General features: G+C 32.1%; 4 protein-coding genes and 1 long non-coding RNA gene across 14 annotated transcripts; 4 read left to right on the forward strand and 1 right to left on the reverse strand.

The window, feature by feature from the left end:
* Positions 1 to 21,461: 21,461 nt before the first annotated feature.
* LOC127719446 (phosphatidylinositol N-acetylglucosaminyltransferase subunit P-like) lies at positions 21,462 to 45,895 on the reverse strand. 4 transcript variants are annotated; one of them, XM_052225551.1, is made up of 5 exons: positions 45,851 to 45,895; positions 28,791 to 28,920; positions 26,114 to 26,186; positions 25,079 to 25,197; positions 21,462 to 22,014 (listed from the first exon to the last, which is right to left on the reverse strand). In XM_052225551.1, the coding sequence occupies exons 2-5, from the start codon at positions 28,870 to 28,872 to the stop codon at positions 21,890 to 21,892; spliced, it is 399 nt and encodes a 132-aa protein (XP_052081511.1). In that variant the 5' UTR covers positions 28,873 to 28,920; positions 45,851 to 45,895; the 3' UTR covers positions 21,462 to 21,889. The 4 variants fall into 4 exon arrangements, with proteins under 4 accessions (XP_052081511.1, XP_052081510.1, XP_052081509.1 ...); XM_052225550.1 differs by lacking the exon at positions 45,851 to 45,895 and adding an exon at positions 45,622 to 45,705; XM_052225549.1 differs by lacking the exon at positions 45,851 to 45,895 and adding an exon at positions 34,344 to 34,425.
* Positions 26,719 to 27,995, forward strand: LOC127719447 (uncharacterized). Its single transcript, XR_007990311.1, has 5 exons — positions 26,719 to 26,744; positions 26,796 to 26,946; positions 27,403 to 27,553; positions 27,605 to 27,705; positions 27,909 to 27,995. It is a non-coding gene; the product is annotated as an uncharacterized LOC127719447 (long non-coding RNA).
* On the forward strand, positions 34,648 to 87,269 carry LOC127719445 (nephrocystin-4-like). Of its 7 annotated transcripts, none has more exons than XM_052225542.1 (29): positions 34,648 to 34,829; positions 52,016 to 52,162; positions 52,478 to 52,662; positions 54,494 to 54,552; positions 55,708 to 55,860; positions 56,614 to 56,804; positions 57,613 to 57,776; positions 59,405 to 59,540; positions 60,008 to 60,238; positions 62,702 to 62,838; positions 64,814 to 64,834; positions 65,853 to 65,909; positions 69,611 to 69,782; positions 70,268 to 70,359; positions 71,026 to 71,214; positions 71,949 to 72,041; positions 72,410 to 72,524; positions 74,093 to 74,236; positions 75,991 to 76,195; positions 76,518 to 76,544; positions 77,578 to 77,661; positions 78,169 to 78,377; positions 78,919 to 79,145; positions 79,735 to 79,924; positions 82,200 to 82,277; positions 83,297 to 83,450; positions 83,843 to 83,958; positions 84,331 to 84,497; positions 85,206 to 87,269. In XM_052225542.1, the coding sequence occupies exons 1-29, from the start codon at positions 34,680 to 34,682 to the stop codon at positions 85,726 to 85,728; spliced, it is 4,416 nt and encodes a 1,471-aa protein (XP_052081502.1). In that variant the 5' UTR covers positions 34,648 to 34,679; the 3' UTR covers positions 85,729 to 87,269. The 7 variants fall into 7 exon arrangements, with proteins under 7 accessions (XP_052081502.1, XP_052081508.1, XP_052081501.1 ...); XM_052225541.1 differs by lacking the exon at positions 34,648 to 34,829 and adding an exon at positions 47,157 to 47,858; XM_052225548.1 differs by lacking the exon at positions 76,518 to 76,544 and having other exon boundaries at positions 34,649 to 34,829.
* A 4,916-nt stretch (positions 87,270 to 92,185) lies between these two features.
* LOC127720941 (complement C1q-like protein 4) lies at positions 92,186 to 93,384 on the forward strand. The gene is made up of 3 exons (XM_052227673.1): positions 92,186 to 92,324; positions 92,522 to 92,575; positions 92,938 to 93,384. Exons 1-3 carry the CDS (start codon positions 92,243 to 92,245, stop codon positions 93,360 to 93,362), a joined length of 561 nt encoding a protein of 186 aa, XP_052083633.1. The 5' UTR covers positions 92,186 to 92,242; the 3' UTR covers positions 93,363 to 93,384.
* Positions 93,385 to 125,582: 32,198 nt separating this feature from the next.
* LOC127719448 (solute carrier family 35 member E2A-like) lies at positions 125,583 to 133,266 on the forward strand. The gene is made up of 6 exons (XM_052225553.1): positions 125,583 to 125,916; positions 127,269 to 127,404; positions 128,742 to 128,990; positions 130,611 to 130,664; positions 131,771 to 131,974; positions 132,687 to 133,266. Exons 1-6 carry the CDS (start codon positions 125,661 to 125,663, stop codon positions 132,886 to 132,888), a joined length of 1,101 nt encoding a protein of 366 aa, XP_052081513.1. The 5' UTR covers positions 125,583 to 125,660; the 3' UTR covers positions 132,889 to 133,266.
* Positions 133,267 to 144,179: the final 10,913 nt, after the last annotated feature.

Below are 144,179 nucleotides of genomic sequence, written 5' to 3' on the forward strand. Positions count from 1 at the left end.
AACCATTCCACGTCTCCTTTTTCAATTAATGTTATTGTCTTATTTGTAAAAGGCAGATACAGCCAATATATTAGAATAAAGAACATTAATTTTCTAAAAAAAAAACTTCATCTCTATATAGTAAGAAATGGACAAGCTCGGTGGCTAACACTGTTTAAATTAAAAAAAATATTAACCTTAGATTAATCAATTTTGGAAAGAATGAAAGAAGAATCCGATACAAGGGATACAAATCCGGCTGTGGCTACGGCATAAACTATTTATATAAACTTTCTACTTGAGAATATAGATGACCTTGTATGAAGTTTTTTTTGGTTGTCATCCTAATATTATATACTTATTAATACAATTCACAAATGCTAGCATCTTCGACTTGTAAGTTTAAAGAATTATAATGAAATAACATCTAATAAGGACAGGTTGAAATATTTTGAATCCTGATGGTGCATACTCATAAATTCTTTTGGAAAAATCCACGTAAATTCAAATGTTGATTTGATAGCGTTCATTTATTTTCCCTCGTAAACAGTTTTGTTTAAATACCGAAATCGGTAAATTCTTATCGTGAACGAATAAGTGGGGTACACCTTTTTACATTCAGGCGTGCTTAAGTTGCACTTTTTTCTTCTTATTAAGAAAAATGATTTTAATTTTAGCATCTATCTAAAGATTAGATTATTTACACACACACACACACACAAATAGGGCTTACTGTTGATTTTGAAACTCTATGAATTCACATTTATATTCAACCAAACAGATAGGCTGAGATCCATTCCTTTATAAGTTTCAAAACAGAGAAAGTGTGTTTGAAAACAAATAATCACGTACTGCTATGTCTTTTAAGGCAAATGCAAGTCTTACTTGTATTAATTATATAATTTTAATTGGCACAATATCACATTAAAATTTACTGAGAAATATTATACGTAGTAATCATGAAAATGTACTACTGTAACAATGAAAATTCGGACGAATACACTCCTTTTCACTACCCCTCCATCTACTCATTTAAGTTAAAAGGCCAAACAGCCTTAGCAACAGTCTTTTATTATTTTCTCCCTGTAAATAAAAAGATTGATTGAATTTACTTAAACTAAAAAAAAAAAATACAATCTTATTTTCAATAAGAAACAAGAAAATTAATTCGAAACACAATTCATGATTTATTTCTACTAATTTTCAATGAAAACAAAGTATTTCTTCACTTTTCTTTTAACAAATTATTCATTTCAGAAATTTAAAAAAATAAACAATAAACAATGTTGAAGACCGTACCTTGACCTATAATGGTTTACTTTCATAAATTGTGACTTGGATGGAGAGTTGTCTCATTGGCACTCATACCACATCTTCCTATATCTATTTAACTCAGCATTCTTTATGTGTCTGTCCGAAGCCACGAGCCTGTAGTTTGGTGGTTGTCGTTGGTTCATCTCTATCATATTTGTTATTTTTCGTAAATTGTTTTGTTATGAGTTAGGCCGTTAGTTTTCTTGTTGAATCCTTCCACAATTTTCATGTCGGGGCTTTTTATAGCCGACTGTAAGGTAAGATTTTTCGATAGCATATAATTGCTTACATACACTTTATTTGACCCTGGTCGATAGTTATCTTATTTGCAATCATACAACATCTCCACTGTTTATATTTAAAAAAAAAACAAAAACAGCACCAACAAAAGATGAATGGTCGGTTTTTTTATTGAACTTACAAAATTTCACCCTGACAACAAATAAGACAACAGTCGTTAGTATTATAACGATATATGAATGTATTTAGGATAATATGGTTGAAAAAAACCTTTTTGTCTTTAAAAACACAAAGTCAAATAGAGGTACGCAACGACGACTTCTGAACGAAATTAACGGCATATATTTTATAATATTTGATAAGTAGTTTATTTTGTATATTTGTAAGCCGGTAAAGCTTTGATACAGCCAAAATTTCGTCACTTGATATTATCTAAACAGTGATTAATTTCATCTTTAAATTACAATATATTGCAAGACGCCGTACAGCCAAAAGTTGTTATTTTGCAATTCGCCGTATAACGTCCTGCAATTCGCCGTACAATAAACAAACAATGTTTTGGTCCATATTCTTTAAAAACATCTTTATGACAACAGATTTCAGGCATTATGATGTCACATTATCATAATCTAAAAACGTGTCTGGAAAAATAATGAAAAACAGTTGAATATCTTGCCAATGGGGCGACAGAAGACAATCGACCTCGAAATTTTCAGGTACTAAGTGGCAAGCTTTGGAGTATAACACAAAATCTTGTCTTAATTTTGTACTTATCGGCCTAATAATTTAAAGAATTATATATCAGAAAATCATTTCTTAAGCGGTACCCTCGTCAAATCAGTAGAAATGCTTTAAATTGAATGAATTCTTACCTTGTTTAATTCTTTTTCCCATTTCTCTCCGCTTCGTTAGTACCCAATTTCCGATGGCGATGATACACAGTGATGTAGCTTACCGATGTTAAAATGTCATTAATCCATTTTGAATATATACAAATATAATTGATTGTTTGACGATTGCTTTTGAGCGTCCAATAGCGGACTAATATATCCGAGAGTTTCTAGTCCACAATCCCATCAAAGGATGATAGCCATGAGATGAGATGAAACAAAGAAACTTCCATCGAGTTGAAATACCAAATTGTCAAGCACCCAAAGTCTAGACCTCCTTAACGATTATCGTAGTTTCTTAATACTTTTAAGTCTATTTAGAATTATGTGATATCAGATATTATGTATACACTTCTGACTTCATTTACAACTTACCTACGCTCTGGATGATTTAAAAAGAGCTTGACATATGGCATGATGCTGGTCTAGACTTCGGATGCTTTAGAGCTTGACATATGACATGATGCTTGTCTAGACTTTGGCTGATTCATAGCTTGGAATATATGATACTTATCTAGACTTCGGGCGATTAAAGCTGGACACATGATATGATACTTATCTAGACTTTTGATGACTAAAGCTGGACACATGATATGATACTTATCTAGACTTCGAGTGATTAAAGCTGGACACATGATATGATACTTGTCTAGACTTCGGGTGATTAAAGCTGGACACATGATATGATACCTGTCTAGACTTTGGATGATTAAAGCTGGACACATGATATGATACCTATCTAGACTTTGGGTGATTAAAGCTGGACACATGATATGATACTTGTCTAGACTTCGGGTGATTAAAGCTGGACACATGATATGATACTTGTCTAGACTTTGGATGATTAAAGCTGGAGACATATTTCTTTTTTGCATATATTAGCAACAAAGTATCATCAAACACAGACTATAATATATATTTAGTCATAAAATATCACATATCAAGCACTTCTCAATTCTACATTGATATATAATAAAAAGAGTTTCACTTTAAAAGCACACATAATAAACAGCTAAATACAATAAAGTACACACAATAAACAAATTAATTCATTAAAGCACACACATGACACATGACACGAAGAGCAGATACTATTAAGCACCGCACAATGCATAAGGTACAACAATAAAGCACACATGATTCATAACTTAAACATCACAACACATCATATAATTGCAACAACTTAGTCAAAATGTAACAAATAAGTCAGAAGCAATGTCAGCATACTGAAACACAATAACTTTGCTATTCTGAAGATGGTCTGAGTTCCTGTAGGCATTGGTTGACATGTTTGTTCTATATGTTGGTCCTACTCCCCAATCTTGGTACTTAATGATAGTCATTTCGTTTGCTGCCTGCTCTTCTTAAAGATAGTTCAGTAGCTTTTATACTATGTTTGGGTGTGGTACTTAGATCATCTTCTTCAAGCTACTGTGACATCCATCGAGGTGGTTTGTCGTCCTTGGTCCTTCGGTTTGGTAATGGTTCCATAGCTGCTTGTTGCTTTCAACCCAGTATGTTGTGACGTTATCCGTAAACGAAGTGATATTTGCTGTTGAGTCCGATTTTTCCAGGTCTTCGAGTGTATGGAACCAGACGTCGTCTATTTCTGTAGGCGGTTCCAGAGGAAGAACTGCTGCCGACCGTATAAGTTGATGAATGTCTGGTTCTCCTTTATAGTTAAGAGACGAGTCTTGTTTACTGCACTTTTCGCCAAATACACTGAGTATAGTGAAACAAAATGTCCTTCAATAGTTTTTCCTGGAAAGGATGCTTTGGCAGAATTATGAACAGCAACTTCGTAATCAATGAAGAAAGTTGTTGGGTTCAGGTTAATCTGACGTTTTAATCTAATTTTAATTTAATAATATTTTATTGTATTAATCAAGCAATAGGATTGGACACAAGTTATTACCTTGTTACAAGATATTTTTTGAGACCAGAATAGTTGAAATTCTATGTATTATTAGTATTGTAAATGTGGGTGGGTTTATAAAGCAAAAGACTCCTTTTATTTCTGAGAAAAGCTGTTTCAGTTGTCGCAAACTATTTTCAATTTATATGCTTTATCAGTTGTTTTTCTTGGTATTCCATTGTAAATAAATCTTCATTGAAATGTAAACAGAATGTTATGTAAATGCACAATTGAATACATTTTGCTTCATCACATTGAATTGAATTAAATATATATGTCTATGTTTGTTTAACACTATCCGATCTGCTGCCTGCATGTCCACTGTTTAACGTTGCGCACGATGTTCCTACAACACGACTTTACACAAAAAATGCGACGTCAAAGAGGGTTTTCTGAAATTTTGACGTCGATTAATTAAAGTAAGTTTCATTCGGTTTTTTTTATATGTTGTTGGTTGATTCTGTCTCTGTTATTTTTGTGATGTCTTTTTACTATGAATTACCTCAAGTTGTGGAAATCGATTTAACAATGTTAACCCTTTGTTCACCTTAAAATGCTGTATTGTCGTAAGTAATGTCGGAAGGAAAAATGGGACGGAAGTATACGGTTTTCCATAAATAAATTAAAACAAAAAATCAGATGTACAAAACTAATCACAGCCCGGGCTGCTAAAATTTCATGGTTCATATCATCTGTCGTTGTAAATTTTCCATATCTTGATTCAACCCCAATACAAATATATCGGACACTCTGCAAGTAAATCAAAATATTTTTACCCTTGATTGATTTGATTTGAATTGTAGTTTCCTTCACACAGAATTTGTCGAAATACAACCCGTCAATTACTTGAACCCCAGCTTGAAAATTATCTCCCCAGTCATCTAAAGTTGCTTGCTTAAGTTTTCTAACGTCTGATTTACATTTTAAAATGTGGTAATCTTCTCCTGGATCGTTCGTAAAAACGGCTAATATAATCCCGGGTTGTATTAATTCAATGAAACTGTTTCCGTCGCGGTTTGTGATTTGTCTTTCAGTTACCTCCGTTTCATGCACAAGTTTATATTGACGAAAAGGTCCGGCTTTGCTAGTACAGGAATTAGTTTCATCACGACAGTTATAACATGAGTAGCAGGACAAGTCGCGAACCAAAACATTTCGAGGACTTGTACTTTTAATTTGGTGAATGCACCTTACTGAAGGGACGACTTTTGGGTACTTCCGCAACATAACGAAAAATTCGCCTTTTACATATAGAGGACTGCCTTGGTATCTCCAAATTGTCTTTGCAAAAGTTGTACTTATCATTGGCATTCTGAATCAAACATTTGCCTCTAGCAACAGCAAAATCAGCTTGATTTTTTATCAAACCTCCTGCGGTATCTGGTACTCCTTTAACATGGGATGTTTCGAAATAGTTTCTGACTGTTGAACCTAAAATCTTGTTTTGAATAGCTCAAATCCCCGAAACAGTGCCTTGATTTATACTGCGTTGGCCAACCGTCAATAAACTCGTGCATGAAACGATTCTAGGTAATCCGCTATTTGCCGTTGTGCCTCATGTGAAAAATGATGATCATTAACTTGATCAGGACTTATAACAAAGAACTGTTCCTCAATTAATCCATCATTAACTTCAGGATCGGACGGACCGTCTACATTTTCAATTGGATGCCTATAAATTACGGATACATGTACTAGTATCGAAACTTCAGTTTTCTGAAAATTGCTGGATTGGATGTCAATTTTATCTTTACACGAATAGTTTTCAGAAAAATTATGAATGCAAATAGCTTGATTTTCTTTTAAGTTGCTCTTAATGGATTTCAGTTGTTTTGTTTGCCATTTTGCACAAAAAACGTGTGCTGAAAACTTTGATATTAATTCAAGAAAGTACATATACATTTCTCCCAGTTTTGTATTAACCTTAACAAGGCACAGCTTTTTCTTTTCTCCGCTTTTTGTTGGAACGGAAACATACTCATTGCGCATCCATTCAACATTTGGTGCTTCAGTAGTCAGGGAGAGTTCTTCCTCCAATAAATGTCACCTGTTCACGCCACAGTCCTCGCACTTCCGCTCCTTACACTTTAACTGGTGGTAGTCTTGGCCATCAGTTTTGGACACAAAGTATGATTTGTCAGGTCAGTGAGATGAGTGAAAATTGGTAAATGTTCAGATGTTTTTGTGTGTTTTTTCGAAAATCCATACAACTTTTAAATAAATATCTAGTCTCTACATGATACCTGCAGCAACATGTTTCTCGGTCACATGGACGTACAGGTACAACAAAATATGGCTTTAACCGTTCAAATAATCTCTGTGAAATATTTAAATCCGGGTATTTTTCTTTGAAACTAATATAGACTTCTGTCTGAGTTTTTTCAAGAATGTGCGTCATGTGACTGGTGTATAATTTAGGACCTAATCTTCCGCGTTTGATATCACTCTTATTTGCAGTAGGTCGCAAATTGTCAGGAGATATCCAGTATTCGTAGATTTTCCGTTTAACGTCTTCAGATAAAGCGTCACTTCTTTTTTTTTCTTGGTGTGTATGTCCACGCTGAGACTTCTGTTATCAAAACCTTTGTCCTAATTCTTTTCCCCACAAACTGACTTGCATTTAAAACCAACTAATAAATAAGACAGACATATTCGTCTATACAATACCACACCCTATTACCGGCTATCACCACGACATAAACAAGATCTGTGTTACCGATCGCCATTTAAAACTATTGTTATTACAATCGTAAACGACAGATTTTGTATCTGCTTTTCTGATTGCCATTGCAATACAATAAATTTGACCATCGTATACAAAAGATTCTGATCCATGTAACGTGCTGCGTACCGATAGCCAGTAATAGAGTGTGAATCAAAACTATGCCCGAAACACATAAACGGATATAACGGCGCACACAAATGTAGGTAATTAAGTCTATATACAGGTATTAATCATTTCAAAATCAATAGGCATTAATACAAGGCTCCGTGTTGAAGGCCGTACTTTGACCTACAATTGTTAACTTCAAATACATTGTGACTTGGATGGAGAGTTGTCTCATTGGCACTCATACCACATCTTCTTATTTATATATGTATCATACAATTATCAAAATGATAGTTGTTGAAAAGTATTGTATTTGGTTGATATTCGTTTATAAATGAAGAAAATGATATTGATAGCATACCTTCTGACATTCTTCTGACGTTAAATCCGAGTTTTTTTAGACAACTGCATTCTGCATTTAGATTTTTGAACATTTTCACCACTCACTGCAGCACTCATTACATTTATGGTTGCTCTTGCATCATTTGTTCTTTTGTGTTTGGTGTTATGCACAATGTCCTTCATGTCAGACAAGACAGCTTATTGAAGAAAATAAGAAAACCTATTGAAATATCAGGCCGCTTGAAAAACGACTGTGTAGAGAAGATTTTATAGAATCTACAATTTTTGAACTCACGAACAATGATGCAATTATTTGTACTTTTGGTAGATGTTATTATTATCTTACCCTTTTAAGACATTTTCTGCTATATCTACTGATAAAATTCACTTTCAGTCGTTGTGTCAACGAAAAAAGTCGTTGGACATTTTTCTTATTCAAGCTTAATATGCAGCCACCGAGTCAAATAAAATTTGACAAAATAATGGCTTTAACGTCACCACAAAGAACCGACACACGTCGTTGTTCCCGCCAAGTTTCAGGAAGATCAGAGAATAAGAAATAGTATCACTATACATAAGAGTTAAAAAAGTTGTTCAAAAATGGACATCCGTTTTTTTTTTCACAGCGTGCGTAACGTTACTATCCACCACTATTCCAAAATCTTGGTTATTTCGTTGCTTAAATTATGACTTTATTCTAATTAATACTGAAGGTCCTCAATAGAAAAAAAATGGATTGAAATGTCATTCATCATTCAAAACAATTCATATAGTTCATTCATACAAATTCTGTCTCAGTTCGTCCCAACATAAAAACAACAGTCTGTCTCTGTTAGGCCCAACACTAAAATGTGCCAGAAATCAATAACGGATCTAAATTTAAAATTAATGGAATATTGAGAATGGTGAATGACATTTCAATCCTTTTTTTTTAATTGAGAGTGAGCATCAGAAGCGATTTACATTGGGGAAAACACATCGAGGATATATGATCGTAAGTTACACTGAAATGTTCATGGCTTGCGAGTGTTTTTACTCGTAAGATTTGTTGTGAAAAGAGTCACAGGTAGTATGACTTTAATCCTGTATAATACCAACCAAACTAGGACCCCCGAATGATAGGAGAAAACAAAACAGAAAATTTTATTTTGCAAAAGCAAACATCATCTAGCCGAACTACCAACAGAAAATCTTCAATGACCACAAAGAACATTTATAGCTGACTATGCGGTATTGGGCTTTGCTCATTGTTGAAGGCAGTACGGTGACCTATAGTTGTTAATTTCTGTGTCATTTGGTCTCTTGTGGAGAGTTGTATCATTGGCAATCATACCACATCTTATTTTTATATAGTCAACACTTTCTCAGAATTCCAGCTTAGACGGACACTTTCAGCTTCCTACATGTATTTCTTGTTAGACAATTGGCAGTGTGCATGTCCATATAACGGTTATTATTAGATGTAAGTATGAAACGCATGGTTATATTTGGTTAGTATTAAGGATATATCTTATTCTATAATAGTAAAATATAAACTAAGTTATAGCAATAATACGAACAGTTATGCTGGCACATAATATATTGGTTAAAGTACCACGGATTATAAGGGAAATGCATATATTTCAAGCAAAAGATTATGACGATTTTGACAAGTTAGACTAAGAAAATGATGAAATATTGAAATTGTCGTACTCTGTAACGATTCTTTATCTATAGTTGAACTCTTGTTGTTTTCAATATTGTCCACGCTGCTGTTGTAAAACCAACAGGTTTTACGGGAGGAACCACATATGCAATTAATGTTGAATGTTTCATGAATGTAATAGTCTAGTACTGTGGATAAATGGATAACTGAACCATTCATAAACGACAAACGTAAATTTAAGAAATAATTCTTTCATGCCATGCTCTATGCTCATTTTAACATGGGTAGACATTTTATTTGTAAATATCTTTATACGGAGCGTTAGCGAGGTGTAAAATGTAGACAAATATAATGCCTACCCATGTTTAAATGAGCATAGAGCATGGCATGAAAGAATTATTTCGATTCTAATAGGAAAATTCTGAACTTTTGTACTTCGAAGCGGACCTATAATGCGTTTTCAAAAGGCATCCATTTTGATTTGATGATGCCAAAACGTTATAGAAAATTAACCGTTTCACGATAAACAAATGAACCGATACACGTTAACTTACTTTTAGAATGATTTTATTTAATTTCCTAGCGAGCAACAACAAAACAAATGTCCATTTTGATTTCCGGCGTTGTTCAAAACACAGCTGACGTTGCAATTTCAATTGTGGCGTCAATCACGTGCAGCCTATGTTTTATTGGAATCAGAACAGAGGGTGGTAAAGGGTTTTTTTCGTGCAATGTGTTTTGCCATTTTTATTTCACGTGCAGCCGTGAAAAAAGGTTCGTTATTCACCGTGTTTCGTGAAATCGGTAAAAAGATCAACGTGCAAGAAATTTTTTAATTGTTCGTTCATCGTGAAATGGCAATTTTATTTCGCGTTCTTCCGTGTAGATACCCCCACCCCCCCTTTACACCCCTTAGAACATGGCTTTGTTTCCAAAGCGAAAGAAGAACGTCATATTAAAATGTACATTTTGTCGTTTAGTACCTCCTTTCCTGGTCCTAGCATCCAGTAAGCCTATAAACATTAAGAGATGGTTTTAGTTCAATTAAATGTACTGTTAAAGAAGAATAGAGAAATGAGACAGAAGTCCCTTTAAAGACCAAACAGCCTATTCAGTTCAACCAGTGATTTTTCCTTAAAATTTTGTGTGAAGGTATTTCATGATTTGAGGAACAAAATATGATAAAAAAAATTGGGGGTCACTGACTTAGTTTTGTCACTATAGCAACCTCAGTTTCATGTTTCCCCGAATATTAACATGATATTTGCTTGTTATTTAAACTCTCAAAAATCCCATTATATCAAACCTACATGCATAATTCTTGTTTCATGTTAAACAGTAGATTTGTGTCTATCAAATACAGGTTCAAGAGTTTAAGACTCTTATTGTTTTGATCTTAATAAATATGATTTATTTCATTCCCGCCAAAAATAAAACGCAAAAATGAAAAACGTTTCAAGTATTAAAAAATATCTACCAGTGATTTTTTCATAAAAATTTCAAGAAGGAAAGTGCCATGTGTACTCTTCAAAATAAAGCAAAATAATATATATGTCACCGACCTTTCAAAAAAGTTATGATTAATTTTCATGTTTTTTTCTCGTTCGTTTTGAAGAAAAGAGTTGTCTTTCTTCAGAACATTGAATCTGACGTCATAGTACAAGTTTTCCTTGCTGGCGATGCATTTGCTGGCGCACTATTTGAAAAAAATTGCAAATTGGACGTTTGAAACCCGCATTTAAATTTTCAAGAATCAAAAATAACAACTATATTCACCTACTTTATTATCCGGTAATACAAGAGATCACATGTATGTATCAGTATCAGATCTCATGATGTTGTTGCCGCACAAAATTAACCTTTAGAAACACCATACGTCGGAATGAAAAATTGTTCGAAATAACCTTTTACGTCGCTTTAGGAAGGAAAGTCTGTTTTTGTCCTCTCCCTCTCATTAGCAAAATCATTGAAAATAAAAAGAGAAATGAAAGATGACACTGGCTAACTTACAGACTTTGACTATATTAGACTAGATGTGTGGGGTTTTTTGTCGCGTCAATTTCAGAACTTTGCCCTAGCGCACTCTTTCGCTACTGTTGACAGACGGACACACATTAGCACGGACGGACTTCTTTATACCATTATGTGTTCCGACTAAGACGAGCGTATGCAAATTATTCCATCTAGTTTGTGGATTCATTATTTCTGAATATTTAAAATATAAGAAAATTAAAATTATAGGTATAATATATGAATTAAAGTTTTTGATTCTAAAACGTTTAACATCCATTTAACCTATCATAAAATACAATCCCCGTTGTTACTACCTCACGTGTTTTTAATTCAAAAATTGATTTAGAATCTAAGAAATAATTTTCCGTTGAAAACTATAAAGTATTTCTCAAAACAGGATGAAATATTATGAATCTAAATAGCTCATTTTGGAAATTAAAACAAAGACAAGGTATGTATAGATTGCCGGCATTGAAAATCGAAATTTGTTTTCAATCTTTCTGGTCATTGTAGCTTTTTGAAAGTGAGAAATGTTATGTTGGATCTTTTTCCTGAAGCAATTGTTTTTGTCATAAGTTAAATTTACAATAAGTTTAGTTTTAAAAACCGTAAATTTTGATTTTAATTCACATTCACTGAGTATATTAATTTCTTATATTTTTTGCCTTAAGCTTCTGTGAGATCAGGCGAAATCTTTCATTTCTCCTTGAGACAATTTGAAATGAAACAAATGACAAAAGACAATGAACCTTTATCATTTTTATTTTTACTATAAGATTTTGTCAATTAAGCAGTATAGATAAAACTTAACTTCATTGCAAGATCACCATTATTTTACGAGAATCTTAAAGAAATAAGTTAATCTCAACATGCATACGTTGCCAGTATATCGAAACTTCTAGAAAATATTGTTTATCGGCCTAACCTTCTGAAAACTCAATTTTGAAAATCACATATTAAGTTAAAGTTCTAAGCGTAAGTCATATAAATTTACCAGTGTAAAGTTACACGGGCGTACGAGATTTGCGCCGATTTAACTGAAGAAATTTCGATCTTTAATTTGCGCCGATATGATTCTTTCATTAGCGCCTTTTTTTTATCACTAGCCCCGATACTATATTGCTATACGAGTAAATACATGTACATGTAGTAAACCTAGAATGTATATTGCATGGTAATATATGGATATAAACAGTGTTCCCTTATGTTTAAGATAATTTTGGTCATATTGTTCGAGAACTTCGTTTTGACACGAGAAAGAAAAGATGGACTTCGTTGTTGGCAAGTACAACAAGTATAGAAAAGTTGAAATGACAAGAAAGGAATATATCAGATGTATGGCATATAAATTCTCGACAAGGTAATAATTCATTGTACTAGTATTACATTTTTATGGATTTTATTGTGGTGCTTTGAAATGCTGTAAATAGAATTTTACTCCGTGATTTAAGTGGATGTAAACAGAGTGCACAAATATCTTTTGAATTGACTTATCCTGCTCGAAATTCTACTCCCACCGCCCATTTTTGAGCAGGGGACAACAGTTATATACATTATATAGTTGACAATTCATAACATATGTATAGCTGGATAACGGAAGAGGTTTATATTATAAATCAAAAAAATAACTTTCACCTATAATTTACCTGTACACAATCGGCGCAAATGAAAGACAAAATAGGCGCAAGTGAAAGAAAAAAAGTTAAATGCAGATCGGCGCAAATGCAAAAAGCCGAGTTCAAAATTTATATTTCATTATTTTATTAGTACGGAAGTCATAGATAGTGTAGTATCTTTTGTGTCCATTCGTGTTTAATTTCCACTAAATAACAGCGCGACGCTTAATTCCACTTTTCTTGGAAGACGTAATTTTAAGCGTACACCATGTTTGAATCCGTGAAAAACGCGAAATAGGACGTTATAATTTGACGTTTTTTCATGGCTAGAAACAACGTCATAGAGCTTTTATGTCACTACCAAGTTGCGTTAGTTGATGCGCATAAACAATAGGCTGTTTGGTCTTTAAAATGGATGGCGTCGTATTTGCCTCAATGGAATAACTCGACTGCATCTGAATATTTTGCCAAACGTTTATCAACTAATGTTTTTAATGACTGTTGAAAAGACTTTTGTTTACATCATGTCTTTTTGAACTACCTTCATTTGCAGCTTTTTTAATATATCGTTATCATACAAACAGATTGTTGCTGTTCCTTGTTTAGTTGCAACACCAAACTAATCACTAAACAGAAGAAGCAAGCACCACCTGCCTTGTTAATGGCCTGCGATTTTCTATACTTTCGTCCCAAATCTTTTGATGTTTGATAAATGTGGCACTTGGTTTTATACATGTTATAGTGCTCTTAGTTTAACAGAAGGTACTTCAAAACAAAACACTTTGTAACCCTTTATAAGGGAATTTTGATGATTTTAATATCTTAATGGCGGCCATCTTGGAAAAAGCCACCATATCGAATTTTCAAGTTGGGTCAATAGCTTATATTGTTCGAAGCACCTAGCACTACTTACATGAAAAATTTTAACTAATATAAGGGATGTTGGTTGATTTTTTTAAATCTTGGAAAAAGCCGCCATCTTGAATTTTCAAGGTGGATTTATAGCTAATATTTATTCGAAACACCAAGCACTACTACCATGCCAAAACCTTAAATTTGACCTTTTATAAGTGATATATGTTGATTTTGATATTTTATGGCGGCCATCTTGAAAAAAGCCGCCATTTTAAAATTATAAGGTGGGTCCATAGCTAAGGGAGCTGCCATTTGATTTTTATGGGGGGGGGGGGGGGGGGGGGTGTTAGGATGAAAAATGTTGTCCTGCATTTTTTTTTTATAGTTGTAATCTCTGTCCTGCATTTTTATTTTTACTCTATTCGGTCCTGCCTTTTTTTTTTTTTAGTTTATCCTGACTTTTGTTTACATAAATTGTCATCCTGCCTTTTTTTTGCAAAGTGTCTTATCCTGCCCTTTTTTTTTTACTCAAAACTCCTGTCCTGCTTTTTTTTCAAATTTCATCCGCTTAGCTTGACTTGATATCTTCAGCGCTCGATTTTATATCTGGACTTTACGTCATCAGCTCTTGACTTTGGATCTACTGCGCTTGATTTTACGGCGCATGCCTTAAATCAAAGTGCTGGATAGCACCTCTGGGAAGTTTGCAACTGTAGATGTGTATTATTTTAAATAGGTTATAGATGTGTATTATTTCAAATATGTATTTAATCACAGCTTTGATGTTTTTAACTAAACCATTTTCTTTTCAGCAATTAACAAATATCACTTATTTTCATGTGTTTGTCATATAAAATTTTGATATTTTCTATTGCAACCTTAAACTGTAGATCTAAAATAATCAAATATACAGTAAGCTCTGTTAATTTCTTTATGTGCCCATGCCATATCTAGGGCCTGTGATTTTATAGTATTTTTTTCCATTTGTAACTGGGCATAACCCTAACCATAACAGTAAAATGACGGCACCAAAATTCAAACTTGGTTTTGTGGTTAAAAGTATTGTGTATAAGTTTCGTAACATTTGGTTGAGGCACACTAAAGTTAGAGCACGGAATTGAAAAAAATTTGTAAGTGTTCCGCAGAACCTGGTGTCTCGCCTACTTTTGCTGATAATCGCAGGCTCGACAAAAATGAAGAAAAACAATAATAATAAAAAATTTCCTCTCTATACTATCTTTTGATTGTAAGAAGCTTCTGTCCAAGTTTGGTAAAAATCCAGGATAGTTTATGAAACTAATAAATGTTTTTAAAAATTTAACTGCAGACTGTATGTAATGTTTACTGGAAGAAAAGTCCATTAATAAGTAAAATACGGAAAAAACAAGAACAAAATTTTAACTAAATTTCCTTCTAGATACTAGCTTTTGATCATAAACAAGCTTCTGTCCAAGTTTGGTACAAATCCAGGCTAGTTTAAGAAAGTTTTTAAAATTTTAAAATTTTTAGCCACAGAGTGAACGTAATGTTTCCTGGCAGAAAAACTAAGTCCATTTATAAGTAAAATACTGAAAAAATGGATTTTTTTTTACAAAATTTACTTCTGGATACTATCGTATGATCATAAAAAAGCTTCTGTCCAAGTTTGGTAGAAATCCAGGATAGTTTAAGAAAGTTATTAAAATTTCAAAAACTTCAACCACAGAGTGAATATTTGTGGACGCCGCCGCCACCGACGACGAAATGTAGGATCGCTATGTCTCGCTTTTTCGACAAAAATCAGCAATTTTTAAATTTGTAAAGGAGCATAACTCTAGAACAGTAAAACTGACGCCACCAAAACTCTAACTTAATCAGTGTTTTGTGATAATGAGCATTGTGTACAAGATTCATAACATTTGGTTGAGACAAACTAAAGTTAGAGATCGTAAACAAAAAATTCAAGCAACTTTTCCATTTGTTAAGGAGCATAACTCTAGAATTGTAAAATCGACGCCACCAAAATTCAACCTGACCTGTGTTTGATGGAAATAAGCATTGCGTATAAGTTTCATACAATTTGGTTTAGGAAAACTAAAGTTAGAGAACAGAAACCAATTTTGGTATGTACAGACGTATGTACAAGTAAGGGACGTACATACTTACAGACGAAAAAGGGTAAAACTTAATACGGTGGGGACATAACAATAGCAGTATGACGACAGGAATAAAAAGTTTATATACACTAGATTCATAGAGGTGCTTATAACCCTGTAACACATTTTATAGTTGATGCTGTGAAATTTAGCATTGAGGAAATAACATTTGAGATTTTTGGTTCGTCATAATTATTTGGACTAGCACTGGGAGTAAGAAAGTCATTTTGCTATTACATGGACAGATTTTATTTAATCATGTAAATAATTGCTACAGCACTTGTCTTGATACACTGAGTTATTCTAAGTAGAAGCTGACTTGTCTGCCTTATCCTTGTAACGATTTGTGTACAAATGTAATTGTTAATCGTAATACTGAGGAGGCTGTGATATGTACGAACTGTCGTTGAGTCAATGTTTTTCAGCTGTCAGTTTGATCCACGTGACTCAGAGCATGCTGGACGAGTGAAGGTCCTTAAATCCACATTGGAATGTGAAACAGCTAGTATTTGAATAGCGGAATTTAAAAGTTTTCAAATGTTTTTGGCATCAAAACCTTCCGATCGATGTTTTGACAAAAACATGCACTTTTCTATCATAGCCGGTATTTACCTTTACTCATCCTTGGCGTGTGACATAAGCCATGATTATCGAGTATTTCTGTCACCTGTCTATAATTGTTTAATCAAACTTTTTCACTTGTCAATTATCCCACGGCTTGGTCAAAATATAAATCATGTTGCATTTAGTAACTGTAATGTCAGTCCTACTGGATTCTTTCGATACACTCGGGCTTTTACTTTATATTTAATAATAAACATTTGTAAATATCGTACGTAGTAAAAATTGCGCGGGAAAATGTTCATTCGTGAAATATTCATGGATTAAACGATGTCTCGCGTAGATTTCTTTTGATTTTCTCTTCAGCGCATGGAAAATCCGCGAATTAGTGTTTGTGATACTCATTTTCAAAATGAAGTTAAATTCACCTGAATTGTCGGTGAACATTTATTCCTTTTTTATTCAAGCTGTAATCTTTTCAAAAGGACTCAAAATTTCAAAAGCATCTTCCTAGAATCAGTTATCAAACACTAGTACCACATCATCTTGAAGCAGAACGTTTGCGATAGTCTGTCACCGGAAGTTTGAGGCCGACGCCTTAGGAAAGTATTGCTATAGCAAACTTCCAAAAAAACCATATCTCTTTATCTGTATGAGACCAAAAGGGCTCCGTACAATCAAGATCAACTTATTACATACAACTGTATATTTCTATGTACGCATTTAAATTATGTCCTTTAATCTGTCAAACTGTTCGTCCCAACACAAACAGATTTGCTATCTGTTAAATATTTGTCCAGTATTTGTCGCATCCTTGGCTTTCAAATGTTTAGGTTTGAGAGTTCATGTTGAAGGTAAATCGGAAAAGTACGGAAGCCGATAAGGGCCATTAAAAAAAAAAAAATTATGTCGTAATTACATAACATGTCGTAATAACGACATCACTATGTTGTAATTTCGACATAACATGTCGTTATTACGACATCGCTATGTCGTAATTTCGACATAACATGTCGTTATAACGACATCTCTAATTCGTAATTTCGACATAACATGTCGTTATAACGACATCGCTATGTCGTAATTTCGACATAACAAGTCGTAATTACGACAACACTATGTCGTAATTACGACATAGCTATGTCGTAATAACGACATCGCTATATATATAAAAGAATATGTATTATGATTGCCAAGAGACTAAATGACACAGAAATTAACAACTATAGGTCATCATAATGCCCTCAATAATGAGAAAAGCCCCCGCATAGTCAGCTATAAAAGAGGGACGAAAGATACCAGAGGGAGAGTCCCCGAAATTACAGCTGTTTAACAATTTAATTCAAACGAGTGAAAATAACGGTTTTAATAATGTACAAATAAAGACCGAAACACGAATATGTAACACAGCAACAAATGACAACCACTAAATTACAGACTCCTGACCGCTATGTGATAATAACGACAACCTTATAGTTTAACTTTTAACTTATTGAAGCGATAGGAATTTCAAAATGGTCGCCAGTAAAGGCAAAGTTTGTATCGTAAACAAATTCATCTTTTTTTTTGAGAATATTGAACACTTTATGCAATCAAGCTTAATTAAAGTTATTCACTAGCACCTCAGACTTGCACATACTAGAACTTTATTTATAATCAAGTCAAATGAGACCCAGTTGAATAGGGGAGCAATTCAAGCTCCCTGGAGCCTCTAATTATGTTTGGCATTGCAGGTTCTGAATAAGATGAATTTTAAGCTTTTCCCAATAAAGACTATGTTAAACTTTGGACTCATAGTGCTCAGACCCACGGCTCCTGTACCTTCATTTGTACACACTTGAATCTTAATGTACTACTGAGGCTTGATGCAAATTATAACTGCATTGCTATTGTTGGTTCTTAATGAGATTCTTCAAGCGTCCTCCCCATTGAAGCCCTATTAAAACTTTGTACCCCAAGTTCTTTTAACCACTGTTCCCCAGGACAACTATTCCTACAAACTTAGAGGGAGGGTTGGGATCCCGCTAACATGTTTAACCCCGCCACATACTTTATGTATGTGTCTGTCCCAAGTCTTTAATTTACATATTTGTTTTTCGTTTATTTTTGTACATAAAATAGGCCGCTAGTTTTTCTCGTTTGAATTGTATTACATTTGTCATTTCGGGGCCTTTTATAGCTGACTATGCGGTATGGGCTGTGATCATTGTTGAAGGCCGTACGGTTACCTATAATTGTTAATTTCTGTGTCATTTTGTTTCTTGTGGAGAGTTGCGTTTTTGAACAAACCAGCGTATCCCAAAGCCTTGATAACCTCTGTAGGCCCCAAACAAGACGAAAAAACATCAAAATTGGAGAGAAAACTGAAAATAAATGGTTTCTAACCTCAGGGATATCAACCCTTGGCATGCTGAATTGTTATCAGAAATTGTCTAAATTTCGTGTATTTGTAAAAATATGCAAATGATATGCAAATGCTGATGCTGATGCATACTGATTGCATTAAATCTAAGATAGCCAAGGGTTAATATCCCTGAGGTTAGAAACCATTTTTTCAGTTTTCTCTCCAATTTTGATGTTTTTTTCGTCTTATTTGGGGCCTACAGAGGTTATCAAGGCCTTGGGATACGCTGGTTTGTTCAAAAACGCAACTCTCAACAAGAAACCAAGCGACACAGAAATTTACAATTAAAGTCACCGTACGGCCCTATTAATGCCATGTTATGTCGAAATTACGACATGTTATGTCGAAATTACGACATAGTGATGTCGTTATTACGACATGTTATGTCGTAATTACGACATAAATTTTTTTTTTTGAATGGCCCTTATCGGCTTCCGTAGAAAAGCGCGTCGTTCGCATTAAAATTATAAAGCGTTTATTGTTTATTTCCGATTTTTCCAACCTATCTGTCCAGTGGTGTAAGTCCAACATTAGTTTGAGGATTTTATCTTTTTCAGTCAGCTTAAATAACTTTCAAATTAGTATTGCAATGCGAACTGAATGTTTAGAAATCAATAGGGTTGCATTTTTACGTTCAAAGATATTATGAGGTTCTCATCTGAATTGTATATTTATGTCTCAGTTTGTATAAATGTTTGAAAAAAAAATTTGGTATTGAAATAAGGAGATGTACGTACTGTTGCCAACGAGACAACTATCCAACACTGTTTGCACTGATTTCTACACATGGTAAGGTTTTTGAGATCAGCTTGGTCGTGCCCAGGTGATCTCAAATGACGGCTTACGGGGAGGTCGGGCTTGCAGGTGTAGTCACTTCGATGACCATTCATGTGTTTGTTGAATGGCCGTTCTGTCTCGCCAACATACTGCATGCCACATCGACACTGACGAAGGTATACAACATTCTGGGTTTTGAAAGTTACATTGCAAAATGTAGTGTACACAGACCCAGTGGAGTGGCAAGTAAATGTTTGAGTATTCAGTATTTGTTGGCAAGTCAGACATCGTCTGTTACCACACGACTTGATCCATCCTGCAGTTGAACAGCTTTTATTAAAGGAGACATCAGCTCTCACAAACAAGTCTGTCAGACTTGCTGGTCTCCGAAAAGCTAAGACAAGAGGTTTGGGAAAGATCTTGGATAATTTAGGGTTCTTGGCAATAGTTTGCCAATTGGCATGGATCCAACGTGAAAGGTTAGTAAAGGCGGGATTGTATGTTAAAACAAATGGAACTATTTTGCTGTGCCTCTTCTGTTTGTATTGTAATAGGTCATTGCGGCTGTTATTGTTAGCACGTGCAAATCCCTTATCTATGTCCCATTTCTTATAACCTCGTTTGGTCAAAAATCCGCGAAGTTCCTGTAACCGTTTAGTTACAGCCTCCTCAGAGGAGCAAATCCGCTTTACTCTGAGAGCTTGACTATAGGGGATACTTTTTGTACAGTGTTTGGGGCGACAGCTTTGGGAGAAAGGTACTGATGTATATATATATATATATGTATTTAAAATTTAAATGCTTCTTTTATAGTGGGATGTAAAACTGTTGATGGAAGCAGATTATGTATGAAGTGTCAAAGCAATTCAGAGTTCAATCAAGCTTTTGTTTGTTTATTTGTTTTACAAATCCTTTGCATTGTTGTAGTGATGTCATGGATTGCACATGCAGTCATGCATTGCACATGCAGTCATGGATTGCACATGCAGTCTTGGATTGCACATGCAGTCATGTATTGCACATGCAGTCTTGGATTGCACATGCAGTCATGGATTGCACATGCAGTCTTGGATTGCACATGCAGTCTTGGATTGCACATGCAGTCAGGGATTGCACATGCAGTCAGGGATTGCACATGCAGTCAGGGATTGTACATGCAGTCATGGATTGCACATGAAGCCATGAATGGTATGAAATATTAGGACATACTGTGGATTCATGATTATTCATTGGATACCAATTTTTAAGGATTTTGTTGGTAAAGGTTAACCACTATTTCAAATGTTCAACAAAAATACACATTTTCTATTGGCATATACACAGACTTTGGCAAAATTAGGAAATCAATTATCCAGGAAAATACAATTTTCTATTGGCATATACACAGACTTTGGCAAAACTAGGAAATCAATTATCCATGAAAATACAATTTTCTATTGGCATATACACAGACTTTGGCAAAACTAGGAAATCAATTATCCATGAAAATACAATTTTCCAAAAATCCACAAAAAATTAGTATCGACGAAAAATAAAAGAATCCACAGTAACACATGACTTTACATCACCATGTGATAGTAGTTTGCCAACCATAGATGTTTGAATCCTTAGGAAATGTATATGTGATGTAAATATTACAAGGAGGCCTCTGTGATCATCTGTGGACAAGTGGTCTATATACCAGTAAGCAGTTCATCTAAAGTGATTACTAGCCAGTCAACTCTGAGTTTGTGATTTTGAACCCGGCTTGTGGCGATGTCTGTTAACTCTGATCTTAATTGACAAGGATTTTCCCTGTTGAAGGTTGGTGGTTCAGTCTGGGTACTCTGGCTTCTTCCTCCACTTTCTTCCTTCTTTTCTCTATATAATATGATACTGGTTGCAATGATATAGCCACAATGTAGTTAAGTGGCCTTACACAACAATAAACAAACAAACAAAGATAAATATTACAAGATATCGACCCTTTATTTAATCTATACATCGTAACATATTCATGATATAACTTATTCATGTATTTATTTATTAATAAATTCTTTCAATTTAAACCCTGACGGTTTAATGCAATAACAGAATAACTAGTATAAATCCATAAAATCATGGAATTAACATGAACAGTCAAATGATTGCAACATTTTACAAAATAAATTCTTATGACTCAAGTTTTATTTACTTATTGCGATTTTGAAATAATTATCACAAATGCGAGATTATTTATTGCGATTTCAGGAAAAACTAAATACATTATATGTCTCAGATATCAGAATGTGAGTTCTTATTATTGCGATACTCGCACAGTCGCATTATTCGCATTAATAAAAACCTCGCAATAATTTCTGAATTTACAGTAATCTATTAACTATTGATCATTTGTTAATGATATTTTTTATCGTTAGTGACTCGTAACATTTGATTTATTTCAGCAGTGGTCAAATCATACAGTGGTGGTATAGCGTCATCAGGAATATATTCTGAAGGTCTTCGTCTGGAGTAGGAATCTATAAATAGATCAAATATTTCATCATTACTGTAGCAAAATTATGTTTCACTTATTAAGGATGTATTCTTCTGATGTTTCAGTCTCGTTGACTGAAGGTCTTAGTCTCGAGTAGGAATCTATAAATAGATAAAATATTTCATCATTACTGTAGCAAAATTATGTTTAACTTATTAAGGATGTATTCTTCTGATGTTTCAGTCTCTTTGAAATCTTTTTCTGGCATAATTTCCAAAACATGTGATACAAGTGGATAATATTAATGAATTTAAAAAATATTATTATCAAACTAAATTCTGTGAAAAAATTGTGTACTTACATTAAGTAGTTTTTGAGTAATACAATTTTCAAATTTTATAACCAATCTGGTCAGTGTCATCAGCCAAAATATTGAGAAAATGGGTAAGGGCACACAAAATGATTTTACCAAAAATATTTACATCCCATATCAATTTTGTCTTTTTAAAATTCTTTGATATGTATTTTTCCAATCATTTATAACAAAGAAGTTGAAATAATATGCTTTTTGTTCTTAAAAAAAAGAGAAAAATCCCAAGTTTACAAAACTGACATCATGGTCAATTTGACATGAAAAAGCAACAAAATTTTATAAAACTTTCTAATATTAAAACCAAACTATAATTTTTTGAAGTTAAATTTATTCAGATCGGTCCACTCCATCTTTAGTGAAAGTATGAAAAAAAGTTTAATTGTGAAACTGTGATTTTTTTCATAATATTAGCCAAAAATTGGGTAAAAATTGATGAAAATAGGAAAATCTTTAAAATTTGGGTACTTTTAAATGGCTGTAGCAAACAAAGAAGTGCACCACCATATGATTTTTTCTTCATCAATTACTTATAGTCATATAAACCCAAAGATCAGGTTAAGAAAAAAAGTTTAATTTTAGAAATTTTTAGCTCCTAAGAGGTGTACATCCTTAAGTTACAATATTTATTCAAAGAAAACTGGAATTAGGTCAAATCTATGTTGTTTAGAATAGAGAATGGAAACAGGGAATGTGTCAAAGAGACAACAACCCGACCAAAGTGCAGAAAACAGTTTACTTGTTTTTTTGCAACAAGAGCTAATTGTGTGCATCCATACACACAATGGCCATAACATATAGTGTTACTCATGTCCATCCTTTCCTAGTTCAGAAATCCAATCATTGTTCTGACATTTTTTATGCCTTCAGATTTTACGCTGATATTTGGTCTATCGATGTATGCTGATAAGTTACAAATCTTACTGGAGTGTCAATCAAGATTGCCTTCAATTTTTAGAATTGTGAATACCGTCTGTCATTTAGTAGGGGTCTAGGGTAGGTTTAAAAGAGGAGTTGTCCCAACAAATCTAGTTCTTTAACTCAATATGATCATTAAACATATACTTATCAGTAAATATGAACCAGCAACTTGTTTTTCTCTATAAAGAGGTATCATGTAGTTTATTAACTATAACTTAATGGAATTTGTTGATGAAAAAATTGTGAAATTAGCTTTTCGCTTTAACTACACTATCTTTTAAAAATTTTATGATGGACACTTAGCAACTAAATAAATCCACAATCTATTTTCTCAAGTTTAACACCAATTTTCATGGTATATTATTTTATAACATTTATTCAGATTTCACATTTTTTTTTTTAAATAACCTACCCAAAATATATCTCTAAATGCAATTTTAAAAGTTCACCTATGCATCTCCCTTAAATGCAAAACAACTATCTTCTTTGGTTATTTACAACCATTCATTAAAAGAATATTTTCTGTTCATAATAATGGCTTTTGATCTACCTAATATCTACCTAATATGCAGTATAAGTATAAACTTATACACCTTACAATCATTCCATACAAAAAATATAGTTGACTTATTGCTTATTATACATGTAGTATTGGATAAACTAAAAAAAATAATAAAAACTTATCCTTGACCAATGAACCATGAAAATGAGGTCAAGATCAGATTAAACCTGCCAGACAGACATGTACACCTTACAAACATTCCATATACTAAATATAGTGGCCCTATTGCTTATAGTATCTGAGAGTTAGACCAAACTACAAAAACGAAACATTGCCCAATGAACCATGAAATTGAGGTCAAGGTCAGATGAAACATGCCAGTCAGACATGTACACCTTACAATCATTCCATACACCAAATAAAGTTGACCTTATGCTGATAGTATCTGAGATATGGACTTGACCACGTAACTTTAACCTAGATCACCGATCCATGAAATGAATTCGAGATCAGGTGAACCCTACCGTATGGTCATGTAGACGTTGGAAGGAACCTATATACCAAATATAGCTATCCTATTACTCATAATAAGTGAGTTTTTCACTTCACAAAAAAACTGACAATGGACACATGACAGATGTAAACTTCGTAACATAAGGTATCTGTATACAAGGTATGAAGCATCAAGGTCTTCTACCTGCTAAAATATAAAACTTTATACAAATAGTTTACACTGTCGCCACAGCAGGATTGTAATCCCTATGTCTCGCATTAGGTAGCAATACACAATTTTAGTTTCGAATTTTGGCCATGGTGATTTTTTTTAAATATGAGTTTTTGTGCAATAAAATTGATTTCCAGATAGCTGAAGAATAATATAGCCTTCAAAGTGGGTTTATATGAACATCAAGATTGTTTTTTGCATGTTTTATAGGCCATTTTTCTGTTTATCATCGATACCATCCAGAAATTATTGTAGTGTTTTTCAACAAATATTTGACCCTCAACCTTTTCAATTCAATTTTATGGAAAAATGAGGTGAAAGGCTTTTTTTTTTTCCTCTTGATAGATAAATATCAATGGTTTCAGAAAAGGTATCACTCTAATGGATTGAAATTCTTCTTTTGACCAAATTTTGGGGAATTTTGTGACATTTTCGCCCCCCCCCCCCCCCCCCCCGCCCACTCCTTGCAATATTTTGTATCAAATAAATGCAGATTGTTGCACTCAGGTGCTCTGGGAGGCTAAACAAGTGTCAGCAACTGTTGGACGTATTAATGATGTTGATGAAAAACAAACCTATTACCTACATACCTGTATTTACACTCTGTGATGATAATGCTGGTGTCTGTATTAAAATTAGTCCCATGTAAAATGGGTAGGCTAATAAAAATGTAACACAGGCAAAGGTTGGCAGTGCTATAGCCCAATATCTGAAAAACAAATTTAAGATAGATAATAAAAATGCAGAACAGACAAATGACATAATATGCATTGTCTAATAAATATAGTCAAGGAGCTTGTGTTGCTCACTTGACTTCTGTTCCATGTATGAATAACCTTGACTCAATACCATGGGTGAAAGTACAGAAGGTGACAAAATATGGAAATGAGGAATAATTCAATACTTCTTAAAGAAAAGAAGGGGGAAAAAGTGTCAAAATCCAGAAATCCTTCAAATTTCAGAAAAAAATGCATACATGCAATAAGAAGAACCTTTCAAAAGAATATTGCCAAACGATTTGAGCAGAATGGTTCAAAAGTATCAAGGTAGTGTTCAGATTCAATTTGTTTTGACGTTGTGAAAGGTGACCAAAAACTAAAAGGATTGAAAAGAAATGGATACAACTTTTCCTTCAATCTATCTTTTTGGTTTGATAGACTTACTAATAAAGGTTATGAGTAAAAATGATTGCAATTGTCTTCAGTTTTTTTTTACACTAATATCAACTGCTCATTAATACTTACAGGTTTGATGTTTTTTTTCTCTTTGTAATAAAATTTGTACAAATTTACTTTGGATGCTACATTTCAGCTCCATTTACCACTTCGCTGTTTGAAATCTACATAGTTTATGTTACATTCTATTACTACTTTTCTAGATTTGTAACCATTTCTCACTTGGCATATGGAAGACATTTACCCTACACATTGTTAAAGAATGTATTATGTGTATGTTGACCTCTACAATAATCTACAATAAAAAGTAACATGACATTTTTTGTTGTTTCCTTTGGGTTGCTGTTGCATTGACATATATAATGATCCCTCTAGTCTTTTTATCTCCTTTCAATATATTTATTCACAGAAAAATTCCATCCTGTAAATATTAGGTATGAATATTCTTACTTTTGAGGTAGATAAGTTAATCCTATTGCATACAACCATTCATCTGGAACATAGGCCCATATAACATAGGTGACTACAAAATAAAAACAATCAATTAATTCTGTCCTTGTGATAACATAGGTAACTACAAAATAAAAACAATCAATTAATTCTGTCCTTGTGATAACATACTCACAGTAACTACAAAATAAAAACAATCAATTAATTCTGTCCTTGTGATAACAGAGGTAACTACAAAATACAAACAATCAATTAATTCTGTCCTTGTGATAACATGGTAACTACAAAATAAAAACAATCAATTAATTCTGTCCTTGTGGTAACATGGTAACTACAAAATAAAAACAATCAATTAATTCTGTCCTTGTGGTAACATAGGTAACTACAAAATAAAAACAATCAATTAATTCTGTCCTCGTGGTAACATGGTGACTACAAAGTAAAAACAATCAATTAATTCTGTCCTTGTGATAACATAGGTGACTACAAAATAAAAACAATCAGTTAATTATGTCCTAGTGGTAACATAGGTAACTACAAAATAAAAACAATCAATTAATTCTGTCCTTGTGGTAACATGGTGACTACAAAATAAAAACAATCAATTAATTCTGTCCTTGTGGTAACATAGGTAACTACAAAGTGAAAACAATTAATTAATTCTGTCCTTGTGATAACATAGGTAACTACAAAATAAAAACAATCAATTAATTCTGTCCTTGTGATAACATGGTAACTACAAAATAAAAACAATCAATTAATTCTGTCCTTGTGGTAACATGGTAACTACAAAATAAAAACAATCAATTAATTCTGTCCTTGTGGTAACATAGGTAACTACAAAGTAAAAACAATTAATTAATTCTGTCCTTGTGATAACATAGGTAACTACAAAATAAAAACAATCAATTAATTCTGTCCTTGTGGTAACATGGTAACTACAAAATAAAAACAATCAATTAATTCTGTCCTTGTGGTAACATAGGTAACTACAAAATAAAAACAATCAATTAATTCTGTCCTCGTGGTAACATGGTGACTACAAAATAAAAACAATCAATTAATTCTGTCCTTGTGATAACATAGGTGACTACATAATAAAAACAATCAGTTAATTATGTCCTAGTGGTAACATAGGTAACTACAAAATAAAAACAATCAATTAATTCTGTCCTTGTGGTAACATGGTGACTACAAAATAAAAACAATCAATTAATTCTGTCCTTGTGGTAACATAGGTAACTACAAAGTAAAAACAATTAATTAATTCTGTCCTTGTGATAACATAGGTAACTACAAAATAAAAACAATCAATTAATTCTGTCCTTGTGATAACATGGTAACTACAAAATAAAAACAATCAATTAATTCTGTCCTTGTGGTAACATGGTAACTACAAAATAAAAACAATCAATTAATTCTGTCCTTGTGGTAACATAGGTAACTACAAATTAAAAACAATTAACTAATTCTGTCCTTGTGATAACATAGGTAACTACAAAATAAAAACAATCAATTAATTCTGTCCTTGTGGTAACATGGTAACTACAAAATAAAAACAATCAATTAATTCTGTCCTTGTGGTAACATAGGTAACTACAAAGTAAAAACAATTAATTAATTCTGTCCTTGTGATAACATAGGTAACTACAAAATAAAAACAATCAATTAATTCTGTCCTTGTGATAACATGGTAACTACAAAATAAAAACAATCAATTAATTCTGTCCTTGTGATAACATAGGTAACTACAAAATAAAAACAATCAATTAAGTCTGTCCTTGTGGTAACATAGGTAACTACAAAATAAAAACAATCAATTAATTCTGTCCTTGTGGTAACAGAGGTAACTACAAAATAAAAACAATTAATTAATTCTGTCCTTGTGGTAACATGGTAACTCTACATGCTTAGCATGCTATAGCAGGGATTACATCAACTACTCTATATATTTGTACATGTAAACATCATCTAACAGATGAAAAACCAATTTGATTGATCGAGGTGCTATAGCATTACAATGTTGGAGATGATTTCATGTCTTACTGCCTTGTGCTATGACTTGGTTTAAAATGATACTATCCATCTATTACAGACAACCTTACAAATGATTAGAAATACTGAAAACTTAAGGTTTTTTTTTCTCTGATCATCTGTCTGAGTGCAACTCTTGTTTTCATTTTGCTGCTCAACCTTTAGCTTTTATTACAATGTCTTGTGGTGATTGTCAATAAATTATTGTTAATTGGCTTTCTATGTTTTCTTAAAGCCTTGGTACTGTTTTTACATTTTGAATCACTCCATTAATATCATACTTCCCTGTGTCTATATCCCCAGCTTAGCTTCTCCTTTATTATCAGAGCATGGTTTGTGATTACATGTAATTAAGGGGAGCACTTTGACATATTTGAAGTGCTCTCAAAATGTGAGAGCATAACTTTCAAATCCATCACAATTTGAAAACAGAATATATCACTGTATGCTTGATTTGTTAGACAATGCTGTGTACTATTGAAGACAGTTTTTTAACCTCTGAATGTCATCTGTTATTTTGTGTGGTTGGGTTGCTGTATCAAAGACGTCTTCATCTATACATATGATAAGATGGTACTTACAAAAGACGACATATGATAAGAGGGTACTTACAAAAGACGACATATGATAAGATGGTACTTACAAAAGATGACATATGACAGGAGGTAAAGAACAAAACCATAAATAGCTCTCTCTGGTGTTGGTGATGGTGAATGTTCTGGCATTGTCAAATCGGTTTAACAATTGTCTTCATATCATATCTAAAAGTCTTTCTGAAAGTAAAGAAAAAATGCAAGATCTTTTCAATTATTTTATTATCATTGAATCTGGAATATACCAATTAACCTTTCCTAAGAAAGTCATTTCAGATAACCTGAATTTGACTTTTAAATTAAAATTTGTCGCAAAGAAAGTAAAAGATACAAAGTGAGTAATCAGGTCTGTCCTTCACAAAAAGATTTTACTTCTACAAATTGATCATAGATAGTATACTAAATTATTCATATATATAACTTACTACAATCAATTTTTGTAGTAAGTTTATTTTTGTTAAATGCAGACCTGGATTTTCAAGGTTCATCACCATGCAGAATTCAAAGCAATTAGCATTAGTTTGCAAGCCCCACGCTGACAGCACAAATAACTATAAAATTTCTCCTTTTTTTTTTTAATAATTTGTATCACAGAGCTCATTTCAAGCAAATAATCATGAAAAAGGAGAAAAGATTCTCACATATTCACATATCTTTTAAACAATGTGGGATTTGTTTATTGTAGAAGCTGATGCTACTAACGTACATCAGGTTTTTTTTTTGTAGACTTTTTTCACGATTTGATGACAAAGTAGGCAGGTTAAATTTTCACTGTGTATAATTTTCGCTGATTTGTAAAATACATTTGCGAAAAAATCACTGTAGTATATTATAAATAGATGAAAATACCATGAACAAGAACTTGAATGACTGTCAGAGAATTGGTAGCAACTAAATACGAGTCCATTTTGTACTACAAATTAAAATTACATATTTCAGAGAACATTCAAGGAAAAATTAAGTAAATTATGCACATTGCTAAAAGCTAAAAAGGAATGGTTTTGATAATTTTTTATGATGGTACAGCAGTTATTTATGAAACATATTTTATGCATATATCCCTATAAATGTGATTTATTTTTCTTTCCTTTTACATAAATGTATGTGTAAAATGTTCCGGTTTTTGACAACAATCAATAGACCGTCGTTAATTTAAAACATTTATGAACATGTAGCTGATTGCTGTGTTGTCAAATATGATTAGCCAATTCAAATTACAGTAATGAAAACAGAGATTTTCATAATGATTAGCCGTAAGTTTCAAAGTTAATCAAGAATTTGAATTTGAATGATATTGTTTTACCTTTAGGATGCAATGAGTTTACATTTAAATTTGGTGTTTAATTGACAATTGACACTATATTGTAAGACACGTTTAAACAGCGATAAATCTTCAATTATGCAGGGAAATTAACGCACTGTCAAATTTTTGTGTTTATAAGATACCACGAACAAGGCGAAAATTAAACACACGCGAAAAAAACCTGATATACGGTATTTCTAGTCCTATGATAAAGGCTTTATAATGACAAGTAATTGGTTGTATTGGTTTCAGGTGGTTAGACCAGTTATTATCAATTAGAACTGTCCTAAAATGCCTCTTATTGTCAGAGCTGCTTAGTTGTGTTAATTTATTTCACCAATGACCCAACATGCCCAAGGAATACTTCAACATGTTAAAGAATATAATTAACAGCAGGTAAGTAGTTTGCCTCTTTTCTGAGGAAAATTCAGAGAAAGCAACATATTTTTTTTTCTTTTGAAGGAATTTGGTTCGCTGTTTTTTCATGATTCATATATTCTTTTTTATATACATTCAGACATTGTTTTTGGCATAGACTGTTTTTCTGTATTTTACTTTGTCAGACCAACACAAAGCAGAAAAACATTCAACAAAAGTACAGACCAGACGTGGCAGGGTATTTAAACATCCCAACAAGTACAAAAAAAAACAAAAGTAAAGATCTGGGAGTACTAACAGTTACTAACAGCTAGTTCAAAGCCAATAACAACTAATAAAAAAAATCATGCATCTAAGACTAAAATATCAATCAGTACACATCCAATGGATTCATTGAATCATTAAAAGTCAGAGAAGACACAACCTTGTGCATAAATGCCAAGATACAGGTATCGACAGATTGTAGAGCCATGAATGTGCATATGCATATAACAATAATATTTAGAATGATTTTAATTTGCTATAAATAACAAAATCAATATTATACCATCCGCCAACAATCAAATTACAGTGTTGAAATGGTAACCTTTTAGAATAACAGAATTTTTAATGGAAGCAGCAAATGTGTCAAACAGACAAAAACCTGGCCAAAGAGAAGAAAACAGCACAAGGCCAACAATGGGTCTTCAACGCAGTGAGAAAATCCTGCAATCAGAGGCAGGCTTCAGCTGGCCCCTAAACAGTAATGTATATTAGTTCAGCGAAATGAACGCAATTGATACTAAACTCCGAAACATAAAAATGAACTAAAATTAAAAAACACACAAGACTTACAAAGGCTAGAGGTTCCTGACTTGGGACAGGTGCATAAATGTGGCAGGGTTAAAAGATATAAGAAGATGTGGTATGAGTGCCAATGAGACAACTCTCCATCCAAGTCACAATTTATAAAAGTAAAGCATTATAGGTCAAAGTACGGTCTTCAACATGGAGCCTTGGCTCACACCGCACAGCAAGCTATAAAGGGCCCCAAAAATTACTATTATAAAACCATTCAAACTGGAAAACCAACTGTCTAATCTATATAAAAAACATGTTTTGTTAGATCTCAACCCTCCCCCTATACCTCTAGCCAATGAGGAATAAACAAAGTCAGAGTCCAATGTTTGAATAGGAAGAAACTAAGCAAAATGACATACATGTACAATGATCAACATAAATTATCAAAGGAGTACTAGAAGTAACTGACATGCCAGCTCCAGACCTCAATTAAACAGATCGAAAGATTATGTTTTCATCATATGAAAATCAAGCACAATCCCTCCCATTAGGGGTTTAGTATCATGCCTAGTTTATTTAAAAGAGCAATAAGTATACCTGGATCGTGTCTAAATTTCTGGGCTTGGTAAAAAGCATCTCAGTAAAAATTAGGATGCCCTAGCTATTCCGTTTGAAATAAGTTTTCTACAGGTACAGCCAAACTTCCAAACCAAATCTTTGCATCTATGGAAGAACTTAGTAGAGGTCTTAAGTAATTTGTGGTAACGAAATCCCTGACTTAATAATTTACCAGTAATACATAGATTACCTTCATTGAAATCCAAAATGTCACTACAGACACAGGCATAGCAAACAAGTTGTGATATATAAACTAGGTAAGATGGTGCTAAAGGAACAACACCGTCCAAAAAAGGAAAATTAACAATAGGGAACAAAAAATGGTCCTGTTTGTTGTAAAATTTAGTGTAGGTTTTAACATGTCTAATTGATTTGTATAAATCAACAATTATCTGTGGACCATGCACTACTTTTTGGTCACTTAACTTAATCAATATGATTAATGAAATCAAATAAATCAACAGCAAGTTACCAACAGGAGCCTTATCAACTTTAAATATGACATATAAAATTACAAACATTAGCTCGTTAGAGTTTTATAACCGACATAGATACTACACATAAATACACACAATACATGCACAATGATTATTATACCATAGATTGATTTTTTGTTTGCATTTTGACCTGTATATGGAGCTACATTAGTCCAAATAACTATGACGTCTTGAAAGGGGTGCCTATAAAGTTTGAAACGAAATGAAACAAAACATTATAATAACGACATGAAATATATATGTTCTCTCCTTTTGCATTTAAAGCCTTAAAATAGATTGTTAATATAAGATTGAAAGCATTTGGATAATAGTGACCAATTGGTGTTTAATGTCCAGTGACAAATATTAAATGTATATATTGGAACGAGAACACGTTATGGTGTTTTTAATATGCAACTTGATTTGTACAAGACAGACATGATGAGTCGGATGACAAACTGACAACGCCATGGCAAAAAATGAAAGAAGATGGAAAGACAAACAGCAGTCTATAAAACAAACAAATTCTAAGCTCTAGACTGAGCAACACGAACTTGATGTGAACCAATACACAAACACAGGGGAAATCTCAAGGCCTTCCCGAAGGGTAAACAGATCTGGCTAAACATGTGGCACCATTCATATTGCTTATGCAAGTACAAATTATGTGAGTGATAAGTCTCATTCAGTGATGTAACGTTTTAAGACAATTGTAACATATCTGTCGTCATCTGTTATTGTAAAAAAGATATCCAATAACGATTAACTTCAGTTAAATGTATATTTCCTTCTTGCTCTCTTAATACGATAAAGAAGTATGCTGTGTAATAAAAGTGCTTTATTAATTTCAACAAAATTGGGTTCACATCCGATGTAGATTCAGAGGGGGGTTTGTCAATTAGAATCAAAGAACAATGCATCTGTCTAAGTACCAAGCCATATTTTTAAATTGATCTTAAATAAATGAAAATAGCTTGTTAAGGGTCTTCCATGAACGAGCAGGAATTCTTGCAATTTGACTATATTTTGGTCCACGTTTCCAGATAAAAAAATGTGTCAAATTTACCTGAAGGTATAGACTGATGGAAAGTGATGGTGACCTTTTTGGCCAGATATGCAAATAGAATTTGAAAGCCTGCCATTGAACCCATATGAGTGAAATATAAATCAAAAGAATTTTACATCATGAACACCATAAAATGTACTCTTTCCGATATGCATGTAGTGTTTGTCACTGGACGTTAAACATTAATTCATCAGTCATCCAATGCGTCTTACATCATTTACATGTCTTATTAACAATCCATTCTAAGGCCAATTATAAATAATTTAATTTTGGATGTAACACGTCTTCTGATTGGCTGAAAGGTTTATGTCTATCAACTCATAGACATAATTTTGTCATGTACGTGACCATGATGTCATCAACGTTTTTTAGTGATTTACTCCTTAAAAATGGAATTCAGAATTAAATTATAAGGAATGACTATAGTATTTTTTTTGTCTATTCGAAATAACCTGAAAAATGTGGTGCACACTTTTAAATAATTTAAAGTCATTCCTTAATTGGATAAATTTATAGTTTGTTTCGTTTCGTTATTTTTTTGTTGTTTCTTTTCTTTTTGTTTCTTTTCATTTTGTTTTGTTTCTTTGCCGTTTCATTTTGTTTCTTTTCTTTTCGTTTCTACTTCCTTAGACATGTTAGAACTTTATAGGCACCCCTTGAAAGGCTATTTTAATTTTTTGCTGTGACGCCTTACAAAAAACATGCCTTAAGTAACGCCGAAACCACTTTTTTCCCTCTGGACTTTGAGGAAGAATTTTCAGCAGACCTTTGAGACCCAATTCAAAATAACCTTTCAAGAGGTTTGATTAGTCATAATTATTTGGACAAGAGCATCATGTATTACGTTTGTCTTCATAATTTGGCAATTATTACAGTACATGTATTTTAGATTATTTTTTTTTATGTAGAAGGTATTCTGCAACACCAACAGAAAAAGTCCACTACAAACTACACAAAAATCTTAGGATCGATCTATACAAACCACATAAATCCAACGAGGAGCTTTTCAGAACAGCTCAAAAAATATTTCTTAGCATACAAAATAGTGATTCTACAAAAATCAGGTAAACACAAATTCGGAAAAGACAAAAAAACGGAAAGGGTAGATTCTTTATTTCAGGAAGTTTACAATTTGAAGTTTTGTATTTTGTTACTTTTATAGATTAATAATAAATCATTTTAGTATAACATACATATAAATGATATCGAAAATAGAAAATTATGTTCATTATATGCTGTGTATCGTTTTTCGGAACTCAATAGGAGTTGTATCCGGAAACAGTTTTGTACTTTAGTGAGCGACATTTTTGTTTACATCATGGCGGTAGTTTCTGCAGCAAGGCAGTGGAAAGACTTGTTTGAGAAAAATGTTCACCTTCCACCTGCTTTCGATCGTGTTCACACAGCGCACGATATATCTTCACCATTTTGCATAGGATTGAAATCTATAGAAGGGCTTTCTCATCGAGTAAGTATACCGAAACGCACTGTCGTTATTCAGTTATTTCACGTCCTAGCTTGTTTTGAGTCTGAGAAAAAAACTATTGTAATAATTCGGGAAACCTTCACATTAATATTTCGAATTAGATGAATAATCTTCTTAAACAATTTTTTGAAGTAGATATTATACCAGATCACAATGTAAATTATATGCAGGTTTGTAAAACTTGTAGAGCTGTATTATTTTGAAGCCGTTATTTTGAACCAAGACCAAAGGGAGACAACTCCAGCATGCTTACAAAGAATTCCTGATAACACTACTGTAGTCTTCATTGGTGGCAATGTTGTTTTATCTTTGAGTCAGATCTAGACCTACAGTTGTGACAAGGACTATACATGTAATTATCAAATGGAAAAATGAATGTTAAACATGTTAAAATTGTTTAAAGTCAATGAAAATGTATTGACACATATGACTGAGTTAAGCTTTGCCACTAAAATTCATCTTTCAAGTTGGCATGCATTGTAAAACAACATTATTTATTCTGTTTAAAATATATTTATAAGACATCAATAAATTGGCACTGTACAACTAATTTAATTCATTTGTTCTAAACCCAATACATATGATCACACTGTGACACATGTACACTGCTGTAACTTGAAGAGCGTGTCTGCTCAGCAGGGATGGGCACGATTACTCACAAATGTAATCGATTAATAATCGATTGCATGAAGGTATTTTGTGCAATCGATTAATAATCGATTACTCAGATTTTTGTATGTAATCAATTGCAATCGATTACTTTATCAAAAGTAATTACATTACTTTTCGATTACTGTCAATTACATGCTTCATAATTTAAAAAAAAATAAAGTAAGTTAAACACTATCATGTTGATCAACGTTTGTATAGTAGATGTTTAGAACTTTACCAAAAAAACAGCATTTAAATCGTTGTTTCCAAATCATAAGTTGACAGTTGTTATCTAGATGGAATCTCTTACTGAGGATCAGAATTATTACAAAAATCTTGAAATTTGACTTTCAACATGAATTAGAGATGACATTGCATTCCATCAATCACTTATATATATGTTTAAAGTTTTTTTTCAATAATTTTGCTTTCGTACTGACTTAACTTAGCTTTTTTGTTTTTATTCATTAAAAGCAGGTATATTTTAGCATAGTTATTTACAATGTTTGAAGTTTTCTCAGAAGAAAATATAAAAAAGTAGAATTATTAATTAGTTCAGCTAATTTTAAGGATCAAAATTTATAATCATAATGACAAACATGATTTAATCCTTTTGTTGGAAAACCACCTTAATTATAGGTTATAAAACTGCCAATGGAGTACAATTTATAACCTGGGGCAAAATAATGTAAATCTCCATCTTAATTAGACAAACAGTAATTGAAATAAAAACAAAGTATGTGTCTTATATAGTGATTAGAAGACTTTGATCATCTGATTAGTAAAGACAAGTTTGTTAAGATTTTTTTATTCTATAATAAAATTATAAGCAGTATATATTTATAGTGTCAACGAGGGATACATGTATCTTTTTCTGAAAAGAATTTCAATGCATAGGCATTGGTTCATTGTTAAAAGGATTTTGTGTACTTATTTTTTATATACATGTATATCTTAACATTATAAGAAATCAACTGTTTTATCTATTCTAAGCTTAAATCTTATTGAAAATTATGCTTTTAGGAAATTTAATACAAATAAGCTTACTACTTTAAGGAAGTACAGAACTTAACTTAAGACACATTTCTTATTTTTAATCTATTTTCTTATTTCAAATCTATTTTCTTATTTTAATATAAAAGGTGTTGACTTATTGACAAGCACATAAATCCATTTGTTTCAAAAGCTAGATATAAAGTAAATTATGGTAGGGGATCTGGTTGATCATAATGCAGCTTGAGACAATAGATAGAAATATAAAGGCAGTTGATAAACTCTTAAGTCATATCAGTACTTCAAAGTGATGAATACATACATGTTTTCATTTAAAATACTAGGTTATATTACATCAAACTATTTTACTAAAGTAATTGAAATGTAATCGAAAGTAATCGATGATTACATCATGATTTTTGCTGTAATCGATTAAATTACGATTACATGTAATCGAAAATGTTTTCGATTACAGATTACTGTCGATTACTGGAAAAAATGTAATCAATTACAATCGATTACGATTACCCCATCCTAAGTCTGTAAGTCTGTACATGTTTCATTCTATTTTTTTTCTAGTTAACATGATTAAAATTTCTTGATTTGACCACAAAGTTTTGTTGTATATATTTATTAATGGACGTGTGTTGCAATTCAATGACAATATAATATTTTCTTGTTTTTGATTTTGAAAGAAGGGATTCATTTAAAGAAATATGCATATGTACAGCAAAAATCATATTTTCAGAAAACCTGATAAGGCCAAAAAAAAATAATACATGTGTTTCCGCCAACATGCTGGGAAAAAATAGGGTAGATAGGTAGGTAATATCATTTTATTTTACAAACATGTTACTTGTTACTACTAGGGAATCTAACTTTAACAGTGCTTGTTCAAAAATGGCATATAAAGTGTTAGGGTAGGCACTAAAAATTAGGGTAGATATATACGTCATGTACGTAGGGTTAGCGGAAACATATGTAATATTTTTTTTTTTAACTTACATTGTACCTAAAGTTATCACAACCCCCTTTAAAAAAAGAATAGAGAGGCAATTAAGGTAGATGTTTTTGTCTTAGGAGGTTAAAGCTGTTCACTGACTCTAAGCTTGTGGAGGCAATAAAATGGATTCACATGACAGTTTGTGTGTCCAACACAGTGTCAAGTATAATGTTTACACTCATATTGATTACTGGTACATTCTTAATAAATTCATAGATAATTGCAATATATAGTATTGTCAATAGCCCATCAAGCAAAGTGGGCATTAGAATTTATTACAGTACACACAGAGAGGACTGATTCTGGTGTAACACAGTGTCACACTGTGAAACACAGATTTCTCTCCCAAAATACTCCCAGTACTTACTCCCTTCTGGGAGGATTTTACAGCTTGTTGATTGCAGGTAAAAAAGTAATAAAAATCCAGACTTTATTATCCTCAATTGAAAGCATAACTGTGTGGTCTGACAGTGACATATAATTATACGTCAACTATTTTAATTACTTCACCCCATTTCAATTATTTCCTATTATTAGTTTTATTTCTGAAATATCTAAAAAGGTAATGAAATGATTTAAAAAAAAATTTAATACAAATATGTATTGATCTTGTTTTTGTTTATCTTGTTTGATTGGAAAATTAAGTTCTTTGTAAATGAAGAATGGCAAGTTGATATTTATAATATTTGTATTTGTATATACATATTCATATTTAAAAATAGTGATAAAAACAAGTAATTAAATGAATAAAGCAAAAACAATGATTTATATTATATCAATATCTCTTCCTTTAATTTTTATTCAAATTAAGAAAAAGATTAAATAAATTCAAATTTAAACATGTCTTAATTTCCATTAATAATACCCCTCTTATACATGTGATATTTTTATTGTTTCTATTTAAATTTGAAGTTTAAAAAAAAAATATTCAGATTAAATGATGTTTGTTAGGTATGAAAACCAACATGTCCCAAGTCAGGAACCTGTAGTTCAGTGGTTGTCGTTATTATAAATTAGGCCGTTAGTTTTCTCAATTGAATTGTTTAATATTTTTCATGTGGGGGCCTTTAATAGCCGACTATATGGTAGGGGTTTTTCTTATTGTTGAAGGCCATACAGTTGCCTATAATTGCTTACATCCACTTCATTTGAAATTTGATGGACAGCTGTCTCATTGGCAATCATAACACATCTCCTTTTTTTTGTATTATATATAATTTTAATATATGAAGTTGTTCATGATAAAATACAGTACTTTTACTGAACCAACTAAGGGTGCATTTAATTAGGGAATGATTACAAACATGACTAGACAAGATGGAGAGAGAGAAAACACACTGAATATAATTTCAACAACAAAAGTTACATTTGAAATCTAAGCAACACTGAGGTTATCTCCCTTTGCACACTTATATAATATTTAGCATTATGTATATAATGATACCAGTACATACATTGTATATATATTTGATACATACAAACTTGTTAGATGATATTAGAATTTTCTTGCCACATAAAGCCAGAAGAAAAAATAACCTAAAGAAAAAAACTTTATATGCCCCTCAATCTCCTCTTGCACTATTTGAGATATCATGCAAACTTGTGTGTTTATGGGGTTATTTAACATCCTATTCAGGAGCTTAATCATCTAATTTGATGGTGATGTCAAAGTTATATTATAGAAGACCTGGATGCTTCATACCTTTTATGCAGATGTCTTATGTCCATTGTATGTCCTTGACCTTATTTTATGGTTCATAGTGTTTGTTTTTTTTGTCATGTGAATTTCTCACTTTTTAAGGGTAATAGGATAACTATATTTGGTATATGGGCATGGGTTCCTTGCAAGTTCTACATGTCCGTCAGACAGGGTTCACATGGCACCTACCTCTTTTTTGGTTCATTGGTAAATGCTAATTTTTTTCTGATTTGGTTTGTTTGTCAGATACTTAATAAGCAAAAGGTCAACTATATGTGGTGTATAGAATGATTGTAAGGTGTATATATCTGTCTGACAAGATTCATTTGACCTGATTTCATGGTTTATTGGTCAATGTTAAGTTTTCATTGCTTTGTCTGTTTGTCAAATACTTTAATCATTAGGTCAACTTTTTTTTGTGAGTGGAATGATTGTCAGGTGTACATGTCTGTCTGGCAGGCTTCATCTGACCATGACCTCATTTTCATGGTTAATAAGTCAATGAAAAGTTTTCTTGGCTATGCTTGTTTTTCATATACTGAAGCAAAAAGTAAAATAACAAAAATACCGAACTTCAAGGAAAATTCAAAACGGAAAGTCCTTTATCAATTTACTTACACAATAGGTCAACTATTTTTGGTTATGGAATGATTGCATGTGTACATGATGATGCTGTTATGTGGCATGATTCATCTGAATTGTGACCTAATTTTCATGGTTCATTGGTCAATATATAATTTTCATAATTCGCTCTGTTTCTGGGATAGCATATGCAATATAGGTTTACTACATTGGTGTTTTTGCTTTGTTCGTGGCAGCTTAGATAACGCGAAAATTTCCCTGCATATTCCAAAATTTATCGCTCTTAAAATATTTATACATTTTATTATATTGTTAATTATCGAGTAAACACAAAATTTTAGGGGGATAACATTACATAAAAAATAGTGTTTTGTCTTGATCAATAGATCTATGTTTTTATGTAATTTACCTTTCAACAAAACAGCAATCATTATGACATGTCCATAATGTAAATTAATGACAATCTATTGATTTGTTTTTGTCAAAACCCAAGCATTTTGCACATAATGTGAAATAAATTAATAGAAATAAATAACTTTAACACTGATATTCTGCATTTTGCATAAATTTGCTTAAAAATGGTGTTATACCATCACTAAAATGATGAAAACCTTAGATTTTAAACATATAATATACATGTACCTTCCTTCAATGTTTCTTCAGTTATGTGTATTTTATATTGTAGTACTCATATTTATTTGTTATCGATTCTCAGTCTGTCAATCAAGTTTTTGTTGTTTACATCTAAGTACAGTGTGGTGATTTTTGTGTGTGTATTTTCCAAATCAGCCAACAAAATACACAGTGAAAATTGATCTTGCCCATTTTGTCATCAAATCGCTAATAAAAAATAACTTATGGTATGAGAGAAAGGGATAATTCATCATTCTTATTGTCAGCAAATTAAAGAAAAATTTCTCAGTGGAAAATTTATGAATTCTGTATTTCAAGATCAAAGAAAACATTAAAATCGCTTAATTATTAGGCGATTAAAAACCTTTACTAAATTCTTCCATAGATATAAAGATTTGGTTTTGAAGTTTGGTTTTACCTGTAGAAAACTTATTTCAAACGGGATAGAATATCCTCATATTTACGGAGATGTTGTTTACCGAGCCCGGGAATTTAGAAATGATCTGGGTAAACTTGTCAATCCTTTAATTCTAAAAGGTTACCAATTGAACACTGTAATAAGATCTTTGAATATTGATTTTGTTATCAGTAAATTAAAATCAAACTAATATTATTTTTATATACATACAATGTATGCACTTTCATGGCTATACAATCTATCGAAACCTGTATCTTGGCATTGCACAAGGTCATGTTTTTCTCTGGCTGTTTATGACGTCTTTACACTAAATCCATTGGATTTTGGATGTGTTCTGATTGATATTTTATACTTAGGTGCATTTTTATTATTTGTTATTGGCTTTGAACTAGCTGTCAGTAACTGCGAGTACTCTCAGATCTGTACTTAGTTTCTTTTTGTTGTGGGGATGTATAAGTACCCATCCACGTCCACTCTGTTTTGTTAGATGTATTTCTATTTGTATCCATCTGATGAGTTAAGCCTTTTTCAACTGATTTTTATATGACCGCAAAAAATTTTGCGGGCAGTTGTATATTGGTATCACGTCGTCGTCCGAAGACATTTGGTTTCCTGACAATAACTTTCGTATAAGTAAATTGAAATTTAAACACAAGGTTTGAAACCACAAAAGGAAGGTTGGGGTTGATTTTGGGGTTATGGTCCCAACAGTTTAGGAATAAGGGGCCAAAAAGGGGCCCAAATAAGCATTTTTCTAGTTTCCAGACAATAACTTGTGGAACAGTGTATGGATCTCTCTGAAATTATACCACAAGTTTCCATACCACAAAGGGATGGTTAGGATTGGCTTTGGGGGGGGGGGGGGTTATGGCTCAAATGGTTTAGGAATTAGAGGGAAAAAACAAGGGTTTCCTGCAGGTTAATGGACAATTACCTAAGTATTGGTCTTTGGATCTCTATGATATAGATATTGGACCATTAAGCATTATATAAGGGATAGCATTCGATTGATTCATGATATTTTACAGTTTATAGTAGAGAACAATATATTTGGATTTTGATTTTGAGAAAACTTTGATTCTTTATGTTGGGACTTCTTGCTATAAATATTACAATTTTTCATGCTATTAGTATTACAATTTTTTTCATATGATGAATCTAACTGTGTGTTTGGTTGTTGGGCCCATTTTCTAATTGGTCCAAATTTTGGTTCTAAGGCTATAAAATTTGTTTTGTTTGATTTAATAAACATCAAATAAAATTTAAAAGATAATAATTACAATGTTATATTTGAATTACCTCCCTTACATTGCTTTTGAATTATGTAAAGTTGTCAGCTAGTTCGAGTATGAATTATTTTTTAGCTGTTTCTAGAAACATCAAATATTGTGATGGAAGTATATATGATATAATAATAGTGTATATCAAAGGGTTCAGTGGTAATAAATTTTCATATTCAGAATTCAATATGACATTTGTTTGGGTTTTTTTTAGCATTAAGAGTTACCTCCCTTACAATGGTTTTGTTATAAAGAAATGTTGTATTGTCTTGAGGTGATTAGCTGTCAATTTATTTTTAGAAGTTACTATTAAATGGTCCGAGTACACAGTTATTTCGTAGTGCATTTCTTTTAGACAATAAATGAAAATTAAAAAAATCCCACCTGCGCTTTCTCAATAATATTTTTACAGTGTGTTGTACTACTTTTGGGACAAATTATATCAAAATTATGGAAAACTTCATCGGCTCTAACTCAAAATATGGACAATTTTATGTTAAGGGGGTCTTGAAATCTTTTGACAGCTTCCGAAGTGCTTATTTTTAACCTTTTTCAGCTGGACCAAATCACTACTTAACTTTAAAATTCATGACCCAAATTTTTTTACAGTGTAATTTCATCCCCCTGCTTGCTATTTGAGGCATAAAACATGGAGAAATAAATTTGGAAGGGGTATAAAAAAAATGGCAAGTAACACACTGTCCACACTAGGGACTATATTTGTGGACAACGAAAATCAAAGGACGATAACTGTGTACTCGGACCTAATAGGATAGAAAAAGTTGACCAATCTTAATAAAACTTGGTATGACCAAAGCTTAATAAATTATGAGACTGCTTACAAAGTTTCATGGCAATAAGATATATATTATAGACAATATGATAAATTCTATATTCAACTTTACGTGTTAAATTTTGATGTTAAAATTGAAAAATTTCAACTATCAACATTTGGGGCTTTTAAAATTAAAATATTGCAAAAAAATACTTTTAAAATGCCTTAATATATAATATATCATGTATTAAAAGCAATAGAGTACTCATTTGATATATCAGACTTAGCATAATTATTCAAAAGTCAAATTTATATGAGCCTGTGCCTAAAAATGGAGGTTTTCCAATGAAGGGGAGCCTTACATGAAGATGTAATATTTTCCAGCAATTTTAAATTTGTGAAGCTTTTTGGTTATAAATAATCCTTACATATGTATTTAATGTACTTTAAATGGAAAGAAAACTTACAAATAACATATCATATTAGTTTAAAAGGGTCTTAGGCTAAGTAAGACTGAAAATTATTTAGGGTCAATTTAAGCCGTAGCAGTAGCACATATTTACATTTAAAAATGCATATTGAAGCTATAGGAAATAAAAATGTGTGTCTTTTCTATCATTTCTATACTCAGGTGACATGATGCAATAAATCTGAGCACAAAAAGACTCTTGCATTCAACTTTTTTTGCAGACAGTATGGTCTGATACAAAGATTTTTCACTTTTTAGTGAAAAACTCGCAGGCAATTTTAGTCTTGATAGGCTTATATATATATTTGAACCACTTGCTATCCTACAGAAGAAAAGAAAGATATTATGTTAAATGAAACAGGTACAAAAGACATTGTTAAGTGCTTTTTATACAAATTTAGTGAGGTCTTTATTATGGACTTCAACTTTTATGTACCAAGCTCCTCACATTTAACTTGATCCAAACAGGGCGTTAGACGAGGGTCATTTATACAACACATTTTACACATATTGTCTAAGATAATCTTCTTTTCTGTAGATTCAGAGTTCACAAATGAGTAATACAACTGGATTAAAGCATAGAAACACAAATATTGACACATGAAAACCTGTCAGATAGAAAGTCAGAATGCCACTTATGCATCAAAATTGAAAAAGCTATGAAATGCTTATTTTGACCATATAATGCCAAAATTGGTAATTTTTGCAGAAATTTTATCAAATAAAAGTTTAAATCCTTTAGTTTCATGTTATTTGACAAATTGACACCATCAAATCATTCAGGGAAGTTGCCAAAGTACAGATTCTATATTTCCTGATTTCACCTCTTAGGTCCGAGTACACAGTTATTTCGTAGTGCATTTCTTTTAGACAATAAATGAAAATTAAAAAAATCCCACCTGCGCTTTCTCAATAATATTTTTACAGTGTGTTGTACTACTTTTGGGACAAATTATATCAAAATTATGGAAAACTTCATCGGCTCTAACTCAAAATATGGACAATTTTATGTTAAGGGGGTCTTGAAATCTTTTGACAGCTTCCGAAGTGCTTATTTTTAACCTTTTTCAGCTGGACCAAATCACTACTTAACTTTAAAATTCATGACCCAAATTTTTTTACAGTGTAATTTCATCCCCCTGCTTGCTATTTGAGGCATAAAACATGGAGAAATAAATTTGGAAGGGGTATAAAAAAAATGGCAAGTAACACACTGTCCACACTAGGGACTATATTTGTGGACAACGAAAATCAAAGGACGATAACTGTGTACTCGGACCAAATGACCAAAAAAGATGTTAAAAAAATAAATATGGGGGGGGGGGGGGGGTGTAAAAAATAACAAAATAATTTTTTGGGGGTCAATTTTTCTTCAAGATTTAAGAAATTGTCAATTTTCCAAAGAAAAATTGTGTGTCACAATTGCTAATTCTTTGTATATACATGTATTCTGAAAACAGATTTACTAAGTATTGCGCAACAGCACAGTGTATTGCACAAAAGCAAGAAATTGAATATAAATTCAAATCATATAACAAATTCTAAGTTCTTTGACTACAGTTATTCCGTGTCAGAAACCTATTATGTGTCAAACATTTAATTACAATCCAAATTCAGACCTGTATCAAGTGCAAATATTGTGTCCAATTTTGCCCCAACTGTTCAGGGTTGGAACTCTGCGATGGTATCCAGCTGCGCTTGGCGAATCAATTTATTATAGTTTGTTCTTATGTTGTACTGTTACACCACTGTCCAAGGTAAGGGGGAGGGTAGGCGCCTCCAAACTAGTTTTACCCCGCCATATTCTGTATGTGCCTGTCCCAAGTCGGGAGCCTGTAATTCAGTGGTTGTTGTATGTTGCTGTGTAACATATTTGTTTTTTGTTCATTATTTTGTACATAAATCAGGCCGTTAGTTTTCTCGTTTGAATTGTTTTACATTTGTAATTTCAGGGCCTTTTATAGCTGACTATGTGGTATGGGCTTTGCTCATTGTTGAAGGCAGTACAGTGACCTATAGTTGTTAATTTCTGTGTCATTTGGTCTCTTGTGGAGAGTTGTCTCATTGGCAATCATACCACATCTTCTTTTTATAATTACCGAAATTTTCAAATTGCTAAAATAAGTGATAATCTAATAATTGTTTAAGTCATACCCCTGACTATTAAATGCAAGAAGTTTGAGGTTATAACACAAATAGATTTAAGTCACACCCCTGACTATTAAATGCAAGAAGATGGAGGTTTTAACATAAATAGATAAATGTACTTACAAAATTCAAAGTATAAATACTGATAACCATCAGAGTAAAACCTTGTATAAACATTGGAAGTATGTTATTTGATAGATGAATAATACTTTATGGTTTATGAATTCAAGGGACCAAAGAAGTAGCCTTATCATACCTTATTGTGATTAATAAATATTTGTTTGTGGTTAGTTAAACGCCTCTTTTAAAATTTTATACAATTAATTTATTATGAATTTTAATAACAACTTACAGATTGATTACTGTTAAAAACTGGAGGGACTATAAATTTTCCTGACTTGATCAGGTGATAAATATTTACTGTTTACCATGGTATTATCGGCAGATTTTGATCGTTTAATTATATCTTTAGATAGAACTTAAAAGTCATGTCATATTACATGAATGATCAAAGTTGACAAAAAAAAAGGTTGATATATAAATACCATCAAATTGTTGTATTTAAAAAAGCCTAGGTTTTGAATCACCTTTCATGGGCATGGAAATATACAGTATTCACAAATGCATTCATACATTTACTTGTACATAGAACTGGAAAGTAAGAATGCCTTGCATAACATTAACAAATTCATTTGAACTTTACACATGTATGTGATCTGGATAGGAAATTTCCAGTCATTTTTTTAATTATCCAAGCTCATCAACACCTCTGTGTCTATGATGTGAAAATCAATAGTTAGATCATGTTGATGTTACATATGAGATAATTTGTCTTCTACTTTGTCATTATATGAAAGTTTATACTATTTATAGATCTATCACCTGTCATTGATTATTATATTGTGATTTAGCAGTACAAATAGTTTACATGTGAGATGAAAATTGTTCTGTGTGCTAACCAATTTTCATCTTTTTGACTTAATATTTAATTTCAAGTGCCTAACGAGAGAAATTATTTTGTGTCAATTTTTGTGAATTGACAGAAAATTGCATTTGAAGTTATTCATTTTGGGGTACTTTTTTTCAATTTAAGTACATATTTACAATATCAAATAAGCAGGATCAGCGAAAACATTTAAATGTCACGTTAAATTTTAGAAATATTTAATCTCAATAGTTTTGGTTAATTGATCAACAATAAATATTTAAAATGATATAAATAAGAACGCTAAATACCTGCATATATTTTTTCACCTTTACACCATTTAATTATGGGTTAAAAGAATTTTGTAGATGAAATATTAAATATAAAAATGTTATATACAAAAACATGTTTAAAGATAATATTTACCATTGAAATTTGATTCTAAAGTGACTATCAATAATTGAGCTATTGTGTAGATATTGTTGAAGTTTTAGGAACCCCAAAAAAATCCAATTATTGAAAAAAAATCAAAATCATCAATTTTATTTTTGAATGCTGTAATTTAAAGACTTCAAAATATTGGATAAAAATGACAATTATTATGATACAGATACTGAAATATGTACAGTCTATATTGATAGTATTATATATTCATTTATCTACTGGAAGTTAAAAAAGATGGTTTTGGATGTCATCCAGAATAGTTATAATTTATTTATGGCCATTCACTGAATTTTCATGTTGTATTAGTCTTAAGGTAATCATTAAATTTATGAGGTGAAAGGACAAGAAGTTTAAAATTTTTAATAACTTAGGGATTTTATTGAATAGATAGTGTGATACAAGTTTGTGGTTATATCAGACGTTTAGTTAGAGAAAATGTACTTCAAATGAAAGTGACTTTGTGAATTATTGATTCGGTAACCTGACGGATTTTACAGGATATATCTTATAAGCTTGATAAATATGATATTTGAAAGGTAAAAGCTGTAAGAAAATTATACATGAAATAATATATTCTAACTGGCTGATAATGTTTCTGTTTGTGCAGAAAAATACATTACAGAGAATTTTGATATTTATAATGCATAGGAATATACATATATTCAGTGTTGAGAAATATTAGTGTTTAAAGTAGGAACATTTTGCAAATTTGTAAAAATATAGACTGGGACGAATAGTATTAGTCCTAGATATAGGCAGCATATTATAGGACTTACAGTGGAGAACTGATTGATCATTCTGTAGGCTGACATTCTATAGAATTAAATGTAATATGAAATACTTGACCTTACATAGAAGTTTACCACAAAGACATAATTTTCTGTGGAAACAGCATGATCCGACTGTAGATAAACATGCTGATTGTGACAACATACCAATTGTTATATCATTGAAGCAAATACATGGATTAACTCCTCCTTATCAAATTAAGGTAAGCCAAGTTTTCAAACTTTTACATGAGTGTTATTATCAGTCGCAGATAAAAAAAATTTATGTATTAATTTGTTTTTTACTTGTCTGCCCATATTAGGGTGGTGTTTTACACCACCCATAAGGTACTTGTCTCACATTACCCATAATGCTGTTGTCTCACATTTACCCATTAGGTTAAGTGTTTCACATTTATACATAAGGTTCTTGTCTCACATTCACCCATTAGGTTAAGTGTTTCACATTTACCCACAAGGAGTGTTTCCCATTTATACATAAGGTTCTTGTCTCACATTACCCATAATGCTGTTGTCTCACATTCACCCATTAGGGTAAGTGTTTCACATTTATCCATAAGGAGTGTTTCACATTAATACATAAGGTTCTAAAATTGTCTCACATTACCCATAATGCTGTTGTCTCACATTCACCCATTAGGTTACATGTTTCACATTTATCCATAAGGTCGAGTGTTTCACATTTATACATAAGGTTCTTGTCTCACATTACCCATAATGCTGTTTTCTCACATTTACCCATAAGGTTAGTGGTTCAAATTTATCCATAAGGAGTGTTTCACATTTCCCATAAGGTTGTTGTCTCACATTACCCATAATACTGTTTTCTCACATTTACCCATAAGGTTAGTGGTTCAAATTTATCCATAAGGAGTGTTTCACATTTCCCATAAGGTTGTTGTCTCACATTACCCATAATGCTGTTTTCTCACATTTACCCATAAGGTTAGTGGTTCAAATTTATCCATAAGGAGTGTTTCACATTTATACATAAGGTGTTTGTCTCACATTACCCTTAATGCTGTTTTCTCACATTTACCCATAAGGTTAGTGGTTCAAATTTATCCATAAGGAGTGTTTCACATTTATACATAAGGTTGGTGTCTCACATTAACCATAATGCTGTTGTCTCACATTTACCCATAAGGTTAGTGGTTCACATTTATCCATAAGGAGTGTTTCACATTTATACATAAGGTTGTTGTGAATGTTTTACATTACCCATAATGCTGTTGTTTCACATTTACCCATAAGGTTAGTGGTTCACATTTATCCATAAGGAGTGTTTCACATTTATACATAAGGTTGTTGTGAATGTCTCACATTACCCATAATGCTGTTGTTTCACATTTACCCATAAGGTTAGTGGTTCACATTTATCCATAAGGAGTGTTTCACATTTATACATAAGGTTGTTGTCTCACAGTTACATTTGTTATGGCCAAAAAAACTGTTCTCATCACTTGGTGTCTATCGTCAGTCTTCTGTTGCTGTTGTCTGTGGAATTTTACAAAAATCTTCCTGCCTACTGGCCAATATGGCTGACATGACTAAAAATAAAACATGGGGGTAAGATGGGAGTTTTGTCTTTTATTTTAAAAACCGACGATATAGAGAAAATCTGACAGGGTTAGAAATGTTCAGAATGTTGAAATCTAAATGTACCTTTTGTCCATCTACATCAAAACTGTCAGGCAACTTCTTATAGGAGTTATTGCCGTCAAATGACGAATTGTGTCCTTTTTTTCCCGCCTATTATCTTGAAACATATAATAGATAGACAGAAACTTTTAATCACAAAATGATCAGCAAAACCAAATCTACAAATAAGTCAATACAGCCAAAATCATGAGCCCACTCATTATTGAAGTTATTGTTAGTCTGAACTACAAAAAGGAAAAAAGAGATTGTAGTCATGAATTATATTCTAGTCCACAATGTTGGAGTGTCTATTGTTGACAGGCTCTTTAAAGCCTCTAGTTAATCATGCTTGTTGTAAAGTAGTAAAACATGAAATTGAACATATCATTCATGTCAAATATTGTAAATGATAAGAAAATACATTTCAAGACTTGATTTCAACCTTATGACTATTGTGAAAATTATACCTTGATTTATGAGTTTTGTCAGTAATGAGACCATAATCTGTTCATTTATCAAAGTTTTAACAGAAAATATCAATTCCTTCATGTCATGCTCTCTGCTCATTTAAACATAGGTAGGCATTATATTTGTCAATAGTTAACACCAAGCATTACATTGTGTATCAAGGTGTAAAATATGGTCAAATATGATACCTACCCATGTTAAAATGAGCATAGAGCATGATATGAAGGAATTATTCCGATTCTAATAGGACAGATATGGTATTTTCATATGTCGAAGCATACGAAAATGTCTTAAAAAAGTATGGCTGTTCCTGTTTCCTCCCCATCAAGTATGTACATTACATTTTCCTATTTAATAAGTTTAAAAACTAATAGCAAGGTAAATAAAAAATAAAATGTTATTCAAGCAACTAAAATACATAGATTTTATTAGGATAAAGATGAAAATAACGAGATTGTAAACAGTTAGTTTGTGTGCATGTGTCAAACATATTTTGTGCTACTTAGAACACGGCTTTGTTTACAAAGCAAAATAGTAACGTCATATTAGAATCTTACATTAAACAGGATTTTGTTTAGTGTCTCTTGTATCTCATTAACAGTTAAAGACCTTGATGTATGGGTAATCTAGTTAGGAATAGCTCAGATATATATAATCATAGGAAGTTACATTGGTCAGCAGTCATCTGTTTTACCTTATAGCTGAAGCAACAAGTTACATTGGTCAGCAGTCATCTGTTTTACCTTATAGCTGAAGCAACAAGTTACATTGGTCAGCAGTCATCTGTTTTACCTTATAGCTGAAGCAACAAGTTACATTGGTCAGCAGTCATCTGTTTTACCTTATAGCTGAAGCAACAAGTTACATTGGTCAGCAGTCATCTGTTTTACCTTATAGCTGAAGCAACAAGTTACATTGGTCAGCAGTCATCTGTTTTACCTTATAGCTGAAGCAACAAGTTACATTGGTCAGCAGTCATCTGTTTTACCTTATAGCTGAAGCAACAAGTTACATTGGTCAGCAGTCATCTGTTTTACCTTATAGCTGAAGCAACAAGTTACATTGGTCAGCAGTCATCTGTTTTACCTTATAGCTGAAGCAACAAGTTACATTGGTCAGCAGTCATCTGTTTTACCTTATAGCTGAAGCAACAAGTTACATTGGTCAGCAGTCATCTGTTTTACCTTATAGCTGAAGCAACAAGTTACATTGGTCAGCAGTCATCTGTTTTACCTTATAGCTGAAGCAACAAGTTACATTGGTCAGCAGTCATCTGTTTTACCTTATAGCTGAAGCAACAAGTTACATTGGTCAGCAGTCATCTGTTTTACCTTATAGCTGAAGCAACAAGTTACATTGGTCAGCAGTCATCTGTTTTACCTTATAGCTGAAGCAACAAGTTACATTGGTCAGCAGTCATCTGTTTTACCTTATAGCTGAAGCAACAAGTTACATTGGTCAGCAGTCATCTGTTTTACCTTATAGCTGAAGCAACAAGTTACATTGGTCAGCAGTCATCTGTTTTACCTTATAGCTGAAGCAACAAGTTACATTGGTCAGCAGTCATCTGTTTTACCTTATAGCTGAAGCAACAAGTTACATTGGTCAGCAGTCATCTGTTTTACCTTATAGCTGAAGCAACAAGTTACATTGGTCAGCAGTCATCTGTTTTACCTTATAGCTGAAGCAACACGAGAGCTATTCTGTCCAACACTCTTGGTTGCAATACCTGAATATAAGATATCATTGAATATTTGTAATATCAGATAAATTAGAGAATATTTCATATAACCATATATCTGATATGTAAACTTCAGTCACTATATAGACTTGTTATGAATTAGTGGATAATAAAACTGTATCAACATAAAGATTTTATATTGATGATAACAATGTCCTTGTCTTTTGGTCTTTGGTAGATAGTTGTCTCAGACAATTGGAAATCTTACCACATCTCTTTATTATTTAATTACCATGTACTCCTTGGGTTATGCTTTATTTTAAAGTCTTGTATAAATATCCTTTGAAAGGTGGTTAACAAGTGCTGTATATCATACATTTTGTAGATAAGATGAACAAAATAGAAATTTGAGAGAAAAGATTTCCAGTAGACAGATCATCAGATAAAGTTCATCATCTGATGTTTTTGTTTAACTTTCAGTATACCTATTCTAAAAAATTATATTTGATGACTGTAAAACTAGTACTATGTCAGCTTTGATTGACATCTACATCTTATATGTATTTACAGCTTGATGTAGGAAAACAGCCTGAATACCAAGTTAGAGTTAGTCTTTATGATGCCACCTATAAGAATTTTCTTGGACGACAGTGGCTGGGTCCGCTCCACACGGCTCAGGGAGGAGGTGAAAACAAACCCAAGTTAAAGTATAATCAGGTATGTACAGCCGTACTTTGACCTATAATTGTTTACTTTTTATACATTGTGACTTGGATGGAGAGTTGTCTCATTGGCACTCATACCACATCTTCTTATTTATATTAGTTTGGACTTTTAGACCTCACTGAAATTGGAGTCAACTGAGCTGGAGATTTACAAACAAAAAACAAACAAATAAAATTTACATCATGTTTGAATTAAATATGCAATTTGTGTGTGATTTATTTATGCGTTTTGAAACAAATTATGAAATATGTTTTGAATTAAATTTGTTTTGAAATAAGTTTTGAATTATGTATTTTGTATGAACAGAATGTATACTTCCACACCTCCATCAACAGTATAGGTGTCATGGCAATTGTAGAGGTCATCTCATTAATGATGGACCAGAATGGCAACATGAAGTACAACCCCTGTGGTTGGACTATTGTTAGGATATTCAAAACAGATGAAGAGCTACCAGATTCTTCCAGATCCAGTACAGTTCCTGTTCAAAAGTAAGATATTAGAACTTTTTAAAGTGTGAATGAATGATAAAAAACATTAATATTATAAATGACAAAAATAAACTCTGGATTCATTTATTTTCGTGGGTACTAATTTTCGTGGATTGAGAAAAAAATGTATTTTCATGGATATTGGATTTCTTGGTTTTGCCAGTCCGCATACAAGCCAATAGAAAATGTACACTTAGTTGAACATTTATATTGTGATTCACATATAACCATGAAATCCTTGAAAATAAATATCCCATGAATTAAAATGAATCCACAGTAATATTGACGATACAACCTCTTACTATGTTCCTTGGCAAGACAGTAACCTGACAATGTAGCACAGTAAAAACTAGTTTTTAAGATGTCAGTGGATTAGTATAATGTATATGACAATATATGCCAGTATTAATATTGAGTTTTACAGGTTGTTCTGTGTACATTTCCATTCTTTCTAGAATTATTTACTGACTACAGTGTTTAGTATAGCCAACTTGAAAATCTGGATGTTATAGCTATCGCTGGCATATTACAGTGCATGAAATTGACTTCAGGTGCTTAAATTCATTCCGTTGTATGCATCTATTTTTGATATCTTATTTGAAATATTGTTTCCGATTTATTATTCAGTTATAGCAAAATGTTGGAAGCTTGATAAACAAATTTCCAATCACTAAAAGTTATGAAGAAAAAAAAATTTTAATTATCAAAAATATTGATTTAGATTTACTTGTGATTTAAAAGAGAATTTTGATTATGATTTGTACTTTTCTGTCTCAAAGGACAACTAATGATAAATGTTTAATCAGAGAGATGGAAGTTATAGATTACTGATATGAACTGTTAAAATTGTGTTTTATTTATTAACTACAGAGTGATTTCCATTACAATTGAATCCTGTGAGAATATCTACATTTAAATGTAATTGGTTTTGTAATCGGGTTTTTTAAGAAGAAAGCACAATATTGGACTTATTTGTTCCTGAAAATTCATTGAAAAAAAAGAAGTAATTTCATTTCTTTAGGTAGTTTTAAAACTAATGAATAAAACCTTTAGTAACTTTAATATTAGATAGAAACAGACTTTTACTGTGATGTCATGTAGTCAGAAAAGTAGCATATGAGAAAATTTTGCATAAGCTGGTTTTAGAAGCTTTATTTTGTTGTCAAAATGTTTCCCAGAAGCGAGACAAAGGCATGCTGGAACTTTGTAGGAGTTATGCCCTAAACACCAAATTCCATGCAAAGTGAAAAAATAAATGTTTGTAAAGAACATAAGAATACTATTTCTTTCAAACATTTTATATTCATTGCTACATGTATTACAAGGTCTTATAAACTATCATATTTAGCTGCAGTTGATTTTGTTATTTGTGTAATATCCAATATCACTGATAGCAATAGCATCAGTTTTGCACTGTCTATAAATTTTTAAATTTTGCATATCAATATATCAATTTCACATAGCAGTTTCTCTTTGTTTGAAATTTCCATGACAGTAGAATAATTAGCCGTAAAATTAGATATTTTCTTTCAAAAGGTTAAAACTCAAATAGTAAAACTGATCAATTCATTATATTACATCCAATTTCATAACTTTTTTTTTGATATATCAGCTCTTATGATAATATACAGGTATTTTAAAAAAAACTGATACTGAAAATTGGAATCGATATGCATAAAAGGAGTAGTGTGGTAAATGTCAATTTGACAGCAATCAAACAAAACAGAATAACAAATAAATCTAGAGAGGAATATGTAGTCATAGATATTTCTCATGGGAAATGATTTAGATTTCTTTTATTATATATTTTATTTTATATTTTATTTTATAGGATTCAAATGTATTATGGTTCACCTAGAGCTTTGTATTTTATGGAGGAACCATTAGAAGGTAATATTAACTGAATCAATTACATAAAATGTTCTCTGTACTTCATGGTACATAAAAGTTGATAAAGTACACAGAGCTAAACTACAATAGGGAGAGAAAAAAATACCACTTTGTGTGCTTGGGTTCTAGATGATTAATTGTCAAACTTTAATCCAATCACATCTCTCTATTTTTATGGACCGTCAACTAAGGGCTGTGCCAGACTTTATGGTATTGTGGGTTGGAAGGCACTCCTATCTAAATTTGATGGGTGGCAATTATTTTAGAAAGATATTCTGAACAATGATTGAGGTCTTCAAAACCATGACAGTTTTAAACTATTGCCCCCCACAAATTTTTATTCAACATTTTACAAAAACGGGTACGAAACTTCTTGATGAAAACAATCTTTGTTTTTTTTAATTAGAATTCTTATTATTAATAAATGTCAGTTTGAAGCGATCAATTGGTGTGTAATATTTACTTTTGTAATGGTATTAGGACAATAAACTTGCTATTGTCCGATTAGACAGTAAATAAGAAGGCCACCAATGGGTCTCAACACAGCGAGAAATCCTGCACCCGGAGGCGGGCTTCAGCTGGCCCCTAAACAAAAATGTGTACTAGTTCAGTGAAAATAGACGTCAAACTGAACCCCAAAACATATAATTGAACTAAAATTAAAAAACATTTAGTTTTGATTTGCGAGCACGATCTCGACACTCAGGATTGTTTTTCTGGAAGAACTTTCTTCATGATTCAATTTTCATCCATGGAGCTCCCTGTGAAAATTGTACTTGTCCATACTGTGTTTGTATGCCTGCAGATCTTGAGCTGGTTTTTAGTACATTAGGGTATTATTATGACTTACAGATCCAGTGGACCATCTTTATGCAAAATTTAAGTTTGAGATCAACATTTGTAGAAAGGTCCATTTAACAATTAGTCTGCAGACAAGTGTATTGTGTCATACGGAAACATCTTGTTTTATGGAAAAAAGTTCATCAATGAATGTTTTTTAATTTAAGTTTGAGATCAACATTTCGTATGTAGAATGGTCCATTTAACATTCAGTTTGCAGACAAGGGCATTTTTGTCATACGGAAACATCAATAATTTGAAAGACTTTGTGACCACTCTGAAATAATGATTTAATATGGACTTTTTTTTCTTCAGAAAACAATTTATTGAAACCTATACCAGACTGTGTATTACAATGTACGATAGCCACACACAAAGCCATGTTATATGCCATGTCTGTAATGCCAGAAAATGTAATTGTGGGTAACAACGATGTCATACCAGGACTTCAGGATGGTAATACTCCAGGTATGTTTATAGAATAATTTATTCATTCTTTATGTTTCAGGTCACAAAAATATTTCATAATATTTCTGATAAAATGTTTGTTTGAAAATTCATATTGGATCAAATTTGATATGACAAAATGTCAGTAAAAGATAAAATCTTAAGTTTGTCACTGTTCAGTATTCTTATTAATCCGTTTTTCATTAACCATTTACAAACTTAGTTTTAACTGAACTATAATTGAAATAAACAGACATTAAATGTTCAAGGTTTTTTCGTCAACAAATGCATTATGTGTTTTTAGTTCTTAAAAACAATGGAAATTGGACTATTTACTTTGAATTTTACAGAGAAAAATTTGATGCTAATTTTGATATCATTAAAAGAACACTGACATAAATTTTGAAAAACAACAGTCCTATTTCCTGTCTAGTCAATGTTTTAACTATGATACATTGTTGTGATGGCTATTTAGTCCTAATTTAAATTTTATTTAGGAATAGGGATCCTCATCTGGGTTTTGTCAAACCTACTCCATTAATACTTATGTATCAAAACAAGTGAATGGTAATGTCTATAATTATTAAAATTCTGAGATCAAGAACATTCTGATACTTTTAACATTGTATCAACCTTCTTTAAAGAAGATTATTTGAAGGGAATAAATTTTAACCAGTTTTGTCCTCCAGGGCAGATACATTACTATCATTCATGTACTCAATTTCTGTTCGTAAGTATGAACAAATCCATCTCTATAACTATGTATAATAACAGGGAAAGATAGAATGAAGAAAGCCAAGTTACATAGACAGGTTATAGCTACTATTGAAGCATTGAACATTCACCTCCCGCCATCTGTAGAGAAGTTTGAAGATGAATTATGTGCCCTGTTGAGTGAAGATCGAAGACACAGAGAAAATCGTCAAACAGGAACAAATGTTTCTATTGTAGAAAGGAGACTTTTGGTAATACCTTCTTTATTTTTTATTCCCCTTGAGATATGGTGCATATGAAGACATTTTAAAATTTGTAACATCAAATATCAACTTTGAATGATTTAAAAAAGTAAAATTCACCAGCTTGAAAATTCATTACACAGAAACTTATTTTAGAAAGGACAGCTGTAACTTTTACATAATAATGTCTCAAATATTCTTTAGTAAGAAAGTACTGTAAATTCAGAAATTAATGCATACATCTATTATTGCAACCATTGACAACTGACAATAATGCTAAATCTAGTTAACATGATTGCAAAAATCTTATGAAGATAAATCACTCCTGAAACTTTGAATAAAAGTTTTTTTAGTATTGCAAAACCTGATACTGTCGCATTTTTTGCATCACTAAAAACATTGCAATATTTTCTGAATTTACAGTATTAAAAACCTCAGTTTTGTATTGGTGACTAAGGATGCACATACAAAATTTGTTAACACTGATCTTATTTATTTATATCATGTTACCTTGTATGTACTGTTCCTGTTAGTTTACAATCATTTTGTTCAAGAAAAAATTCTTTTATGAAGAGTTTTGTGTTTTGCCTTTAAATCAGTCATATTTATTTCAAATAGTGTTAAGGCAAGAACATGAACTTTGTGGAATTGTGCTTTAATTTGTAAAGATTTAAACCTTGCAGGTATAGTTTATGACATACTGTATTTTCAAACTGCAAAATTTGCAAGTTGCATAAAATATACACAACAAAAAAAAATATTGGTTTCAAAAACTTGATATAACACCTAAAATATTATATACATCATTATTTAACAGATAGGGGTACACAATGGTTGGTGTTATTTGTCCAAACCAGAACTTCATCACTTGGATGTATGGAGTGAGGGGAACAAAGTACTGAAACCACAGGCTAGTCCTAGTATGAGAAGAAGTCAGAAATACATGTCAACTTCAGTCAGATCATTAAATGGGGCTGTTAGGTATGGTAGATTAATAAATCATTTCTCTTGAATAAATGTTTTAATTTCATTTGCATAAAAAAACTCATTGAAATGTGTTTTTAAAACTTATAAAACAGTCCATTAGGATTGAAAAATATATGTCCTCACAAAAAATCCACACCACATTTGTCGGTGTGATATATACATGTATATCAATAAGTGTTCTGTACGTTGGGTTGTTGTCATATTGGCAATCCTACCACATCTGTTTATTTTAAACATAAAGACAGCCAGTAAGAGATGTATGCATCTTTAAAAAAATTTCAGAGATCAAATATTTGACATCTAAAGAGCGGAATGTCAGTTTTCTCATATCCCTATCAACATACAAAAATTTCATTCAAAGGATAAGTTATATATGCAATAGCCCTCAAAAAAATATTCCGTATTTCCTTTCAACCCCAGTTTATATGTTTTTGAAATAGAAAAGCAGTCTTATTATAAATGTCAGAAGACAAAATTTAGGACAGAAAATAGATGGTTCCCAATAAATACTTGTAGTTTAGTAGGGTGCGCAGTCAACAAATTTTATCGATTTGGGTTAACGAAATAACGCACGGCTGTATTTGATATCATTGGAAAGAGGAGAACAAGCCTCATCAAAATATTGATGTCGTCGTTGTCTACAGTGGTCACAATTTTCGTAAATTTGGGTCAAAGGTCAAAGCTAAAATTTTAAGGAAAATGCAGAGTCATGTTTAGACAGCTGTTCGCCCTTACATATATGCGTTTATAGCAAAATAAATTTGAATAATTCAAAGTATTATAACTATAGTTTCTATAGTTATGACTAATTTGATATTTATGTTGCCAAATATGGTTCGAGATTGACATTTGTACTAATTAGGGTGTACATTTACAATTATCATTCAGCTGTTAAACAGCACTGACCTTGACCTATTAAAATTTCCAAATTCAGAATTTTTTCATAAGATTCAATACAAGTGATCATTTTTGTTGTCTTTCACACCAAGGGGGGTTTAGGTCCAAAACATCATGCAAGACCATAACATAGACTTGATGTGCCATATTCGGGATGTGTTACGAAACTGATCGATTTGATTCTTATACTACAATTATAACAAACATATCTTATCAATAGATAGTTGAAAGTATTAAAAAACAGACAAAAACATATTCGTCCGAAGAAAATAATAATTTACAAAGTTAGCTGGCTATTCAAAACAAATGAATCAACCACACAACAAGCAAAAATGAGAAATGTAATGAGTGACCACTGTCCTTGTTAATGACCTAATAGTGTAAGCAACAAAATGATTGATGTCACGGGATAACCCATGTTTAATCTTTGCCAAAATGTTGACTTAATTTGTGTTTTTAATTGCTAATTTCTTCAGAAATTTAGAAAATCGTGACCATGGAAACTTACAACGACAATCATGATTGTAAAATATAATGATTTTCCTATAATTTGCAAACAAAAATAGCTGTGTGTTATCTGTTAACTTAAACTTGTTAACTAGAGGACTTTTTGGACACTGGGCACCCTACTATTTGTGTATACACATGAAGAATGTCATTGTGATGAACTGTAATCATTGTGTACAATTGTGTAGTGTTATTCATTATGATAATTTCCTTTGCAGTCAACATGGTCAAGGTACAATGCTTGTGTTAAAGAACAGATTAGAGATTTGTGAGTTATTGGAAGATCCTATGTTGTCACTGGTGTTTACATTGGAGTATGTTATTGGTGAACCTATCTCTCAGGAGGAAAGAAAGGTAATTCCATCAATAGCTATGAATAAAAGGTGATGTAGGATAAACTTCATCAATAAACAGGTGTCAATCAAATATGTCAAGATCTAAATTGCTCCAAGTCTGAAATTGTTGTTAGCCAATTCAATTTTTATCAAAGCTCTGCAACAAAATTTCCTAAAGAAAAAATAACATTATAAATGCAACCGCTTATTTTGGCAATTAAAAATACATTGCAAAAATGTTCTCATTGCCTTAAGTTTACCTTTACTGAAGATCAGAACTAGGATCAAAAATTGATTGCAAAAATGAAACCTCGCCAACAGGTTAATTTCGAGAAATTGTAAGATTGAAATTCTGTGAAAACCCACATTGTAATAATACTTATACATGTAGATCAGCTGATCTTGAATACTTTAACAAATAAACAAAGTTTTACACAGTCAGTTAAAATAAATATTAACCTTCACCTCTCCATTGTTCTCTTTCAGATGTATAGTAGCCTCAGCAGAGGTAATTCTCGTATTGTAGCACTACGTTGGTGTGCCTGGAATCCGTTCCTACATCCTAACCAGGAGAATATTAGTATATCATTGATGGGTGGAGCTGTCCCTAATCCCAACGATGATCTAACTTATAAACTACCAGATACTAAAATGCAAGACGCTGATGCTGGGAAACATGCTGGTGGATCTATTAACTTCTACTGGAAATGCTCAATGGTTGGTATTGCAGTTTTAAGATAAATCTGGTTACATTTAATAGCATAGACGCTATCTCCTAGATACCTTTCCATGTTGAACAATATGTTACGTAGCTATCTTATCAAAATGACATCAAAAGTAATAACCTATCTGACGTTACCTTTAAAGTCTCTAGATAGAATGAATATTATTTGCCATCTTGATCTATTTATCTATTTAGCACTCGGCTAGCTATAAGTTTAGAAGTTAAAATCTAAATAGCCCTATATGGTGCCTACAATTTTGAATGCAGCCCAGATTTACCTTAAATACCTGAAATGAATTATCAATGCTTAATTGTTGCTGTTGAATTCTCAGCATTCTTTAAATTGTGATTACATATATGATACAATTTATTCTGTGTTGGTTATTACATTATGATAAATGCTTTGAAACTCATAATATTCTTATTTTTAATTATGGTCATCCATATAAATTGAATTACATACCTGCCAACCTCCTGTTTTGAGCGGGAGTCTTCTGTGCAAACGAAGAAGTTCCGGAAATCTCCAGCTTGCTGGTCTGCTCTCGCTTTCGGATATTTTTACCTGGAATGACTCTTGTTTGTAGTTCTCTGGTTTTTTCATTACTGTCAATAGAAATAAATAAACAATCGGCAATCATTTAAAAACTTTGGTCAGTATTTTTTGTGTTCGATTTATAAGTAATCGAAATTCATTTCTGTTAGGTCAACTCCAACAAGATAGAGGTCTTTGTCTGGACCAATAGGCAGTTTTAAAAAGAAGAAATAGAAAACTGCAAAACGAAATATTAAGCAGACTGAATGAAAGATTTTCAATTTTTATGACCAAGTTCACTTGGCAATGAATCTTCATTTTGCACATCATGTTCATTCAACTTTTTGGGTTTCTTCTGATGGTCTGTACGACGTTTGAAAGCATGCTTAGTGTGAGACTCACAACAAAATCAATATATGGAATGTTATGAGTTATGAGACTCAGAGGTATTGAAAAAGGTCAACAAAAAAAAACACCTTGTATATATCAAGGCTCACGCTTGCAAGCAACTGGGGCGATAAAGTCGCTTTCGCGTCCATCACTTCACTTTGCCCGACCATCAAAAGCGAATCTAGTCGCCCTGTTGTTCACCATACTCGCTTTCAGTTGCTTTCGTCATCGGCAATTTTCAATTTTTACCAAGTCGATGAAACATCAATTTTTCATTTATAAGTAAAGAAATTAAAAGACATAAATGATTTATTTTCTTCAGAAAAGAAGTTAAAGCGTTGAATTTACAGTTTGTTGTGTGTTATTTCATAAAGACAATTTTTTTATCACGTCCGGTTCTTGTTACTCGAGAGCGTACATCAAATCATTCTAATTTTCGGCAAAATAAGTTTGTTACTTCATTAGAATGTGATGAAAGTTGCCTTCGGTAAATGTATAATCCATTTATTGCATTAGAAACGTCATATTCCTTTCCAAATAGCTTGTCAAACATCGTTTATTTTTGTAAATATTTTTCGTCCGCCATTGAAATATTAGTACCAACTACAGATAGAAGGCAGGATTCATCCGAAACGGACGAGCTATGACCGAAATCCGTTTTCTTACGTTAATAACTACAGACGCACAAATGGCACAACGGACAGAAGATTTACCCATTCCACATGCATAAACAGACTTTTGGTTAGATCTGCTTGATTAATGTATATATTTCAGTGTATATGCATTGTTTCAATTTATTGATTAAAGTTGCTTCACTCTGGGACTATTACACTAATAAAAATATATTATGTCCCAGCTTAACTTTGTTAAATTTATATATCTTTTTAATGAGAAACACTGAATTTCATAAACATGATAAACAAAATAGTTTTTTAATCGAATTGTAATTCATATATTATACTTTCTTTTCTTTTTTGATATAAAAAAAAATCTTTTTAGTGCTAGATATTTAGTAGGTAGTTTCTGACAAGAGGACTAATATAATTGTGCAATTAGATGTGATAAACTTAAACAACTTTGAATTTGAACTGTTACTTTATCGTATACTCAGATCTATATGAATTGAACAATATAAAAAGAAAATAAGATACATATGGCCCTTTATAAAACATTGTAGCGCCGTGAGCGAATAAGCACTTCTCTTTCAAATCTCACCACTTCTCCCTATCAGTTTCAAAAAGAGAAGTCACTTCTCCCTATGATTCTGAAGTAGTGTGAGCCCTGATATATTATAACCATGAATTGAAGAAATAAAGTATATTTATCAACTCTTATTGGTGTTTTGTAGATGAATAAGTAAACAGGTCATATATTTAACTTGAAAATGTCATTTGCGCAAAATCTCCTCCTCAGTTGTCATAGCTGAGGGGGAGATCTCCCTCTTTGAAGGTTTCAGAGGTTGGCAGGTATGAATTAAACGAAAATCATCAATGAATAGAAGTTATCATGTACATATAATTTATATTTTCAACAGGATGGCCAGTCCTTGCAGGTGCCCATGGGAGCCCCACACTTTTTACCAGGGTCTATGCCGTCAGTGAGAAGTGACGATGGAAGTGAGGCATTACCCAGTCCAGATAGCAGCAAGAGGCCACCATCAGGGAGAGTGAAGTAGGTTTCTTTTAATGCATTTCAGCCCATTATTTTTTAAGTACCGGTACATGCAGTGAAATTATGCATTTGACAATGCTAGGACTTTGTCAATAATAAGACTTTTAAAATTTACTTTTACTCTCTGGGATTCACGCCAGATGCATGTTTCATATATATAAGAGTCATTTGTTGTGCTCAAATCGAAGCAGTTTGAAGGCCAAGTCAATTACAAAGTTTAAGATCTTCAAAAAAATTTAAAAACTTGAGCTAAATCTGGCTAAGGTTGACTTTGCTATTATATAGGTAAACAAAATTTTTTACAACAGCTGTACAGTAAAAGTTAATGTTATATCAAAAGAATTATAATTTTATGGTTTATATATTTAAAATTATGAACCAGAATAAGATCAGAATTCAAGAACATTCGAACAGTAATCAGTAAATAAAAATAACTTGAAATGTATTTTTATACAGATTTTGGCCAGGGTAAAGTTGTTTGTTTTTCCCATGTATATTTTATTACTTTGCATGGAATATCATTTTTCATGAGGTTAATGCATTGGTTACCATTGGTTAGTTAGTTACTTCATCGGTTAGTTAGTTACTGCATTTCATTATAGTTTGGAATCAGAGCATATTATATTAATCACTCTCTGTTTAGTGATGAACTATTTGACTCACATTGAATTACTATGTAGAAGTAACAGCTATGAGTTATTTTCTTCTAGAAATTGAAATCAGAATAATAGTCCAGAGTATAAATGACCATTTGTATTGTTACAAGGAACTTACACATACATAATAACTTTTAAAAAGATTCAAATTTTTTTCAGTTTTTTCCAGCAATAAGTTTTAAAATGTAGCAACTTAACAAAAATAATTTTCTGGCAATAAATTTTAAAATACCATACTATCAATTTGTATAAGACAGGACAAAAAATAATCTAGAAGTATTATAAAGTAGAAAAAAAAAAACACATTCTCATTTATAGAATTCCTAAACAAAAACTTGACTTGCAGCAGAAATGTATATATATAAAAAAAAATACTGTTAGAATCAGGACACCTTATTGCTTAAATACCTAAAGAGTAAGCTTATGTCTGCCTGTAGATATTAAGTTTAAAATACTTCGCTTAATAGGTTAGAAAAAATTATTTATAATATCAATAAGGGAGATAAGTCCTAAATAAGGGAGATAACTCAAAACTGATAAAGTATCTCCATTACTTTGTTGTGAAGTCAGTGCATAAACAAAATTATGAATTGGATGACAATGAGGTCTGATTAGAGAACATACACCGAATTTTTCCTGGTGACAATATTTATGAAAATTGAAACCCTATTAAACGTAATACATTGTTTGTATCAGAATTAATTATTTGCTTCTGTTCCTCACACAAAAAATGAGCAAAACGTGGCACTTCCTGACATAGTCAGTTTTTTCGCTAAAAGTGGTAGGTTATTTTCAGCATAATACATGAAACATTTGATAAGAAACTCTCAAAGAAGCGATAAGAAATACTCAGAGAAGCGATAAAAAAATGTATATTTCAACCAGGAAATGCAAAGTTCCTTTTCAGTCCAATGGCTTTATTGAATAGATTCATTATCATTTGGTGAATGACATTTATTAATCAGATTAGCATGGGTAGTACATATGTATCTAGTGTTTGGAAGTGATGTTTTGTTTTACTTAGTTTCTGTATGTAAGTTTAAGGTGCAACAAAAGGATTAGATATTGGTATATTCACAACAATCAAGCAAGAAATATGCATCTTGATTTAACCATACAATGAGGTTGAAGTCATGAGGTTTTTTTACCATTGTAAAACCATTTATAGTAGACAAAATTTATTGTTAAATGAGGCATGATATAGGTTTTTGCTTAAAAAAATTTGTTTGGGCATCTTACAAAATTTAACATTTCAATTGTATATACATCAGTCAGAGAAATTAAAATGGAATATTGCATAGTTTATCCTGTAAATTTAGGGAAGTAAAAGAAAGGAAAGGGTAAGGTTGTTTGTGTGTATGTTTGTTTTGTAGTTTGTTCATTCAATATATAAAATGATATTTTGCCACCCCCTAAAAAATATGGAGAAAGAAAAAAAATAATTAAAAAAAAACGAAAATAATAGAAAAGTGAATCTAAAATATAATTGAATGAACAGACTCTTTATAGCAGACATAGAACTTTGTGTTTACTTGCATTGCTAGAGTATAAACAAAATACATTAACATGTTTGCTTTTTTAAATGCATGTTTTTTTATGTTAACCATAAATTGCATTTTTGCATGCATCAAATGAGAGGAATAAGTAAAATTAAGTTTCTGAAACAATGTGGTGGAGGAATATCAATTAAAAACAAATAATTTGAATATTTTAATGTGAAACCAGTAACTAATTCTTTGGGAAACAAGGTATAAATCAATGGAGAGTTTTGTTTATAGCAGCTTATTTTTTAACATTTTACCGGCTAAAAGCTGGATTATGTATGATGATTCATGTCAATAAAATCAGTTTGTTAATTGTTTATTTTTATTTTGCTAGAATTAAAAATAACTAAAAAAGTTTTGAAAGTTGTGATCACTTAAGCTAATTATGTTAAAGTTGTACAGGTATATTTGTTTACGTATGACAGTTTGTCAATAAAAGTTTAAATTTGGAAAAGTATTATATGGGAAGTTTTATTATGTTAAATTAATTGTTGAATACAAAGAAGGAAAGTTTTGGATACAGTGAAAATGAATTTCGGGTAAATGTTGTTTTACATAAGGTTTTTTTTTCAATTTACTTTCATATAGTATAAGTTTGACTTTTGATATTTGGTTTCAGAAGACACAATACTCTCATGTGTCCTCATCAGTAGTCATTTGGAATTTCTTTTTTAAATAATTCAAGGAAAAATTTTAAAATAAGGTTAAAAATACAGGTATGAATAGACTGTCATGGCATATAATGAGAGCATTATATTTGAAAATTGACTGATTATTTTTATTTATTTTGTAAAATCTTATGAATCATTTACAGTGGGGGTAGACATACAAGTTGGTCCAGTGATACAACAAAAGGATCACATCTCGGAGAGTAAGATGGCCTCCCTTCTCACAAACAAATTCTTTCACAAGCATGTAACAGAGTTGTCTGATGTTGCTCAACAAATGTTTTTTTAAACCTTATGTCAGAATTATTTAGAATACTCCCAGTTCCAACAAGAAATCAACAATTTTGTGAAATAGTTTATTTTTTCAGGTTTTGATAGAAAAAAGTGGTAGAAATAAACATGTTCTTTTGTTTTGGTACAAAGAATAGTATTCAGTTAATGTTCATGACAAAACTTAATAACTTGTTAATAAGGGGAAGTAATCATATTTCTTTCTATTCACAATAAATAATTCTGGCAAAACCTCATTTGTGTTGACCATGGATCAGCTTTTTGACAATCTTATCTCCATTATGTAAAAACACGTCATTTCACATACTAGCTTACACATACACTTGATCACTTATTATCCCATGAACACAGAAAATGCAATTTTATGCCTCACAGTTCTGTGTACAGCCAAGTCATTAACTCTGTACATGTACATGTATGTTTTACATTTGTAAGGTTTGTGATTTACATACACATGTGTTACCTTTGTATAAGGTGTTGACATTTACTTCACATGAGAAGGCTCTTGTTTGTTGTTCACGCATCCCTCACCTATCATGCTTTCACCTTAATCATTGTTTATTTATTTAATTTATGGTAATTTTACATGTGTATTTGTCACACTTAGTGTCTGCCCTACTCACAATGGTTTCAAGGGTTATTCTGGAATTTTGGTGAGGTGTTTATTATGGTCAAATAAAGTATTTAGGGTGCTATAAACAGTTTCGTATAAAAAACTAGGGGTTATTCCCCAACTAAAAATAACCATGGAGGGAAATCCCTTTTTATTTACTTAATTGGTGAAAAAGTATCATGTTTTTTGTATTTGATTGTAAAAAATAGTTAATTAGCTTTCAATTAAAACAGGTTGAATGATTAAAATAATTTAAAAAATTAGATTAAATACATGTTTTGAGGGGAGACAACACTGTAAACATCCTGTTTTTTTGGCAGTGAAAATTGAAAACTTATTTGCAGCCACTGTAGCTCTTTTCGAAGCAGGAAACCGTACCCTGAAGGGAGATTTTTTTGAAAGGCCAGGTAAAAACGTATGAATTTCATACAGTTTTGATTATGTGAAATGTGCCTGCATCATGTCTACATGGGTATGCACATGACCTGATTTCAGGTTTTTTATGTTCAGATTAGGCAGTTTTCCCCCCATGTTCTCTGAAAAGAACTTTTTTATTATATTAAAAGTACACTTTATTTTCATTTCATTATAAACTAGAGAAAATTCTGATTCCAGTGATATCTAGTTTTATACAAGTATCTTTATTAACCATTCCACCACTAAGGGTCACATATGCATGGTCCCTCAAAATATGACGTCATCGAAAAAAACTGTTGATTGCACCCTTAAGTTATATATTTATTAAAAATAGAAAATATTCAACAATGTCTTACATAAATTTTGAAGCTAATTATCACTGATTGGTTGGTATTTATATAACTACAAACTATAATTTAAAAAGTTAAAACCATATAAACTTATCGTTGAAACCATTGATGATTTCAGATTGATCTGGCAGTAATTACACATAATGTACACATAAAGTTGGTGTGGTTTGGTGTGTAATTACTGCCTGATTGATCTGGCAGTAATTACACACTACACCAATTGTATGTGTACATTATGTGTAGAAATTACACACTGAATCTACACCATACATCATGCAGGCCATTCATAAACATTGTTCATAGGTATCTTAGTTTGCTGGTGAATGTTATTTGATTAATCGAAACAATGTCATTTATTTTTCATTAATTTCATTATAAGATATTTGCATTATTCTGATGTAACTTTTCATTGAATTTCAGGGCTCTCGGTCATAAAATTTTACTCAGTACTCGGAGTACAAAATTTGTGCTCGAAACACCAAATCCAGGATTTTGATTGGTTGATTTCCGAGTCTGAGTACGAAAATCTTGCTCGAAAGTTTTATAACCGCAAGGCCTGGTAGTTATTATGTTATTTCATAATTTGAGTATAAGAACTTTATCATTTTTTATTGTCTCGCCTTGACGGGGTCAAAAAGCGAGACATAGGTATGCTGTTTCTGGCGACGGCGTTGGCGGCTTCAACAATGTATTAGTTTGTGATTAGGTCAGTTTATGGGGAACCACTAGTGATAAGTCAATGATATTTGGCATGCAGTTGTATAAGCATTGGAGTATCACATTTCCATGGAGATTATTTGGCTCCTCCCCCTCAGTCATGGTCTATTGACTTTAAAACTTTTGCTTAGTTTACATGTATTAGTTTGTGATTAGGTCAGTTCAAGGGGAACCACTAGTGGTAAGTCAATGATATTTGGTATGCAGTTGTATAAGCATTGGCATATCTCACTTCCATGGAGAATGTTTGGTCCCACCCCCGCAGTCATGGTCTATTGACTATGAAACTTTTGCTTAGTTTACATGTATTAGTTTGTGATTAGATCAGTTTAAGATGAACTGCTAATGTTAAGTCAATGATATTTGGTATGCAAATTTATTGGCATTTGCAAGTCTCGTTTCCATGGAGATTATATAGCCCCTCCCCTCATCATGGTTCATTGACTTTGAAACTTTTACATAGTTTACAAGTCAATGTTTGTGTTTAGGTTTGTTGAAAAGGAACGACTTATGATAAGTCTATGGTATTTGGTATGTAGATGGATTAGCATTGGCACATCTCATTTCCATGGAAATGGTTTTGCCATGTACCTTCAGTCATAGTTCATTGATTGTTTAGCTATGTACCTTCAGTCATGGTTCATCCACTTTGAATATTTGCATTACTTATGTGTTAAAGTATTTCTATTTTAATTTCAACATTTGCATTATCAAAATTACAAAAAGGCGAGACATATCTCTGTGATAACAGTTTATTTACGTATTCATTTAGTGTATAAACAATGCTATGGACTTTTATCATTTCATTTTCACATTTCATTTAATTTTTCACATATTCACTTGAGAGACTTCATGCCATCATCAGTAGATATCATTAGTTGTTTACCTGGTCACCTATCAGTCAATTCATATCTCATTTGATAAATCTTTTATCTTGTGAGCACATCATGTACAACTCAACAAAAAGGCATGTATAGCATTCTGTACAATGCTGGGATCTTTAAACATGCTGAAGGTAAAATAAGTTATAACACGCTGAAGGTAAAAAAAGTTTGAAAAGATTCTAATATATATAGCAAGGTTGTATAGTAAAAGTTTATTTACAGCTAGTAAAATTTGAAAAAAATATGACACTTTTCCTACCAAAATTATTTTTGAACTAATTTTGAATTTATCCTCATATAAATAAAAGCAAGATATGGAATGGAGCTAGAAACCCACAAAAGCTAATCAGCAAATGTTATACTGGGTTCTAAGAGATAAGTTAGGCTGTACGATGCATATATATATCACTCAAATTGATAGAATGCATTTATAAAAACAAAGATACAATTTTGTCTTTTTTATTAAACAATATACATCATTTGAATAAATTACTAATCAAATTAAGAAAAGTTGTTCTAATTACAAAAGTTTTTGGTTGACTAGTTGAATATTTTGCCTTCCATTTAGTTTCAAATGATAAACAACATCTACATGTATGATGACTTATTTAGAAACACTTATTATCTTATAGATCATTTGCTGGACCTCACTCCCTACAGGTGCCACAAATCCAGATGCCACAGACATACTACCCTCAAGGCTATCAACCACAGATGCCACAGATGCCACCAATGTATGGAATGGCACCCCATACATATATGCCAATGATGCAAGGCCCAGCCTATGATATTAGTCACAGACAGGTTGGTATTCAACATTACTTCTAAAGTCACATACAAGTCAGTTCATGGTCTGCTGCCTTTTTCACAAAAAATCATATGAGTGAGAATCCTCTCAAATCATATACATTTCAGTATAACTTAAGATTTTTTGGTGTAAAGAGTCGCTGATCATTTCAATGAAAATACTTTTTGTTATACAAGCATACCATTAGCAGATTTTATAAGGAAAAATGATGGAAAGTTAAAAAGATGTTTTTCTTTCTTGATAAATTTGAATAATTTCAAGCAAGAATTTGAAGGATGCAATGGTCGTTATTTTAGAAACTATTCAGTATGACATAAAGACGACTGCATTAGAATTCTTATATTTAGTTTCAGGAAGTTTTAGTAGATTCACATATTGTTCACATATGTTTATAAAATAATTTTATACTGTTCAAATAATCATACATAGATATTTATAAATTTAGTAATGTGATTTAAGATATTTATATGTATATTTTCAGCCGTCAATCCCACCACCTCATCCAGAAATAAGTGAGCAGGTATTCCGTCCTACCCATACTCCTATAATGATGCCTCTTCCACAGCCAGACAGGTAATATTAGCTGTTAAGTCATGTGATACTATACAATTTATTTTTGTGAGCAAATTTTTTCACAACTTTCGTGAGTAGAAAATTAACAGGAATATAAATCATTAGAAATATGTAATAAATTTAGAGAATCTTCCCTTATATAAATACATCATGAAAATTAGAAATTGCAACAATAAATTGCTAATAAAGAGACTAGAAAGATCTAAACATGAAATAAAATAAGTCTGTTTACAGTACTCATTTACCATATTTCAAATGACAACAGTTACCTCTAATGTTTTTCATTCTAAAATGTGAAAATGAAAAAAAAGTTAACTTTAAAGATATTAGAATATGTCCATGTGGTTAAATTTGTTCTGATTTTGTCAACAGATAAGTTTGAATTGTTCTATTATTTTATTTACCAAAGTACTAATTCACATCTCAGAAAAATTTAAGGTAGAGTAAAAAAAAATAAAATTAAGCTGTTATACAAGTAAATTTTAATACAGTTTGTTCATATTATTTTTAATGCTAAATAAAAGGCTTAGCTATTGTCTTTTCTTTGAATGTCTGATTCAGAAGAGATTTCTTAGTCTGCATGTATGCTCGATATTAGTTTGAGGAGTAGACAAGTATTTGGGTTCGAATATTTTACTGTTTCATCTTTATATTTATTTATTTTAGAGCCCAAGGACTGTCTAGAGCAGCCTATGCCAGACTTTACTCAGCTGGTTTCCATCCAATTCTGGATCGTAATAAGGAGCCACCAGAAGTTATAGATCCTAATGTACCAGTACAGATAGACTTAGTCAAAGAGGAACAAGATACATTACAATGTAATGAAATTATCTTCCAGTTCTTAGCCTTCTCCAAGTAAGTATGAAGCAGGGATTGTAGTTATCTTCCAGTTTTTAGCCTTCTCCAACTTAGTATGTAGCAGGGATTGTAACCTAGGTTTTATCTTTGTACAGAATAGTATAACACAGGGGATGTCACAAAGTTCTTAGCTTTCTGAAAGTATGTGTAAACCACAGATCATTGTTTCACACTTCTAAGCACTCTTCAAAATAAAATGTATTGGGTAATATCTAACTTCTTAGCTGTTTATTAGTATGTGTGGTATTTTTCCATTCTTGTATGGGACTTTTTTACCACTGAATAACATGTTCTTTGTAAAAAAAAGAATTTGTGCGTAATTGACGTAGTTTGATTGATTATTGTTTTCCAGTGGTCAATATTCAGACTGATCACAGATTAATAAATCAAAAAAATAGGCAATACACAGTGGGACAACCAGAATGAAGGGATGGGAGTTTCTGCTTGAGTAAGGGTAGTTTTTACTGTTGAAAAGGAGAAACCCAGGCAACTTGTTTTGTAACCCCATTTACAACTGGGGTAGATTGCTGAAGATAAATTATATAAATAAGCAACTGATGAAAATCACTAGTGCTAACAAAAAATATGTCTTATTTTGTTAAAATTATATGTACATGTATAATTAGCTTCAGGTAAGGTAAAAAAAATATATATATTTTTTTCAACTTTATATTACAAATTTTTTAGAAAACTTTATAAATGTAGACAAAAAAAATTGCTATTTATTGCAGATATGGCAGTGACATCCAAGAGAAGAATAAACATGCCGGGACAGTATTCTTTACTTTCCAATTCTACAGGTGTCCACAAGTTACCACAGAAAGGTAAATATATGTCTTAAGGTTTCTACAGGTGTATACAGGTAAGATATACAAAGGTAAATTATATACCTTCTATAAATGTCCACAATTTACTACAGAAGGTAACAGTGGACTGGTCTAAATGTTCAATTTTGTATCCTAACTTTTGTTTTCAGTTAAATAAACAAAACCTGTATAAGAAAAGATCTGTTTTCTGCACTAAAGAGAGATTTGTTTGAACAATGGACTAGCAGTGTAGGTAGACGATAGGCTTAATTTCTAACACTTTTGAAAATATATCATAAGAACTTAATTTTCCATTCAAATCAATCTTTGCTCATGTGATATGTTTTAATCGAGACAAAAAACCAATATGTATGTTTATGTTACAGACTGTTGTTGGCGAAACCACAGAATGACCTGTCTTCAGATCCATTGTCCATGCCATTTATACTGCAGAGATTAGAGAAAGATGGAGCTCTAAGTAATGGACCACCAGGACTAGAGGTATGCATTTTATTATATATAAATAAAGGAAAATGTTTGGTATAAGTCATTGAGACAGTAACCCAACAAACACAAAAAAAACCAAAGACATTTGTTCATCAACAAAAGAGTGTCTACACAATTCTGTATTTGTGTGTGTTTAATTTTCGCGGCAAACTTTTCCCTACACCGACATTTCACTGTTCATTTAAATGCATTGTTCAAGGTCATGAAACGAGAATTATGAACACAGCGAACAAATTTATTTCTAAGGCTGTCCCAATCAGTGGAAAAAAAATGATGTATGGTATTTCAAGCTCTTATTCACCATGAATCTTTATAAAATGTTGTGAATAAATTGAACAGAAACTAATAAAGATGTACAGTGATTTTTCTGCTAAATTAAAGAAATGATTTGCCCACTTCAAAGTTTAGAGTTAGTATTCTAAATGATTTGTTCTTCAAACCAGGGCTTCCAAAACGGTCGTATTGTTCGGACTTGTCCAATAAATTATCTTATGACTTGTTGTGCCAAACCTGAAACTGACATTTAACGTTGGTTTGTCATTTTAACATAATTCAGAAAAAAAATTGAAAGTTTTTCGGATCTATTTGACCTGACCTTTTGCCTTAAACAGCCACATTTCTGGTCATAATAGTGACATGGTGAATAAGTACTATCAAAACAAACCCTACTTAAATACCCTCTCATTGCAATCAAGGTTAATTAGTCGTCAGACAGTTGAAATTTACCTGTTCAGGTGACAGGTTAACTAATATGTACCGGATATTGATCAGTATATTTGAAGTTATTTTCATAAATTTCAGCGGTTTGCATCTAATTTATTTAGTCAAAAAGATTAAGATTATCAAAAATACGTATTTAAATATGATTTGATGAAAAATTTAAAAAGGTATTTATAAAGGTAAGCGAAAAATTGTCAGAACCACTTTTTTTTAACTAGTACACGTGTGCCCAGTTATGAGATTTTTTTTTCTTCCAAATTCTTCAAAAATTCTAAAATTATCATTGACACCTTTATCTATCGTTCATTTCAAATATTTTCTTCAAGAAATAACTTGGAAAGAGCAACTTAAACTCAATCGTGCTATGTAAATGTACACAGATTTTACGTATCCATCCCTGGTCTGTGTTTTACCATTGTCAAGTCAACATCCCTTATAAGAAAATGTGCCTTCTAAAAAAACAAAAGTAAAGATTTTGACAACTGAATTTTGCACAAATAAAGATTCTAAGGCAGATATTAGTATGCTAATGTTGCACACTTCGAATGATGCACTGTCAATTTAACAGTTTACGTCAGTACATTGAATTTGTATCAAAAGTCAAGTTTAATATTGTTTTTATGTCAATCATTGTTTATATGATGCCCAACTGATTACCATGATTGCCTTTTGTTACTTAGTGTTAAAGGATTAAAATCTTGATAAGACAATAAATGTCTGGCTGGCACAAATATTTTTTGGAAGCCCTGCTTCAAACATAATAGATAAAAATCAAAATTAATATATAGGTTATAACATGATAAGATATTATTATTAACCAGAAGTGTAATTTGATGTTTTAGGTTAAATATTATATGGATCCAATGTCTATGAAACTAGGAGAAGTCAGTTTGCTTTTATCTCATCTATACAGACAGAGATTACATATTGATGTCTGGGATGGAGACTCACTGATGAGGATTGGTTCTGCTTCAGTACCTCTCATGGTAGGTATCTTTAAAGATCTTTGAACTCCGGATTCCCTCATAAGGTGTGGTTTTGCTTCAATGAATGGGGAATCACTTACAAGGAATGGATAGTTTTTAATGACTCTCAGAGTAGTAGATATACCTTTAGATGTTCAAAAGTGGAATTTCATTATGAAGTTGGTCATCATCTCTTAGTTATACCAAAGTTGATTTTAAAAAATGAGGATTGTGTTTAATAATAAGTTAACTATGCTTAGATGAATGGGACAGGGTTCCCTCATTAGAATTAGTTCTGTTTGAAAGGATAATTAGAAGAAAAACCTTTGAAATAATGGGATCAGAACTCAATTAGATATTTTGCACTGATCATGCTATTGAAAATATCACTTTACAGTGTTCCAGCTAGGATTTCAAAAGGGCAGGGTGCCAATCCTGAAAAAGGGCATTTAACGCGTGATATGATAATATGAAAAGGGCATGTTTTAATAAAGATTATAATCAAACATTGTTTGTTCATTGAATCACTGGTTATATATATACAAGAACAACATCATTAGCCCAGAGAAAAACTTATCTTTCTACTTTTTAGGCTAAAAACTTGTCAAGCAGCTTGTCACCCAAGTTTTAAATCATTGCTTGGCACAGTTAAGCTTTATATGCAGTATTTTTTGAAAAATGTCCTGCTTCATTCTGTTTCTATGGTCTGACACACTTTACAAGTTTCACCTTTCTACCTTTTCTGTGCTTAATGGCAATACAGCACAAAACAGCTGTAAATGCACAATGTTAGGATATAGTGAACAGTGAAAATTTGGATTGAAAATAAAAAATACAGAAAAAGATGACCAAGGCACCCTACCAACCCTGCTACTAAGACCCTCTTTAACTTTTCCCATAAGTCAAAACACCTAAACATATAAATTCTAAAGCCAGAAGTATGAAGACATATTTAATAATATCATGAATATCTTAGTAGGTTACTCAATGCTAGGAAAAAATAAGATTGAGTTATCTTTCTTTATTTGGGTGTGCTCCTTCTTTGGAGGATAATAAACAGTACGTAGAAGATGTAAATACGATCAACAATATGGCGGCCGAATTTGTTATTTTCGTATAAAAAATGAAGGCAGTCAATGAAAAATACGTCTTAATTTGCTATTTATTTCACGGAAAACAATAAGAGCAATGTTTTTAACGAGTTGATTATGGTTTTCGACTTTCTGTCAATTACGTTTTCTCCATGAAACTACGGTAAATATTGCTAATTGTGCCCAAGTTGTATGAACATTTCTTCAAGTTTAAAGACAAATGCCGACTGACCGATTCTATTTGAATGAATTAATGTTGATGATCATTAAATGACCCATCCGATAAACGGATTACCTATAACAACAGATTATGACACCTGTTGTAACCGTTGATTAGCTTTGGGTCGTAAACAAAGTCATATATTGTCGCCAGGTAAATTTTCGTTATTGGCTGATCATATCAATACGAACAAAATAATATACCAATCGATCTTCAAAAAAGGCAGGGCGCTCTGCAAACTGTAAAAAGGGCACAGGGCGGCACTCGGGAAAGGGCGGGCGGACCGCCCTGTGAAAACGACCTAGCTGGAACACTGCTTTAATTTCTTAATGTACATTAAATACTTTTTTTCCATGATAAGTAATAACTGTCTATGAGAGTTTGTATGCGTTTCTTGATATAATTGATGTCATATTATATCAATATCATTTAATTGATGCTTAGAGTTTTAATTTATTTTTCAGTATTTATGTAGAAGTGGACACGAAGCTGTTCAGTCGACCTTTGAACTTGATGTAGTAATGATGGAATATGATGACCCCAATCTTATAGCTGGTACCCAGAGTCAAGGTGCTCAGCCATTAGGGATACAGTCCATGATGAAAGGAAAACTGCATTTTAGGATGGCTAATGTTGGACATTATTCTGATCCTAAAGCCAACTTAATGGGTTTGTATTTATTTTTTCTTAATTGAACTATGTGGTTTAAACAATCTTTGGTAAACTTGTGATGTTGTCTTAACTTCAACTTTCCCGACAACTACTGTTATTCATATGTCAATGAGGTTGTAAACCTAAAAGCTTTCCATTAATTATTTGTAATAGACACATGTATTGATATTTTTAATATACCATGATCAATATTCAATAAATAAAAAAATCTTAATTAGATTTGAAAATGGAAATTAGATTTGTATAAAATTCAAAAATTCAAGTAAAAAAAATCCATGATATTGTTCCCATAATGTTAAATCCTAAATTTCATTTATAGATGGCATGTTAACAAAAACACAGCAGGGTGAGGCTCTTTATTACTACATTAATAATTTTGTTTTATATCCATCAGTCTAGTGTTGTGTTGATTTATAGATAAAATAATTTTCTCTGTCTTTTAGTTTTAGACAATATTAATTATCTTTATTTCACTCTATTTTATATATCTGTTTGTAAACAAATGTTGTCTCAATGTGATATAAAAATGAAGCTGCCAATCCCATCTCATACCTGATGATCAGATCTTGAAATATTTTTTTTCTGAATTTTTTTTAACATTTTAACCTTAATTATATCCCATAATATGAAACCATACACTTCCTAAGGTACACATGTCTTGTTGTTCTTCATATAAAGTTTAATCCCACATTTAAAGCCTTGTGATGGACTTTTACTGGAAGAAAAAGATATATTTAGAAACATATCTCAACTCCCAGTTTTTGGGATATTCATCTTTGCACTGATGGTATATGACCCCTAAAAAAGATTGTTCTTTAAAATGCAAATCTTTTTTTTTTTGGCCATTATACTTATTTTGGTCAATATCTAATAGAAATAAATAACATAAAACCAAAATCCAACCAAAATTTGTGTAGAATTAAAATAAAAACTGTTTGACAACTTACTGCACAACTGTATAGAATTAAAAATAAAAGATAAGTTTAGATTTGCACAAATACCATTGGATGAAATAGTGTATTCATTATTGGTGCAAAATTATTTAATGTATAGTTGATATTTAGAATATGATATTGCATTTATCATTTCAACTAACCCCAACTTTCAATCATTTGGCAAGCAATTGAGTTTTGAATCAGTTTGTTGAACCATATCTTCAATGATCTGTCATTTATGACCTATTTAGGTTTACCTTCATCTATCTCTATCTCTACTTTGATAATACCATCTGTCTTAAATGTATATAAGTCTAGTCTTAGATTGTCAAAGAGAGAGTCTGTGTTAAAATATAGATAATCTATGGCAGAATGTAATATCTAAATGTAGTATAGTTCTCTATAACCTTGTAGCTAGTCTCTCTATATATATACTATTTACAGTGTCCAGTAAATCTACCAAAGTCATTTCAAATACAGCAGGTAACATTGCTTATCCTGGTGGCAGTCTAAATACTAATTATACAGGTAAATAAATACAGTCTAAATACTAATTATACAGGTAAATAATACAGTCTAAATACTCATTATACAGGTAAATAATACAGTCTAAATACTAATTATACAGGTAAATAATACAGTCTAAATACTAATTATACAGGTAAATAATACAGTCTAAATACTAATTATACAGGTAAATAATACAGTCTAAATACTAATTATACAGGTAAATAAACACAGTTGTTATTATATTGGTTGCTTATTAAAATGTATGAATTGAAAGAAAGAAGAGATTGTTACAGGAAGATTAACTAACAAGTAATTTATTGGTTTTGAGCCTCAAAAAGTCTGATATGTTTTAAAAGTATTATGATAAAGTTCTTGAAGCATGCCAGTCTGGTTTCATGTTGATAGTCCATGGCTAATAGTCATTTAAATGTCAAATACGATTATTGTACTTAAATACGAAGTACAATTTTGCCCAATTTACCGAACAACAATATATGTTTAGAAAATTGTTTTTTTCCCATTAAGGTATAACACCAAAGAAGAAGGTAGCCAGAGCTCATCACATCACAGAGAGTAACAGAGAAGTAGCAGCCCTACTTCACTCACATCAGGACCAAGTTATTCCTGAGAGGGACAATAATCGTGAAGGAGACTCAGAGAAACTGAGAAAGTTATCACGTATGGAGGCCGTCAGACAGAAGGAGGGAATAGATAATAAGTTTAATACTGTTATGGTAAAAAGTTATTATTATGTTGTTTATAATTAAAAATATTACCAGTAACATTTTAGTGCTAATTTCACCTTCAGATAGGGCTGATTGACCAAAATGAAAGTTAACTTCTTATTAATCATTTTATCATACCCCTTGCTCCAGAAGAGGGTGGTATACTGCTTCATCTTTGTCCACTGCTTTGTGTGTCTTTCTGTTCATCTGTACAATAAAGTTATTACCACATTTTTCTTAGTAACTACATATCAGAACTTCCTGCAATTTGGTAGTGATGAACGAAAAACAAATATGATAGACAGCGACCCAACTACAACCACTAAATAACAGGCTCCTAACTTGGGACAGGCACATACAGAATGTAATGGGGTTAAACGTATTTGCAAGCACTCAGCGCTCCCCCTTATTTTAGACAGTGGTGTTATAGCACAACATAAAATTGATAACCTATTAGAAAATACAGTATATCTAATACAAACATGTTTTTCCTGACATGGTGAAAAGGTTTGCTTTGGAATAAAATGGTTTTTGTTTTTTATATTCCCAGAGTTATAAAACAGAGAAGCAAGAGAGGATGAGAGATTTTAAGACACTTGAGATTTACCGTATGCAAAGTAAGAAGGACGGAATCTTGAACATGCTCAGTCAGGCTATCACTACAGATCACGTGATCAATCCAGCATTTGGTAGTACAGAATTCTTTGAGTTTGTACTGAAAAATCCTTACAATGTACAGCAAACATTTACTGTGGAGTTTGATGACAAGTATTTACAGTAAGTGTAATTGTTATATTTGTACAATTTGTTTATGTGATAAAATTGAATGTAATAAAAGGAGATACCAGTATATATACATGTGTGAGACACCAACCCAATGACACAGAAAACCAAAAGACATCTAGAGGTCAAAATAACAACTTCAACAATATACAGATGTCTGTTTAATACATATGCATGATTACAATGATAATAGTAGAACTAATGATGAATACAATGCAGTGCTTTTATCATAGTAAAAACCTCTGAACTGAGTATACTGAAGGCAAGAACGAACACATTTAAAAGGTTTTTTGCATTTTCTGTTCCAACTATATGGAATGAACTTCCAGAAGCACTGAGACACAAATATAAATACTGTTTTAATTTTTTACTGGATAATCAAGGAATAATTAAATGAATATAATTTATATTAACAATTTCTTCTGTATAATTTATAATGTTATATTGGTTATGTAAAATTTTGTGTGATGCATTGTGATGATCTCAAGGGAGAATAGTTTTTGTACTAATTGAAATTACCCTCTTGAAATAAAAGTAAGTTTTATTATTATTTATCATTATTAAACATCCTTTCTGTTTTCAGTGTAATCACAGATGCTCGTGAATGGAGATACTTCAAACAACTGAATGGTTTACAGTCACCATTAGAGGAAGGAATGTTTACCAAACAAAGTAAATCTCAGTTTGCAGAGATCTTCCTCAGACCAAAGGAGACAGTGTATATTCCATTTAAATATCTGTCGTTTAAGGCTGATCACACTGTTCATCCACAGGTATGTATATTCCTCAGGCCAAAGGAGACTGTGTATATTCCATTTAAATATCTGTCGTTTAAGGCTGATCATACTGTTCATCCACAGGTATGTATATTCCTCAGGCCAAAGGAGACTGTGTATATTCCATTTAAATATCTGTCGTTTAAGGCTGATCATACTGTTCATCCACAGGAATGTATATTCCTCAGGCCAAAGGAGACTGTGTATATTCCATTTAAATATCTGTCATTTAAGGCTGATCACACTGTTCATCCACAGGTATGTATATTCCTCAGGCCAAAGGAGACTGTGTATATTCCATTTAAATATCTGTCGTTTAAGGCTGATCATACTGTTCATCCACAGGTATGTATATTCCTCAGGCCAAAGGAGACTGTGTATATTCCATTTAAATATCTGTCGTTTAAGGCTGATCATACTGTTCATCCACAGGTATGTATATTCCTCAGGCCAAAGGAGACTGTGTATATTCCATTTAAATATCTGTCATTTAAGGCTGATCACACTGTTCATCCACAGGTATGTATATTCCTCAGGCCAAAGGAGACTGTGTATATTCCATTTAAATATCTGTCGTTTAAGGCTGATCACACTGTTCATCCACAGGTATGTATATTCCTCAGGCCAAAGGAGACTGTGTATATTCCATTTAAATATTTGTCATTTAAGGCTGATCACACTGTTCATCCACAGGTATGTATATTCCTCAGGCCAAAGGAGACTGGCTATATTCCATTTAAATATTTGTCATTTAAGGCTGATCACACTGTTCATCCACAGGTATGTATATTCCTCAGGCCAAAGGAGACTGTGTATATTCCATTTAAATATTTGTCATTTAAGGCTGATCACACTGTTCATCCACAGGTATGTATATTCCTCAGGCCAAAGGAGACTGTGTATATTCCATTTAAATATCTGTCATTTAAGGCTGATCACTCTGTTCATCCACAGGTATGTATATTCCTCAGGCCAAAGGAGACTGTTTATATTCCATTTAAATATCTGTCGTTTAAGGCTGATCACTCTGTTCATCCACAGGTATGTATATTCCTCAGACCAAAGGAGACTGTGTATATTCCATTTAAATATCTGTCATTTAAGGCTGATCACTCTGTTCATCCACAGGTATGTATATTCCTCAGACCAAAGGAGACAGTGTATATTCCATTTAAATATTTGTCATTTAAGGCTGATCACACTGTTCATCCACAGGTATGTATATTCCTCAGGCCAAAGGAGACTGTGTATATTCCATTTAAATATTTGTCATTTAAGGCTGATCACTCTGTTCATCCACAGGTATGTATATTCCTCAGGCCAAAGGAGACTGTGTATATTCCATTTAAATATTTGTCATTTAAGGCTGATCACACTGTTCATCCACAGGTATGTACATAAGACTGTATGGTTGTGTGCAAAGACAGGGGTCTATTATAAAGGGAAACTACTGATAAGAAGGGTTCCATTAATACATGTGGGACAAGGGAAGGCACTTTGAAATATCCACTTTTGGCTGGGTGTTTTGTATAGTGAAAAAGAGAAATTCTCAAGTTCCATCCATAGATGGTTACCCATTTTTAAAATGCCGTACCTGGGTGCCATGTATGTTTAAATGGAACAGCCTGAAGCCCTTTTTCCAAAAATATGGATCTTGCATTTTTTCTATCAATTTTGGCTATTGGGTATTTCAGTGTTCAAGCATATGAAATGTTCTTCTAGATATTCCAGTATCAAGAGTAAGTCCTCTTAAAAGCATGATTGAGCAACTTAGTAGAGATGTATAGAAATATCTCTTGCAGTTCAGTAAATTGAGTTAATTGTTATCTTTTTGTTCATTTTCAATTATTGTAAAGAATATTATACAAAAAAAAGAGGTTTAACAAAAAATTATTGCAAAATGAGGACAATATGTCAGTATGTCGACTGGATAGTCATCTTCCACAAAGTATATGGAACAAAATACAGGTGAGGTCCATATAGTTTTTGGGAGATGACCTCACAGTCCAAAAAATGCCATTTTGCCTCAAACTGATGAATTATTTGTTATATTATGCTGAAATGTTGACATTTTAAAACAAAACAGATAGATTTTTTTTTAACAACCATATGAAATATATTTTAAGACACATTTGTGTATCAGTAATTTATTCAAATGGCACAATGCAAGAGTTGTCTCTCTTCCAGTGGTTTCATCTGGAATGTATGTATATAGAGTTTATTTCAACAAATATACATAAATATATGTTTGATTCCAGTTTATTATTTTCAGGGACCAGTTGATCCATTCAAAAAAAGTGAAAAGAAGATTGAAAAATCAGAGGATAGTTTGAAAGAAAGTCTAATTAGGGTATTTACTTAAATATTATCAATTAATCAATACCAATTGTTTTAAAATAATGTCTTTCTTTTCTTTTTTTCATGTAGAATATATTTGACCATTTCAAAGACATTCCTTTTTATGCCCCCGCCGTAGCAGAGGGGGGCATTAAGTTTTACCCTTGTCCGTCTGTACATTCCGAAATTGGTTCTCTAACTTTAGTTTGGCTCTACCTAATGTTATGAAACTTATACACAATGCTTATTACCACAGAACACAGATCAAATTTGAATTTGGGTGGCATCACTTTTACCTTTCTAGAGTTATGCCCCTTTACAAATAGAAAAATTGATGAATTTTTCTTTTCCATTCTCTAACTTAAGTTTGCCTCAACCAAATGTTATGAAACTTATACACAATGTTTATTACCACAAAACTCAGATCAGGTACGAATTTGGGTAGCGTCACTTTTACTGTTCATGAGTTATGTCCCTTTATAACGTTATATGCAAGCGGGGGCATCATCTGTGTCCCATGTAGACATTCCCCATTTATTTAAACAAAATTACATGTCTTTCATAGGTTTTTCAGATGTACATGATCTGAAGTACAATATCCTTAAATATATACTTTAAATACAATATATCAATCAAGAATTTTATTATCATTTCATTCATTTTTACCTAGCTACTTACAAAACTGACATTACAAAATAAGTTTTATCACATTTTCAATATTTTTATGACTCCACCACTAATTATTTAAGTGGATGAGGCACATAGTGTTGTGAGCAGATTTAACTAGACTTTGAAAGATCTGTGATCAATACCAAATTACCAAAATAGCAAAAAACATTTAGATATAATATTGAGACAACCACAGCCATAACTTTCCAAAGATGCCTTTAATTTCACAGTTTTATATCTTGATTGCTGATTTTAAGAATTTGAATTCATTTTGAGAATTTTTTGGTCTTCAAACCTACTGAAGCAATTTTTTTTTTGGAGTTGGCCTAAATTACCAGTTGACAGTTACTTGTTTTTTTGTAGGTACATTTTAATGGAGAAGATGGCAAGTCAGTATCTATCATGTCATTAAAAGTCCAACCTATACCTCATGTTATAGACCAGACCTTCAGATTCCATAGTCCAGAACAAACATTCCTAAAAAGGTCCATTAGAATACCTATGGATTCCTTACCTGGTAAGATTATAATGATGATTAGATAACGTATCACCATTATAACAACACAGCCTCTACTCTCTTGTTAATATAACCAGAGGCCAAATGACAAAGAAGTTTACAACAATAGGTCACTGTACGGCCTTCAACAATGAGAAAAACCCATACCACATAGTCAGCTATAAAACAATTCAAACGTAAAAACTAAGGGCCTGATTTATGTACAAAAGAATAAACAAAAAGCAAATATGATGTACAGCAAGAAACAACAACCACTGTATTGCAGGCTCCTGACCTGGGACAGGCACATACAGAATGTTGCAGGGTTAAACATGTTTGCTGGTGCCAAACCCTCCCCCTTACCTGTATTTTTTTATCAGATACTATGTTCTTGTGATATATATGTATTTCAGGAGTGCCTGTAGGAGGCCGAGGACTGAATCAGCTGTTTGTTAGGTGCAGTGATCCTAATATAATAACAGAATGTAAAGCTACACAACCAGGAGAACCACTTGATGTATATCTAAAGGTACACCATAGCTCATATCTATAATTGTTTTTGCATGTCTTTTTTAGATAGTAAATGCAAATCAAGGGATCAAATTTTCTCTTAATAATGAAGGGTCCAGCACCATTTGAATTTTCAAGTGAAAAAGTCCTCATGAAACTCAAAGGTTCTGTATATTGAAAGCATCAGTATAAAGAATGGGTGGTCTTTTATTTTGTAATTTAAAAATGAAAAGTCCCCTCCCCTAAAAGACAGGTTCAGACCTCAGAACCACAATAATTTGAACCCCTGAAAAGTAAAAGTAATTGTCTTATTCATGAAATTCTTATAAAATATTATTCATGAAATTCTTATAAAATATTATTCATGAAATTCTTATAAAATATTTTTCAGGTTGCAATGGGTGCTTCTCCACAGATTAAGAGATTTTATATAGCCATTTTCACTGATGCCTTTATGTCTAAGCCTATCCAGGTTTGGCAAGTCTACGCCCATTCTCTACAGAGAGTCGATGTGTCCTGTGTGGAGGGACAAACATCAAGATTCTCCTTACTACTCAGGTAAGTTGGGAATAAATAGTGAAAATCATGTACTTGTCACATGATAAAAATTATGGGTTTTGCTACCTTAGGAGGGTAATGCTTGAAGTATGAATATTCCCAGATTTGAAACAAGAAAAATGATTTTATTTTCAAATATAATGTAGGTTATTTTTTTACCAAAAAATATTTTATCTGATACTCAATGCATGATACTCAAAAGAATTAAAAACTTGCTTACATCTACATCTACATCATTTGGTCTCTGATGGATAGTCGTCTCATTGGCAAGCATACCACATCTTTTTTTTTATATATTATCCTAAAAATGATTTGTTAGATTTTATCCAAGTTTGAATCCTATCAATTTAATGTGAAGTCTTTAAGCGTTATAGAATGCTTATATATGTGCTAAAGTCATTGATAACTTTTCACAGATATTCAATTTATGTGATTATAGACCCATAAAAAGCATACAGTTGTCTCAAAATATAAGTAAGCAATATGTTATATGTTTTCAGTTGCCTTGATTTAAGTAAATATTCAAACTTCTGCGATTAATTAATCTCTAAATTCCAATGATTTTTGTAAAATGTTTAAAATCATAAGAAATGACTCACATTGAATAAAAGATCCACTGACATATGTATCTTCAGTTTTTTACAGGTCAGCACTTGCTTTATACTATTGTGTAACCTAAAATTTTAAAACAACATATTTTCATTTCAGGGGAACACAGTCATCTCGTCTTGTTAGATGTTTCTCATCTAATGATCAAGAAATGCAGCTGTATCCAAATGAACAATTTATGTTAGCTGCTGGTGCCGTCCATGAACTCAGTGTAGCAGTCCGTCCATTAAACGAGGGCATTAAAATCTTCCATTTGAATGTAGTTGATATTGAATACCACCAGTTGATCAGAAATTGGCTGATTTGTGTAACCTGCCGATCTCCAATGATTTCACGGGTGTTTGATCTTTCATTACCAGTGGGAGGAGGAAAGGGAAGTAGCAAGAGAATAACTTATACCAATCCTTACCCTCACAAAAAGACATTTATTCTACTCACAAATGAGCCAGAATTGTTACAGTTTAAAGAAACACGAATAGAAGTCGAAGGTGGAGCGGAACACACGATAGGATTACGCTTTGCCCCAGTGATGAAAACTGGAGCATCTGAGGTCATGGTGTTTATTAACGATGAGGATGACAAAAATGAGGAGACATTTAAAATTAATGCTACTTATAGTTAAGACCCATATTTAGGTATTGCATATGTATAATATCAGATTAATTTATAGGTTGTTTAGTTTTTGCTAATAATGCTCTGTTGTCTAAAGAAACTTATTAGATCTCTTACTATAACAAGTGCCTAAAACAAGTGATGAAGTTAGAAAAATTAACACTATCTAAAATAGAAATGCCTTTACTAAATTGAACCAGTTTTTATTTCATTGTTACAAAGTTGTAGATTGGACATTGTGTTTTGCGGGTCAGTATCTTCATTTAAATGTATTTATGTAATTTTATCCTTCAAAATGATATATATTTTTAACTGCCTGCCTTTACCTTTCCTCTTCTTTTTAAAAAAAAACTTTTTTCAATAATTAAGCGCTCCTGTGCAAACAATGTAGAAGTAACTACATCCGTGTTTTGGTTTTTGAAAATATATTCATTTAAGTAAGATTTTACACCAAAACTTAAAATATTTCTTTGCAAGTGATTGGTGTTATTTACTCACGCTCACAAACTGTAAATTCAGAAATTATTGCGTGCATTTACTATTGCAATTTTTGTAGAATGTACAAAAATGCGAGATTAATTATTGCGATTTTAGGAAAGTCTCCATACAGATATCTTTCTCATTTCTTCTGCAACTCAAATTAGATATACCTTGTTATTAGCAGTAGAATAGAGCATTTGCTGAAGATAGTGGTTTGATTCTGGTAATTATAATTTTAGTGATTTCTACTATACCCTCAAGAAGATAAAATGGCTCAATTATGAGCAAAGGTAGTCATGATTTTTGAAAACTGATTTTATTTTGTTTCTTCCAGGGAAATAACAAGTTTAACATTACAACGATGATTTATATTTATACAGACATTAAAAAGAAATGGAAGTGAAGTAATGAAATTGCATTTCCAAAATTTTTCAACATGTTCAATCTGTAAATTTTGACCTCCCATGCTCAAGCTAGACATGGAATTTTTTGGTCCTATAAGCTCAGAAGAAACCGTATTTGACTCTGTGATTACTTTTAGAAAATGAAACTATCTATACCGTTAGATACCAAGTTTGAATAATTTTGTTGTCTGAAAGTTTTAATAATGAAAAAGGGTTTTGTGTTTGAATCTGCTGTTGTGAATTGTCAAGTTGTACATGTATGTTGGCAACTACATCTTTAAGCTAGGAAATTTTAAAGATGCCATTGATAGTGATATTCTTTTGATATGGAGTGATATGTTCTATACAATAAACAGGCAGTTTTCTACATTCATAGATACTCGTAACAACAATTTCAATAACTACTGGTAGCACTCAGTAATAATTTGGTTAAAATAATCACCAATTGAAGATTACAATTGTTAATATGTCTATATTTTTATTGACTGCTAAATGGGGAGATTGAAACAATTTCATTCATTTTTAGTAACTTAACTTTTACAGATCTGATTCAAACTGCCAACAAGCAAACTGTGATATTTATATTTATTTATATAATATGTAGATGTAAAATATATTTATGGTGATAACTATGAATGTCAAAATGAAATAAAATTTTAAAAAATTATGTTTTTTTTTTTTGTGCACTAAGTTAAAGATCTTGCCCCTTTCAAGTATCGTTTAAAGGAAATAACAGGTAATCATCTGAGGCAGCAACCTATCATTGAATGAACTCATGCAAGTCATCAAAGTATCTTCAGTCATGTCAATTAAAAAACAAAGTGCTCTGTGGAAATACACAATAGAACTAATTCGAAACAGATAGTGAAGATCACAAGAATATATTTTAAAAATCAACAAGCAGCAGGAAGCGAGAGTTGAATCAAGTATCCAGTACAGTAAAACAATTTCCTTATCATTTTGTGGTAAAAATTATTTTAATTGACAGCAGAATTTTCTTAAAGAACATTTATAGGTATGTAACCTGTGATGTGAAGATGTGATTTTTTTTCTCTCACAATTACCACTATTGCTATGGAAACTGATAACAAGTTAATTCCAATCTAAATTAAAATCTACTGTAATGTTACTGTTCATAAGAATCTGTAAAGTAAATGTTTTAAACATACAAAATGGTTGCCATTTCCATGGAAACTGCCAGTTTAGGGTTTCATTCCTTATTGCTTAAAATTGCTAATCTAGTAATGTCACAAATGAAAGTTGATTGACATATTGTTATTCCTCCATTTCTGAAAGCACCCTTTTGATTTTGAAAATATTCTGTCACAGGATTATACTTGGTAGCATGACAATTGACTTGTCGAATTGCTCTTGCAATTTTATTTTGGGTAAATTTCTTGACAGACCCCACATTTTTATCAAAAAAAAGGTATCTAGCACCTGGGAAACATATTTATCTAAGCTTTAATATGGAGCAATTGAATTTAAAGGAATGGGGATTAAAATTTAGTAAATTTCACAGAAGTCTGTCAGAAAAATAGTTATTGATAAAAGGACTCATCAACTTATAATGGTTTATTTTTACAAATTGTGACTTGGATGGAGAGTTGTCTCATTGGCACTCATACCACATCTTCTTATATCTATCATCAACCACATTTTCTTGGAAACGTTACGACTTAGACATTGACCAATTGAATTTCATAACGATGTGGTTCTAATATTGATAAAATTTCTATAAGTCCCATAGAATAACAATGGCTTGTAAATGCATCAGCCACATATTTTGGTTAATGTTATGACTTAAGCTTTGACATGAAACAATTTGATTTCAAAAGGACACTATTTGAATTGATCTTCTATTTTCAATTTTGGTAAATTTTCAGAAATCATATCCACATTTTTGATATAGGTTTTCTACCTAACAACAAAATTATTTTCATTTACCTGTGTTTAAAGTTATTGCAAATGGCTGATATTTTTGTTCGAGCATATTGTTTTTCTTTAATTATAGCATGTTACTTTTATTATTCTTCCCTTAGTTTATTTATTTTGTATTTACATTGTATCATAGGTCAAATTTATTTGTTCAGTGTATGTTCAATGATGTTAATATGTCCTTTGATTGAGTTAAGCTATTTCAGTTGATATTTTATAGTGTGTCTTTCTATGTTGTGATGTTACACTATTGTTTCAGAAAAATGGTGAAGGTTTGGTACCATTAAAATGTTTAAACCCGCTGCATTTGTTTGCACCTGTCCTAAGTCAGGAATCTGATGTTCAGTAGTTGTCGTTTGTTGATGTGGTTCATAAGTGTTTCTCGTTTTTTATATAGATTAGACCGTTGGTTTTTCCCATTTGAATGGTTTTACACTAGTAATTTTTGGGGCCCTTTATAGCTTACTGTTCGGTGTGAGCCAATGCTCCGTGTTGAAGACCGTACTGTGACCTATAATGGTTTACTTTTATAAATTTTGACTTGGATGGAGAGTTGTCTCATTGGCACTCATACCACATCTTCTTATATCTATTTCTAGCAACAATATACTTTTGCAAACATATTGACCCAGAGTTAATATAGATAAAATGGATTTTGAAGGATGAGGGTCTAATTTTTGTAAATTCCATGAACTTCTGTTATTGGTTCTGGATTCTAACAAATGAGTTATTTTGTATTTTCCTATAGTTTTGTTTTTGTGAATCCTTAGTAACTTTTCTATTATTGCCGGGCAATGAATTATAGCGTTACTCGAGAGATATTCCTTGATTTAAAATAATTTCCAAAACTTTGTAACAGCAAATTTTATTTACACAATATCCTTATTTTCCAGTACTACTAGGCTAGTGATATACTCGGCCAGCAGAGGTATCGACCCAATGGCAGTAATACCATTAATGGTACCAATTTTTCGACCAGATGCGCATTTCGACAATAAATGTCTCTTCAGTGATGCTCGAGGCCAAAATATACGAAAAATCCGAAGTTTTAAAAAAAGATGAAGAGCTTCTAAACCAAAAAGAACAAAAGGTATCGCAAAAGTATGACAAAGAATTGGAGCTTTGTATTAGGGAAATATATTCCTTAATTTAAAATTATTTCCCAAATTTTATAACAGCAAATTTTATTTACACAATATCGGTATTTTCATGACAGTACCGATGTACTGGCTACTAAGCTTGTGATACCCTCAGGGACTAATTTTCGACCTGATGCGCATTTCGACAATGAATGTTTCTTCAGTGATACTCGAGGCCAAAATATTTGAACAATCCAAAACGTATATGAAAAATGAAGAGCTTATTGATAAAAAAAAAGAAAAATGTATAGCCAATCCGGGCAAGGAATCAGAGCTTTTCATGAGGGAGTATGTTCCTTTAATTTAGAATTATTTCCAAAATTTTGTAACATCAAATTTAGATAACATAATATCTGTATTGTCATGCCATTACCTAAGTACTGACAACTAGGCTGGTGATAACTCCAGGGACTAACAGTCCATAAGCAGAGGTATCTACTCAGTGGTAATGATAATATCAAGGGTACCATTTTTTCTGCACCAGATGCGCATTTCGACAATAAATGTTTCTTCAGTGATGCTCGAGGCCAAAATATTTGAACAATCCAAAACTTATTAAAAAATGAGGAGCTAATAAACAAAACAAAAGCAAAATGTAAAGCCAATGTCGGGCAAGGAATCAGAGCTTTTCATGAGGGAGATATGTTCCTTTATTTGAAATAATTTCCAAAATTTTGTAACAGCAAATTGTGATAACTCAATATCCGTATTTTCATGCCAGTACCGACGTACTGGCTACTGGGTTGGTGATATCCTCGGGGACTAATTTTCGACCTGATGCGCATTTCGACAATGAATGTTTCTTCAGTGATACTCGAGGCCAAAATATTTGAACAATCCAAAACGTATATGAAAAATGAAGATGTTATTGATAAAAAAAAAAGACAAAATGTATAGCCAATCCGGGCAAGGAATCAGAGCTTTTCATGAGGGAGATATGTTCCTTTAATTAAGAACTATTTCCAAAATTTTGTAACATCAAATTTAGATAACATAATATCTGTATTTTCATGCCATTACCTAAGTACTGACAACTAGGCTGGTGATAACTCCAGGGACTAACAGTCCATAAGCAGAGGTATCTACTCAGTGGTAATGATAATATCAAGGGTACCATTTTTTCTGCACCAGATGCGCATTTCGACAATAAATGTTTCTTCAGTGATGCTCGAGGCCAAAATATTTGAACAATCCAAAACTTATTAAAAAATGAGGAGCTTATAAACAAAACAAAAGCAAAATGTAAAGCCAATGTCGGGCAAGGAATCAGAGCTTTTCATGAGGGAGATATGTTCCTTTATTTGAAATAATTTCCAAAATTTTGTAACAGCAAATTGTGATAACTCAATATCCGTATTTTCATGCCAGTACCGACGTACTGGCTATTGGGTTGGTGATATCCTCGGGGACTAACAGTCCACCAACAGAGGTATCGACCCAGTGGTAGTTATAACATTAACGGTACACATTTTTCCGCACAAGATGTGCATTCAGACAATAAATGTTTCTCCAGTAATGCTAGAGACCAACTTATTTGAAAATTAAAAACTTGAAGAGCTAATAAACCAAAAAGTACAAATGTATAGCAAAAGCAGGACAAGGAGCTTTTCATGAGGGAGATATGTTCCTTAATTTTAAATAATTTCCAAAATTTTGTAACAGTAAATTTTGACACAATATCGGTATTTCATGCCAGTACCGAAGTACTGCTATTGGTCTGGTGATACCCTCAGAGACTAACAGTCCACCAGCAGAGGTATCGACCCATTGGTAGTAATAACATTAAGAGTACCATTTTATCTGCACCAGATGCGCATTTCGACAATGAATTTTTCTTCGGCGTTTATTGTAATCGAAAGTAGTTATTAGAATTAAACACATTGTTTTTAGATGTTATTGATGTCTAAAATGCATTGCTGATTCACAAACTTTTATTCAACCTTTTATTCAACCTTATGATTAAAACATGAATTTAACAATGAAATGTTAAGATCAAACGTGCCGAGATTTTTACCTAAACATATGAATTTAAAAAGTTAGTATCAGTTTCATGGTTGAAAGCATTTCTTACAAAAACTCATATTCTTGGTTTCATGCTTCGGAAATTTATTTTTCGATTCGAATTTGATTTTCTTCAGAATTCCTATTCTACGGAATGATGACACAATTACCGGACAATCTACGAGCTCAATGGATGCATTTCGACATATTCATCTTAACATGTTGACAATAGTTTGTAGCTTTAGATGCCGGGGCATTTTTCAATATATTTTATTAGTTTAAATGAAATTTACTCTAAATAATGCATCGACCCAGGCAACGGTTTGTAGACTCCTATGGTTGAATAAAATAACGAACATAACATTAGCTAACTACATCATGTACCTCTTTGATAATGCTTTCTATCATTCAGCTGTCATGGAATTGTGTGACAGAAAAAAAAACTGATGTATTATATTTCACCAAATGACTACTGTCATGCAATCTGACCGTTTAAATAATACCAATCGTCAGAAGTGCTGCAACGGAAAATTTCTTTGTGAAATAAGCCGAAAACTTCAACATGATGGTCTTATTGTTTATTCCTGTTCTGCTTCTTTGTGGACAAATGGTTGCTGTCAAAGGAGACTGTAATCAAAAACTTGGTAAGGATATCTATACAAAATATATTTTGTACATGAGTAATCGTTCACATCATTTTAAAAATCGTTATTGTTCATTTTAAGCAATGTGAGTGTAATTTTATATGTACGAGTCGATTTATTTCTAAATGTACGATGTCATTAATTCTAAATGTACGCCTTCATTTTTCTAAATATACCTATTTGCTCTTTAATTGTAGAGAATGGCCTATTTGATGACCTTATTCAGATGATGCTGAAAATCAGGGGACCTGGTAAGTTAAAACTGGGACTTAATGTTAAGTTTTTGGTTATTATAGTTATCTGAACAAATCAACTATTTTAAGTTAATTAAAGTCTCATTTAACCGAATATTAATGAAGAATTGCTCTATGTAAAATTGTATGGATGTGGTTTTATTTTCTATTCTTAATTTAATTTAGATTACAGTGTACCAGCAACAAATGCATGTATATATTTTCTTTATCATATTGTATCTTAAGAGTAGGAAATTATTAATAATAATGGTATTTGCTTCCTTTCCAGCAAGATGTTTTCAGTATTTGTACTTTGACGTTATTATGTCATCAAATGAATTTTATGTTTTGTAAATCAGTCAAATTTTTTATTTTTATAGTGAATTCAGGTCGTGACCATTTACCCAAGGGAAAAGACTTTCCTGCTTTTACAGCATACAGAGCATCTAGACAATCATTGTCTGTGAATACTGTTGTCAAGTTCGATAAAGTTTGGACAAATAATGGAAACGGATACAACCCCAGTAGCGGTGTTTTTACAGCACCAATGGCAGGACTGTATCATTTTGCAGCAGTGGTAATGTCTACGGATGGAAAAACCTTGTTTGTAAGGCTCTTTAACAACAACGCTAAGATAACATCAAGCTATATCACTAGTACGGGATACAAGACGGGAACGTTTGATGTGGTGTTGACGTTGGAGAAAGGAGACAAGGTATCCATTAAATCCGGTCATAACAGTCAGACCATTTACAGTGACAGCGATAACTACTGTACCTTTTCAGGAAACCTAATTGCCCTGTGAATAATAAAATGATGATACTACACTTTGTTTTATTAGTAAATATAAGGAAATTGCATTGTATGATCGGTTATATCACATAGGATAACACAAAAGTTGCTATGAAACATTACATATTGAACCTTTGTTTCCGATTTGTTTGCATCCTCACCTTTTCGTCACATAGTTTCATTGAATTTTTTCCATCTGTACCGGAAAAGGCGAAAATGAAGTGTAATATTCCCTATGGAGTCCGTAAGGACTGTTCGGAATTGTATTGAGAAGGGTGTAACAGAAACGTTTATAATAAGTAAATGCACTTCTGTAGACATTACACCTCATTTTTCATAGAGATCATTCATCCTTGCCCCTTTAAGTCAAAGCTGAAATCTATAATCTAAAAATAAAAGGGAATACAGTTACATTGATATTATTATATCTCATTAATAACATAATTCCACTTCCTTTATCATTATCAATAACTTTTTTAACAATATATGAAGTTTATGAGAAATTATTAGTCGCATGGTTACAATTGGCTGGTCTATCTCCTTTCACTTTATAAATGGTATGATTGTCAATGAGACAACTCTCCACCAGAGACCAAAATGACGTAGAAGCCCCTTTTGTTAAGCTAACTTGCATACTTTCGTAATTAGATCATATTGGGAAGAACCAGTTGTCTTTCGACCTTTCCCTGAAAAGCCCTTTTAATTTTGTCTTTATCATTAAATCTTTTCACCCTTTAAGTAAACAGATCATTATTCTTCTGATTATTTTTCTCCTTCTCCTGTCACTTTCAAGAACTACCTTCTCGTAATTTTTGATTTCTCAAGATATCAAAACGATACTTGGTACATGATATCGTACCTATATTACGGGTTTGAAATTTCTTTTGTTGTGAAACATGTTGATGAGATATTTGGTGTATGACATCGAACAGTGATTATAGTTTAAAACTCAGGGTGTTCAACCGAACAATTGTCATTGTAAAATTTTGTGATTTTACCTTTTATCTCCCCTAACACTGTTTTTCTTGAAAACGTATCTCCACCGTAAACAAAAAAGATATCGACAACCTTATTTTTTTAATTGTTCGTTTTATCTTCAGGATGTTTTGTACAATTCTGACATCTTTAAGGTGTTATTCTTCTTCCGTATTGTTACTGGTGAACCTCTAATACATAGGAACTTTTGTTTTAAAATCCTTGGGCCATTACTTGAAAATTAAGTTCAAGTTCAAAGATCAAGGTCATGTTCTAAATTAAAATCTTGGGTTATTGATATTCCGATATGGTACATTTGTTCGGAAGCGATTTTTTGGCTTCTAAGAGGTTAATGCCCTTTAAGAATTTAAATTAATGAATAATTAATTATAGCTTAATATTATACATACATGGTTTATTTATTTTTTTACATATTACCTTGATGAAGGTGAACCGGAAATGTCTTTGTCCAAACCAGAAGTAGTATTTGTACTGATTTCAGAAGTAATACAACCATTGTTTAACCCTATAAGTCTTTGTAGAATTGGCATTTTTTTTTTTTAAATGTGCAGAATTTATCTTTGTTTCAAATAAAGGAATACTTGGCATGAGTAAAGTTTTATCATATCCAGTACTACAGTGAAAATTTCACAACACACTTCATAGCATACAAGTTAATGACCATCACCGGAAGTAAACCAATCAAATTGTTACCCCTTTTTTCCCTGTCTTCAAGCTTTAGTAACCATGTCACCTCAAGTTTCAAATATATTTAGTAGAAACATCAAATAAAAAAAGATATGTGCTATGAAACACCCAAGATATATGTTTATGACTCTTTGAAGGAAATGCAGGGTTAATTTCCTACAACAGTCAAATTCAAGGGAGTTTTATTTTCGACTCTTTCTCGTATTAAACCGGATGTAACGTACTTTGGTTTGGTGATATTACACCTAAAGAAGACGTTTTTGTTGCATAAACTTAATATGATTGGTTATCTCAAGTATTACTGTCAAGTTTTGTTATAATCAGTTCAAAAGTTTGAGAGAAATTAAGCATAGTGTAAGACGACATCCACAGCGATTTGAGCAAAATTTCTTCAAAAAATCCAAATCACGCCGCATCCTGATAGAGCATAGTGTAAACCAATAAATTCACCAATAAATGATCAAATATTCATCTCATCAGCATAAAAAACAGTTGAATATGATGCAAAAGATGACTCTAAGATGATAAACACCACTAATGTAGCTCTTTGTCTTTATTATAAAATCACTATTGGTCTATTTATACCTCTTATTCCCTCAAAATTTTAACTTTTTCGGCTTATAAATCAAAATTGTGTGGTAACTATCACACATTTATGTACTACATGTGATAATAAATGAGTAATTGAAGTGTGCAATCTGAATGAACTATCCAAATAAAAGTTTACTGACTGCTTGGAGGTTTCAATAAGTCCTTACGTCAAACGTAAGTTTAAACTGTGTTCCATAGAGGAACATATATTGGTTCCCTTTTAGTAAATAATTTGTTTTTCCTGCTTCTAAAATCATTTAATTTACTTATTACTGTATATTTTTTTAAAGATTTATTGAGGAAAAAGTGTTCTTTTATAGTCCAATATATTAAATAAGGGGAAAAGTTCAATAAAGATCCCTAAAACACGGAGTATGGCTTGCTCTGCCTACTAGTACTCATGTTAGAGCCCTAATTCAAGGTAATTTTCCTCAAATGTGTTTTTTAGACTCAATCCACTCATTATATTTCATTTCTGCAATACTCCAGTCAAAAAGCTTGAAATTAAACAAAAATGAGAGTACATACAGGGTCAAAAGTGCATTTGCATCTTCCCTAAATAGGAGTAATTATATATATAATGGGCCTTTTTCAAAAAATTTCCATTTTTGACAACTGGAAAATGGAAAAAAAATGTTGAGAAATAAGTGATTTAATTGTACATGTCAATACTTTAACATCAGTATAAACTAAATACAAAATATGCAACCTTAAACTGAACGGTAAGTTTGACATCAACTTTGTAAAAGTGAACATGGTGTACCAAGATGTCCCCTTTGAAACGATTTTTTAAAGGCTCTACCATGCTAAAAAAATAGAGTTTAAAGATATTTTTTCTTCAAGAATCTGACAAAATAAAACAAAATAAATGATTTTATACCGTTTAACTATTTGATTTGAAATTTTAACTACTAGAAAATATTACAAGCCGTTTTTTTAAATATTCACAAATGTCCACTCCATAACGATATATGTCTCCTATGAAACGATCTGTGTCCACTTCGCAACGGGTTGTGTCCATTTGCAATGAAATGTTGCGTAGTGGACCGTTGCGCAGTGGACGTATTCAAATGTTAGCAGCCATTGTTACACGCGGTTTCTCAGATACATGTTTTTATGGTAATTGTCTTAGATAATACATTTTATTTCATTAACTCCACGTCTTTCATGATTTGAGGTCAACATTTCTCAAAGAAAGACGTTGCAAAGTGGACAAGTAAAAAAGTACGCTATCAATAGGACTTGCCAATTGATTCAATGCAGACGATCTATATCATCAGCATCCATAGATGACCGACAATTTACTAAATTAAGTTGTATTAGTGGCAAGTAAAAGGAAAGACTACAATTTAGATAAACAAATGATTATAATTTTGCCAATTGTTTGTTGTCGTTGCGAAGTGGACATTTTTTCATGGACGCCACTTTAAAAGTTACTAGCACACATCTATTTGAACTTATCTACATATTTGAATACTTTTTGCAATGTTCAGATGTAGCTCTATGAAAAAATATCGAAAAAGGCACAAAAAAGAATGGTAAATTGTATGAAATTTTGAAAATTTGAATGAAATTTCAAATCTGTACAGAGCGTTTTTGCTGTTTTTGAGCCCTTTAGTCTGATATTTTCAGAGAGTCCTTACCACAAAGCAGACAAAAAGATTTTACGTTGTCTTTAATAAGTACAATTTATATACTGAAACAAAAAAAACAAAAAAATATATTTGATTTTACCTCAATTTAAGCCTTGGACAGAGAAAGTTGACATTTTTTGAAAAACGCCCTAATACCACAATTGTTTTTCTCCTATTAGATTTGTTTAATTGGCATTTTTTTTAAATGTGTAGAATTTATCTTTGTTTCAAATAAAGTTAGGAATATTTGGCATGAGAAAAGTTTTATCTGCAATGAAATGCGGGGTTCATTTCATACAACAGTAAAATTCAAGGGAATATTATTTTTCGACCCTATCTCGTATGAAACCGGATGTGACGTACTATGTTTTGGTGGTATTACACCTTCAAGGAAAAGTGTCAAGAAACAATATATATGTTCGGAATAAGCGTAAAGTTAGTAATATTATAACACTGGAATAGACATCATAATAGACAATCTATCAACCGGCAGTTGCAAATGTTATTCCATATTTCAAGTGAAAATTACTTTTTTTCTTATTTCATGAACAAGTACTTCAATTTGTTTATTTTGGAAAAATACTTCCTGTCTCTGGAAGTAACTTTTAAACCTGAAGTTATTGTTAAGATTCATTTTCTTATAAACAAATTAAAATTAACGATGATAAGACCTTCAGTTGTTCTTTGAAATATTTTTTTGTATTTTCCACCATTTATCAAAACCTCTTCAGGTTGCACTTTGTAAATACAGCTGATTTACAAACCACGCCTTTTTTTGGGAGATAAATAATATTCATAGATATTTTGTTTTGTTTACCTACTGGTTCCCAGATATGATCTCTATGTTGCATCTAACAGAGACACAGCTTGAGAGTTTTACCAATATTAATACACATTGATAGCGGCCAAATTGAATTCTGAAGAAGACCCAAAGTGAAGGAAGAGATAGTAAAGAATTTTAGTATAAGGTTATACTTTTAGAAGTTCGAGGCATATAAATGTTCAAAATATGCCGCACAGCCCTACATTTTTACCTTTGAAAAAAATAGTAGTGCATATGAACTTTCCATTCTAGGTTATATATTTTTTACGACACTTCATATTTTACCCGTAAAAGGTTACTATGGGAAATTGCATTGTCTATATTTACAGAAGTGCAACCTTCAATGTTATGACCCTGCTAGACCGAACTATTTTTCATTTTGGAGAACCTTGTTGTGGGCTAACACAGAAACCGTTATGCGTAGAGACGGAAACCGCACGCGGTTTCTGATTGTCGCCATCGGATTATTTCTTAGATTTGAAAACATTCTATGCGTTTTTGCGTGGAAAGAAGCCAGACAACCAGGTATGCACAATAAGCAATTGATATGTGTTTTCCATCAAAATTATCCATATCCCCCAAATAGAAATGAAAAAGAAAATTGTAAAATTGTGTCAAAGAATCCCCTAATCTGTGAAATATTTTTGATGTCTTTTATGTATTTTATGAAGCAGAAGATGTGGAATGATAGCTAATGAGACAAAAAATCAACCAGAGACCAAAGGAGAATTTAAACACGGTACGGCATTCACAATGAGCAAAGCCCATACTGTATTTTAACCTTTGAAAGGCCCCAGCATGACAAAATCTGATTTAATTCAACAGAAAAGCAACGGTGTGAATGTTTTCAAAAAATAGACACAAGTAAATAAGATAGACAGACATAACCAACTTGGTTTGGGACAGGTACATTACGAATATGACGGGCTTAAACATGTTTGTAAGCACTCAATACTGCTCCTACCCTTGGACAGTGGTAAAATACACTTGGACAGTGGTAAAATACACAGCTTACCTCGTCAGATCGACATGAAACATACCGAAAAAAAACTAACAAATAGACAAAAAAAAAACACAAAGTATTGATCTTGGAGTACTCACAGTTACTGAAAGCTAGTTCAAAGCCAATTTCAACAAACGAGTAAACGAATTTTCCTCAGACTGAAATATAAATCAATATATATCCAACGAATTTGGTGTAAAGGCGTCATAAAAAGTCTGAGAAAAATATGACCTTGTATAATACAAAATAATAAGAATCGACTATATGGAGGACCATACGTTTTCACAACTGTTATTAAGTAATTCAAATCTCACAAATCAATTAAGAAGGCATATCAAAGTTACACACACGCTACCTGAGGGAACCGCATTATCTCCAATAAGAGCAATAATGGGTGCATTAACAGGGTAAAGGTCTCCTGCTATGTATGCATCAACCGCCATGCGAATTCACACTCAGTCAAAATGTTACAATCGGGAATAGGACACAATCGGTAAAATAACAGATAAGACAAATATACTGGTATCTAAAGATTTAAGACTGCGTAACCATGTTGCTAGTGAGTTGAAACACGGTCATATCGTATCGGTCAATCAGTTTGCTATGATAACTGTAAAACTTATGTAATGTTAAGGTCAGTCGTTCTTTCTTCATGACTCTATTGCCGCAGTGTTTGTGTAAGGACATGTATTCAAACAATTTGGTTGTGTTTAGATTTATCAAAATAAAAATCCATGTTAATAGTACCAATAAACACAATATTCAAATGCCCTTCTGCGGTTTTAAATTGATAACCTATAGGAATAAATTTATTCAAAGAATTTATAAGTGCACATGTATCGTAATTAAATATCAAGCGGCATGTTGTAGTCGTCTAGAGGACAGTGGTCATATTATAATGACGAGCATAAGGCCCAACATTAACATAATTAGTGTTATTAAGTTTGATAGTAGTGTCGAAGGTAAAACGAAAAGAACAATTCAAATTTTTGACCCAATCGAAGAATTGAACTCATCTCAATGCAATCAATGGTTCGAATCCTAAAATGTAAACAAAAATAACAATAGCCTGTCCAAATTGCAAGAGAGTATTTCATTTAGTCAATACACTTATATTCCATAGCAACAGACTAAAATGTACTTAGATAAACAGCAACGAATCATTATAAGCTTGCTACAGAAATATTCTACTGTCCCAAGCGGGTGAGATGTGAGATAGTAGGGTGCCCAAAAGGAAAACTTTGCAATAGACAAACCACAAATAGATCTAGTAGTATTAAAAAATACGCCAAGGATTGTTACATTCTGCAAATGTTTACAGAAGGAGATGCCTCTGAGTTTGACTCGGTTTTGATATAGTCATTCTTATAAATTAACAGTTTACAAAATTTTGATTTTGTTCAAAATACTAAGGATTTCTACCCCAGGAATAGATAACCTTTGCTGTATTTTGCAAAACCTTTTTGGATATTGTGTCCCCAACGCTCATCAACTTCGTAATTTATTTGGCCCGTATAACTTTTTTGACTCGAGCGTCACTGATGAGTCTTTTGTAGACGAAACGCGCATCTAGCGTACACAATTTTAATCCTTGTATTTATGATGAGTTTATTTAGTTGGTCGGTGAATCCAACAAGTGACAATTTGTCAAATGATATTTGTGAAAATTATCCTGTTAACCAGGTTGGTATTAACAGAACACTGCAGTTACTAATTGAAAGAGTCAATAGATTGAAGAATATTGTAAAATTATATGAAAAGAAATTAAAAGCAAAAAATGCAGAACTTGAAAATGTTATTGACGACAATAAACGTCAATTTGAGTAATAAAAGGCGGAAATTATCCCCAAATTCGAATTGGAAATCAAGATCATGAGCTGGTTAGCGTTGGACGTGGGTGAGATTAATTTTATCGCACATAGTAGTAAAATGAAGGAAATCCAATCAAAAATCAAACAAAACCATAATACAATCACATCTCTGCAAAAAACAACATCGTTTTTGTGTGTAAATATCATTACATAAACTGCTTGATAAATGAATTAGGTATTGACAATTCACTTGGAAACTCAACATATACCCTCACGACACTTACAAAAGAAGAAATCCTGGATAATCATAGGTCTGTTCTATGTTCCTTTGGAATTTCTACCAAAGATGAAGAACTGGATCTTCCATCACTGTATTGGATACCTAAACTACATAAGTGTCCTTACAAACAACGGTATATTGCTGGGTCTTCCAAGTGCTCCACGAAACCTCTTTCTAAATTATTAACATCTATTTTATCAGCAATCAAAGCGGGGCTCCAAAGTTATTGTGAAACTGCCTATTCTAGAGGTGGCGTGAATCAGATGTGGATACTAAAAAATTCCAAAGATCTTTTAGAGTACATACAATCTAAGACTCTCTCATCTTGCAATAGTATTAAAACATTTGACTTTTCTACACTTTACACAAGTATTCCCCATTCCAAACTAAAAGACAAATTGAAAGAGTTGGTTTTACTTTGTTTCATTAAAAAGAATGGCGAACGTAGATACAAGTATCTTGTCTTGGGGAGGGATAAATCCTACTTTGTAAGCAATCACTCTGATTCAAACAAAAAATTATCTGAAACTGACATTATCAAGATGCTTGATTTCTTGATTGACAACATATTTGTTACGGTTGGAGGACGTGTTTTTCAACAGACTGTCGGAATTCCAATGGGAACCAATTGTGCCCCTCTTCTTGCCGACTTGTTTCTTTATTATTATGAGGCTGACTTCATACAGGAACTTCTTAGGAAGAAAGATAAGAAGTTAGCAATATCCTTTAACTCTACGTTCCGCTATATAGATGATGTTCTTTACTAAATAATACAAAATTTGGTGACTATGTTGAACGAATCTATCCCATCGAACTAGAGATAAAGGATACTACAGATACAGTTAAGTCTGCCTCATATCTTGACTTACATCTAGAAATTGACAATGAGGGTCGGTTGAAAACAAAACTTTACGACAAAAGAGATGATTTCAGCTTCCCAATTGTGAACTTTCCATTTCTATGTAGCAACATTCCAGCAGCGCCTGCATACGGAGTATATATCTCCCAATTGATACGATATTCCCGGGCTTGTGTTTCCTATCATGATTTCCTTGATAGAGGATTGCTGCTCACAAGGAAGCTATTAAGGCAAGAGTTCCAAATGGTGAAGTTGAGATCATCCCTTCGTAAATTTTACGGACGCCATCACGAGTTGGTTGACCGTTATGGAATAACCGTTTCACAGATGAGACGGATATGTTCCTTATGTCGTAACTACAATACCCTTCCCTTTTCACGAATGTGACTTACCGAATTAGACTATTTACCGGATTTGTAATAACATAAGCAACACGACGGGTGCCACATGTGGAGCAGGATCTGCTTACCCTTCCGGAGCACCTGAGATCACCCCCAGTTTTTGGTGGGGTTCGTGTTGCTTAGTCTTTAGTTTTCTATGTTGTGTCATCTGTACTATCATTTGTCTGTTTGTCTTTTTATTTTTGGCCATGGCGTTGTCATTTTGTTTTCGATCTATGAGTTTGACTGTCACTCTGGTATCTTTCGTCCCTCTTTTAGAAATAGCCAACCCGTATGGAATTCCAAAAAAGGTCAACAACCGTCGAATAAAGTTACGAGTGAACACATCTTTACACAAGTTCGTCTTGTTAATGCGAAAAAAATCCACTGTGTCAAATGTGTCAATCGATTCACTAAATGCTTCCGAAATAGACCGTTTGATGTATCAAATCGACCCCGATGATCCGATCCTATATAACCTAGTGCATGCAACGATTTTCTAGAACATTGCGGACAACGCCCAACAGAAAACAGTTAAACAAACAGATGATAATATTGATTTAATTACTCCTATTCTTGACAAGGAAAGTGCTACAGCAATAGACCAGAACACAAAAAGCGATTCATATAGAGACAAAACTTGGAAGGCATGAACAAAAAAGCAAACAGTGAAGCTACTCTAGCCAGAGTCGGCCTTTTAAATTCCAGTGCGTATCAATGGGAATCACACTGATTCTAAGCCAGCAAATGAAAAACTTTACCGGTTTCAGCCGAAAATTCCAAAAACAAATATGACAGACATGAACCGACGACAACGACAAATAATGTTTTGTCAAAATTGGAAAAATCTCTTATCTAATTTTCAAATAATATAAAAAAAAACATCGTTGTTTTATGTTAAACCGCCTTCAGTTTTAAATCCAATGTTGTATAATTGATTCAAATATGAAAATTATAATTTACATTAGAATAAAGTTTCTCGATGATGACCTTACTAAATTTTCCTCAGTATATTTAAGATTATGATGGATATTTCGATCCTATTTTAAGATTCATAATATCAAGCTCTTGGACAATGTTAATGTCTCCTGCAACAAAAATAGCCATATGAATCATAAAAATAAATAGTTATCAGGCTTAAAATTAGTTACGTTTTCCGTTTACTTAGACTATTCAGTGCCTGACGCTTGAATCTTAAGCACTTAAGAGTACAAGTTTTCAAAGGTACAGTAACTAGGAGTGTTGGTTTCAATATCGACGTTATTAAAATGTAATTCGAAAATGTCCAAGTCTTCCATTTTTAAAACTGCTTTTTTATAAATCTTTGACCAAAATATTAGAATCTCTAAAATAATTTCCCAAAGTAATCTGAGCTTATTATTTACCTGTAGCATCAAATCCAGAAAACATATACAATATCATGTACAATATCATCTGTTAATAATATTGAATACGGGTTGAAACATGATGCAAAATATCAATAGACCCAGAAATGAATGGCGTGTCAATCTTTATAAGTCAGAATATTTATATTTATATTTTGTTTTGTTTTGGTTTTTTGTGAGCAGAAGGTTTCCATTTGTCGCAAAACATTTAGTTTATGCGACTTTGTGGTTTTTTTTATTTGTCGCTGGAATCGGATTTCGTTTTTCATCAGATTTTCTTAAAATTTGAATGATTGTTTCCACTAATTTAAATCTCGGATGAGTTTGATAATCAGAAAAATCTTTGCTATCGGACAATTATTCAGGAGGTGGACTTATATAAATATCTGAAGTTTATTATGTAAGGGACATGGAGTATGTGAGCTTGCTACTACAGGTTCTTCTATTTCTAGAATTAAAGATGTCCATAAAAAAACGATTTGATCAGTACAATTATACTCGAAATAGCATGGCTTTTGAATTCATAAAACTGATAAAAATTACATTACTTTATTTGTTTCCGTGTAAAAATCTAGACAACAACTTGATTGTTCCTCATTGTCTTCCTGGTAATATTGGTACGAAAAATTATAACAATAAAAAGTGAGTAAACATTATACAAACAAGTTTTAAACCAATACGATTTTTATGATTTTTAGCTCAATTTCTTCTAAAAGTGACATTTATTGCCCGAATTTATTCAAATATCATATCGACAATATATGCACACATTGTGGAAATATATTAGTTGCCTAGCAATGCAACAATGTGTTAAGTACGGATAACTTACCATAGTAAAAGGGAACAGAATAAAATAAGATGGGTTTGATGAACAGTCCTCCTTCTATGAATTTCTTTAATTTGTATAGTTTGTAACTTTCATCTTAATTTTGTTAATGTTATTTTCCCATGTACTCATTCGAAGGAAAAGGTTGCTTAGCAAAAACAAAAACGGGTTACTGCAAATATTTTCAAATTGCCCTTCAGGTAGATACAAAATTTTGTTCATTGTTTCTGGAATAAGTCAATATATGTCATACAGCCAGTCAAATGAATATTGTCCGTAAATTTACAATGCGCCTTTTTCTAATCAACAAATACTTTCCTAGGTAAGAAACTGATTTTGGTGAATATTTCAGAAACCTGTGACCCTTTTTTCCTCCAAAAATTGTACTGATTTTTTCATATTTTTATTTTTTTAACTAAAATGGACAAAACAAAGACAAACAAAAGAACAACTTATATATCCTGATTTAGTAAATTCATGAGATGTGGTAGGGTTTAACCCGTGTTATGGGCGCCCAGATCTACTCATATGTCTATCTTCACCATGTGTCGCTAAGTAAATCACTGAATACAAACCTTAGTAGAACATCTATCAACAGGATGACCATCGACATGAACGTGTCTAAAACCTCGTATGAATGTAATGTTTCGAGATGCCACAACTTCCTGGTATACTACTTTGAAACAACAATTTATCCTATTTCTTACATTAACTAAAGTGTCTATAACATTCACAACCTCTTAATATGCTCGATAACCTGGTTCAGATTTTGAACAACATTGTGCCTTACTTTTTAAATTACAGAAGATTCTAGGATAAACATAAAAGAAAGAAACTGTAACAAAATAAAAACAACTGAACAAGTTTGAGTTTGGGGGTACGGTTCTGTAGAATATAGGTATATGTATAATTATGTTTATCATACTTCCATTTATAACTCTTAATTAGGTGTGCATGTGAAGAAATTGCAAACCCACAAATTGTTCATTGGTGCATTCGAACTCATTTATTGAGTTCGCAGTTTTTAGGCCGTTTCTTTCAACACTAAAATCCTTGTTCATTTATAAAATATGCATACAAAAGTTAAAGTTCACTGTGTTTCTGACTTCATAAGTAAGCACATTATCTAATGAAAGATTCATCTCTCGTCAAAAATAAAGTAAGCTTGCATACATGAAATAGAATAACCTCATACTAACGATAATGGCCGAACTAGAACACACGATAACCTCCCATTCAACTATGGAAATTGGTCATATGAAGTCCACGAATATCACGAAAACGAGACATCATTCCATTCCTATATTACATTCATTTCGTTAACATTAAGATTTAGTCTCATTGATCTTATTTTACTTATAAATGGACTTGTGTTACTTTGAAATTATTGTTGTTACACGTTTGCAGATTATTTGATGTTTCTGTTATGTTTGTATAATTAAGAAACTGAAAACAATACATATATATAAGAACTAATTTTGTAAAATCAACATCATTGCATTATTATATCCTTATGAACATTTTAAAGTATATTTTAATTTTACAAGAAAAGTCATTTATGTTTCTTAGGACGTCCTTGGAGTAATTAGTCCTTATGTTATAACGTTTAAGATGTTAATAATATATTTTTTTTAATATTTCGGATGATCTTACGCTGATCATGAAGCATTGCATATTACTTCAATTTCCCAAACAGAAACGTTCATCATGTTTGAACACATTTTTTTTCATCTTAAAGGGAAAATTCGTGTTTTTTTACTTGTAACCTAAATATGTTCATTATAACATACAATATATATTCGAAAAGTTTTATAGATATAAGTGTAGTAATACAGAAGAAATCCAATAATTATTAATTTTTCTATTGACTACTTCCTGTAGTACGTGAATAACTACTACAATTGCTTGCCGGGATTTTAAGTACAATCATTTAAAGTCTTGTTCTTTTAATCATATTTCAACGTAATCATAAGCGCGCCGATGACTAATTAATAGCTAATTACCATCCAATGATAAGAAAATAAAACGACAGACATAAAAAATTTTTTACATTCCCTCATGAGTTTTGTGTTTACCGTATACAATTCGATTCTTGATATATTTGCAGCGCAAAAAGTCAACCTTCTAATTTGTTTTGTTTTAATGTTTTCTTTTTCCCTGACTGATATGGTGAACAAATTAAAGAATATAACTTAATCTGTAAGGACAATTAGTGCACGTTTGTTGACCTTTAAATTCAGGCAAACTTATTTGCGATGTGTGTATTATTCTTGCCCAATACCCGTAAAAGTATAAAAAGAAGATGTGGTATGATTGCCAACTCTTCACAAAAGAACAAATGACATAGAAATTAACAACTATAGGTCACCGTACGACCTTCAACAATGAGCAAATCCCATACCGCATAGTCAACTAGAAAAGGCCCCGAAATGACAAATGTAAAACAATTCAAACGAGAAAACTAACGGCCTAATTTATGTAAAAAATAATGAACGAAAAAAACAAATATGTAACAAAGCAACAAACGAAAACCACTGAATTACAGGTTCCTGACTTGGGACAGGCACATACAGAATGTGGCGGGGTTAAACTAGTTTGAAGGCGCCAACCCTCCTCCTAACCTGGGACAGTGGTGTAACAGTACAACATAAGAACAAACTATAAAAATCAGTGGAAAAAGGCTTGACTCATCAGATGGATACAAATAGAAATACATCCAACAAAAACACAAAGTGGACGTGGACGGGTATTTGTACATCCCAACAACAAAAAGACACTTAGCACTGATCTGAGAGTACTCGCAGTTACTGACAGCTAGTTCAAAGCCGATGGCTTGTTAAAATCAAGGTAATTCACAGATCGGCATTTAGCCGGGCCACTAGGACACACCGTGCCAGGTATGAATGTCATTTCGAATGGATACAAGACAGAAGGTCGAATTTGGTACACAAAATTAAAACATATATTCAAGGTGGCGGCAACTACAAATGGATCGCCGTGGAATCTTTCATTATATTTTGGGTTACGTCCGTTGGAACTAAATCATGATATTAAACATGTATTTCACACATGTAGGATGAATAAATCCGATGTTATAAAAATGATAAATAATGTTAATATTAAATCTAAAGAAATAGTAATTAAAATCAAAATGACATTTTTGTTTTTATTTGATCACTTTAAAATCTAGGAAACTAATAATCAAGTGTTATAAAAGAGTATAAACGCTTATCATTGACTCATTAAAAAGAAAAAGAAAAACGTAATTTTATAAAATTGGTTTTGATTTACCTCACGGTTAAAAAATGTACGGGCACACTCAAATCTAAATATTTGAAAGCTCGGGATGTGTTAATTTAATCAATATCGGAAACCATTTAAGGTCAACTTTGTCTATGTAGAATGGAACCGAGAAAATACATAGATCGCCATGGAATATTTTAAATACTTTGCCACAATATAAATATTCACATATATGTATAAAGCCTCGTCCACATGGTGAAAATGTACACTAGAAAGTAAATCTAAACAAACTTTCACAAAAATCAGTCAACACCGAAACAAGTTTTAAATAATAAACGGGTGCTCTTTTGGTAAAACATGGCTGTACCTACCAGTTCTTCATGCTACTTCAGCTGACGATCTTCCATTTTTTTATGCTCCAATACTGTAAAATATTCATTGTTAAAGGAAAAATAAACATTGTAACTGTATTACAATCAAAATCAAAATGAGGAGTTTACTTTTGTAATAGAAAAGGGAAGTTGTCATGATTTGAAGGGCTTAGATTTGATATTTATTTAATGCTTAGTCTCGAATATATATAGAAAATAAAACTGTTGAGTGGGGTGTTATTATAAATGCTTTAAGTTCGGCTGGAATATTTTAATCATTTATTATTCAGTGTAAGAACACGTTTGTGATTTGCATTAGAATGACAGACTGAACTAATCGGATTTTCAATGTACTGTGTATCTTACAAGGTAACTGTCTTTTGCAAGACTTGTAATTCACATTCTTCAATTGGACACATTATTCCAACACTTAACAGACAAGATTACTCCTTAATATCGGATAGAGTACTTAGCGGACAAGCAGTATTTTCAAATTTCTGTGATTTAATACTAAGTAATAAAAAAACACCGACATTAATTTGATATTCATGTTTCCTACATGTGTATTACCTGTATATGCGAAGGTACCATCCCATGTCGTTTCACGTAAAGGTTCAGATTAAAATCACTTTTAAATAAATATGATCCTATATGTGAGACGTCATGGGACGGTACCTTAGCATATACAGGTGAAATACATGTAGCCCTGTAATACCCGAAAATGTCAAAGTAAATCACTGCCTATACAAAATGTACACTATCAAAGAAATTATAACGATTGTAAAGCATACCCATTCATGTTTTCAAAGGGGTCCTGGATGGGGGGAATTAAATTGTGGATACACAATCATTTTCTTTTCATCATTAATCACTTAACTAAAAATATTCATAAATCAGCAGTTCTCGTCTGTTACTTTCGTTAAAAGCGAGTTATTGTTTAAATCTCCTTTTATTAAATTGATCCTACAATCAAATAATTTATACCCCCCCCTTTTTCCCTGAAAAAAAAGACATGAACGATAAGTCATATCATATCCTAATATTTAAATATTTCATTGTCGTTAAGCAGAGATATATAATTAATATCTCTGCGTTAAACGTTAAAATGACAAGATAATAAACTTGAAATAGAGTTATGGTGTGAACAATGCAATTGCGCCACATACACATTTTATAGGAAGTTGAATAACCCATACTAATCACAGCTGACATGCTCCGTCTGTCATTTCAACCAAGAACGACAATTATATATGAAATGCTATAGTTGGTGGGACTTTATTTTCTACCAGATGTGTGACTTTAATCATATATTCCAAATGTGTGTCTTTTTCCACTACAAAATTGAGAATTTTTCCTTTTACCCGTTCCTTATATGTTCAGAAATACGCTAAATGTATGCACTTTATAATGATTCTTTTCTCTTATCTCTTCCTTTTGTTAAGCACAATATCAGGACTGGTTTATCAATTAACTTATATAGGTAAACATGAAAAAGACGTCCATCACCGCTTTAGCGGATGAGACGTTAGATAAACAACTGTCAGTCTATCCGAACTGAATTTTCTCTATTTCTTCAAATAGGATTTTGGGGGATCAATAGCGTATATCATCATTGCAACAATCATAGTACCTTGATATCCCCGAGTTAGGAATACAACAGCAGGTGTGATATGATTGACCTACATTAGGGAAAACCAATCATGCGATATGTTAGCCTTTGATTATTAATTGACAGGTGTTTTAACCTGATTTAAACCATCCAGATAGGGGAACAAAAAATGCAAGCAAGTTAGAAAATCATGGAACAAGATTCGCTTTTTATTACAGTTCAATTTTTCAACACAACTATACATTTTAAGTCATCAAACACATTTGTTCATGTTTTACGAATAAAGATTTATTAACATATTGTCATTCCAAACGCAGACTAAAAATAGCATAAAGACTAAAGATTAGTATAGCAAAATATTACTACACATCCTTGTTTAGAGGGGAAAGAGAATATTATAGACTAAAAACCCCGTTAAATGTCTGTCATCGCGAAGGAAAATGTTAAATCATGTTCAACCCATCATTATTTTTTAAAATGTTCTGTACCAAGTCAGGAATATGTCAGTTGTTATCAAATAGTTCGTTTCTATGTATGTTGGCGTTTGTTTTTGTTGCACTTCAGTGTTCCTGTTGTTCCTTTGTTTTCCTCTTATAGTTGATGTGTTTCCCTCGGTTTTAGTTTGTAACCCGGATTTGTTTCCTCTCAATCGATTTATGACTTTTGAACACCAGTATACTACTGTTGCCTTTATTAAGGTGACTTGTCTTGATCCTTTTTTGGTCAATCACCGATTTCTTGAATTAAAATCGATGTCAATTATGGAATGGAGGAATCCGTTCTAACTATTACCGATACTGATTGACCACCAATTGTATGTCATACTGGTTTTGGGAGTTTGTGGTAATAAGATTTAAAGTGATTATTGGAAACCGAGATGCCGTCAAGGTGTTGAATCGGTAGTCAGATTAAATAAAATTTTGCGCACTTATCCAGTGGAATTAAACATTAATATCATTGAATTTATGTTTGTTTATACAAAAGGAACACAATTTCAATTTTTCATTTATTTTATTTTGGCGAATTTTCCCGTTAAAAGGTCATTTATGTTACAATACATGTAATTTATATTATTTTTTGTTCCTTTTTTTTTCCCAATTTTATTTTTTTATAGTGAATTTATTAAATACAATCTGTCTCAGATATAATCCCGAATAATATTTACTTGATGGGATATTTTAAAAAAGATAAAGGTTGATGCGCGGAATCAGATTAAAGAGAAGAATATCAAAACGATGTTTTGCTTAGAATCTGACTAATAGATATAAATGAAAAATTCACGATAGAAGAACTTGGAAAATATAAACATAATTTTAAACACGTTAATTGGATGAACTTGCTTTATTTTTAAACTTTACAAAATCTTAGTTCAATAATAAAGATACCATGCTTATAATTTGGTAGACAAGACGAGCGTTTAGTCTACAAAACAGTCATCAGTGGCGCTCGAATCAAAACAGTCGAGATACCAATCAAATACAAAAGTGAAAAGCACAAAACAAAGTTGTGTAAAAAAATACCAAAATATGCCTAGGGAAAATACACTTTAGAATTTAGAATAATTCAACATTTAATCAACAGTAAATTTACAGAAAATGCACATATCAATTATGTTGCATTTCAACACAAAGTGCAAAAACTAGGCTGCGATACCCTCGAGGACAAAACGTCTACAGTAGTGATGTCGACCTATTGGTTGTGTCACATATGACTGGCTTATAATTTTTCACGCCAGACACGGCAGTTCGACAGCACATTTTTATCAGACTCATCAGTGGGTCCTGAATCAAAATTGTTGTAAGGCTCATTCAAATACGAAGTCGAGGAGCAATAAAAACTGATCATTTAGAAAAGTTGTGCCAAGTACGTCTAAAGTAATCTATGATTTGGGGTAGAAAAATCTTATAATATCGAATAATTCAACATTTTATAAATAGTAGATTACTCAGTGATGTTTTAGGTCAACAAAAAAGTGCTGACTTGTGGACTGAACAAACCGTTGGATATAAAAACTCACCAAATATACCAGGCTAGTAATGTACAAAGGTGTTTATTTTGATGATACTCTAATTAGCCAAGCTCAAACAAATATAAATTATTTAAGAAATAAAACAACACATGCATAGGATAAGTATGCCTACAGGTTTGGTATTATATTAATAGTTAAGATCAATTTTGTTACATCTGGTGATCCGTTTATTTGGCAATCACCAATGGCAGTCAGCACGGTTTAAGAACATCCGTTGTTCGACCTGTTAGTCAAATGCGTTTTGTTAAAATATACTTTTTCACTTTTTTGGTCTTTTGGAAAATGTTGTTTGTGCTGTATTTAGACCCATCTACCGAGAAATTTGGTTTGAGCTTGTATTATATTTGCCTTCGGGTTTATATGATCCGTTCGTCCTATTTCGATTCCTCAAAATTCAAGAGTCTATCCTTAATTGAGGTAAATTATATGGCCTTCCAAATACCGTTTCGATTCATAACATCACTGAAGAGACATTAATTGTCGAAATCCAGATATGGTGTACTAATTTTTGCACCTTTTGTTTGCGGTATACCATCTTTTCCGCAAGTTTATTGTTTTCTGTTTGGTATTAAATTAATAGTTAAGATCCATTTTGTTACATCTGGTGATCCGTTTATTTGGCAATCGCCAATGGCAGTCAGCAGGGTTTAAGAACATCCGTTGTTCGACCTGCTAGTCAAATGCGTTTTGTTAAAATATACTTTTTCACTTTTTTGGTCTTTTGGAAAATGTTGTTTGTGCTGTATTTAGACCCCTCTACCAAGAAATTTGTTTTTGCATGCACACGTATAAAAAATGCGGTGTTTATCCAACGCAATCATGGGTTTGAACGTTGTTTTTAATTTAGACTTATATATATTACAATTGATATTCTTCTAATGTCACTTCACTAAACTCAGGCATGCACTACCAAATCCAGGCATATCAAGCATATACGCAAAAAAAAACTATAAAATATGAATACTACTATTAATATATTATATATATAAATAAGATGTGGTATGAGTGCCAATGAGACAACTCTCCATCCAGGTCACAATATATAAAAAGTTAACAATTATAGATCAAAGTACGACCTTCAACACGGAGCCTTGGTTAACACCGAACAAAAATCAACTAAAAAGGGTAAAGCATAACTACTACTACATAAACTGATTGGCAAACTTCGAATAACTAAAAATGCTTCGACAAACCCCTTAATTAATACTCATATAGCTATATGAACTTATTTCCTTTCAGAATGATAGGGTTTAAAAAAAACCCGGATTCCAAGTTTCAATGAAATGTGCTTCAAGGCATAAAATAATGACGTGTTTATTTAGCTGATTAAATGCTAAATACTGTTTATTAAAATATCTTATTCATTTTGATAGTAATGTCACAGGATAAATTACTACTTGGGTTCTAAATGGGGCGTTTATATTGTGAAAAAAATATGCTGCAAACCAACTTTTATTCACACTGAAATCACATAATACAGTTATTTTAAATTTTATATAAAGATTTTCTTGGAATTTGAACTGTGAATTGCTTATGAAAAACATGCATTATAAGACCGACAACAATGAATGTGTTAATCTGATAATGGGGAAAAGTAAAATAACAAAAATACCGAACTCCAAGGGAAATTCAAAACGGAAAGTCCTTTATAAAATGGCAAAATCGAAAGCTCAAACGTATCAAACGAATGGAAAACAACTGTCACATTCCTGACTTGGTACAGGCATTTCCTGATGTAGAAAATGGTGGATCAAATCTGGTTTTATAGCTAGCTAAACCTCTCACTTGTATGACCGTCGCATGTAATTCTATTATATTAATAACAATGTTCTCGAGAGCAAAACAAACAGACATAATAGGTAAAAATGTCAACTATTGGGGTACAGCAGTCAACATTGAAAAGGCTATAGATCTACAGCTGTGTGACATGCGTACTGAAGTGTGAAAACTCGCATGCACTTTAGCGAGAGACATCATCGTACTTTAGCGTAGACCATCGCACTTTAGCGTGACCATCGTACTTTAGAGATCTTAACATCGCAATTTTGAGTTCTACATATATATAGTATCAGAAAATGTGGCGGGGTTGCATGCATTGATTCGTGCAGAATATTATTGACTAAATTGTTTTTTTCTGACTGTCCTTCAATCAATGAATGAATTAATGAACGACTGAATGAATTTGTAAATGATGGTGAATAAGGTAATCACAGCATATAGTATAACATAGTATAATAGATGTACTCTTATGATAAATCGTTACGGTGACACATTCTCGGCAAATGGAGAAATTTTCTTCCCTGAAATTTCATCTCCTAAACACGACAGGTCTAAAGGAAACATAATAACTTCAAATAATTATTTAGATTTTTGGTGCGCTCTATGGGTTTGTAACTATGAACATATTTTTCTATAAATACAAGATGTAGCGATATGATCGAAATGTATATTTTTCTCTTTAATATATAGTTTATGACATAATTAATCGTTTAAAAGCTTTTTGAACTAAATATAACATTCATGCACTTTCCGAGTTTGTATAGTATGAAGCTCAATTCTTTTTGATGTGACATCAATAATATAATATATAATAATTTTGTATGAGTTGATATTCATGTATATGTAAAGAAGTAATTTTTATCACTAGAAAGATAGAATATGCATAGTGAAGTTTACCTCGTCTACATAAACTATTAAAATGCCCTTTAAATACTATCACCCTATTTTGGTGTTCCTGATGACGGTTAAAATAGAATAGTGTTTTATTTTTCTTCTTTTAAACAGGAAATGAACATGTTAAAAAGGACGACCTGTTAATATATTGCAAATAAATAAGTGAAGCATGAAGAAAGATGCACTTTTATTTATAAATACTTAATGTAATGTTTACCAGGATATGGAAAAACACACATATTTATATAGGTGATATATTGATATATAAACGAAGCATGAAATAACCAGGTAAAATGTAACACTTATTCTAAAGTACAAGATCTGCAAGATGCTTTTTTGTGAAATATATAGATTAGGTAGGGACCATGTGTTTACAAATGATGTTCGGGATAACACATAAGTACAGAACAGACCAATTTGATATGAAGGTACAGGTAGGGAAATCCTAATTTTACGCTTTTTCGACAATCTGCCAATAATAACTGTTGTGGATTTACTTATATGATCATGTGTACCACATTTTGTAGATGACGGGAAAAAAGTTATTTCGTAGATCATTGATTTTGTGCTCTTGACAAATTCTGCACACGTGTCAATTTTGAGTAATCTTTATACACGGTCTCAACAAACATTCGGACCACGTTAAGGATAATAAAGCCACAAGATACTTTTCAGGCAGCCATTTTTGATGTATATGTATATGTAGATTTGGGTTTTGTTATTCATTTAAAGATGCTGAAAAAAAATGACCATAAAAACTCTTTTTATCCATATACAGACAACGTTCTTGTTCCTAAATATTCGCATTTCAAGGATAGATGTGTCGGTGACTAAAACACGTATGAAACCCACTTTTATGATCCCAGTTATCTGGTAATGTGAGTAAAACTATGTCCCATTGTTAGCAACATATCTATGTGGAGAAATATCGTTTCGCTTTCTATTCGGTGATAGAATTTAATCTAAATTTAGTAATTAATTAGAAGGGAATTATTACACAGGTGTCATTGCTAATGAACTAGATGGCGGAAACATCGCGACTAAAGGCTAGTATGGAATAAATTACCTTAGCTGGTAAAATCTTTCGGGATTTTTGGTCCTCAGTGTACTTGAACATAGTACTTTATTTGGTCTCTTAACTTTTTTAATTCGATCGTCACTGGTGCGTCTTTTGTAGACAAAACGCGCGTCTGGCGTACAAAATTATAAGCCTGGTATCTTTGATGAGTTATTTTTACAACTGCTGGGTCGATGGCACTGCTTGTAGAGGTTTCCTCCCCGAGGGTAACGCCAGCCCATTAGTCAGCACTTATGTGTTGACATTACTGATCATTGATATGGTAATGTCAATAAATTAACTTTTTAAAAAACTTTGAATTGATCGAACGACTAAGGATTTTTAGCCTAGGAATAGATTACCTTAGCTGAACGACTAAGGATTTTTAGCCTAGCAATAGATTACCTTAGCTGAACGACTAAGGATTTTTAGCCTAGGAATAGATTACCTTAACTGAACGACTAAGGATTTTTAGCCTTAGAATAGATTACCTTAGCTGAACGACTAAGGATTTTTAGCCTAGGAATAGATTACCTTAGCTGTATTTGGCAAACACTTTCGGAATATTTTGTCCCCAGTGTTCACCAACTTCATATTTTATTTGGCCATGTAAAAATTGTAAAACCTGGTATATTTGATGTGTTTTATGTTAATACTTGTTGAAGATACATTAATATTTTTGTCAGTCTTGTTACTTGTGCGCATTTATCATGTTTATGAAGGGCAACAACCAATACCAACACTAGTTTTCTTAGGAAAAGGTAAAATAATAAAAATACCGAACTCCAAGGAAAATTCTAAACGGAAAGTCCCTTAAAAATGGCAAAATCAAAAGTTCAAACATATCAAACGAATGGAAATCAATTGTCATATTCCTGACTTGGTACAGGCATTTCCTTATGTAGTGGATTAAAAATGGTTTTATAGCTAGCTAAACCTCTCACTTGTATGACAGTCGCGTAATATTCCATTATATTGACAACAATGTGCGGGCAAAACAAACAGACACAATACCTGTTAAAACGTTTAAAACCCGCTGCATTTTATGCACCTGTCCTAAGTCAGGAGCCTGTTTTTCAGTGGTTGTCGTTTGTTGGTGTGGTTCATAAGTGTTTCTCGTTTCTCGTTTTTTATATAGATTAGACCGTTGGTTTGCCTGTTTGAATTGTTTTACACTAGTCTTTTTGGGACCCTTTATAGCTTGCTGTTCGGTGTGAGCCAAGGCTCCGTGTCGAAGGCCGTACTTTGACCTATAATTGTTTACTTTTAACACATTGTGACTTGGATGGATAGTTGTCTCATTGGCACTCATACCACATCTTCTTATCTATATAATAGGTAAAAATGTAAAAAATTGATGTACAGCAGTCAACGTTGTATTATTATCTTAATCACTATAAAACAAACAACTATGTCAACAAAGAAAAAACAAAATGGCACGTAGACACTCTATAGACAAAGCACATAAGCTGCTATATTTACATTGATCACAATATAGCTCTTGGAATTATAACTGTTTTTATCATACATGATGCTTTTCAAATGACCACATAACCGTATATATAAATTTATTTTGTGTATATTGATAAACTGTTCTCCGAAAGAAGTCCTTGATAATAAGTGTATGGCAAATAAAACTGTTTATAATGACCTTACTGCTACATCATTAACGGCGAGGTACCCTGATAATGTTAGTGTCTATAAGAACATGGTTTCATAGAAATAAGTATTCGAAAGCATGTAAGTACAATACAGGAAAATACAACTTTAAGATTCAAACAGACTCTTGTTTGGTTCAGTAACCCCTCTTGTTTGGTTTAGTAACCCCTCTTGTTTGGTTTAGTAACCCCTCTTGAGTAACCCCTCTTGTTTGGTTTAGTAACTCCTCTTTTTTGGTTTAGTAACCCCTCTTGAGTAACCCCTCTTGTTTGGTTTAGTAACCCCTCTTTTTTGGTTTAGTAACCCCTCTTGAGTAACCCCTCTTGTTTAGTTTAGTAACCCCTCTTGAATAACCCCTCTTGTTTGGTTTAGTAACCCCTCTTGAGTAACCCCTCTTGTTTGGTTTAGTAACCCCTCTTGAGTAACCCCTCTTTTTTGGTTTAGTAACCCCTCTTGTTTGGTTTAGTAACCCCTCTTGAGTTACCCCTCTTGTTTGGTTTATTAACCCCTCTTGTTTGGTTTAGTAACCCTTCTTGAGTAACCCCTCTTTTTTTTGGTTGAGTAACCCCTCTTGTTTGGTTTAGTAACCCCTCTTGGTTTAGTAACCCCTCGTGTTTGGTTTAGTAACCCCTCTTGAGTAACCCCTCTTGAGTAACCCCTCTTTTTTGGTTTAGTAACCCCTCTTGTTTGGTTTAGTAACCCCTCTTGTTTGGTTTAGTAACCCCTCTTGAGTAACCCCTCTTTTTTGGTTTAGTAACCCCTCTTGAGTAACCCCTCTTTTTTGGTTTAGTAACTTCTCTTGAGTAACCCCTCTTGTTTGGTTTAGTAACCCCTCTTGAGTAACCCCTCTTGTTTGGTTTAGTAACCCCTCTTGAGTAACCCCTCTTGTTTGGTTTAGTAACCCCTCTTGAGTAACCCCTCTTGTTTGGTTTAGTAACCCCTCTTGAGTAACCCCTCTTTTTTGGTTTAGTAACCCCTCTTGTTTGGTTTAGTAACCCCTCTTGAGTAACCCCTCTTGTTTGGTTTAGTAATCCCTCTTGTTTGGTTTAGTAACCCCTCTTGAGTAACCCCTCTTTTTTGGTTTAGTAACCCCTCTTGAGTAACCCCTCTTGTTTGGTTTAGTAACCCCTCTTGAGTAACCCCTCTTGTTTGGTTTAGTAACCCCTCTTGAGTAACCCCTCTTGTTTGGTTTAGTAACCCCTCTTGAGTAACCCCTCTTTTTTGGTTTAGTAACCCCTCTTGTTTGGTTTAGTAACCCCTCTTGTTTGGTTTAGTAACCCCTCTTGAGTAACCCCTCTTGTTTGGTTTAGTAACCCCTCTTGTTTGGTAACGTAACCCCTCTTGTTTGGTTTAGTAACCCCTCTTGAGTAACCCCTCTTGTTTGGTTTAGTAACCCCTCTTGAGTAACCCCTCTTTTTTGGTTTAGTAACCCCTCTTGAGTAACCCCTCTTGTTTGGTTTAGTAACCCCTCTTGAGTAACCCCTCTTGTTTGGTTTAGTAACCCCTCTTGAGTAACCCCTCTTGTTTGGTTTAGTAACCCCTCTTGAGTAACCCCTCTTTTTTGGTTTAGTAACCCCTCTTGTTTGGTTTAGTAACCCCTCTTGAGTAACCCCTCTTGTTTGGTTTAGTAACCCCTCTTGAGTAACCCCTCTTGTTTGGTTTAGTAACCCCTCTTGAGTAACCCCTCTTGTTTGGTTTAGTAACCCCTCTTGTTTAATCAAGTTATATTTGATATATTTGGTAATTTTTAAAATGCAAGCGTCTTTTAATATATATTTTTATACTATTTTTAATATAAAATTAATTTGGTTTTTAATTTATATTGTTTTTATTTTCTATATTTTGAAAAAAAATTACCTAAGGTATGTCACAAGTCAATCTTTATAGTTGTTTTTTTTTAATATCTGTTATGTTTTTCGTTTGTTATAATACATGTCAATCATTGCGACTAATGTGACTATGATGAAATAAATTTAATATTATTTTTTGTGTATGGTTTGTATTATTTGGCTCATGATTTTACTTAAAAGTAGAATATTTTTAGATATATTCGCTTATATATTATTTTGATTTCAAGTGAAATTAGATAAAATATTGTTTGAAATTTTCATTCATATTGTGTTTGGTTAGTTGTGAGGTTCGGATAATGTCAAGCAGTAATTTATATAGATTTATACAGATATATTATTAAGAAAAACTTTATCCAGTCATAATTATAAACCAAGTGCACATTTTAAACTAACTAAACATATCCTGTTAATATGTCTTCAAATAATATAAAGAAAAAATACACCAATAATTTTCTGAGTCGGTATGAGTTGTCTATGTAGACGGTCCGGTTGTCTCACTTAACGGTCTTATTTGTTTTCATAAACGGTCCAATAGATATCAAAGGTACCAGGATTATAATTTAATACGCCAGACGCGCGTTTCGTCTACATAAGACTCATCAGTGACGCTCAGATCAAAATAGTTATAAAGCCAAGTTATCTCGTATTTGTTTAACTGTATTTCCGAGAGACTGTGTACACTTGGACTTCCTGACACTACTATAACACGTAGTAGTCGTCTCAGCTTGAAAATATTTTTTTTTATCATCTCCCTAAAATAAATACAAGTAAATAAAATAAATTTAGTGTAAGATTTTTTAGTCATGTTTTTTTCAGATTCGCAAAAATTGAAGGGAATTAAAATATTTCTACTTTCTATTTACATATCCTTTGCTTTCAAATGTTTAGTTTTGAGCGTTCCTGATTACGGAGTCCAGAAAAAAGCTTCGGACGCATTAAAATTTGTATAAAAAAAGGTTCTGTATTTGATATTTAACATTTGTCTAACATTCGTATATATTTTAGAATGCATGATGCTAATTGCAATTGGGTCAAGCTAGGGATCAAGCGTGTACAAATGATTATAAAGAATAAAACATTATTAGTAAACAGATCAATAGTTAAATCATGTATATGAGAAAAAGCCGGTAGGGAAATGCTTCATTTGACACTTGTTTAAAATCTCCAACTGGAAGCTGTTTTTGGGTCTATTTATAACCAATTTCTGTAGATTAAGAGAAAAATGTAATTTTGTTGATTATTGATTTCATCGTTTTGACAAATTCAGCATACAAAGATTGCATTTTGATGAATATTAAAATTTTTGTCCACGGAATCCACAAAAAATATTACACCATTTATAATCATAAATCCACACTGCACTTTTTAGCGCCAACCATTTTGATTAACAGGTAGATTGTGATGTGATGTTGATTTTATTATTCATTTCTCGATGCTGATAACACAATGAACAAAAACAACTTTCTCATCCTAATACAAACATTCCCGTTCTCGTATTCATTGAAGGTATTGTTCTGTAATTCAAGGAAAGATATGTCTGTGGCTAAGAAAGTGATGTTTAATTGTGAAAGCACCTTTATTTAATTATTACAGTTTCCTGGTAGTGTAAGCCTAGTTACGTCCCTTTGTCCCAATCGGACTATCTTTTTCTAAACACAGTAGTAACATCTAACCATGGCACAGGTACTTCATTGTAAATATGTCAATTAATAAAATTTTGTTTGTTTCACAAACATGTTTACTGATTATTACAACATAGTTGTCATTAAATTTTGTACACACCTATGTGTTTTATACCTACATGTATGTACAGTATAACAGCAGTACTTGGAGTTAGTGTTAGTCTTGTCGGAACAAATTTTAAGAGGATGATTCAAATTATTTGGAGTTTAAACATAATTGTTTACAAAACTATCCTTCTGTATGCTGTGTTGTAAATTAAGAAGCGTCTAACAAAAATATAAAAGTTTGAAAGTTTTGTCTTTTAAAATGGAATAGATTTTAAAGACCACCGACTCGCTGACCAGTGAACTTCTTTTTTGTGTTAGTTTTCCTCTTTTACACTTATTCCATGAAATTCATGACCATGATAACTTTTATAGAAATTTCACGTTTGTCTGTTACTTTTATGCATGATGTTTTCAAATGACAAAAAAAATAATTTATATTAAGAAACTGGGTTATGTCAACAGAGATCATGCATTAAGACTATAACATGTCTCTGGATGTTCTTAGGACCTGTCTCAGTCCTAAGTTAATAAAAGTCTCATAAGATAACATATACTCTCTATTGTTTCCTAAAGATATGATAGCTAAAGGTGTGTCTTAAAATTGTCCTAGGGTAGTCCTTTTGTGGTCATACTGTTAATTTACAAATTTTTTACGATGTTTAATATTTCGACGGTATTCGTTTCGCAAAATTGGAAACTCGCATGCTTAATTTTGATAGCAACATTTGCATCATTCCTGAAATCGCAATTATTAATCTTTCATTCTTGCCCAGTGTTTTGAATCTCTACAATACATGCACGCACAAATGTCAGTAAGTTACAGTAATTCGAAATACAATCCTCAATACGGAATAAAATTCCGGTATGTTTGTACTTTCAAATTTCGTTTCCGAAACTTTTGAACTTACGCAAGCTGATTCAATAGACACAGGTAAAGAAAGGAAAGGGTAAAATCTTTTATACACATGACAGCATGATTATTACCTCTGATAAATTTTCCTCATTTTGTTTCTTATTTTAAAGGTTTTTTTTTGTTATTTTTTTATTATCAACAGTATTATAATTATTTATCAATGCTGTCCATCTTCGTACATTATTTGCCCTTTTAAAAGATAGGCGGAAGATTTCAAAGGAATATTCAAAAAGTCGAAAACAAACAATACCATGACAACAAACGAAAAACGACGAAAAGACAAACAACAGTACACAAAGCACAACATGGAAAACAACTAGATAGTTCAAGGTATAGACAGAGCAGAGCAAAGAAGCACGGAAACATGCAATGATGTTACGTATATTATAGTAGTTAATTATTTGTCCTTGGTCTGTTAGTATATACACTAAATAATTGCTTATATCAGTAATAATGGTGTTGTTAGTATTCCACGAGATGACAATGGATCGTTATCAGATTTGACATCAGGGTGACCGGAGTAAATCCGGTGTCTCCTCCTTGTGCTAATATTATCACTCGAATGATCTATGATTTTTCACACGAATATATCTTCTGAAATACCGTCAATTCTGCTTTGCTATTATTATAGTCTTCTTCTTCAAATAACTCATGTCAGTTATGAACTTTAGTAATACACTTTGGACAGATTTTTATTACAAGTATTACAGTATATATATATATAGAGACAACAAGATTGTCCAGAATGTTCTTCACACTTGAAATCATTGAATGTGAATGTTTCCTTTGGCCCTTCCTCTTTTCCTATATCTTTAATGTTCATTATTCTATGACCCTTAGCAATCCTCAAAAGAACTTTTTTCTTACACTTATCGCACATCAATAAGTCGCACTGGATTCATTTCCAGTGTATCTTACTTCAACCGTCGCAAAACTGACATCCAGCTGTAATTTGATCTTTATGTATTGAACTTGCGAATGCCATTTTAAAATTTAAAGATGTCTGAATTTAATACTTCCTTGTCCGCTTCTATCTATATTATTTTCATTATTTTTTAAATATCCCGTTTTGACATGTTCGAAAGTTCTAAGGAAAATTTAACATCATAGATATATAAATTTTATTTATTTGGGGAATACACTATCAGCTATTTCAAAGATTAAATGGAAACTTTTCTTTAGAAAATATATTATTAATGGTCAATTATGCCTTTGATGTAATGCAAAAGGGTCATTATCAGAGGACGCCAAGGATTCTCACCAAATCATCAACCATGATCAACCATGTCCACATCTTCCAGAAGCAAAGTCATCCATTTGTGGTTTTTATGATTTTTGTAATTTTTCTGCTATTTCTTTGGGTAAACATTTAAGACAACTCGGCCGTTTTTAAAGGTAAAACGTCACATATAGTTATACGTTGCTGCATGTGCGAGATAAGCTTATCAAAATAATTAATTTGATAACAATTTGATACTTCATTATGAGGACTAATTATCATATTCATTTCATACAAAATAAAGTGCAGGTTGATTTTTTTTTTTTTTTTTCAGAAGTTGATTTTGTTATTATTTTCGATTATTCAAATCTAAACCTTTTTTTTTTGTATGTTAATCTCATTCAATACACTCATCACACGATAGTAAAGACTGTGGGGTCGTTGATACAAGTTAGCATTTTAGAAAACTGAATGGGTCTATGAACTCTTATGCTACATCTATTTTCATAGACCCAAATGTTGCTAAGCACTTGTCTTACCTCCGTGACAAATATGGCATTGTCCTCGTATTTAAAGCCCTGAACAATACCATTTTGAATAAAAAATCGCGTTAAAGAAACTGCTTGATCACAGATTTAGGTATTCACTTAGAAACTCAACATAAACTCCCACGACACTTACAAAAGAGGAAATCCTGAAGAATCTTAAGCCTGTTCTATGTTCCATCGGAACTAGATCTTCCTTCACTGTATTGGATACCAAAATTACATAAGTGTCCTTACAAACCATGTTATACTGCTGTGTCTGCCAAATGATCCACGAAACCTCTTTCCAAACTCTAATCCTCAGTTTTATCATCAATCAAAGCCGGGCTTCAAAATTACTGTGAAACTACCTATTCTTGGGGAGTGTAAACAAGATACGGATTTTACAAGATCTGTTTAAGTACATACAGTCTAAATCTCTTTACTTCTCTACCCTTTACACTAGTATTTCCCATTCTGAACTGAACTAAAAAGAATGGCTAACTTAGGTACAAAAATCTTGTTGCAGGAAGTATTGCATCATACTTCATCAACATTACTCTGCTTCTAGCAAAAAAATTATATGTGACTGATATCATTATCTGATTATAAAACTTTGAAATTGACGAAACACTAAGTTTTTTTCTACCCACGGAATAGATTGCCCTAGCTGTATTTGACAAAACATTTTGTAAATTTGGTCCTCAATGTTCTTCAGCTTCGTACTTTATTTGGCCGTTTGAACTGTTTTGATTCGAGCGTCACTGATGAGTCTTTCGAATTAAACTATTTTAATTCTTGTATCATTAAGATGCGTTATATTTTCATTGACAACACATTTGTAACGTTTGTATGACGTGTTTTTCAACAAACAATAGGCATTCTTGTGGGAACTAGATGTACTCCTCTTCTTGTCGACTTGTCCCTTTATTCATATGAGGCAGACTTTATACATGAGCTTTTTAGGAAGCATGAAATGACGCTAGCATTATCCTTGTACTTCTCATTTACAACTAATTCAAATATTCTGCCTTATATCTTGACTTACATTTCGAAATTGACAATGATGGTCCGATGAGAACAATACTTTATGACAAAAAAGGATGATTTTAGCTTAAATTCTAACTTTTCGAACTCTAGGCAGCAACAATCCAGTGGCGCCTGTATATGAGGTAATTTTCCAGTTGATACGATATACCAGAGTTTGTTATCACGATATACTTAATAAATGGCTGCTGTTATACAAGGAAGCTATTGCACAAAAGCTTCCAAGTGGCAAAGTTGAAATCATCGCTTAGAACGGACATGGAATATCTATCCTCAGATATATTCAAATGGTTGTACCCATAATCCCGTCCGTATTCCCTCGATTGTGACATCACCAAATGCGTACTTTCAATGCGTTACACGACGGGTGCCACCAGTGGAGCAGGTTCAGCTTATTTTTCCGAAGCATCTGAAATAACCCAGTTTAGGTTGGGTTCATTTTGTTCATTCTTTTTTATGTAGTGTTTGTTGAATCTGTTTATCTTTTACGTCGTCTTTCGTTTTTATTATTGCCATGGCGTTGTCATTTTCTACCGACTTATTTTTCAAATATTTTGTAATTATGTAAGCGTAAAATTATGTTTTACAAATGTGTCTCATAAATCAATGTTTTATGTCCGGGTAATGATTACTTATAAAATGTATTTGTATAATTATAATATATGTTTGCATCTGCAATTAATCAATGCGTGAGATTATAATAAATTCAATTCATTGGTTGTTATTTTGTACGTGTAGACTAATTATTGTAAATGCACATATCCTTTTTCTATCGCCTTGAATTGATTTTGAAATTTACCAGACATGTACTGAAATATCTATAGGTGGTATCAGTTGTCTCTATAGTCAGTCCAGAGAGTCTAAATAAACAGAAATAGTCGTAATTATAGACGGTCCGAGTTATATCTTTTGTTTGAAGTCTGAATTGTCTTGTACCCAATCAACTATATTACCCATTGTAAGACTCTGTACACTTGGGGACAAAGGAAAACAAATTCAGTATATGACTTTTGACTCAATTTTACTTTCAGACATATTGAAGTTAACCTAATCCCCTGAGGTAAATGTGGAGATGAATTTATGGTAAACAACGGTAATTCCTTTTTAAAAAAATGAGTGATTTTAAACATGTCAAAGATGCTGAGACAACGACAACATCTACTGAAATGAATACGTATTTAGATGTAGTACGAACGAACATAGGAACCAAACACAAGGTGAAAAATCAACAAGACGATGATGACAAATTCGGACTATTTAATGTTCGGGCGTTTTTATTCCTCATCTTGTGGTATATATTCAGTGCCTTCACATTGTTTTTAAACAAGTATATTTTAACGTCACTGAAAGGAGACCCAGCAGTACTAGGTATGTTTAAAATAGTTACCTCCCTTGACTTTTACATTGTTCCTAATTAAACATATTTTAACAACAACAATACGGAAAGGTGGTCCAGCAATACTAAACATGTACATTATAATAAAGCATGGAACAGAATGTATTTAAGAAGTTTTACATTTGAAAAGGAAATAACTCTTCAAAATCAATGATTCTTTTGTGTCAGCCATTTGAAATATAGTTCTAAAGTTTTATATGGCACATTGTTTCAACATTATTCTTATTGCTGCTTTCTTTTAACAGTAAACTATATTATATAAGTGGTCCTCAAGTAACTTATATATTGAAATAAGTAAAACATGTTAAGAGTAAAGAAGTTAGCAGTATCCTTTAGCTTCACTTTCCGTTATATAGATGATGTTCTCTCACTAAATAATTCAAAATTTGGTGACTATGTTGAACGCATCTATCCCAATGAGAGTCGGTTGAAAACAAAACTTTACGACAAAAGAGATGATTTTAGCTTCCCAATTGTGAAATTTCCATTTCTATGTAGCAAAATTCCAACAGCGCCTGCATATGGAGTATATATCTCCCAGTTGATACGATATTCTAGGGCTTGTACTTCCTATCATGATTTCCTTGATAGAGGCACCTTCACCCTAACCTGAGACAGTAGTGTATCATTACAACATAAAAAGACACAGTATAAAATATCGATTGAAATGGCTTAACTCCATCAAACAGACATTTAAACAGAAACAAGTAAACATAAACTGAAAGAATAAGTTTGATCTATGACACAATATAAATACAATAGTAAAACGTAGGTGCCTATATAACATAGGTAGTTATAAAAACGATGTAGGAAGAATGTCAATAAGACAACTCTTGCCTGAGACTAAATGGCGTTAAATAAAACAACAGGTAAATTTAAATATTATAATTTTGTTGTTAGGAGTACGGAAGTAGACATTTTTTCATAAAATTAATAAATTTGTTGTTCAGAGTACGAGTACAGAAGTGAAAATTTATTGTCATACTAAATACTTATATATATATTTTTAATTTTAAAATGGAACTCTATTTGTAATCTCTCTTTTGGCAAGATTCTGTTGAAGAAAATTCTGAATGAAGCTTCAGTGATATTTAAAAGATGGTTATTTTGTATAATGTATAATAAATTATTGGAATTTTAAGTCATATAATGATTGAAAGTTCAGTATCAATTTCTCCCGACCAGAAAATAACAACTATTCATTGGATCAAATGTCCCGTGAAATCATCTCGCCCCTTTGTTAACGGTGCTATAATGAATGGTGGGGTAACCTAAAGTTTTGAATCTTTAATTGATTAAGTGGTAAATGATTTGATTGTTTTAGGTGCCATGCAAATGATGATGACAACATTATTTGGATTTATACAAATGAATCTTCCATCCGGGTTTTATAAACCTGTCATACGGGAAGGGAAACCACCTAAATTCTGGAAAAATATGATATTACTTGGATGTATGAGGTAATTAATATTGAGTCATTTTAGAGTAAAACAAACAAAAAGAGCGATTAAAATTAATGAGTAGGAAGAACAGACAACTCCATGGCAAAAAATTAATTAGACAATGATTCACAAAGCACATACATAAAACTACAGTTTGAGCCAAATAAACCACTTTCTGTGTACTAACGTGCTCTAGTAGAGTTAACAGAGGTTCTTATTCCCTAGTTGGAAATTTGCTCGTGACAACTACATATTAGACGATTACATACATAAAATTGATTGAATTCTGCAGAAATATTACTTATTGCATCATAATTTTTAGATTTTTAATTTGACCTTTAGGACAGATAGAGACGTCTGACCTATTGGCTTGCCTATTTATTTCATATTGTTAGTAGTTTATTTCCAGTATTGCATTCTGTCCTGTCAGACAACAGAATGAAATTACAAAAATAAACTGAATATATCAATAAGAAAATAATATTCTGAAATGATTTAATTTTAATGCTTTAAACTAGCAACAATTAAAATCATAAAAAAGCAGCCAATTTATATTAAGTTGACTTTGTTGATAATTATATATCTTACAGTTTGAAATTTTATACCTTGGAGCTTAATTTAAAACAAATATTATTTACTGGAATTTTTCAAGAAGTAAGCTGGTTGCTTATTCGAACAATTTCAACATTCATATTTAATGAGACTTTAGTATTAAACATATGCAAATAAAAATATATTCATTCCAATGTTTTCTGTTTACTGCTGTTTACTAAGGAAAAGAAAATGAGACTGTCAACTGATCCAATTATTTTTGCAGGTCATATCCGTGAATTAAAGACCTAAACTATTTAATTTGGTTTCTTTTCTCTTAATTGTCGAAATGCGCATCTGGTGCAGTAAAATTAGTACCGTTAACGTTATTAACAATAAAAAGCATTTTAATATACAGAAGGATACTCAACTATCCAACAAATACTAGAACCAAGTGTGTAAACAACAACAGGCCACCATGTAGGGCCTTCCAAATGAGCAAAACCAAAAACGTACCATAAAGGTAGCTTTAAAAGCCCACGAGTGTGTAAAATATCAAACAATTCAAAACAGTAAAAATGCATGACCTGTTGAGAGCGAAAACCATTATACATATAGTAAAACAACCAAAATGGATTCATACTTCAAGCTCCTGGCTTATGACTGGAACATAACGGATATTAAGGGATTAAACATGTTTTAAGCATTCAACCATTCCCTAATCTGTGCAACAGCCTAACATTGGAAGATCCATTGAAAATCAGTTAAAAAAGGCTTGACTCAGAAGGTTAGCTCTTCTAATTTGCTTTTTATTTAAATTTCAGATTTTCCACAGTAGTCCTAGGGTTAGTAGCGTTAAAGCATGTAGCAGTATCACTTACAGAGACAGTGAAAAGTTCAGCGCCATTATTTACGTGTTTTATTTCCTATGCTTTGATTGGAGAGTACACAGGGATGTATACATTTATGTCTCTGATTCCAATAATGAGTGGATTGGCCCTGTGTTCTGCATATGAACTTAGTTTTAATATTAAAGGCTTTATTGCAGCCTTAGCTACAAATGTAGCTGATTGGTATGTATACATTTATGCAGTCTTGAAATTTAAACTTATGAATTCACTCATCCAAACACTAAGAATTAGTTTGGATATAATTCCTTGGAAAAAATAGTCAAAAAGTATACTAATGCGACATATTTTATTCTTAAACTGGACCTAAAGACAACTGCTAAATTGGATATCTGAATATGTTTATACCCACGCGTACTTATTATTTAACTATCAAATAAAAATATTGAAATTACATGCATAAAGAAGTTTGTTGGTAAGTTATGAGGGAAAACAAGATACCAATAGCATATACAAAAGCATAAGTCGACAAAAAACAGATAATACTATAGCCAATAAAGACGACCAAAGTCAACCAACAGTCTACAAAACACTATACTGAAAACTAAAGACTGGGCAACATGAATCCAAGCAAGCCTCGGTTTGGGGGGAGGGGGTAGTCTTAGGTGCTCTGGAAAGGTACTGTACTAGTAGCACCAAATGGATTGTTCATGGCAAGTACAAATTTGAAGATAAGTTGCATTTGTTGATATTACAATTGAGTAAAAGAAACTCAACCAATTTCGTAAGAGTAAAAATTGAAAACAAGTTAAATAATGTCATGCGTCCAAAGCGCCTTTCTTTAAATGATCCGGGTTTTTTTTTACTGTTAAACCTCGATAAGTCGAACTTGAAGGGACTCGACATAACTATTCAGCTTATTCGAGGTTCAATTCATCCGAGGTTGTGTTATCCCATATCAATATTGTATTGAAAACTTGGTATGTTAAGGTGGAAGACATATTTAATATTCCAATCCGTCTGCATTGCTAGAATATGTAGAATTAAAAACAAAATCTATTTTATTAAAAAAAAGACCTATCTGATTTTTACAAAGATATTTAAAAATATAAACGTTTTTGTTTATTATACCCCATACTGTTTAACAAAATACTTGATGTACACAATTCCAGTTCAATTAAATAACAATATAACTTAATAATTACAGATCTGACGTCAGAAAATGCAGTTTGACGACGTTTTGTGAAATTATTTGGATAACATAATAGATAAATGCAGCGTACGACGCGACGTTCATTCTAAAAACTTCTCAGTCAAAGTTTTAGTTGTTTGTTTTCCACCAAATTGCAAATTTTAGCGAGCTATAAAACAAGGTTTAATCCACCATTTTCTACATGTCAATGCCTGTACCAAGTCAGGAATATGACAGTTGTTTTCCATTCGTTTGATGTGTTTGAGCTTTTGAATTTGCCATTTGATAAGGGACTTTCCGTTTTGTATTTTCCTTGGAGTTCGGTATTTTTGTTATTTTACTTTTGTCTTGTACTTCAAACTTCAACCGGATGGGAAATCTCACCACACTGCTGTTTATTTTTTCAGAAGTTACATGCACGTTTGCTTTACTTGCATTTTTGGAAGGCTTTATAAAACTATTTACATCGGAAAAAATGTGTATATGTGCAATTTGAAAACATATGTTTCCACTTGTTGTTTTAGAACCATTCTGTTGATTTTAAGTTTAATAAATATATTTTGTACTCAATCATATTTATTTTTTGCATAATACTTTCTCTCGCTAGATGTTTGAACAAAATTTACAAGTACTTATATCTTATTTTCTTTCAGTTTACAGAATGTTTATTCCAAAAAATTAATTAGTGGTGAAAAATATAGATATACGTAAGTAGAATTGATTTCCCTTTAACATCAGAAAACAATATTAAGGACACAAATTGTCATTTTTCAATATATCTCACAAAACATGTTTAACCCCGCCTCATTATTGCGCCTGTCCCAAGTCAAGAAACTCTGGCTTTTGTTAGTCTTGTATGTTTTTTTTTATTTTGGCTCATTTATATGTTCCGGAGTTTAGCGTGACGTCCATTTTCTTTGAACTAGTATACATTTTTGTTTAGGGGCCAACTGAAGCCCGCCTCCGGTGCGGGATTTTCTCGCTGTGTTGAAGACCCATTGGTGGCCTATGGCTGTTTTCTGTTCTTTGGACGGTTTGTTGTCTATTTGACACATTCCCCGTTTCCATTCTCAATTTAATGTCTAATTATAACTCAAATATGGTTTAATAGATGGATTTTAATACTGTTGTTATCCATGAATTATATCTACCTTTGAATTTTGATGACAAACAATAACTGAGAGAATCGCATTAACTCCAACGAGACCGGGTGCGTCAACACGATAAAGCGTCTCCTGCTATACAGGTATCATCCACCATTAATAAAACCAGTTGTTAACCTTATTAAACTATGTTTTTAAAAAAAAATTTAAGTTAAAAGCGGATTGAGATCTCAATGACATGATTAAATTAACTCAAAATGCAAACATTATATCAGATAAAGCAACTATTCGAAAAATAGAGGCAGGTCTTTAGTCAATAATTATCTTCCATTATTGAAAAGTTTATAAAGGTGAAATAATTAACATATACATGAACATGAAAGCAAGACAATACAATTAATCCTTAGTACCACAGGACTTGAGAACCAATTGAAGCATTCAACCAACGAAAAACGACGAAAAGAAAAATTCTACAGAACACTTCATCTAAAACTAAGATGGAGCTACATGAACCCACAAAAAAACAGGAGTGAAATCAGGTGCTTTGGAAGGGTAATCAGTTCCTGATCCACATGTGGCACCCGTCTTAAATAAGATGATCATTTAAAAAAAAATTTACAGACTATCAAAACTGCAATTTTACACAAGTACTATATCATCAATAACAGTTACAGCTTGTTTCATCGTATACAAATATTTCTCTATTACAGGCCTGTTGAATTACAATTTTACACTAGTATATCATCAATTGCTGTACAAATTCCAGCTTGTTACTTCATGATAGATATGGATTCTGCTAGTAAGACATTCGATACTTTTATGTTCTCAGCATACGTAATTGATGGAATATGTTTTCACTTCCAAAGTCTATCAGCTTATGTTTTAATGAGCTACATATCACCTGTAACTCACAGGTAGGTGTAAACTTATTTATATCTATTTGCTTTAAAAATGTTATTTCTAGGTTCTAGTTGAATTGGTTTAGTATGCTTTAAAACGTTATCTGATGGATTAAACACCCATAAATGGTATTTAAAATTCAAACCTGTCTTACAAAATCGCCAATTTAAGTAAATTTTTAGATGAGAACTTGAAAAGTAAAAGATTGGTTTTTTTTGTTTTTGTTTTGTGTATATGTAATTGAAATGTATAGTATCCTTGTTGTTACATCAGTCCATTCATCGTAGACGTGTAGACAGATATGTCTATTGATATAATGTTTCTTCTGAGTAACCACTTGTGGATAGCTGAGGCAGCAAAAAATTGAATAAATTTTTACAGGTTTCTGACAGCTGATAGTACATATATATCAGCCATAGTCCATTTGGTCTATTTTTACTCATATTTACTGTCAGATTTCAAGCATGTCAAGGAAAAGATATCATGCATTTTAATTGCTACAGTTTGTATCAGGGGGTTTATTAAAGCAGAGCTGATGAGTCGCACTCCTATAAATATATTTAGCTAAGGGCTAATCTGCTTTCTACATTATTGGTGTTTGGCAATTAAACTCTGCAAATGGATTATTTATTCAGAAAGTGTTTTTGTGTTTTATTTTCTCAGACATTTCTGTCAAGCTCTTGTAAAATAGGTAAATAAAAAGGCATATATTATTTTCTGTTTCAGCGTTGCCAACACAGTTAAGCGAGCCTTGCTTATTTGGATATCAATATTAGTATTTGGTAACCCGGTTACATTTCTAAGTGGACTGGGGACTTTTATTGTTACAATTGGTGTTTTGCTATATACCAAGGCTAAAGAAGTGGACCACAATAGAAGAGAACTAATACAGAATTATCCAAGAGTCGGAGAAACTAAAGATGTTTGATAGTAAAATAGAAAAACACTTGATACATTTCGTGCGTCTGTAGCTCTTTGGGTTTGCCTACATCATGAGCGCCCAAATTGAAAACTTTGCTTACTCATGTTTATGAATAAATATATGTGATTGGCAAATCATGTATTGGAGGGGGGATTATATTGTTCGTTGGATCTGAAATTATTTATTCTCAATTTTGCTATAACCAAAGCAACCTCAAAGATTAGTTCCTTTCTCGGTTTAGTCAAACACAAAATCCGCGAAAACCGTACCCTTTAAAATTACTTTCTATACATTTTGTATAATAACATAGGATGGATGATGTTTTACGCTAGGTAGAACAGCCTTCCAGCAAACAACGATATATTGACAATTGTATGTTAAAAAGAGGAGAATTTTGGGATGGCATTGATTTCTGCCATCCAAAAAAAACGCTTCGGAAGCATTCAATTTATTTTGTGTTAATTTCATATTCGTTAACTGAAAATACTTAATAAGTCAAGAATAAGTGTAAAATTTTAGAATACTATCAATTGTTGAAAATGTAGAATTTACATTCTTACTCGACTGCTAATATAAGAAAAAACCAATTTAGTTATTGATTATATTATATGTGCATGCTCAGCCTACGTTAGTCCTGTTCTGACTAAAGGTTGCTCAAATATCTACTTCCTCACCTGTGCTTTATAACACAGAGCGCAGATTTGACGATGATAACAGCTAATTATTTCAACTTCAGTGTTGATTTCAAAATGGAAGAACATTTACAGAGGGAATGATCTTCAATATACATTACATATTGTTGAAATAGTTTAGTCGTATTATTAATGTTAAAATGCATTTTTAAAAAAACGTTTCTAGACTGCTAAAAGAATTTGTGTTTAAAATCGGGTTATGCATTATAATTCATTAATTTCATTAATTTGCATAGAATGTATTCCTAAACATAATATGTATGTATTTTATCTTAAAGTATTTTAGTTAGCAAGAGAAAGTTGCAACTTAACAGGTCATTGATAGTATATATTGTTCAGTGGCAATTTTATAAAAGACATTTTGTTGAATTTTGACAAATAATGTTTGAAATATATTTAATTTGTGTTACATTGATAGTTTTCATTGTTATTTATGTGTGAATGTAGGACAAACAGATAACTTCTGTTGAAAGCCTGCACATTTTAAAAACATGTTGGCTCTAGCAGTCGCACCCTATTTAGTTATGTTGTCTTGTAGCGAATGTTTGGGTGTGATTGTAACCATTGTTTTGAACGATTGGTTGTGATTGTTACTATTGTTACGAATGATTGAGTGTGATTATAACTATTGTTACGAATGATTGGGTGTGATTATAACTATTGTTACGAATGATTTGGGTGTGATTATAACTATTGTTACGAACGATTGGGTGTGATTATAACTACTGTTACGAATGATAAGGTGTGATTATAACTTTTGTTTCGAATGATTGGGTGTGATTATAACTATTGTTACGAATGATTGGGTGTGATTATAACTTTTGTTACGAATGATTGGGTGTGATTATAACTATTGTTAAGAATGATTGGGTGTGATTATAACTTTTGTTACGAATGATTGGGTGTGATTAAAACTATTGTTACGAATGATTGGGTGTGAATATAATTATTGTTACGAATGATTGGGTGTGATTATAACTATTGTTACGAATGATTGGGTGTGATTATAACTATTGTTACGAATAATTTGGTTATTGTTCATTAGTTACTTGATGCACAATAAAATATATATGAATACTGGTATTGCCTATTCTAGAATACTCACAATAAACTTACATATTATTTTGAATGTATGCTTATAATATGACACTTGTGATAAATGTACAGGAGACAATGAATATGGAGATAAATTAAATATCCACGAGAGAGCACTGCTGAATGAGTAAAATTATATTTTCAAATATAAAAATGAAGCCAGACATCGGCATGAGCAAACTTGATTTATATTCATCGATGTCTGCTTCTTAGGTTTTAAACATGCATTTGTAACCTGTCGGAATTTTGGGTCCTCAATGCTCTTTAACTTCGTACTTTATAACAGTCATAAAGTCTTTAGCATTGCCAATTCTCATTCAGTCATTAATAATATTGCCAAATCCCTCTTTCGAAAATTTTAAGAAAATTGAAAATATTTTTTGAAAGTTTCTATGGAATGGTAAACCAGATAAAATCAAAAGAAATGTTCTAATAGGATTATATGATACTGGTGGACTAAAGATGCCTAATATTGAATCCTTCTGTTATGCTATGAAAATGACACGGATCCATAAATTATTAGACCCCTTTAATCTTTCTCCTTGGAAAATTCTTTTCAATGATAAATATAGAAAATATGGTGCAGTTAAGATGTGGGTGATGAATAAGGATAGTATTAAACAAATTTCAGTATATTTTAATAGTTTTTGGAAGGACATCCTTCTAAATTGGGCTAAACTGAGAAATGCACCCCATGACTAAAATGACTTCATGAGCCAGCCCATTTTGGTTTAATACACTTTTAAAAATTAAAAATAAATCTATTTTTTATGAAAAATGGTGTGAGGCAGGAATATTGTTTGTCAATGGTTTACTGAATGAGAACAATGATTTTCTCTCTATTAATTAATTTAAAGAAACATTTGATATTGAAACAAATTTTCTTCAATTCAATGGTATATATCATATGATCCCAAGTAGTTGGAGGGACCGCATCAAAAACTGTGAAAAGAAAATCAACATTACTTGTGATAATTTTGAGTATTTGAAAACAAATCAGAAATCATGCCCATATTTTTATAAATTATTTTTGTCTATTTATCATGAAAACCCGATAAATACACAAAATAAATGGAAAGTGACATTTTTCATAAAGAATTAGATCACTGGGATCTTCTCTATATGCATCCTTTCAAGTGTACTTTAAGTAATAAACTGATCATTTTTCAATACAAAATTCTGCACAGAATTTTAAGCACAAATGACCTGCTATATAAGTGTCAACTTATAGAAACACATCTATGAAGTTTTTGCAATGAAACGAAAGAGACAATAGAACATATTTTTTGGGAATGTTACATTGTCAAAAGTTTTTGGCTTCAACTAATTGATATATTACAATCAGAATGTAATTATGAGCTTCTGATATCAAAACAAAACATCCTCTTGGGATCAGATATTATAGATATCTCTGGAAATTTTTTCATTGTTCTCATGAAGTACTATATTTATTCTTGTAGATTGAGCTCACTGTTACCTTGTGTTAAGTTAGCACTTAGGAAGTTAAAAAATTATTACATTGTTGAAAAATTATCTTCCACCTATCACAGTTCTCCTGCAATGGGCGAGAAAATAGAAAAATAATGGGAACCATTTAAACAATTAATTTTATGATCCAAGAAAGATAACTCATACAAAACTATAAAAATAAATGTGTAACGCAACTGGATGTACATCACAAATGGACAGTGGTTAGTGTGCAGCCTATAGATATATATGTATGTAAGACTTAAATATGTGTTACTATGTTATGATAATTGGAGTTTAGTTAATTTTTGGTAGGATTTCCAGTCTTTGATTGAAATATTAATTTTATGTAAAAAATAATGTATATTTTCTACATTTGTAGAAAAATAACAACAAAATATGTCACTTGATGTTTTTATGAGTACAAGTATGTTGCATAAATAATAATCTATTCTATTAATATCAATTTAATCATATATGAATATAAGTTAATATTGTTTTTTTTTTTGTTTTTTTTTTTTTTGGGGGGGGGGGGGGAGAGGGGTGTGTGTGATTATATAATATAAGCGCTGACACTGACAGGTCATAATTATTAAACATGTATTGTATTCTTCTTTTACAGAAAAAAAACATATAATTATTGTATAAGATGAAGAAATACAAAATAAAGAATTATAAAAAAAAATAAACTTCGTACTTTATTTGGCCTTTTTAACTGTTTTTATTCTAGCGTCACTGATGAGTTTTTTTGTAGACGAAACGCGCGTTTGGCGTACAAAATTTTAATCTTGGTATCTATGATGGTTATAAATTAGGCCGTTAGTTTTCTCAATTGAATTGTTTCATATTTTTCATGTCAGGGCCTTTTATAGCCGACTATACTGTATGGGTTTTTCTCATTGTTAAAGGTTGTACGGTTGCCTATAATTGCTAACATCCACTTCATTTGAACGTGGGTGGATAGTTGTCTCATTAGCAATCATACCACTTCTCCTTATTTTTATATTATTTACAACCACTAGATCGATGCCACTTCCCGAGGGTATCACCAGCCCAGTAGTCAGCACTTCTGTGTTGACATGAATCATCATTGATATGGTCATAATTATAAATTAACTGTTTATAAAACTTTAAATTTTTCTAACCCATGAATAGATTACCTTAACTGTATTTGACAAAACCTTTCGGAATTTTTGGTCCTCAATGCTCTTCAACTTCGTACTTCATTTGGCCTTTTTAACTTTTTTATTCGAGAGTCACTGATGAGTCTGTTGTGGACAAAACGCGCATCTGGCGTACAAAATTTTAATCCTGGTACCTATGATGAGTTTATTTGCATGTGTATAATAAATTATGACAGACATTCTCCACGAATAACCCGTAGTTATATAGGGCTAACACCATAATATATATATATTTCGTCTCAAATTTAGCCCAACGATGTTAGATCTGTAAGTTCTTCCTACTGCGGGATTTGAAACCTTGCTTTTGTGACATCGTGGCAACACTGCCTGCACCGTGTCCAGTGCCCTAGACCACTCGACCAACTAGGCTATATAAGAATATAGCTTTCGTTAGTCGAGTAATGCCTTTCCTCGTCGGCTTTATCTAGCGTTGTAACACAGAACATGATGTATAATGGCAAGTAGGATGGTATATCTTTCAGATCAGCTATGTTTTGTCCGTCTTAAAGGATGATAATTACCATGCCGTCACATCAATTTATAATTTTATCTTAATTATAATATATACATAAACATTTGACAACTTTATGACAGACATTCTCCATCGGATAACTCGTAGTTATACAGGAGGGCTAACACAATAATATATATATAATTCGTCTTCAAATTTAGCCCAACGATGTTAGATCTGTAAATTTGCGTTCGCACATTTTTGTTCTCCCCTCAGCGGGATTTGAACCATTGCCTGCACTGTGTCCAGCGCCCTAGACCACTCGACCAACTAGGCTATATAAGGATATAGATTCGTCTCAAATTTAGCCCAACGATGTTAGATCTTTGAATTTGCGTTCGCAATAAATATTTACTCCATATATATATATATACAAAACTGCTACAAATGAAAAAAAAACAAGTACATGCTACTATTTGAATATTTTTTCGAAACATTGGTAAGTCCTCATATATACTTTCGGGTTTATCCCATGCATTTCATTTCACATAAAGCAGTACAGATGTGGAAATAAATATTTGTAATGAACATTATCAATATTCTACATAAAAAAAAAGAAAAAATCAAAAGAGTATCTCCAAAATCTGCTCGATTTTCTGAAAGTTCTGAAAATTCAACCATTGCACGGTTCTTAAGATTAAAGAGTTCAAACATTCCATCTCAAGTTCAAGATGACCCTTATAAAAATTCAACATTCAAATAAAAGTTATATCTCAATGACATATCTAAAAAAATCTCTCAAAAAAGAAAACATAGGAAAAAAATAAACAATTTGTAGTAAATTCAAACCATTCTTCACCATTTTTTTAAAAATTTATTTATATGGTTTAATCAATGTTTTCACAGATGAGTCTTTTGTAGACGAAACGCGCGTCTGGCGTACAAAATATCAATCCTGGTATCTATGATGAGTTTATTCATTCGAAGACTCTAATGTTCCAACTGTGTTACAACTCTAAATTCTACTGACGAGGAAAGGTTACATTAGGCCACCGAAAGCTGAATTTTTAGTTCAGTCTAGGTGGCCGAGTGGTCTAGAGCGCTGGACACAGTGCAGGCGGTGTTGTCTCGATATCCCAATAGCATGAGTTCGAATCCCGGAGAGGGAAGAACAAAAATTTGCTTCCGCAAATTTGCAGATTTAACATTGTTGTGCTGATATTTAGAGTATTTATATATATATATATATATATATAAGTCTATATTGAAAACAATATATATATATATATATATATACAGATTCTACCACTGCATCGAGTGTGATACGATATTTATCCACTCGAGACAGTTAAATTTTCAAATTTAAAACGCGAGGCTCGCCGAGCGTTTTAAATATTTAAAATTTAACTGTCGAGAGTGGATAAATATCGTATTACACGAGATTTGGTGGTGGAATCTGTTTCTCTAATGATTTTCAAACAATATGCAGGCAAACTTATTCCGTCTTTTCGAATGATCTGTAAAAAGATGTGTTCTTTCTATGTGACGTCATCAGGCATGGTCGCCTTTTTTCATGCCGTCACAATAGGAAATTCAGAGGAAAGCAAGTAAATTCGACGTCATAATCGGATTTTAACCAATGAAGAACTGATATCAAACGAACCACACGTTGATTGAATTTTTTTTATACAATGGGTGCAGAAAGGGATAAATTGACGAAGAATTAGAGAAATATATATATATAATAAGCAAGGCTAAAAGGGTAAAACATCACCAAAAAAAAATAGTAAAATCATATATATATGTCTGCCTATGTGTAGTGATAACTGCAAATTATACATTGTCCATCGGATTTCTTATGATTAAGAAATTATCCCTTCCTCTAACTATAGCTTATATATATATGTAACACTCCCAAACGTGTCCATCCCCCCAAACGTGTCCGATTCCCCCAAACGTGTCTATTCTCCCCAAACGTGTCCGTAATATTCAATATTCCCCAAACGTGTCCGATTTCATAACCCCCAAACGTGTCCAATAACTGTTATTCGCCAAAACGTGTCTACTATTTAACGCCAGAACGTCTCACGTCTTTTAGCTCCAATACATGTATGTCCTAAATGAAATCAATAACGTTTACGGCAATTCTATGATGGGGGAAACAGTTGATGAAGTGGTCATTTATTAGCATTAGTCTGTTCAATGCCAGTTGTTAATGATTATCATAATTGCAAATTTAATATGTAACATATGAATTAATTTTTGACTGAAATTGCTTATTGTCCAGTTGCAAGTATTTCATGCTCATTTAGAGCGAACATACAAATAATTCTAGTGCAGTTGAATTAATCGCTTACTATGTAAATTATGTCTTACTAATAAACTCTGATGATGCCTTTTATATTAATCCGACGGCGGGCTTTCATTAGAATTGACTTCCCTTTTTTTCAACAGTTCTGATATTTTAAAAGCTCTTCAAATCAAAAAATTGGTTTTCCAGGTTTCTAATAAATTTTATGTTTCGAGCATCACTAAAGACACACGAACAAGAGAAATAACGTCCTTTGCCAAATATTTCATGCATTATTTGAACGACATCATGTTAACAATAAATACTGTATATATGTTCTATTATCATACCGGGAATTTCGGATTGGGCATAAATTTTGACGGTTATTCGGGATTAACACTAGTTGGAATTATAATCTTTAAAAAAATAAGAGCGTGTGAAGACCGATTTTTTAATGACTTCAGTAAGAAACTACTGCAATCTCCGTTATGTAATAGAGGCCGTTTTAAATAAAAGTTGCGGAAATTTAAAAAAATTTTGCCTTCCAAAATACAACAGAAGTCACCATCAAAGAGTGAATTGCTACCAAAGTATTTTATTAATGCGCAGAAAATGAGACATTCTCCCTACACGAGGTATCTGATTTAAGATCTACAATTTAACTGAGCATGGCTGCTTACATTTACATCCAACATAGCCGAACGGACGCCCCCACTTTTAACCAGGTTATACTGCCGGTTAAAAAAAGACCTATAAATAAATAAGGCTAAAATGAATGGATGGACAGTTATCGAATGTCATTTCTTGGTCAAATACATTAAATGATAGCAGTAAAAAAGTTGTATTGTTTTTTAGGCGGACAGGACCCCTTGAGCCAGACTATAGTAAAGTAATTTATTTCTATTTTTTAATGAAATAGTAAAATGAGTATACGTTATTGAAAAAACAATAACCAAATAACCGACGTATTTATAATATGGACACGAATGATAGTTCCAGTAAAAGAAAAAAATTAAGCTTGATATGGACACGTTTGGGGGATTGGGCACGTTTGGGTGTTCATTAAAAATGGACACGTTTGGGCGTTTAGACAAATGACACGCTTTGGCGCCCTTTTACATTTAGACATGTTTTGCAGTTCAGTGACGTCATGTGGACACGTTTGGGGGAATCGGACACGTTTGGGGGGAAGGACACGTTTCTGAGTGTTACATATATATATTTGTTTTACATGCACAAGTATAAAAATTGCGGTTTTTATCCAACGCAATCATAGGTTTGAACGTTGTTTTTAATTTAGACTTGTTTATATTTGTTCGTTTGGGCTTGTATTATATTTGCCTTCGGGTTTATATGATCCGTTCATCCTATTTCGACTCTTTAAAATTCAAGGATCTATCCTAAATTGAGGTAAATTATATGGCCTTCCAAATACCGTTTCGATCCCTTACATCACTGAAGAGACATTAATTGTCGAAATCCGGATATGGTGTACAAATTTTGCACCTCATGTTTGCGTTATACCATCTTTTCCGCAACTTTATTGTTTTCTGTTTGGTAATAAATTAATAATAAGATCTATTTTGTTACATCTTGTAATCCGTTAATTTGGCAATCGCCAATGACAGTCAGCAGGGTTTAACCCTCTTAATGCCAAAGCGACATATATGTCGTTTCAGTGTTGATGCCAAAGCGACATATAAGTCGTTTGGGGGTTTGATGCCAAGGCGACATATATGTCGTTTCAGCAATATTACAATAAGTATATATTATAAATCAAAACTTTGCAACCTATACTACACTAAATAATTAATGCGTTATAACATTGTTGACCATCGGTCATCTAAGTGTATTTTGGAGCAATGACGTAATATCCATGACGTCATTGTGACGTTATAATTATGGCACAAGTAAATTGAGCTTTCTTTCTCTGAAAAAAACCCATCTTCCAGCGGCAAACGACAACGTTGGTTTTTATATTTGCATGCACGCACATGACACTGATGCTGACGATTTAAAGATCGACATAAGAGCTGGAAACACAAGATAATTGAACAACAAGACCGGGCCGCCCTTTTTTTGGCATTGTAACTTACCAGACTAACATAATATAAAACACTTTATTAACCGCATATCCAACATATTCGTCAGGCTGTGTGTTGAAAAGTACTTTAGAAAGTTTCGCACATTACGTATGTTCGAATAGTAATGTTTATGTGTTTACCCTCTCAGTCGGGAAATCGGTCCATCCATGACAGAATCATGGCCCAAGAGAACGCACAGTTAGGACTCGCTAAATATCAAAAGAATATTGAGATTTGGAGTTATGGAAATTTAGAAAAACACTAATTTTAAACATGGAACTCAACAGAAATTCACTAACATTGTCGATAAAATACACACTGCCAATGCCTTCAGTTTCTTATCTAAATTGAGTTCCTTTTACCCAAATGGTGTTTGACTGATAAGCGACAAATACTTTACTTTAATTTGATAAACAAAATTTCGTATTTATTAGTTTTCGATAATTGAAATTTAACCATGTTTTTAACTCTTTTTGATGTTTCAAAGTGTTCTTTATTATTGGTAGCTGAGCTCCTGCCGTGAAGGAGGAAAGGTTTAATTCCATTTTTTACAAACATATATTTCGTGAACTTCGACTGTTTTATTTGTGTGAACACCGCAGGAAAAATATTTTACAAACATTTTAGAATGAAATCGTGTCATTGAACATTATATGGTGCATTATTGACGGACAATTTCAGTCGGCTTCACATAGTTGATAGACGAAATATTTAATTCTAATTTTAAGTAAAGCAATTTTAAAACTGAATTTACGATTAATTAATTGCATGTCATTTAGTTCAGCGACCAATATTTTATACTTATAATATAAAAATAAGGGAATGTGGTATAACTGCAAATGAGACAAAAATAAACCAAAGTTGAAAAGAAGTGGATGTCAGCAGTATTGCAGGCAACCGTACGGCCTTCAACGATGAGAAAAACAATACCACTAGTCGCCTATAGAAGGCCCCGAAATGAAAAATGTGAAATAATTCAATTGAGAAAATTAGTGACCTAATTCATAATACTACATAAGGTCTTATTAAAAATAGACTAGACTGTAGTGAAAAACCTCATCTCTAATACTATATGGCTTATTCATACTCATGTTCAAGTATAACACACAACTTTTTAATCATTTATTGAAAAAAAAATGAAAGTTACTGAATGTTTTTGACATTATTTTGGTATTTTTAGCCATGCATGCACCATCTGTATCCAGCTTGAAATTTTAAAGCCTGAGGGACCAGTATTTTTTATTTGAAGTCTGACTTTTCCGGATTTAACAGAAGCTAGGGATTTGAATTTCACTAAACAGATACCACAGACCTGGTCATGAAATATTCATAAATAAATTATAGAGAATAAACTGATGAAACAATATGTTCTCCAAGTGTTCGAAATTCATTTTTGTAATTTAACTTGAAAGGATCTTGTCGATAATCGTACTTCTCTGTGCGATGATTCACATTAAAAAATACAAAATGAACACCCAATGTCTATGCATTTGTTAGAAGAGAACACGAAAAGATATATAAGAGGAGACACCCTCTACTGGCACAATATTTTTTACACAAAACCAGCAGCGGTTATTACGGCCTCTAAAATCTGGAACTATTTTTAACCTTTTGATTCGGTTAATGATGTAAAATATACCATTTAGAAATGATATAAGTTGTTTTGTAGGTGAAGAATACAAGGAGTATGGGTACTAAAATTATTTTCGATAATAGTTACGGGCAATACTTTCTTTCATACTGTTTTTTATTTGCTGTATGTTTTTTGAAATTGAGGTTGTTCTACAGAAATTTACACAAAAGGAATCTTGTTACCTTCAATACCCCATCTCCAAGATAAAAAGAAGTGGTTTAGGCCTACATCAAAAGACACAATAAATTAAAAAAAATCATGACAAACAGAGGTTGACAAACATTCAATACGCAATCACATCTATATAACTTCATATATTTAATAGTCCCGTGTCGAGACAAGTTAAGATAAATTTAAGCCCGTCTTCTGAATTTATCCCTAAACATTAAATGCAAGAAAAA

The sequence above is a fragment of the Mytilus californianus genome, unplaced genomic scaffold (assembly GCF_021869535.1).
Source record: "Mytilus californianus isolate M0D057914Y unplaced genomic scaffold, xbMytCali1.0.p SCAF_11, whole genome shotgun sequence".
Taxonomy (NCBI): domain Eukaryota; kingdom Metazoa; phylum Mollusca; class Bivalvia; order Mytilida; family Mytilidae; genus Mytilus; species Mytilus californianus.

Excerpts from the sequence above, each read along its gene's own strand:
- LOC127719445 (XM_052225541.1), top strand. The coding sequence starts at position 47,700 with ATGAAATACTTGACCTTACATAGAAGTTTACCACAAAGACATAATTTT. Across the intron at positions 70,360-71,025 it reads CCTCTTCCACAGCCAGACAG|AGCCCAAGGACTGTCTAGAG; the intron begins GTAATATTAGCT and ends TATTTATTTTAG. Across the intron at positions 76,196-76,517 it reads TCCTAAAGCCAACTTAATGG|ATGGCATGTTAACAAAAACA; the intron begins GTTTGTATTTAT and ends TTTCATTTATAG.
- LOC127719448 (XM_052225553.1), top strand. The coding sequence starts at position 125,661 with ATGAGTGATTTTAAACATGTCAAAGATGCTGAGACAACGACAACATCT. Across the intron at positions 127,405-128,741 it reads ATATTACTTGGATGTATGAG|ATTTTCCACAGTAGTCCTAG; the intron begins GTAATTAATATT and ends TTTAAATTTCAG. Across the intron at positions 130,665-131,770 it reads GGTGAAAAATATAGATATAC|GCCTGTTGAATTACAATTTT; the intron begins GTAAGTAGAATT and ends TCTCTATTACAG.
- LOC127720941 (XM_052227673.1), top strand. The coding sequence starts at position 92,243 with ATGATGGTCTTATTGTTTATTCCTGTTCTGCTTCTTTGTGGACAAATG. Across the intron at positions 92,325-92,521 it reads AGACTGTAATCAAAAACTTG|AGAATGGCCTATTTGATGAC; the intron begins GTAAGGATATCT and ends CTTTAATTGTAG. Across the intron at positions 92,576-92,937 it reads GCTGAAAATCAGGGGACCTG|TGAATTCAGGTCGTGACCAT; the intron begins GTAAGTTAAAAC and ends TTATTTTTATAG.
- LOC127719446 (XM_052225551.1), bottom strand. The coding sequence starts at position 28,872 with ATGCCAGAACATTCACCATCACCAACACCAGAGAGAGCTATTTATGGT. Across the intron at positions 26,187-28,790 it reads CCTGTCATATGTCATCTTTT|TCACCTATGTTATATGGGCC; the intron begins GTAAGTACCATC and ends TTTATTTTGTAG. Across the intron at positions 22,015-25,078 it reads ATCACAGAGTGTAAATACAG|ATTCCTACTCCAGACGAAGA; the intron begins GTATGTAGGTAA and ends ATCTATTTATAG.